General features: G+C 38.6%; 2 protein-coding genes across 3 annotated transcripts; both read right to left on the bottom strand.

Annotated features, from left to right (window-relative positions):
* Positions 1–6,067: 6,067 nt before the first annotated feature.
* On the bottom strand, positions 6,068–69,230 carry rcan3 (regulator of calcineurin 3). 2 transcript variants are annotated; one of them, XM_007239932.4, is made up of 5 exons: positions 69,091–69,230; positions 62,390–62,643; positions 14,784–14,957; positions 13,508–13,679; positions 6,068–8,951 (listed from the first exon to the last, which is right to left on the bottom strand). In XM_007239932.4, the coding sequence occupies exons 2-5, from the start codon at positions 62,591–62,593 to the stop codon at positions 8,797–8,799; spliced, it is 705 nt and encodes a 234-aa protein (XP_007239994.1). In that variant the 5' UTR covers positions 62,594–62,643; positions 69,091–69,230; the 3' UTR covers positions 6,068–8,796. The 2 variants fall into 2 exon arrangements, with proteins under 2 accessions (XP_007239994.1, XP_007239995.1); XM_007239933.4 differs by lacking the exons at positions 62,390–62,643; positions 69,091–69,230 and adding an exon at positions 41,610–41,893.
* Positions 69,231–72,906: 3,676 nt separating this feature from the next.
* Positions 72,907–95,569, bottom strand: nipal3 (NIPA like domain containing 3). Its single transcript, XM_049464089.1, has 11 exons — positions 95,308–95,569; positions 89,912–89,980; positions 88,378–88,553; positions 87,688–87,743; positions 87,396–87,541; positions 82,100–82,196; positions 81,341–81,476; positions 80,504–80,592; positions 78,951–79,014; positions 78,770–78,864; positions 72,907–77,394 (listed from the first exon to the last, which is right to left on the bottom strand). Exons 1-11 carry the CDS (start codon positions 95,359–95,361, stop codon positions 77,207–77,209), a joined length of 1,170 nt encoding a protein of 389 aa, XP_049320046.1. The 5' UTR covers positions 95,362–95,569; the 3' UTR covers positions 72,907–77,206.
* Positions 95,570–118,172: the final 22,603 nt, after the last annotated feature.

Genomic DNA, 118,172 nt, shown 5'->3' with positions numbered 1-118,172 from the left:
CTAATGATAATAAAGTATATTAATTATAAAGGGAACAAAATTGGCCTGTTTGCCCCCTAATAACCTGGTTGTGCCACTCTTGGAAGCAACAACTGCAATCAAGCTTTACCAATAACTGCCAGTGAGTATTTCTCATCTCTGTGGAGGAATCGTGGCCCACTCTTCTTTACAGAAGTGTTTTAATTCAGACACATTGGAAGGTTCAGAGGTAAATTTGCTGGTGTGATTTGGAGCATCATCATGTTGCAGAACCCAAGTACACCCGAGTTTAAGGTCACAAACGAATGGTTGGTCATTCTCCTTCAGGATTTAATGGTAGAGAGCAGAATTCATGTGTTCCATTAATAAAAGCAATTTGTCCAGGACCTGAAGCAGCAAAGCTTTAGAAATGACATTGTAACCTTTTCCTGACTGATAGAGGATCAGACAGAGGAACAGGGTATAATGTTTTGCTTTTTGAGATCTTTTATCTGCTTCATGTTGCCAGACAGGTTTTACTTAATTCCTTGATTCTACAGGTCTTGCAGTAATTCAGTTCAAATTGATTACCGACAAATGACAAAAAAGCAAAAACAAAGAAATCTGTAAGAGGGCAAATAATTCACAGCACTATATGTGGCTATATGTTGTAAATAAATAAATAAATTGCCAACGTCTCTATTAATATGTTTGTCTGTTTATTTCATAGTTTCATAATCTAAGTATGTAAACAAATAGATAGATAGATAGATGGATAGATAGATAGATAGATAGATAGATAGATAGATAGATAGATAGATAGATAGATAGATAGATAGATAGATAGATAGATAGATAGAAACTTTATTGATCCCCGAGGGGAAATTCTTGAGTATTATATAAGTAAGTGAGTAAATATAAGTATAGAAAGTACATATGTAAATTGTGTATAAAGTACCATTGTATCATTGTAAATAAAATATTTCAGTGTAAGTGTAAATAAAGTACCTCGCTAATGTAATGGTAATGGTAATGTAAATATAATGTAATTGAAGCTCATACCAACACACACTGTATGGCCAAAAGTGATGGGACACGTGGGACGATGGGACATCTACCTATCTATCTGTCTATGTGTATCTATCTATCTGTGTGTATATGTGTGTGTCTATGTGTGTGTGTGTGTGTTGACGTTTGCTCTTTTCTTTCGCCCCCTCTAGAAAACTCTCCTGTTACATAAGCAGAGTCTTTCTCTCCCAGGTCCGGCTCAGCTTTCAGAACAGAGGACTGAATAAAGAAGCGGTTCAATCTGCCTCAATCCAGTTCAAACAGCTCTAATCCTGACAGCCCACACTGATGTCACACAGCCTGATTGATTTATTTGAACGATTAATGGTTACAGTTCTGAATTATTTGAACAATTAGTGACTCAGATTAATAATCCTCCTCCGTCACCTGGATTCTCTGCTGAAAAGATTTTCCCTGTATTTTTACAATTCAGACATTTAGAACGATTCATGGTTTGACCACATATTAAACATTAAAGACACTGTGACATTATTATTATAACATAATGGAGATATTTTATTAGAATGAATTTCTAATTTAAAGGTCGCCAGGGCTAAAACTATCGAAGTGGAACATTAACCACTGCAAAACACTGAGCTAAAACAACCTGTTATTGAGCTATGATGAATGAAAACCATCTTGGACAGAGCTAAATCCATTTTAAGATTAGACCTAACATCCCTGATTCTCTTAAACTTATTATAACATTAAAACTGTTTGAATTAAACAATCTAACAGGGGAATAAACCATATGAACAAATGCCTAAAGATATTGAACCCAAATCATCTAACACTGGGTCTAAACACCCTAAAGCTGGTCTAAATAACACATAACTTTGTGCTAAACCCCCTTAAACCTCATAACATTGGGCCAAATTACCCTATAGCTGGACGAAAACCACATAACACCGTGCCAGACCTTCCTGAAATTGGTCATGCAAACCACAGAACACTGGGTAAAACCCCCTAAAGCTGGACTAAAATCATATATCACTAAACCGAATTCCCCAAAAGCTAGACTAAAACCACGAGTCAATGGGACAGATCTTCCTAAAGACTTAAACCACATAGCATTCAGCAAAAACTCCTAATGATGGTCTGCGAATCACACACCACTAGTCCAAATTCCCCTAAAGCTGAAATAAAACTACACACCACTGGCCCAAATCACCCTAAAACTGGAATAAAATCACACACCACTGGCCCAAATCCCCCTAAAAATGGACTAAAATCAAACACCACTGGCCCAAGTCACCCTAAAACTGGAATAAAATCACACACCACTGGCCCAAATCCCCCTAAAAATGGACTAAAATCAAACACCACTGGCCCAAGTCACCCTAAAACTGGAATAAAATCACACACCACTGGCCCAAATCCCCCTAAAGATGGACTAAAATCAAACACCCCTGGCCCAAATCCCCCTAAAGATGGACTAAAATCACACACCCCTGGCCCAAATCCCCCTAAAGATGGACTAAAATCACACACCACTGGCCCAAATCCCCCTAAAGCTGGACTAAAATCACACACCCCTGGCACAAATCCCCCTAAAGATGGACTAAAATCACACACCACAGGCCCAAATCCCCCTAAAGATGGACTAAAATCACACACCACTGGCCCAACTCCCCCTAAAGATGGACTAAAATCACACACCCCTGGCCCAAATCCCCCTAAAGCTGGACTAAAATCACACACCACTGGCCCAAATCCCCCTAAAGCTGGGATAAAACCACACACCACAGGCCCAAATCCCCCTAAAGCTGGAATAAAACCACACACCACTGGCCAAAATCCCCCTAAAGATGGACTAAAATCACACACCACTGGCCAAAATCCCCCTGAAGCTGGAATAAAACCACACACCACTGGCCAAAATCCCCCTAAAATGGACTAAAATCACAGAACACTAGGTCAAATCCACCAAAAGCTGGACCAAAAGCTCATGTACAACCTTATAATACTGGCCTAAACCCTTCTGAAGCTGGGGTAAAACAATCTAACAAAAATAAAAAATATTTAAAAGTCCAATGATTACATTTACTAACTTTGATGACTAAATACATTTTACATTAAATTTGATTTTTTGGAGAAACAGGCTTTTGACAGTTTTCTACACACAGTGTGTGTTAATGAAACAGTGTGTGTGTGTGCACACACCCATCATTGCTGAATTCACACTGTCTCCAGAGCAGTCTCCAGTCTGCAGTCACCCTGCTCTCTGGTGAACTGTGGTGTGAATTCCACTCTGATGCTGTATTGTGAAGCTCAAAGGAGAATCCCCACTGACTGTAATTTACACCATGACTCTGCTCAACTTTTACCCCTCCCACCCACCCAGAAAAAAAGACAGCCCACCACCACCCACATATACAACATAGTTTCCAGGACACACCTATTGTAGTCCATTTCCTGGCTTTTTGGCTCATCTGAGTTGTTGAGTACAGCTAGGGGAATCTCCACAGTGGGAAGAAACTCACCTGTGCTTACCTGTAGGAACTGAAGCTGAGCCAACATTGTTCTTATACAACACACTGACTGTTAAAACAATTTAAATATACTATGTTTTTCTTGATATATTATTTTTTTTTACCTTTCTTCTGTTCAAATTTGTATCTGTTTGTCTGTTGACACTACGTTTCTTATAATACAGTGCATTCCAAAAGTATTGGAACAGTGAGGTCAATCCCATTAATTCTGCTTTAGCCTGAAAACATTTGAATTTGACATTAAAATAATAAAATTTTATTCCCAGGTATTTAAATCTGTATCTGATACACAGTTCAGAAGGTAGAACCTTCTGTGTCTAACATGTGATTGTCAGGTGTGTTTTGTTGACCAGGTGTGTCCTGATACATTAATTATTCAAACAATAAACAGCACTCAGTTTCAGATGTGGGTTTTTTTCTGTGCTAACTTTGCATTTATAGTTAGAGGAGTAACCAACATAAAAACCAGAGAGCTGTCTATGGGTAAAAATAAACAACTATGAAGCTGAAAGAAGATGGAAAATCTATCAGAGCCATTAGAGCACAAATATTGTCCATAGCCAGAACAATTGTTTGGAATGTCCTTAAGAAAAATGGTCATCACTGGTGTACTAAATGACAAGTGATGAAACTTTAAGTTTATCCGTTCCAATACTTTTGCTTACAAGAAAAATGGGTGGGTTCAGACACAAATGGCTATCTTCTGAACTGTGTATTAGTTTCAGATATAAATACATTGAATAAAAACTGAAATGCTGATGTTTTCTCATTTTTTTTATATTTTAATATCAAACCTAAATGGTTTCAGTCTACAGCAAAAAATAAAATATCATCTATCATAAAATATCCTTGTGCAAACAATGTCATAATATAGTAACTAGTGACTTTTTACAAGTTAGAAAGCTGCACTGAACTGTGAGATATGCGTGTGGAAAATGGATGTGATTTCTGCTTGCATCACTTTACTTTGCTCATAGAAAATTCTAGCCAGATACTCACTCTCACTCTGTACTGTCAGCTGTGGGTGGTAATGCTGTATGTACACATGTGACATTTTGGACACAATGTCCGATCCATCTGGCACACCATATCACTATATTCAACATAAATAATTAGCATTGCCTTAAGCTAATGAGTTAGCAAACAGAGGCTAGCTACTTTATAATGAAGTTCTGACAGAGAACTTTATAAGAATGTTTAGTTTAGCTTCCAGGAATGTTGGCCTGTAACATTACAGAAATAATTTTCCAGGAATGTTCTGAAAATGTGTGACAAAAGTAAAGTGTTTGAACATAGTTGGAAATAATAATACTTGGCCCCTTGTTCAGAAAAATCCTTGATCCACCACTGTCTGAACACCACACACTCTGAGGAGTAAGTTTGTTATTCTAGGCATGTAGCTAGCATCATGCTAATGACTTCCATTGCTTCTTCGCCATTAGCTAACAAAACAAATACTTGAATGTCTACTGATTACAGCTTTACATTAAGCACCTGCACCTTGAGGTATGAGGAACAATCAGATAAACATGGAAAAGCTCTCTCTCTCTCTTACACACACACACACACACACACACACACACACAAACACACACACACACATATCAATTTACAACCTCAAACAAGCAAGTTCTCTATTCAGACCAAAATGGGTTGTTGTTGCACTGAGGGACTTCCAGGTTTCATTCGCTTTATAAAGTTACCTTATTCACAGTGTGTGTGTGTGTGTGTGTGTGTGTGTGTGTGTGTGTTGTGCTGCCCTGGATAGCTGCTGATTCACAGGCTGTTGTTTTGTGAGCTGTTTGGTGAACCGAGAAGAAAATCTGACCTGAATTGAGCTAAAAAAATCACCTGAAAAGAGCTTCACACACTTTAAAACTACAGTACAGTACCTTTGCTGACAAAGATGTGCAAATGTACACACACAGCTTGCCTAGTCATGGTAGATAAGTGCTGCCAATAAAATAGGACTCTCTGTAGCAGATACAAATTTACCTGTCGGCATCATGCCCAATAACAGGTGTGGGCTATAAGGCTAAAGTCCCTAGTTACTGAGCTGTGGAGCAGTGGAACTGTGTTCTCTGGATTGGGTGTGTTCTGTCCAATCATGTTTGTGATTTTGGTTAAGGGATAAGATGGGGTGGGCTGTTCTGATGATCATTTAATATCCAGCTCTTACTACTCTTATTCCAACAAAAGCAGTATCAACTCTTTTTAATATCAATGATTTCAGCAGAAACAGTAGAAACAATGAATAAGCAGGTGCTCCAATACTTTTGTCCATATAAAACATGAAGAAGTTCAAGGGGTATGAAGACTGTTTCTGGTTACTCTTTTTAATAAAGAGCTTGTGACAAAGGCCTTTATCAGCTTGTCCATAAATGCATGTGTATATCTGTTCGCAAGGGGTTGTGCTTAAAGTGTATGTTGTATTTATTGCAGTGCAAATAAAAAGTAAAAGAGAATAACACTTCCCACCTCTAGAGGAGAGCCCTAGGAGCAAAAATGATCAAATCTTTGAACACATAAAAGAGCACACAACAACAAGACATTTTTATGAATTCTTATTATTATAATTATTTATATATTTATATATTATATCTATGTGAAACAAATGACATACCTACACAAACATAAGCAAGTCGACAGTTAAAGATATGACTCAATCAAAGAAACACCTACGGGAGAGGAGACGCAGGTATACACAAGGAATTATTGCTTCGTTGCTACGTTTTGTTTTCTTCTTCAGCTATGAACTACGGCACAAGACGATATTTATATTCCAACGGAAACGGGAACACCAGTGACAGAACCCACTTTCTGCAGAATTCATGAAAAATATTCTCAAGTTTGTTTTTGATCACAATACAAAGTCCAACAGGCTTCCTTTTTTTAAGTACAGAAATGTGAAGACTCAGACAGAGCAAACAGTAAAAAACACCAGAACATCATCTTCATCATTGTCATCATCATCAACATCTGATACCTAAACAGTGATTGGCATCACATTGATTTTAGTACTGACACTCAGTTTTCTTTCCCTTTTTAAGGTGTACATGCACACTTTCTATCTCTCTCTCACACACACACAAACACGCACACACTCAAATATGTTACAGCAAATAAAACCACTTTGTTTTTCTGCACACAATAAAGACCCCCTCCACTAAGCAGACAAAACAGCCCCCCCCCCCCCCCCGCAAAAAAAACAAACAAAAGAAAAACAACATCAGCAAGTCAAGTGGTGCAACGCACTCGGACTAGTTATCTGCTGGTGAGAAGGCTACCCGGGTGATTTGTACCCTCCAAAACATGAAATACATTTAATTAAATTTTAAGCAAGAATGGTACCAGCACATTTCGTGCTTGTACCACTAATAGAACACGTAGGTAAAATTAAATACATGAAACCAAAAGGTCAAATACAAGCGCCAGCTCGAAGATACAATTACAGCAGTAATAAAGTGCTTTCATGAGGTGAGCCCACCATGGCGGCCCTTATACACACACACATACTCCCTCTTAACACACACTGTTAAAGTTTGGTTTCTCCATAAGCGCCCAGACAAATTCAGTGGGGCGAGAGAGAGTGAAGCGATGGGATGAAGCCATACTGCCCTGAGAACAGGACATAAAATCACAGTTATATATTAATATTCTTATTTTATGTGTGCAGATTCTTTATAGAGATTTTCATGAATTAAATATTGCAAAAGCTCATATTGCATGCAAAAAGCATGTGGAAATAAGATGGAACTGAGGTCAGCAGGGCTTCTTATGAGTTTAACAACTGAGAATATTCATGATATACAAACAGTTTGCTTCAGATGCACACAGGACAGTTTTTAAAAGGCCAAAAGGTTTCTAAAGGGTCTGTAATCACAGTAGTAATGCTATGAACTGCCCTCTTTTTAGTGTTATTTGGGTCTTGAAGGCCAGTGATAGGCCAAAGCTCTGATATATCATCAGTTTGAACTGGTGCAATACGACTGTAACATTGGAATTAACCACCAATCAGTACAGTATAAAGTTGCAAGAGAGGAAAAGCATGCTGAAAAATCTCTGGCTGACCAGAAATGGACCACAGTGTTGAGGATGGACTACACACAATCAAACAAACAAACAAAAAAAAAATAGAACACTTAATATAGATTTAACCCCCTCACACTTTCTCAAACATCCGTAAAGCTACATATATACAAACCACCCCTTCCAGCAACTGTACAGCCTCCTAAATAGGGGGATATGCATCAAAATCAAAACACATTTTTTTGTTTTTTCTTTTGCTCAGAATTTCTCTTTCATCTTCAGTATAAAACGCGCCGTCCTCCCAGTTTACTACAGCAGTCAGCATGCAAAAAAGGCGTGGTATCAAATACATGGTAACAATAATAGTATTAATAGTAATAATTATCACAACGACACACATCTAGGTTCAGTAAACAAACATGTCAAAGCCTCTATTGATTAAAATAAATGAAAACAATAAATAAAAAGGAAAAGTCCAGCCTCTTCACAAACATCACGGCATCACAGCATGTGCTTATGCATGTGACTGACCCTCAGTACATTCGTGTTTGTGTCTCATACATACGCGTCCGTACCACGCGGCCTTCAAACACATCCCAACACATCGCCTGATGATATGTCCCAAAAAAAAAATCCTAATGCATTATGAAGTCAATAAAGAAAACACAATAAAGAAAAAAGAACATTATGCTTCCCTTTTTTCTCTTAAAGCGTTTATGATTTTAGTGAATGATCGTAAACAAAGTCCGATAATAATAATAATAATAACCCACTACGGCTACAGACAGATATACTCTATTACTACAGCACCTCTATTGCTACACTAATGGGACTAATTCTACATGAGTGAGTGTGAGAGAGAGTGAGAGAAAGAGTGAGAAAGTGCTTGGATCAAAGTGAGGACTAGGGTGGGGGGTGTTTTTCAGACCCCCGACCCCAGCAAAAACGCCACCCTGTCTGCTCCGTGGGACAGTGATGTGTCTGTGTGTCGCGTTCGTTTCCTCCAATCCAGACCAACTCTGTCTGTCCATCACTGAGGCAACCGACATTAGCCCCTCCCCTCAGCGTCCGGCTTGATCTTCATTCAAATGTTGTTTTATTATCTTAGTTTTTTTTATTAGAGCTGAAATGAAGGGTGTCTTCCCCCTCCTCCCCAGCATGTGTGAGAGAGAGAGAGAGAGACAGGTCGAGACAGAGGACACGTGCAGTGTGTGTGTGCAGGTGGAGAAGTTTGGGGGAGGGCGGGGGTTTAGTTGAAGACTTTTGGAGGGCTCTCGGGACGTCTGGTCTGGACGATCTTCATCTTCGGCCGGGCCTCGTCTTCCTCCTCCGTCTCACTGTCGCACACATGCACCACCACGCTGGGGGTGGACTCTGTACCCGCGTGCAGCTCGTACTTCTCCCCTGCAGAGAGAGAGAAAGAGAGGAGAGAACATGGTAATCTAATAATAAACATCATTCTATACTTGCTTTGAGCAAGATATGGAGCAGGATGAACGTATAGGGATATTTTTCATGATTTACTTGTTCAGATCAGCAATTTCAGTTAAATATATCATATAGCAGATGAACACAGTGATATTAAAGAGTTAAAAGAAATTATAGTATTTACATAAAGTGTGCAATAATTCTTTAAACAAAATTAGGCAGGTGCATAAATTTGGGCACTCTTGTCATTTTAGCACTAATTATTGGAACAAACTTTGTTTGGTAAGCTCATTGAAGCTCATACACAGGTGAATCCAACTATGAGAAAGGGATAAGGAACTAACTGCAGGTTTTTCTCCTCTTTGCATCTTCTCTGAAGACCAGCTCAGTCTCTAGACCTGAATATTATTGAAAATCTGTGGTGTGATTTAAAGCTGTTGATGCTCAGAAATCATCAAACCTGACTGAACTGGAGATGTTTTGTAAAGAAGAATGATCCAAAATACCTTCAACTCTTTGAAAGCTATAGGAAGCATTTAAAGGCTGTTATTTCTGTAAAAGGAGGATTTACTAAATATTAATGTAATTTTTCTGTAGGGGTGCTCAAATTTAAAATGTATGCACCTGCCAAATTTTGTCTGTAAATACTATAAAACTTAATTTCACTTTTCAAATATCACTGTGTTCGTCAGCTATATGATATATTTAACTGAAATTGCTGATGTGAACAACCAATGATTTATATGTTTATGGTTTAAGATTTAAGTTTAAGAAAGATAGACATGTAAGATTCATGACTGGGACTGTATGGATGGTGTATGGTAGTGTATGGGACAGTATCAAGGGCGTAGGAGCGGGCTTGATATTGGGGGGGACACATTTGCCAATATGAACCCAAGCCCACCCAATAGTTTCCTAGAACAACATTTGTGGAAATTACTTTTAATTAAAAGTAAATTATTATTATAAGGTGATTTTACAACCTAAACATGTTACTCCACATTACAGCTACTGTTGTTAGAAAAATTATGCAAGCAATGTCTGAATTATGTACATATGACAAAAATTTTCAGTTATCACCTAATATTTAAAATAATATAACAGATTATTATTATTGTTATTATTATTATTATTATTATTATTATTATTATTATGTATTGGCATGTCAATTCTGTTGTATATTTACATTTTCTCCTGCACTTTTATTTTTTTCTACTGAGAGCTCTTCTTAAGATGGTGTCCTTTTATGTAAAAGAATGTAACTTTACGTTTCATAGAGACTTTTATAAACGTCAGGATATGTGGTCTTACTGTGAAATACAAATGAACAGAAGTCACGTTACAGCAGTGTTTCTCAACCCAGTTCTTACATATTCTACTGCATATTAACACTGTTCTGCATATTCTAGAGCTTCCTCTGGTGGATATACATGATTAATTTAGGCTCCATAGGGGGCTAAAGGATTTTAACAGGTAAACTCAGTAAATGACTGTTTATTAGCTGATCAGGTGGAAAACACTAGTTTAGGGCAGTGATCGGGGTTAAGTAACTGCTTTAAACTACCAACTTAAAGTACTGTACGAAATTCTGGCAATCATCTACATCCAGCTTCTAAAATTAAAATGATTAGCTGATCAGGTACAGGGAAACATTACATATATATTTTATTTTTTTCCTTTAACCCTGACTCCCAATCTAGCTAATTCCAAAGATAAGCTTACACACTAACACAGCTGCAGTTTATTAATCACAGTGGGTTTAAACTGTGTGCTGATTCAGAGACGTGTATTTTTAACCAGCTATCAGAAACATATCATCACAGTTGAAGTGGTTAGCCTATCGTTACCTTTATTTTAGTAAAATCTCCGTATATTCATCTCTGTTTTAAAATCAGCTGAAGCTGCTGCGTCCCGATCAGCGAGGGGGCGGGGCTTCCCCAACAGCAAACTGTCTCTGCTCCGCGCGCCGCAAAACCAGCAAGCTGATTGGCTGTTTCTACTGAGAGGCGTGACTTAATACCTGAACCGGCTCCGTGATTGGTCCGGTCTGTCTCCTCATTAATAGTACAGCTAACCTGAGCGAACTGATATCATTTTTGGGGGGGAAAAATCCACCTGTTTCTAATATTGGGTGGGACATGTCCCACCCATCCCCCCCGGTTCCTACGCCTATGGACAGTATGGATCAGTATGTATGGAAGTATGGAAGTGTATAAAACTGTGGATGATGTAAAGGTCATTACTGGTTGGTTGTGGTAGTGTATGACTCAGTATACATGTGCAGTATGAGATTTTAAGACCTGCATTCTCTTTAACTGTCCTTTAACTCCTTATTTATGCTCCACTGTGGGTTCAGATTACCAGTTAAGCTGGAAGCCCCATTAAAAGCCTACAACTAATCTGTACCAAAATAACCGAGGCGAGCTTCAGTGATCAGATGGCCTCCTTAAAACCCAGGACAACCAACCCGGTTCTCAACTGAACGCTGAAGCATTTATTTATATATTCTTGTGTGAGTTAGTGCCAGAATCATGACTCACCAGAGCAGAATAAAGAGTAGCATGAACAATGAAGTTTAGCATTAGATAGGGCACAGAGCCAAACCCAGAACAGCACTGTGAGAGTCTGACACACACTCAACAATTCAGAAACCCCTCTTTTGTGTTCCCCAAACAATGGCTCTTCTGTTTGTTTCCTAATAGCTACTGAAAAGCAACAATGAACAATCTGCAGATACTGTATTATGTTAGGACTCTGGGAGGTTGCCCAATAAAGGTGTGGCCCCTGTGGAAAAACATGCAGGCCAATACTGGACGATCAAATCAGGGTTGCCAGGTAGATGACACAGACCAGCTGAAAGGTGATAAGCGATCAGTCCGCAGAAAGAGTTCTGGTTCCACCAGTAGAGGGAGCTGCAGGTTTGCATTTCCATCTTTCAAAAACAATACACATTTCCTGCAGTGGCTGAACACAGACATGTTTCCATTTGCTCATGCTGCAGTGCTGTGTGTGTGTGTGTGTGTGTTTTCTATTAAAACTCCAATCTTTGTGGACACAATGCTTTGTGGAGAAAAGTCGCAACGTCCCTACAACCACCAAACATACCTGCATTTTACACTTATGTTACTGTGCATCTACTGGTTTTTATATTGCCAGTCATTTTCTGTGTACTGAATTCCAGCATAGAACTGATACTTTACTTTGATATTATACTGTGATGAACTGATTTCTCGAATGGCTGGAACACATGCATGGAATACATTTAAAGCAACATTTTTTATTTGCTTAATTTAAGTAGATCGAACATAAAAAATCCCATTACATAGGAAATTTAATCCAGCAAAAAGTTTACCATATTTAATAACCATACTTAAAATCCTTAAATTTCCCAAAAATCGTCAGTGTTTCTTATAAACCAGAGCGTCTTATGTATGAATTTTACCAGTCTAGTTGCAAGGAGCAGTAAAGCCAAGTACAGGTTATATAGGAGTTTCAGTTTAGTTATCGCTAACCACGGCAAGCGCTAGTTCTTTTGCCGTTCAGAGGTAAGTGTTATCGGCATGTAGCCTACTGCTTACCATGGCCAGCACTGCTGCATGTTTGCGGCATCAAAATCAGCTATGTGTGATGAAAAGCTAATATCGGCCTGGCTTACCGGAGCATTAAGGGTTCCTCAGTGTAGCGCTAGCAGTTAGTCGCTAATGCTAATGCTCCAGTCTTAATGCTGGAGAAATGTAATAATCTAAGCTTACTGTAAATAAATGGAATTGCTTAACTCACTTAAATAAACAGTTTTCAAAAGCCAAATTTACACTGTAGATTTACACCAATGTACAATGTACACCTTATAGTGTAAAAATACAGTATTTTATTGCAGTTCTTCACCAACATGAAATCACACTTTGCAGTAAAGAAATTGGTGATTTGCTTTTATGACCTATAACACTGTGGCCAGGCAGTCAACCACTGCATAAAATGTAACTGAATATGTAAGGGAAGGTAGCCCTGGAGGTCAAGAATACACACTGATAGGGGGCATGCCTATTACGCAAATAAATGATGCCAGGAGCCAATAGGAAAGAGTGGACATTTTGTGTAAAGAAATGTGTCTCTTACCAAGCACCTGATCTTCCACAGCTATTGCTATTTGCATTTAGTTACTGTAATAAATAAACGCTCAATCGGGGGTATTCAATATCCTGTATTCAATTAAAACAGTACTTTAGAATTTCCTTGTAAAATTACATAAATTTGTTATGAGTGTACACAATTTATCATCCTTTGTCCCTACAAACTGATAAACACACCTTAAAGCTGAACAGGTCCTAATGCTTGACCCTGCAGTTTTAGGAGCTTCTAATATACTGAGGGTCGGAAGACCACAGTGGTGAAAGGTGTGACATGCTCTCATCCGATAAGAAGACTTTGTAAGGTGGAACAGGCGATCGTCACTAGGTGTGCCACTCTGGGGCTTGTGTAAATGAATATTTAATCTTTACTGAAATGAAGTGTGTGTGTATCTGTGTGTGTACCTGGTCCCAGTTTCGCCACGGCACACAGGAGGTCGTAGTTGATAACAGGTGTGGCGTCTTCCCCCTGACTCCACCCCACGGGCGGAGATGCAGGTGGAGAGATGAGGAACTGTTTCACAGGTTGAGGAGGAGCCAAGAACGTCTTATCCACATCCTCACCTGTGTTCTGCACCTGAGAGACCAAACAGACATACACACATTACATACTGAATATTTCACAATACATACTGAATAATTCACATTACATACTGAATATTTCACAATACATACTGAATATTTCACAATACATACTGAATAATTCACATTACATACTGAATATTTCACAATACATACTGAATAATTCACAATACATACTGAATAATTCACATTACATACTGAATATTTCACAATACATACTGAATAATTCACAATACATACTGAATAATTCAAATTACATACTGAATATTTCACAATACATACTGAATATTTCACAATACATACTGAATAATTCAAATTACATACTGAATATTTCACAATACATACTAAATAATTCACAATACATACTGAATAATTCACATTACATACTGAATAGTTCACAATACATACTGAATAATTCAAATTACATACTGAATATTTCACAATACATACTAAATAATTCATAATACATACTGAATAATTCACATTACATACTGAATAGTTCACAATACATACTGAATAGTTCACAATACATACTGAATATTTCACAATACATACTGAATAATTCACAATACATACTGAATAATTCAAATTACATACTGAATAGTTCACAATACATACTGAATAATTCATAGTAAATACTGAATAATACAGAATAACTCATACTGGATACACAATAATACATGCATATAGAATAATTTATGGTAGATACTAAATAGTTCATTGTAAATTCTCAAACATTCATAGTAGAAAATGAATAATTTTAAATTTATACTGATTGATTCATATTGGATGCTGAATCATTCGTAGTGAAAAAAATCATAGTAGATACTGCATAATTAATTATAAATACTGAATAATTAATTTTAGATATTGTATAATTTATTATAGATATTGTATAATTCATTATAGATATTGTATAATTCATTATAGATATTGAATAATTAATTGTAGATATTAAATAATAAAGTGTAGAATCTTATAGTAAAATTCCTTATAGGGGATATAACATAAATGATCATAGACACAGATTGATTCACATCTATTTATTCATAATAAAAAAACTCAAAAAAGTCCTCAGACAAAGTCAACTGCCACTCACCTGTGCGAAGTAGAGTTTGAGTTTGGAGCCATTAAACTCGGACTCGTGGAGCTCAATTCGAGCGCGAGCCGCTGCCTCCGGTGTACTGAAGCTGATTCGGACTCTCCGGAAACTCTTAAACATCTGGAACGATGTCTGTTCATCATAGATCCGGAACAACGACTCAAACCGCTCCTGCACAAACACAAAGACCGTAGATTTATTCAATGTTACAGCAAATACATTCAAACACAACAAATAGGTTCTTTCAAAGTTCTTATAAACTCAGAGCATATAGGTTCAATGTTAGATTCAATGTTATAGCAAACACGGACCACATAGTTTCATTAAATGTTCTTTTGAATACTGACCACATAGGTTCATTTAATGTTCTTATAATTACGGGCACATGGGTTTATTCAATGTTCTAATAAACACAGGGTACATAGGGTTATTCAGATGTTCTGATGTTCTTATAAACACAGCACATGTTTAAGTAAGCAGAGCACAAAGGTCAACTCAATGTTGGCTGTTTGTCTAAATTATGATAAAAACCACTTCATTATTCCAAATAAAAGCTTTACTGTTGAACTGTTCTGTGGTACTCTGTACGTTTAGAGCAGAAAGACTCAGACTGTACTTGGGGGGTGAAATGTGAGATGTGACCTTCCAGATAATCAACACAACGCTGACGGAGCAGGTACAGAAGGGCCAGGTGAGAGCACAAGAACACAGTGTCTGTAATTCCACAGCCTGGAGTTTCCAGAACATTCTTAGATCAGTTAATGAGGTAGCTCAGCCATAAATTACAACTGTCTTCAAAATGTCTTCATTAACCTAAATGTAGCTGTGATAAGATTTTTGCTTCTATAGTTTAGCAATGCATCTATGAGATGAATCGAACCTTCTAATTGGTGGAATAACCCTAGTTTTTAATTATAGTTTTTATGCATCCTTGCCTCCTCCACCAGTCTTATACACTGCTTTTGGATAACTTTGGATAACTTGGTGGAACCAACTACCTTCTACTACCAGATCAGGAGAATCTCTCGCTATCTTTAATAAACTCCTGAAGCACTTACTCTCTTAACACCTCTAACAAACTAACTACTTCTAACCTCATTTCCTTCTTCCCCTCCTTCACTCCTCTATCCCATTATTTCCTTTGACCTCCTTTAGGCCCTATCTAAAGATGTTTTACCTTTAACTTCTATTACTTTTGTACTTTATTATTGTAATTCGCTTTGGACAAAAGTGTCTGCCAAATGTAATGTAACTTTTTGGACATGGCACTCCTGGTGCAAGAATTCAAGCAGTTCAGCTTGGTTTGATGGCTGTAATCATCCATCTTCCACATAATTATATTTCAGAGGTTTTCACTTTTTTATTGACATATATATCTGGCCCATAACATATTTATGATCATAAATGTGAAAAACATATTTTAAAATATATGTCAAATTTATTTCTGGTCCATAAGAATATGTACAGTTGTGAGTGTAAAAACATATTTTTATTATATGTTGAGTCTAGCACAAACACATCTTGAATATGTATATAGTCGTATACCATCTTTCCCACACTATAAGATGCACTTAAAATCCTTTCATTTTCACAAAAATCGTCAGTGCACCTTATGTATGAATCTACCAGTCAGGTTGTAAGGAGCAGTAAAGCCAACATGTTTCCCATGTTAAAACAAGCTATGTGGGACAAACCGCTAGCTAATATCACCTTGGCTTACCGGAGCACTCAGGGTTCCTCAGTGTAGCACTAATCGTGACTGAATGCTAAATGCTGCTGCACCCAGCCTTAGTGGAAATCTGGGAATCTAAGCTTACTGTAAATAAATAGAAGCGCTTTACTCACCCAAATACACTAGAGATAGGACGATCGATCGGCAGTGTATCGGTATCGGCCAATTTTCAGCCAAAATACGTAAATTCCTCCCCCGATCCGATTCAGTAGTTTAGGGTTAAGCAGCTAATCAGAGCTGTGTGTGGATGGCCAATGAAACTGCTGCAGTTCCTCATCCAACCACTTGCCGGAGCTGCAGCAGCAGCAGGAGCCCTGCTGTCTTCACTCAGTCAGAGCTACAGCCCAGCCACGAGCAACGAGCTACAGGCTCAGCTCAGCTCAATCAGTCTGGAGCGTTTTTACAGTTTCTGCAGTCCATATGTGTAGAACCAATGCACCTCACAATTAAAAGAAAATAAAGGTTTTAACACCACTAACTGAATAATACAGCTCTCTACAATTCATCTTTCAGACCAGTAAGTGAGTCACGGAGTTAGCTAGAACACAAGCTAACAGCAGCTAACCTCAGGAGCAGTCACGGAGCAAGTTAGCTCACAAGCTAACAGCAGCAACTAACCTCAGGAGCATCAGTTTTCGCTCCTCACTGCAGTTTCTGTGTGCTCACACTCCAGCTCCTCCACACTGTATCGGATTATATTGGACGCGCTGAGGAAGCCGCAGTTCCGCTCAGATAAAATTAAAGGCGTTGCAGTTTGCACGCTGCTCACCTCAGATTGTTTACAACTACATGGTTTAGTGGACATGCATGCCAGGTAAGACTGTGAGGCAGCTGATGTTGGGACACATTCCTGCAGTATTAGCATATAAATATAAAAATCCTGGTGTCTTATAAATATTTACACATTACTTATATCTCTCCTGAAAAGCTTTTATTTTGGTCAGTAACACTCTTGTTGTGTTTATTTACTATCAGTAAATTACCAGTGTTTGCTTTGGCGTGGATGTAATTAGGGGAATCTATACCAGGTTTGTCTGGCACCTGTGTGGAATTAATGTGGCATTTGGCCCCGCCTAAGATCGGTATCGGCGATCGGCCGATCGAGATGAAAGACGATCGGTGTTTGGAATCGGCCCCAAAAACATTGATCGGTCCATCTCTAAAATAAAGTTTTCAGGAGAAAAATCTGTGTAGAATAACATCCAGTGCTCGTTTGACGTTCTTACATTATTACAGCTTTCTTTACTTGGCTTTACTTTATTTAGTTAGTTCTCAAACATTTACAGAGCTTACAATTATAGGTGGATAAAACCAGTCATGCCATTAAGGCTGAACAGAGCAGAGAGCAGACTACTGTTGACAGTGAGCTACTGATGCTGCTTTAACAACAACCAACTAATCACACATATCAAAACTTAATCAGCAGTTACTAAGCTAAATTTTCAGCCACTGCTGTATATATTATTTCATTTACATACTGCTGTCCCATGACTTTTGGCATGTCAGTGTAAATTACTGATGATATAGGACATTTCCACCTACTCTCCCCAAACCATGAGATGACTGGACCATGTGTTCAATCACCTCTTATAGACTTGCTTATGTAGTTTATGACACCTGGTGGGAAACAGGTGTGCATGAAAAAAATAGGGCCAAACTAAAAAAATGTTAACTGAGATTAATGTAAAAGAAATGAGTCAAATCTGCCCCTCATTCACACACAACATTCCTCAGTATGAGTGTGTGATTGTATTGTTGCAAGGATCAGTGCATTAGTGTGTGTGTGTGTGTGTGTGGGGGGGGGGGGGGGGGGGGTTGTGCTGAAGTCAGTCTCGTGAGCTGAGAGTGAGGATTTGGAGGTAAAATTGTGGGATTATGTGGATGATTACGGTTTATAAAGAAACAGAGCTCACAGAGTGTGACAGCTGTCTGCTGTCTGAATCACACTGACAGACAGAGTGGGGTCCAGCCTTTCTGACCCACATTACCACTAGCTCATATATGTCCAAAAGTTTGCAGACACTGCTTCTAATAAATGATTCAGCTACTTTACATTGCACCCACTTACTAAAACAGATGTGCAAATGTACACACAAAGCTTGCCTAGCCCTGTAGAAAAGAATTACCATTAGAATAGGACTCTCTAGAGTAGATCTACAAGAATGCATTGGCACACACACAGACAGCTGACTGACCCAGAAGACATTTTAATATTTTGAAGAGCTGAGGTGACAAAACTGTGTTTTGGCTCTACCATCAGACATTCACAGGTTTGACAGCCTTGTGGTGCCACAGCCACACATAAGCAGCAGTCCCTTCTATCCAAAGGTGTGAAAAGTATTGGCATTCATTACTCGGGTAGAAGTATAAATACTAGGGTTTAAAACACTTCTGTAGAAGTTTAAGTATCAACTCAAGCTTTTTACTGAAGTAAAAGTGTAAAAGTACTGCTTTCAAAACTAGTAGGCTGGTCCTCACTAGCAGCTCGAAGAGAAACACACTGCCTTGTCTATATTTATAACTCGCTCTCCGGCCATATGCCATCTTATATCTTATCCATGATTTCTATAAACACTACTAATTATCAGACCCGCTCTAGTGACTGGATCACCTGTCAGGTTTCTAGAGTTTTTACTGAGCTGGGAAAATCTGCTTTTAGCTACAGTGCACCAGTGAGCTGGAATTCCCTACAAGAAACCCTAAAACTCAGCTCACTGGTGTCACTAATGACAAGCTCAGACTACACAACATTTTTGCACCTCACACCATTCACTATGTCAGATTAAGCAGTTATTTTCGTTTTGCATCGTTCTCGGGGGACTGGCAACACTACACGTTAGTCACCGACCAATCCTCGTCTGCGTCCTCGCGTGAGTTCGCAGGTCATCGCGGGGGAGAAACATAGAATCTGAGAATCATGGCTACAGAAGCCCTTTGTGTGATGGAAGCGCTTTTGTGCTGAAAAAAAAAAGTAAAAAAAAGGGGGAAAAGCGACTGTGGACCCAAATGGACATTACATGCTTTTTGTACTCCAGGAAAGAACTTTCAGTGAATATAAACAGAATATTTCATGGATGAAATAGATTATTAAATGTTTATTAGATTATTCTTCTGTTTCGCTGGTCTAGCAAATTTCAGGAGCACCGTCCTGCTTTCTTTTCCGGTGTGTACATCTGTGCGCCACAAAACGCTCTGTTTTCCTATTGGTCAGAGTCAGGGAGCTCGCGGAGCATGTCAAACTATGCGATAAAATATAAAATATTCTATCATGCTAGTCTTTCCGTCGGACGCTCCGACGGCGTCGTTCACGTCAAATTACTGCTCTTTGACTGTGTCACACTACACGGACCTTTGTCGCTCGCGACAATGAAATTCGGATCCGACGCATGTAATTTGACGGCAATGACAAAATCGGGCCAAAATCAGGCTAAAATTGTGTAGTCTGATCCGGGCATAAATCATTTTAAACTTTTAATATCTAACCAACTTTAGACAGCCTGTAACTGTTTTAGTTGAGTTTTTCTTATACCTTGTTATTTATTTAATAATTGATTTTTTTATTTATCTAATTTTATGTTTTACCATTTAGCCCTTTTATTTTATTTACTTTATCCATTTCATCTTTTTATTTGTTTTGTTACTGCTTTTACTTTTGACCTTCACGTTTTTATTTCATTTATAGTCTTCCTTTTATTTTTTTATACATTTCTTACTTATTAATTATTATTATTTATTGTATGTACATTTTTATAATTGTGGTTATTTGAGTCCTTTAATTTATTTATTTATCTATTTTTCTGTGTTTAAATGTTATTATTCTACAACTTTATCTACTTTTTACTGTGTTGAAACAAGCTGCGTTGGACGAACCACCAGCTAATATCGCCTTAGCTTACCGGAACAGGGTTCATAAGTGCAGCACTGTCGCATAGCATTAGCCCCTTTTAGGAGAGAAATCTGTGTAGATTAACATCCAGCAGAAATAGTTTTTTTAAATTACAGTTTTGTTTACTTAACAAAACTTAGGTTTTAATTCAGGTTGCTGAATTAAAAGGTAAACATAAACATAGTGAAACTCCTGTTCCTTCCTAGTGTTGCATAATGCACTTTATAATCCGGTGCACCTTATGTATGAAAATAGACCTGAAAATAGATGTGTGCCTTATAATCTGGTTATACTGCAGAAAATATGGTAATAGCTAATATCATCTCCGCATCACAGAGACATTAAGAAATGGACAATAATAATTAATTGCTGTCCCCTTTCTGAATGAAATACGATTTACTCTAAAGTTTACTGGTTAACCAGCAGCTAGGTTACTGAACTTCAGTGCTCCACTGATATATATGTATCGGGTACGTGAAGGGTTAACCTATTTACTAGGGGGAGGATTTCACCCCTTCCTTTTGAGTTCAAATCAAAAACAAGAGGAAGTGGTCTTAGGATAAATTAGCAATTTGTTTACTTTTAGTTTACAAGTAGCAAAAACTGACACACAGTCCAAAAATCTGTATTTTGAGATGATGTTTGTAGTAAACAAAATAAGCCTCAGGACGAAATGGGAGAATACTGACGTAACCAAGTTTACGCTTGTGTATGCAAGTGTGCGTGCGCGGGTGTATGTGTTTGTTGTGTGTGTGTGTGCGAGTGTGTTGTTGTGTGTGTAAAGGAGCTGCGTTAGGCCAGACTGCTGTGTAATTTGAGGCCTGGTTATAAGCAGGTAAGGTTTGTTTTGTAAGCTCAAGTAGATGTGTGTGTGTGTGTGTGGATGGATTAGGTAAGCAATACTGCAGGACACTGTAAGACAACAACCCGGACCTTCAGCCTTTTTATGGACGCCGCTATTTTAATCTATGAAAAAGCAAAGGAGATTTTTATTCTTTTTTTATGGCAGTGTTTGAGTTTTATATTGGATGCTGATGGTAAAAAAGTGATAGACCTAAACAAAACATTTCATCCCTTCTTATATATTAACACAAACTGATAATTTCTCCTTTTCTTATATGTAACAACTAAAATGTGTTTTTCATGTCTTTATTAACGAAGACATGTAAAATAAAATAACTTGCCAGGTAAATAGAAATAAAAATGATCACATTTTATTTTCAAAAGGGAGAAATTAATAAATGGATGTTTATTGGAGGAGCTCATATTTTTTGAGGGAGTATTTTTTGTCAAACAATTGCCTGTATTTGAATATGTATTCCTCCACCATTTTAAATATATGCTTATTTTATGATTTTAAAAACAGGTTTCAGACCCAACATCTTCTTAGAACTCCAAACTGTGCATCAGCCAAATGTTTATAACCATTTGGTGTCATAACTGTCTAAGGGTCCACATGTGTGTTGGTTGAAGAGTTAGTGTTGGGTGTAAGAAAATATGGGGCTCAGGAAGTGCGCTCAAAACGCAGCGTCATGAATAAGTGATTGACACATGTGTACTCCGATTACACGCAGACACACACACACACACATCACAATCAGTAACTTGGTATAAATGAATCACCCACAAAACACTCAATGTACCTCATCTCTCTCTACCTCCTTTTTATCTTTATTACTCTTAACCTTTCTTTTTTCTTTTACCATGAGTCTTCCTCTTTTTCTTTTTTCTATGACTGTCTTTCTATTTTTTTATCAATGCAGTTATCTCTTTTGCTCTCTCTTTATGCACTACTCTTTATCTCTCTATCTCGCAGTTTTTCTTCTGAATTGTGTTTGTACTTTAGTCCATGTTTATAAATATTTATAATCTATTTGAGATTACAGAGCACATCCTTGTCTGCAGTGAGCACCGTACTAATGAGTGGGGTAAATGTTTTATTATATCTTAGCGACATTAGCTTCATAATTTCAGTGTTAATACTACAGAAGCACCGAAATTGTAAAAAATTGTGTAAAAATGATGACCATTTAGATGGTCATGTTTACGTCTATACATCTTCGTGACATCACCATGTTTACGTCTATACATCTGCATGACATCACCATGTTTACTTCTATGCATCTGTGTGACATCACCATGTTTACTTCAATACATCTGAGTGACATCACCATGTTTACGTCTATACATCTGTGTGACATTATCATGTTTACGTCTATACATCTGTGTGACATTATCATGTTTACGTCTATACATCTGAGTGACATCACCATGTTTACTTCTATACATCTGCGTGACATCACCATGTTTACGTCTATACATCTGCGTGACATCACCATGTTTACCTCTATACATCTGAGTGACAGCACCATGTTTTTGTCCACATGTCTGGCCACAACTATTAACATCACTGACTGGTAGAGATGGACCAATCAGTGTTCATCTCGATCCGCTGATAGCTGATAACTATCTTGGGTGGGGCCAAATTCTAAATTAATGCCACACAGGTGCCAGGCAAACGGCCATGCCCAAGCAAACACTGTATATCTAAGTGCTTGAACTGCTTGAATTTTTGCACAAGGAGTGGCATAAAGTTATCCAAAAGCAGTGTTTAAGACTGATGGAGGAGAACATGCCAAGATGCATGACAACTGTGATTAAAACCAGGGTTATTCCACTAAATATTGATTTCTTAAACTTTTATGAATATGAACTTGTTTTCTTTGCATTATTTGAGGTCTGAAAGCTCTGCATCTTTTTTGTTATTTCAACTCCTTCTCATTTTCTCTAAATGACAATATTTTTATTTGGAATTTGGGAGAAATGTTGTTCGTAGTTTATAGAATTTCAGAAACTGACGTGGTCTCATTTTTGCAAGAGCTGTATGTAACTAACTTATTATTTTAATAATAAAAACAATAATCTAACACTCCAGCTCAGTTCCAGCTAGAGCTTAGATTGTGCTAAAAATTCCAGCCGGCCAGGCCTGCCCTATAAACTTATTATGAGCCCAGACCTGATTTAAACCCAACATTTTTTAATATGTACAGCACATTCGCAGCACGTCCAGTATAAACCCATACAGAGTGGACGAGTTCAAGTGTGCGCACACACAACTGAAAAATGAAAAATGGACAAGTATAAAAATCTGATACAATTAACTACATGAAAAGTATGCCTCGTGCTAGGGCTGGGCGATCGCTTTACACTTAAAGGTTTCTTTTTGGTCATAAGTGACAGAAAAAGGAATTTATGTCCAAAATCACTAGCAGGCTTAGAGCCTTGTGGAAAGACACTAGAATATCCACATCTTGCCAGGTGGGCACAAGGTGCTAAGACAGCTTTTAAATTAATTTTAAAATTTTATTATATGTTTGTCCCTTAAAACAAGTACAAGGGGACAAACATATAAACTATAAATAAAATTCTGACCCTTTACATTATTTGTCTGTTTAAATTAAATTGCAATAGCACTTGGATTTTTTCCCCTCCCTGAATGCAGGCAACTACATAAAGCAAAATACAAAAGTATATCACAGGTGATTTTGATACAGTTTAGTCTTAGTCTTTTAACTAAAATGTATATTAGTTTTAGTTACATTTTAGTCTATCGGATATTATTAGTTTTAGTCTCATTTTAGTCTAGTTTTAGTCTAATAAATTTTGGTCATATAAAAAGTATGTATTACGTATGTTTTACTGTTTTTTTATTTTCTATTTGTTGTTATTTTAAGATTATTTACTACTAATGTATATTAAAATAATAGCCTTTAAGTTTTGTTGCCTTTAATTTATGCCAACATTTAAATATTTTAAAGCAAGTGACCTGTAATGGAGGTGGGAGGAATAAAGTCAAGTTTCTGAAATGATGCACTTCTTCTGCAGTACAGATGTATACTAACATTACTGGGCTTTCAGTAGACTAGACTTACATTACTAAACAAGTGTATTTAAAACTCATCCAGTTCAGTAACAGCAATGTTTAGCTCCGCTTAAATGCAGCTACACAGATTTTATAATCTTCTGTATTTAGTAAAATATCCAACAGACTCTCTATTAAAAACTAAAAACACAAAGTAATCACTGTATAAACTGTATAAGACAGAGAAGAAAACTACCCTCAGGGTTTTCTAACAGAAACAGTGAGAGTTAGGAAAAAAGTGGAAAGTGCTGCTTTTCTGTGTGTTTATATACTAACCCATCACTCGTGCTAAAGTTAACAATAATTTACACGGAAAGTGGATTAACACGGCTAACGTGCGTTACCCATTAGTTTATTAGAGTGTAAAAAGCAGTGAAGGCACCTTAGCTAATGATGACAGCACTGGTGACGTCACGAGGTTGGTTGGTTGAAGAGTCCAGGTATAAAGCTAGAGGAAAAGAGCTTGTTGTTTGTGGAGATTATGGATGAAGACGAAGCTGAACTAGGCTAACGTGGAGCATTTACTCAGAGATCTTTTTTGTATAAACCTGAGCAGAATGTTTCAGATGCTTTTCTGAGAGAGAGACGTTTTGGAGGTGTCTATTCGGTCCTTGCAGCCCGTCAACAGCAGGCACTGCCATCCCGTTAACCAGCTTGTTTATATAACTTACATTTAGCTATTTAGCATGTAATGTCCAGAGTTCATTAGGACTGAATGAAACATAACGTTACATGATTTAAGTGGATATTGAAACACCAAGGCACTGTTTTGTTGATAAACTGTTCAGTTTAGAAGTTAGAAGGCTTGCTGGGTAGCTAGCTTCATCTAGTTAGCGTAAGTTAGTTAGCTAGCGTTGCCTAGCTATGGTAAGATAGCTAGATAAGTAGCTAACGCTAGCTATGTTATCTTTTAACTGTCAGCTTATCTAGACTTTGGGTAAAGTTAACTCTCGCTGCTCTGCTGGATGGGCGCGTAGTTTGGCTTGTACAGCTGCTGCTTTCATAGTAACGTTACCCTCAGTCAGACGGTCTGTACATCCCAGTTGTACAGAGGAAAAATTAAAACGGAGGAAAAAAGCCTCGGACTTCAGCTTATTTTTTTTCGGCACTAATTCTCCCGACTCAAAACCCTCTCCTCCATAGTCCTGGTCTAGAAAGTGCTCGCTCCTAACCCCTAGCATTGCAGCTAACGGGAGGATTTTCGCGCTTCAGCTGTCCGCTTAAGAGGCGAGATATGAAAGTGAATCTTTCACATTCTTTAGCCTATAAACTTATTAATACACCCAGTATTACTACACCCAGGGGCAATACAAAAGTGCCCCACTTTGCATTGCGTTTTGGTTTGGATTTTATTATCTATTGAGGAACTAAGTTACTGTAGACTCATAGTTTATGTTAGTGAGGCGTGCGAGAACCAACCTCGTGACTTCACTTTCAGCGCTGGGACAAGATGGTGCTGCGCTTACTTAAAAAAAATGACATTTAGATTGCTTATTATTTTAATTCTGTTTCACTGACAGCTGTTAAACTTATAAGAATTTTTAGAGTGAAAATACATCTTGTGAATTATACTAAATACTGTGCTGAGCTGTAAGGCAGTTCAGCACGCTGCCTGAGCGTGCTCCGCCTGTTCACAGCGCTACTTAAATGGGAAATAAAAAATAAAATTTATCGAATCCTATCGTCCGGCTTATCATATTTATCGCGATATATATTTTCCTCGATTCCGACAATTTACTGCCAAAATAACAATAAACGTACAATGGCTGACATCTGTCAAGGTTGTATTCGGTCACTGGCGTACTGCCAAGACAGCAATACGCCAAAAACTTCCCTGAACACAAGTGATTTTGCAGACATAAGCTGTGAAAGACTGTTGACAGAGTGTAAGATAGCAATGAACATCACAACGTATCTTGTGCTGGGCCTTAGGACTTTAAACAGGAGTGTAGGTGTCAGAGCGCTTAATTATACTATACGTAACCCATTCCACTGCCTCAGCAAACTCAGAACAATGAGACAATGGCTGTATCGCAATTACAGGTTAAGTGAAACACCTGCAAGGGTGCATCCCGCCTCAGCCTGAGTCATGGTTATGTAACGGCACAGGTGTAGGAGTGTGTGTGTACTGTGACACGTTGCGAGTTGCCCACACCTGGGGACCATTCACACCAATCTCACAAAACAACACCTTTCAGTCGACTGGATAGAGATTTATGCTGAGTTTTTAGATTAGCAATGTCCCGACCAGGTAATTTTTCCCACAACTCAATCTGAGTTTCTTAATACTAAAGTATCAACCTATATCAATAAAAACCTTGTATTATATAAATAACACACATCACAGTTTAAACAGGATGTGCTGCTGATAGTACAAAAATAAAATCACTTAATTTTAGTAAACGTTTTCGCTTAATTACTTATTTTTGTAGGTTTTAAATTACTTTTAACAACCCAGTTTGACTGACCAAACATTCTGTCAAGTCAATATCTGTTATCTGACGTAAAGTGATATGATATCTAATGTGATATGATATGAGCCTTCACTCGGTTCTGAATGCACTGATCAGTGCTGGTTTAAGAACAAAGAGACGTAGTTGTGGTTTGGTGTTTTTTTTAGTGAGTTTTTAGCTATTCTATTTTGTTTTCATGCTCTACTGTAAAATAGTTCCAAATCGCAAACTCTTTGATTTGCCTCTCCACAGTGTTATGTCCAGTAATGATGCCTCGAGAACATGTGGTTTTACCTTGTGTTTTATTAGAGTTTATGTACAGTTAGATTGCTCAGTGTACAGATTTCTGAGGATTTATTGGATTTGGTAAAGTCAATAGAAGCTATCTAGAGTTTGATTCACATATGCAGCTCTGGAAAAAATTAGGAATCAGTTTCTCTGATTTTGTATATGGTATATGTTTGAGTAAAATTAACATTGTTGTTTTATTCTATAAACTATATAAATATTTCTCCCAATTTCTACATAAAAATATTGTCATTTAGAGTATTTATTTGCAGAAAATGAGAAATGACTGAACTAACAAAAAAGATGCAGAGCTTTCAGACCTCAAATAATGCAAAGAAAACAAGTTCATATTCATAAAGTTTTAAGAGTTCAATATTTGGTGGAATAACCCTGTTTTTAATCACAGTTTTCATGCATATTGGCGTGTTCTCCTCCACCAGTCTTACACACTGCTTTTGGATAACTTTCTTCCTGCACTCCTGGTGCAAAAAATTAAAGCAGTTCAGCTTGGTTTAACGGCTTGTGATCATCCATCTTCCTCTTGATTATATTCCAGAAGTTTTCAATTTGGTAAAATCAAAGAAAGTCATCACTTTTAACTGGTCTCTTATTTTTTTTCCAGAGCTGTATATACTCATCTTTTCCTGCTGAGGGACCCAATCTTGTCCATCATTTAGAGGCCCTGAGGAACAGCCTCATTTAACCACAGTCTAAATTAATAACTTAAACAAATCTGGGGCATGTTGTCTGCAGGGAAGCCTCAATAACCCCTCACTAATAGCAGAGCAGAGTTTAATTAAGAACATTAATATGTTAAACACGGGAGCATTTTTTAATTAACCTTACAAAGTTCACTGTCCTTAGAAACATCTTAAATGTGCTGAGGGCGGGGCCAGAGAGAATAATTACATTCTAATAACAAAAATAAAGCCTATCCATTAATATACACTGTGTGTCCATCTATATTTACAGTCCCCTTTAAAAGTACTGGAACAGTGAGGCCAATCCCTTTAGATCTGCTGTAGACTGAAAACATTTGGGTTTGACACTAAAAAGATAAATATGAGACAAACTATTTAGGAAAACTCAGCTTTTATAAGCAGGTATTTTCATCTGGATCTGACACACATTTTAGAAGAACCTTTTGTCTGAACCCACCGATTTTTATTATGAGCAAAAGTAACAGATAAAGGAACAGATAAACTTAAAATAAATTAAAGTGAATCATATTTTATATTTAGTTGCAAATCTTTTTCTTGCAACAACTGTGTCAGGTCTGTGGCCCACTGACATCACTATACTTTTACATCATTCTTTTGTGATGCTTTTTTAGGCTTTTACTGCAGCCTCTTTTAGTTGGTGCTTGTTTATTGGTTTCTCCCTCCTGTCTCCTCTTTAGCAGGTAAAATGCATGCTCTATAGGGTTTAAGTTTGACTAAAAACTTCCACTTCTTGCCCCTTTGTAGTTTTGCCAGAGTATTTTGAGTCATCATCTTGCTTGACAATATTTGATTGAGTTTCCACCTTCACAGTTGCTTGTTTCTCACATATTTCTGGTTTTCATATTTGTTATGAAATAACAAATAACTACTGTACAAATGGGCAACATACCTAAGCAACAAAATACACCACCAGTCACATGTTCCAATACTTTTGCTCACAAGATAAATAAGTGGGTTCAAAGGATGGATGGATGCACCTCAAAAGAAAAATGACATCAATATTTAGTAGATCCTCTTTTTGCAGGAATAACAGCCTCTAAATACTTCCTATAGCTTCCAATGAGAGTCTGGCTTCTGGTTGACGGTATTTTGGACCATTCTTTAACTTGCAGTTTGCCATCTTAACGTTTTCTTAGAATTGCTTTCACCTGTGTATGTAGGTTAAGGGTAATTTTTTTGTTCCAATAATTAGTGCTAAATCAATCAACCTTTATTTAATGACATGGGTGCCCAAATGTATGCACCTGCCTAATTTTATTTCAAGAATTATTGGACACTTTACTTCCTGTAAATCCTATAAACTTTATTTAACTTCTTAAATATAATTGGGTTCATCTGCTATATGATATATTTAACTGAAATTTCTGATACGAACAACCAATGATTTATAAAGGGAAATTATGAAAGTTATCAGCGGTGCCCATCTTTTTCATACCACTGTATCTATCTATCTTTTTGGTGTATATAAAGCAAAAACAGATGTGTTAGTGAAGGTGAGTCAATCAGAAAAAAATCATTCATCAATCATTGAAAGCATTCTTAAGTGCAGTCACAAAGACCATCAAACATGTTATGATTAAACTGGCTCTCATCAGGACCACCCCCAAAAAAAGACCAAGAGTTACCTTTGTTACACAGGATATGTCCATCAGCCTTAACAGCCTTTAGAAACCTCAAGTTAACAGCTTCCCAGATAAGAGTTCACCTTCACAGAGTATTTTGTTTGTTTAACACTTTTAACTTTAACTAAATGATTCCTGATGTGTCAATTTTATATATTACACTGCTGTCCTACAGAGGCCTTTGCCTCATGGGTATCAGGTCATGAAGGTATGGGTAAAGGTCAGCTGATGCAGTGAAAACACAGCAATGCAGAAGGACTGTCTACACCATTCATTTTAGGATCAAAGGTCAGCACAAAGAAACACAGACACAAAACACATGCAAACCAATGCAAACACATCAGTGTACTTTTCTACAGGGCCCATTGAAAGTGTGGTCGTTTGGTACCGGTTTGGTAGGTCAGACGGTGACCTTTAGCTGTTTTTGGATCAGGCACAGTTTTTGTTTGGCCACAGTAGCAGCAGGGGCTAATGACAGGAAAACAGAGTTACAGCACAAAGTTAAAACCTTATCATAATGTCACAGGTGAATACACTGCCCACAAGTTACCACAGCTTCCCTCATCTTTCACACTCTCACTATTGTTCTCTTTTCACGTATAGCTTGATAAATTCATTCTGCAAGGGAATGAAATTCAAAATGATGTTAAAAAATATTTAATTTCTAATTAATTCATTCATGACTCATCATGTTGTACATTATTATGGGCACTGTGCTATTTCTGAAAGGAGATGTCACTCAGATACAAGCCATTGCTGACTGTTAGCATCGTGGCTAATATGCTTGAAACCTTGCAAGCAAACTATTAGCATCATAATCTCAAGGTAAGCAGTTAGCACTGTATCTAATGCACTCCTAAACCCCGTAGCACCACAGTGTTCATTTTGTCACGTGATTTTGATTTTTTGTTTTAGTTCAATCCCCATTTCTCTTTTGTACCACTAACCCTTGTTTTCGTTCAGAGGTGAGTGTTATCGGCCTGTAGTCTGCTGCTAACCATGGCTAGCATTGCTGGAGCAGTATTAGCATTACCCGCTAACTGCACTAGCTAATAAAAGCTACATGGGACAAACTGCTAGCTAAAATAGCCATGGCTTACCGGAACACTCAGGGTTTCTCAGTGTAGCATTAGCTACAGGTGGCATTAGCTGCTAACCACTAGCGGTTAGATGCTAAAGCTAGTGCTCCAGCCTTAGTGTTGGAGAAATTCAGGAATCTAAGCTTACTGTAAATAAATGGAAGCGCTTTACTCACACAAATAAACAGTTTTCAGAAGATAAATCTTAGTGCTCAGTTGATTTAAAAAAAAAGATTTTTTTATTACAGTTTTGTTTACTTAGCTTAGCTTTACTTAAGTTAGTTAGCTATTTAGCTAGTTAGTGGCAATTTCCTCATAGTTCTCCTTTTCAAACTTTTTAATCAAGTTCTCGTCTCGTTTTTGTTGTCAAAAATAGGTAATCAAAATATATTTTAGGTAATAGTTTAGCGAATATTTTGATAAAGTTAGGGGTGTGACATATCGAACTAATGTTTTTTTGTAGTTTATATGCATGCACTAAATATGCTGCACTTTAATTTCATGGTAGATTTTTGTTGCTACATAAATGTATTTTTGATGTACCTTTTTTGTCATGTCTTATATTACATCATATTTAAATTGTATTATATTATCTCTTTTATTATCTTGCAGTAGTATTGTTTCTTTTTATAAAATTGTCATATTGCCAAGAATATTGTTATCGCAAAAATACAGTGAGATATGGTGATATTATTTTAGGGCCATATCCCCCACCCCTACTGCTAGCCCAGCTGCTGTGTCTATTAGCACTGCGGATTTAACTTTGCCCTTCCAATCATCAGACATAATAAAACTCTTACAAGCTTCAGCTAGATGTGGTGAGAATTATCTAATTCTTTTGAAAGAACTTAAAACACTGTTTTGTGCATTTATCAGTCAATGAATTGTAGATATTGGTTTCCATTTCTGTAATTTTTGTGTTTGCTGAATTTGGGGGTTTAATAAAACAAGTATTTGCTCATTTATGATGGTACCCTTCTCATTTATAACATTTTTGAAAATGTGTTATTAGAACATAACCGTTCCAGCATGATTTCTGATGCTGAGTTGCATATTCTGACAAAGCTTTGATGTTCTTGGCTTGAACTGAATGCGTACTATTGATGGTTTAACACTGCTTTTTATGTCCCAGCTAATCACCATGTTTAAAAACAATCCTTTATCACAGAAATTAGCCAATGTTGCTAGAAGGACTGGATACAGCTTTATTCTGGCTTTCCAGTCAGAGTATTATTGTATTGGTATTGGATGTTATTTTCTTTCCAATGGAAAACCTTAATTCAAAATGATGTGTAGTTTTAGACTAGGTTGAATTTCGATCCAATAATTTGTCACAGGATATATTTATGGGTCACCAAAAATTTTTAATTTATTAATCTTTGTTTATAAACTCTGTAAATTAAGTCTATAGTATATCAGCCTAGGCACATCAACGCCAGCATTGCAGTGCAGGCGGCTTCTGTGCTGCTGCCGCCGCCGCCGGACAGGTCGATAATAGTGGCCACATGCTATTGACAGGCCTGGAGTAAAAGGCCTCGGGGGAATGTTCCATAGCCAACATCCCTTTATAGAGCGCAGGAAAACTCATGCCACTGCACCAATCTGTCATGTGTGGTTTTGTGAGATTCTCCCAGAACTGGGTCAAGCCCTGCAGAGAGGCAGCCGGAGCACTGCGGTCGACTGTTCCACTCAGCTCCACTCAGCTCCAGAGAGGGGTGCTCTGTGCCAGAACTTCATCCTGGAATTTAACGTTGTTAGGACTTTATACTGTTTATGACTGCTATTAAATCTTTGTTCTAAATGTCATTAGAACTTAATTCTGAATAACATTATTATCAAAAATGTATTCTGGATATTAATGTTACTAAAATTTCATACTGGATATTGGTATATACTGGTTATTAGAGCTTAATTGTGGATTATAATGTATTAGAACTAAATTCTGGATGACAACATTCTTAGATTAACAAATTATGACATTTAGGCCCTGAAACGTGATGGCAGGTCTCGTCTATGGGAACAGCTTTTTCAACTTACATTAAAAAATAATGATGGAAAAAGTATTTTGTCCAAAAAGAGAATCTTTTCACCACCATGTTCTAAATCTGTTCCTCTCTGAAACACCAAGCAAATTACCAACCATAAGATGGGTCTTCAACTCACAGGCCTCGTTCAAATGTCCTCAGGTAACTGTACCTAATAGGAAGTGCTGAACATGGGCTGAAAACCTGGCAGAGCACTGAGGAATATTTTACTTAGATAAAGCAGCAGACATGATGCTGTTTCAGTGTCCTGGTGTCCTGGGAATATGTGTGTGTGTGTGTGTTAGAACCTCAGAGCTTTATGAGGAAAAGGCTGGTTACGCTGAGGCGGCGGTGTGTGTTGGAAATAGAAGGGCGAGTAAGCCGACACTCGAGGAAACGGACGCAGGCTGGGGGACAGAAAGGTCTTTGTCAAACGTCATCTCTACCTGTGTCACATGACTCCTACAACTCGGCTTCAGTTACAGATAACTGTTCTTTTCCTCTCACTCTACGCCACTCGCTTACCTCCATGAGTAATCATCTACATTCACCCCAGCAACAGGGCAGGAGAGAGAGAGAGAGAGAGAGAGAGAGAGTAGAAAGAAGGAGGTAAATCAACACCTACTATGAAGCAGGGTCTGTTTTCCTTTCTGACAGGTACGTTCAACCAAGCATTCGAGCAACACCTGATCCACGTATACAACTCTATCCCACCCCATCCCACTTTACCCCAGCTCTGCACACTCTATCCCACCCCATCACACTTTACCCCAGCTCTGCACACTCTATCCCACCCCATCACACTTTACCCCAGCTCTGCACACTCTATCCCACCCCATCACACTCTTTCCCACCCCATCACACAAAAGCAGTTCTAGTGAAAGCTGCTAGAAATAAATTATCAGACTTAATGCTAAATCTGGGCGACTTCTCCGTCACCCCTGGTCCAGCAGATAAAAATCTTGGAGTTATTATAGATTCAGATCTAGCATTCGATAAACAGATATCTAATGTTACTAGAACAGCTTTTCTACACCTACTTAACATCGCCAAGCTAAGAAATGCCCTATCACTGCATGACGCAGAAAAATTTGTGCATGCCTTCATTACCTCAAGGCTAGATTATTGTAATGCGCTACTGTCTGGATGTTCCTGCAGTCACTTAAATAAACTTCAGCTAGTTCAAACTGCTGCAGCCAGGTTCCTCACTAAAACTAAAAAAAAATTGCATATTAGTCCAGTCCTATCAGCACTGCACTGGCTTCCAATCAAATTCCGCATAGACTATAAAATTCCCCTGTTAACGTATAAAGCCCTACACGGGGTCACTCCTGAGTATTTACGAGACCTCATCTCTTATTATGAACCACCACGATTACTTAGATATCAGGGTGCTGGTTTCTTAGCAGTTCCTAAAATTCAGAGGAGCTCTGCAGGAGGAAGAGCTTTCTCTTATAAAGCGCCTCAACTCTGGAATAATCTCCCCGAATATGTTCGGGACTCAGACACAGTCTCAATCTTCAAGTCTAGACTGAAAACTTACTTGTTTAGTTTAGCTTTTGGTAATTAATGTTTCTCCCTTTAGATGAGGCTGCAGATCCAGGGGTTCATGGACAGCGGGAATTGTGGTAAACTGAGATGCTGGTGCTGCTGTTCTCCCACTGCACACGGTCACTCAGGTTTGTGGACAGTGGAGTGGGTGGACATAAATCTAGTTAAAACTAATTCCATCTCTCTGCCTTCCTCCGAGTTACTGACTGCCCACCTGTCTGAACCGATACCGATGGATGTTGGACCCTCAGGCTTTTGTGTCCTCGGTCCGGTTCTGTCTACCATCATCCATCTTACTCTCCTCTACTGATTACACCCCAGCCATTAGTGGCGCTGCTATACTCCTGAATATATAAAACCTGTGTGGATGTATAAAGACTTTAAATTGAATTTAAAAGTCTTGGTCCTTCCAAGGTTTCTTCCTCCTCCTGCAGCACTGAGGGAGGTTTTCCTTGCCTCCGCGTTCGCTGGGGGTTCTGTATTCTGTATTTTCTATGTTTAATGTTTTGCCTGATTCTTTGTCCTGTAATCATGTTTCTGTAAAGCTGCTTTGAGAAAACACCAGTTGTAAAAAGCGCTATACAAATAAAAAAAATTGATTTGATGCACACTCTATCCCACCCATCACACTTTTCCCCAGGTCTGCACAATCTATCCCACCTCATCACACTTTACCCCAGCTCTGCACATTTATTCCCACCTGAATCACAACCCCAATTACAACCCCAATTACACTCAATCCCACTCCATACAACCCCAGCCCACTCCATACAACCCCAATCACACTCCATCCCACTCCATACAACCCCCATCACACTCCATACAACCCCAATCACACTCCATACAACCCCCATCACACTCCATGCCACGCCATACAACCCCATCACACTCCATCACACTCCATACAACCCCAATCACACTCCATCCCACTCCATACAACCCCAATCACACTCCATACAACCCCAATCACACTCCATCCCACTCCATACAACCCCAATTACACTCCATACAACCCCAATCACACTCCATACAACCCCCATCACACTTCATCCCACTCCATACAACCCCATCACACTCCATACAACCCCAATAACACTCCATACAACCCCAATCACACTCCATGCCACTCCATACAACTCCATCACACTCTACCCCACTCCATACAACCCCAATTACACTCCATCCCACTCCATACAACCCCAATCACACTCCATACAACCCCCATCACACTTCATCCCACTCCATACAACCCCATCACACTCCATACAACCCCAATAACACTCCATACAACCCCAATTACACTCCATCCCACTCCATACAACCCCAATCACACTCCATACAACCCCAATCACACTCCATCCGACTCCATACATCTCCATCACACTCTACCCCACTCCATACAACCCCAATTACACTCCATCCCACTCCATACAACCCCAATCACACTCCATACAACCCCAATCACACTCCATACAACCCCAATCACACTCCATCCGACTCCATACATCTCCATCACACTCTACCCCACTCCATACAACCCCAATTACACTCCATCCCACTCTATACATCTCCATCACACTCTACCCCACTCCATACAACCCCAATCACACTCCATACAACCCCCATCACACTCCATACAACTCCAATCACACTCCATACAACCCCAATCACACTCCATACAACCCCATCCCACTCCATACAACCCCATCACACTCCATACAACCCCAATCACACTCCATACAACCCCATCACACTCCATACAACCCCAATCACACTCCATACAACCCCAATCACACTCCATACAACTCCATCACACTCTACCCCACTCCATACAACCTCAATTACACTCCATCCCACTCCATACAACCCCAATTACACTCCATCACAAACTCCATCACACATCACACTCCATCACACTCTACCCCACTCCATACAACCCCAATCACAATCCATACAACCCCCATCACACTCCATCCCACTCCATCCAACCCCATCACACTCTACCCCACTCCATACAACCCCATCACATTCCATTCCAACTCTATCAAACCCCTTTCCAGCACAATCTATTGTGCTCAGTACAACCCTATTACACTCTGCCTCACTCCAAACAACCCCATCACACACCACCTGACTCCTTTCAAGTCAAGATTCAAGTCATTTCATTGAGTTTACACTCTACCTCACTTTATTTCACCCCAACCACAATCTACCGCATTTCATTCCACCCCAATCATCATTTACAACACTCCATTCCACCCCAATCATCATCTACAACACTCCATTCCACCCCAATCATCATCTACAACACTCCATTCCACCCCAATCATCATCTACAACACTCCATTCCACCCCAATCATCATTTACAACACTCCATTCCACTCCAATCATCATTTACAACACTCCGTTCCACCCCAATCATCATCTACAACACCCCATTCCACCCCAATCATTATCTACAACACTCCATGCCACCCCAATCATGCTCTACCTAACTCTTTTCCACTCGAATTACACCCTACCAAGCTCCTTTACAACCCAATCATACTCCAACCCCAATGCCATCTTAAATCACACCATATCCCTCTACGTTTTACCCCATCACACTCTATCCCACTCCATACTACCCCATCACACCAGCTTCTTTCAAATCAGGTCAAGATAAAACTCAACCACCCCATTCTATTTACCACAATCACACTCTGTCTTACTCTATTCCACCTCAATATTACCCCCTACCACAGTCCACACCACCACAACTACACTCACCTCACTTCATCTCTTTATTCTAATCAATCACACTCTATTCAGCTCCTCAAGACTCAACTCAATTCAACTGTCCCTCTTTATTGCACCGCAAACATTGATCAATACCTCACCCCATTCCACCCCAATCACACTCTGTCCCTGTTACCATCACACTCTGGTCACCTCAATCACACTTCCTATATGACTATATTTAAGACTTGAGATGGACAATGTTTAGATCTCTTGATTCCCCAGATTTGTGAACGAAGAAAATGTGCTCCTGCCCTAAACATAAGAAAATCAATTAGAACCTTTCTGGACAGAGCTGTCTGATCTTTCAGGGCCTATTCTGATCTGCGGTGACACAGCAGCTTTATTGGAGTCTGATTGGAAGGTGAAGTGACCAGTTCAAAGCAACAGACCAATGCACACAACATTCAAAAACAATACTGCACTCTGATTGGTTAAATGGATTATTTACATAGTTGAGACCTCTGCAATACGTAAGGGGGTGTGATTATTTAAATATAGGCTTCCAGACTTTTATTATTTGGTTTTAAGTGAAAATAAAATACAAATATAAAGCCATAAATGAGCTTTAACCACAAAGATAAAACAGTAATGATCCTTAAACACAGCGACACATCACTGATCATCTCCAATCACACACTTCTGCACAGCACTGTTTATGCATGCATGTGTGCGTGTGTGTGTCCTTGCCATAACCTTCAGAGTGCAGTGTGCCAGTGTGTCAAAGTGTGCATATTTTCCAGATCAGATCAGGTTCCAACACACACACACACACATAAAGGATGACCAATATATCACATCAATGTTGCACAGACTAAATTAATTTCAGTAGCTCTGATGTGTCACAAATATACACTTAGTTTACCACAGAAGTCTGTGTGCATGTTTGTGTGTGGGTCACCCACGTGCTGCAGCTCAGTAATCTCATGAATCCTTAAAACCGAGCCAGAAACAATGAGTACCCCCCACCCCCCCCCCACACACAATTTTATTGTTATTTTATCTCTGCACATCTTTAAACCTCTTTCTTAGTTCAAACTATTTGAATCAACCAGTTTATTGATCCATTCATAATTAAACAAACCTGTCTATTAGCCAGTTCAACTGTTCAATTTGTCAAATGTTAGGGTTATCAACCAGTCTATTAATCTCTTAATAAGTCTGTTAACCAGATTTATGTACTCATAACTCATATATTAGTACATCTAATAACAATTCCATTAAAAAAAGTCTATTAACCAATTTGGCAAATGCAATAATTAGTCCATTAACCAGTCTATAAACAAGTGTACAAACTCGTCCACTAACAATCTCTTATTAATAGTCTAAAATGATTTGTCTATCTGTCTATTAATCTGTCCAATGTATTGGCCAATGTATTAAACTTTCCATATAAATGATAACCCTCTGCTCCCCTTCTTCTCCCAACTCTTGTTCTCCCTCACTCTCTAAATTTATGTCTCTCTTCTTCTCCCTCTTTTCTCCTCCCAACTCTTTCTCTTCTTTCGTCTTTTACATCTCACCATTTTCTGCCCTCTTCCTCGCTTCTCCTTCTCTTTTATCTGTTGAGAGCAGCTGAATAAACTAAATAAATGCAGAGTGGAGTGGAGCAGATGGGGGCTGCTAAAACCCCTGTCTCTCTTCTCTTTCTTTCTTTCTTTCTTTCTTTCTTTCTTTCTTTCTTTCTTTCTTTCTATTCATCCATCCATCCGTCCATTCGCCTGTGTATTTTGGTCAGTCCCTGACTGCTATATTAAATACAAGCAAAAACAAAAATAATGACCATCAACCTCAGCAACAGCACAAACAAGGGTCTAACAACACACAGGAGAGATCTCTGCTTGTGTGTCTAAGAGAAAGAGTGAGTGTGTGATTAGAGATCATAGTTCAGTGCACAATCTGTACAAAAATATTTGAAACACCTTTGCATTCCGTGTTTTTTCTCTATTGTTTAGGGAAGGTTTTCTGCTAGATTATGGCTGATTTTTTGTGGGGGGTTTGATTGCATTGAGCAACAAGAGTTAGTTTTAGTGAGGTCATTGCTGGATTGTCACCACCCCATCTCATTCCAAAAGTACGGGATGGAGCACAATCATTCCAGAGAACACAGTTCCACTGCTTCACAGCTCAGTGATGGAGAATTCAAACCCCTCTAGCCCACACCTGACATTTGTATAGGATTTTGTTGATACATTCAAGTTTATCTTTTTCAGAGAGTCCTATTCTATTGGCCAGCTGTGTGTTTTCAATTGTACATCTGTGTCAGCATGTGGTGCAACTAGTGTATCAGTTGTTTGTAGTGCTCCTTTAGTTTAGAAGAAGCTAATTTACATACATTTACAATAAGCTGCCTGTTAAAATGACCACACACTCTCCTAAAACAGTGTGATGTTCAGTTATCGATAGAGTTGATTATATGACACTGTATAAATGGTATTATCTAGAGCATAGGCTGAAGTTCAGGGCAGAAAAAGCACCAGCTGCACTGGAGCCTGAACTTTGTCTGTACTTTAACCCCTGTTTATTTAGATGGGTTTATAAATACGTTAATTATTTAACCATCTTGACTGAATCATGGTAATAATGTAATTAAGTTGCTGTAAATCATAACTACAGATTACTGTAAGGGACCAATGATTTCTATCATGTCTCATACAAGCTACAGAACATGGCATTGGTCTGTGGGAGATGGGTGTGGGGTCTCCTGCATTGAATGTGGATGATTTCTGCCATTATTGCTTGTCTGTTCATGCGGACAATTCTAGCCAGGTGCAGCATTATCAACCACAGTGGACAGAACAAACCAAAAATACAAAAGGCACAACAGAGCCACTATGCCTCAGTACACTGTACTGTATGTGTAACCAGTAGGCTCCTGAGAGGTAGTCTTCAAAAGACTAGGCTTTTGCAAATAGGTAGTGTGAACAACCTACAAAAAACATCACATTTATCAAAAAGAAATCAGATTTTCAGCCAGATTCTGTACTGTGTAAATGTGGGGCCTAAGTATTGTCCTTGGTATCATGATGTCAGCGTTTGAACTTCTAATTATGCCACAGACATACATAATTTACAAGTGACAGAGAGCATAACTATCATCTCTCTTCTGAGGTGGGGTGGTGGTGCTCTCCGCCATCACTTAGAGTTGGCATTGTGGTGGAGCTTTTTCACATCACAGAGGAAGACTGTGCTATATTTGTTTTTAGGCCTTATCCGGCAGGTGTTCCGGTTCTGCTGCAGGACACACAGTCTGCGCCTGCCTGACGCTGCAGTGCTACACTTTCTGTGCTGCAGTCAGAAGCTAGTTCTGCCCAGAAACACGGCAAACACTGACCTGGATATGAGCCTGAAAAAGAGTAAGAGTGTGCAAGGTATAGAAACAATGTGTATAGATCTGTGAGAGAGCGACTTCGAGCATTATGTACATTTGTGTGAGCACTAAAACAAAGCCTATGTGACTCCAATATACGATTGTATCGCTGCAGAGTGATAGGGGTCTGCGTAGGGGGGTAAAAGGTGAGTGGTCCAAACACCTCAGCCGACTACTAGCATCTATTCTGTAAGAACCTGCTCTGAATATGTGTGTTCCTCAGTCAGCCAATGGTGCAGCAGTGAGGCTGAGCTCACTCTGATCAGTCATGCAGCGGAATGGTGATGCAGGAACTGCGGCTCCATTCAGAAAAAACACAGACGCAGGAGACGTCATCACCACCAGTGCCAGAGAGAGGGGGGTGTGGGGAGTACAGAAAAATAGAATGAAAGGAGAAAGGGGGGCACGGAAAAACAGAATGAAAAGAAAAAGGGGGGCACAGAAAAACAGAATGAAAAGAGAGTGGGGTTACAAAAAAGAAGAATGAAAAGAGAGAGTGGGGTACAGACAAACAGAATAAAAAGAAAGGAGTACATAAAAAGACAGAAAAAGTGGGGGGGATAGAGAGAGAGGGAGAAAGAGAGCAATGGAGAAAAAACAGAGGGAAAGAGAATTTGAGAAAAAGAGAGATAGAGAATAGGGATAGGGATGAACAGAGAGGTGCAGGTACAGAAATAAAGAGAGGAATGGAGAGACAGAGAGAGAGAAATACAGAGATGGAGAGAGTGAGACAGAGACAGAGTTACAAAAGAGATAAATTGGGTGAGAGAGATACAGAAAAGAATACAGAGAGAGACAGATACTGAGAGAGAAATTGTTTGTTTGTGTGTGAGAAAAAAAGAGAAGATAGGGGGATAAAATAGGGATATAAAGCAAATGAGGTACAGTGCCAAGGAAGAAATAGAGATACACATAAGAGAGAGGGACAGAGAGAGAGAGAGAGAGGAACACATGAGAGAAAGAGAGAGCAAAAAAGAGAGAGAGAAAGAGGGGCACACGAGAGCCAGAGAGAGGTACACGAGAGAGAGATAGAGAGAGAGAGAAAGAAAAATGAGTACACATGAGAGCCAGAGAGAGAGAGAGAAAGAAAGAAAGAAAGAAAGAAAGAGGAGTACACATGAGAGCCAGAGAGAGAGAGAGAGAGAGGTACATACAAGAGAGAAAGACACTCGGTGGGGGGGGGGGGGGGGGTGTTGGGTGGTGAGTTAACAGAAAAGAGGGGTACAGAAAATAGAAAGAGAGGTAGAGTACACACAGGGATAGAGAGAGAGAGAACATAGACACACGCGCGCGCATACAGAATGACAGGGCGTGAGCGTGCAGTGTGTGTTTGTTTGGTCGTGTGTGTGTGTTGTGGGTGATCTGTATGTGTGTGTGTGTTATAACCCTGCTGACCTGCATCTTGTCAGAAGTGAAGACCTCCGCCTCCACCTCGCAGGCGATGAGCGTCACCATCTCCAGCTTCATGTTTATGGATGGCATTCCCCTCTCGCGCAGATAACAAAAATATCAGCAGAAAAAATATATAAACAGATGTTTCTGTGAGTTTATCGCTGTGTTTCCTCTGTGTGCGTGTGTGTGTTAGTGCCGGCTGGAGGCTGCTGTGCACATGCTCCGCTGCTCCGCTGTTTGTCCGCTGCTCCGCTGCGCTCGCGCCTGAATCACACTCTCGCTCTTTCGGTTCAGCGCAGGGAGGAGGGTCCAAGCCGTCCAGTTGACGCACACGCGAGGAGGCGGGCCTATGACTCCTCCACAGCCAATCAGCGCGCCCCGCAGAAACACTGACGTTAGGCAAACAGCGTTAGGACACGCCCACTCCGCATTCATCCAGCCGCACTGAGACGCCGGGGCCTGTAATGCGCTGCAGAGGCAGCAGGGGGAGCCCGAGAGAGCGGGAACTCAGAATGAATAGGAGTCAAGGGAGCCCAGAGGATAAAAATATGTTTACAGTCAATAAAGTAAATTAGTGCATTTGTTTTAATTGTAGTGCTTCAGAACAATGGACTCAAACATTTATCTTTTTTTAGTTCAGATGTTTTAAGATATGGTCTCTTTAGCAGAGTTTAAAGAAGTAATTAATCTGACTGAATTAGGCTTTGTGAGTTGTAAATAGTTCTGAGAGGGCAGTAACTAGCTTAGCACATCCAGGAGTAAAATGATTAAAATAAAACACCCTTTGTCCTTTCGAATGAGTTCAAAATGTACACACGACTTTCCCAGACTGTGCCATATTTCTCCTGTTTAAGAACAAATAAAAAATATGTTTTTGTCACAAACTACTGCAGCAAGCTACTGTAGCTTACAGCTATGTTAGTTACTGATTGCTTAAAAGATGTATTGTTTTTATTAATAATCTGTGCCCGAGCACGCGCAAGTCATTGCACAGTGGGCTAGTCGGTGTTGTGCTGAATTCAACACCCCTGCCATGAAAAGCACCCTCTTTCTATTCATTACTCAGGTAGAATTATAGATACTAGGGTTTTAAATACTTCTGTAGGTTAAAGTATCAACTCAAGTGTTTTACTCCAGTAAAAGTGTCTAAGTACTGGTTTTAAAACCACTTAAAGTACAGTCAAATGAAAAAGTTTGGGCACCCCTATTAATCTTAATCATTTTTAGTTCTAAATATTTGGGTGTTTGCAACAGCCATTTCAGTTTGATATATCTAATAACTGATGGACACAGTAATATTTCAGGATTGAAATGAACTGATATTTTTCTTGGCCTGCCACTTCTGGGCTTAACAAGAACTGTCCCTGTGGTCTTCCATTTCCTTACTTTGTTCCTCACAGTGGAAACTGACAGGTTAAACCTCTGAGACAACTTTTTCTATCCTTCTCCTGAACAACTATGTTGAACAATCTTTGTTTTTAGATCATTTGAGAGTTGTTTTGATGAGCCCTTGATGCCACTCTTCAGAGGAGATTCAAATAGGAGAACAGCTTGCAATTGGTCACCTTAAATTCCTTTTCTTATGATTGGATACACCTGGCTATGAAGTTCAAAGCTCAATGAGGTTGCCAAACCAATTGTGTGCTTCAGTAAGTCAGTAAAAAGTAGTTAGGAGTATTCAAATCAATACAATGATAAGGGTGCCCATACTTTTGCACCGGTCAAATTTTGGTTGAATGCATATTGCACATTTTCTGTTAGTTCAATAAACCTCATTTCAATCCTGAAATATTACTGTGTCCATCAGTTATTAGATATATCAAACTGAAATGGCTGTTGCAAACACCCAAATATTTAGAACTAAAAATGATTAAGATTAATAGGGTTGCCTATTTTTCATATGAGTGTATAAAGATAAAAGTAAAGGGTACAAAAAATCAATTTAGGACAAAAGCTCAGGCTGTGCCACAGGGTCCTATAGTGCGCTACCTGGTGTCTTCATGAAGAAATGGTACAAAAACGAAATATGTGATGCTAGCCATTTTGTGTAGTCATTTTTTACACTGATTTTGGGACGGAAAATGGAGACTGATGAAGTCTAGACATGTTTGATTGAGGCATATATCAAGTCCTTTCATTGGGGGAAGGATGTCAAATTTTGTCATTTTATGTCAAAAAAGTTTTTTTAAAAACACTGTCACACACAATTTACCATTCAGTTCAATTTAAACTCCGCAGACTTTTTCCCCCACAACAATGATGTTCAGCTCAGGAGCACTTTATCCTGGTCCTTCAGATCCACCACCCTGCAGAGTTTACCTTCACCCCTCACACAGCAGATGCAGGTAATTAAGGCCTTATGGACATGAACACAATCTAGACTCAGATGTGTTAGACCTGATATTACCGTAAGTGGTAGATCTCTAGAAAATGAATGAGCACAACTGGTTAAGCTGCTCTACAAGTATGATAAATCTGACCATCCTAGCTCACCAGTATGATCAATCTTGACCATGATCGTTGACTAGCATGGCAAGCATGACCAAGCATAGCCAAAATCAAATGCAATTTACATACACAAATGCTGATAAAGAGTTAAACATATGGTTTAACAGTATAGGGTATAGTTTTGCCTGAATATCCAGTCTGGATTTGGCCAGCTTGACCATCACAGGTCCACTTAGACCATTCAAAATACCTAGCAACAAAAGGACTTGAAATGGATTTTTAGCAGGGCTCCTACCACACGTGAAATAAAATATATTATGCAGAGATGTTCATATGACATAAATATACAGAAGCCATGCCTGCAGACACGTCAGTGCCTTCTCTGTCTGTGATAATACTTATTAATAACTGTAGAAATATTGTGATTATCTTAAGTGTTTTGCCTAATTTAAAAGTCTCCAGAGGAGCATGTCTTGCATAACCTGTTATTATTCCCCACGGATCTGTCTGGTTTCATAACTAAGACAATAAGCCTTGTTGCTGTCAGCCTTCAGCAGGCAGACGACCCTGCTGGAGCTCTAAATGATGTCATACAGTAATAGGACTAGGCTACTGTGACAAATCTGTTTTAGATATCTGTCACAGGCTTTTGGAGAGAGCAAACCTGGAGTGTATAACTTTTTATAAAAGCAGAAGTAAATTATCTAGGTACACAGCAAATGCAAAAACTGCACAATGCCTTTATTTAAAGGTCTCATTCCATTGGGGCTGCAGCTATCGATTATTTTAGTAATTGAGTACTCTACTGAAAAATAGATTCGATTAATCGAGTAATCGGATAAAACATATTTGCTTGCCTAAAAAGCAATTAAAAAATACACAAAAGAAAACAAGAAATTTAACGTAATAATGAATGATTACTTGGTTTAATTTTTAAATTCGAACATACATTTACACATTATAAACACGAATAGAAATAAATAAAACACAAAACAGACATAAATACCACAAGAAATTATTTAATAATGAATAATTAAAAAAATTAAGTTAAATTATTTCAACTTAGGATTTCTTGTAAGTATTAAGTATAGGGCATTAATAAATAATAAAGGCATAAACATGGATTGGATAAGCTCGCTGCATTCTTTTCCCACCAAGTCAGTGGATTCTCCTTCTTGGACAGGGGATGGTTTTAGTAATCCTTTAGGACCTATGAAATAATTGTGACAACCAAAGTATTAAAAAAGTTTTTTTTTGTTTATTTACGTTTTAAACTACTCAGATCTAATTAATTCCACGCTAAATTTCGTGCTTTGCGTTTTAAAATTAATTAAACGATTCCTCGAGGCACAGAAAATGAATTGATAAATTTTTTTAATCAAGTTACTCGAATCACTCGAGTAATCGTTACACCACTACATTCCATCCATTTTAAAATGTCTAGTTGTGGTCCCTAGAATGAGTGAATGCCATGTGAGCTGTTTTTTGTGAAATATGTGCTCCGGGGATCCAGACGGTCTTCAACCACCCAAAACGGGCACATGTCACCCCGCTGCTCATTGAGCTCCATTGGCTACCAGTTGATGCTCGCATCAAATTCGAAGCTCTTACAATCGCCTACAAGGTGATGACAGAACAGCTCCTTCCTACCTGCACTCACTCCTTAAGGCTTACGCTACCTCCCGGCCGCTGCGCTCCTCCAATGAACGTCACCTCGCTTTGCCAAACAAACACTCACACAAACCAATCCAGACTGTTCTCATACAGAGTTCCCCAATGGTGGAACAAACTACCTTCCACTACCAGATCAGGAGAATCTCTCACTATCTTTAATAAACTCCTGAAGACAGAGCTCTTCAAAGAGCACTTACTCTCCTAACACCTCTAACTAACTACCTTCTACTACCAGATCAGGAGAATCTCTCACTATCTTTAATAAACTCCTGAAGCACTTACTCTCTTCTTCCCCTCCTTCACTCCTACATCCCATTATTTCCATTTGACCTCTTTTAGGTCCTATCTAAAGATGTTTTTATCTTTAACTTCTATTACTTTTGTACTTCATTATTGTAAGTCGCTTTGGACAAAAGCGTCTGCCATATGTAATGTAATGTAATGTAATGCTTTAGTCCAGTGAAGGAGTGGGCGGGGAAAAGACAGGATTTCGGCTCTTGCTCATGAATATTTATACATGCAAACATATTGTTTCTGACTTGCTAACAACACTGTGAGGCAGTGAGAGGGACAACAGTTAGAAACATTTTAAAATAAAGATTTTAAATTATTAAAAGTTCTAACTTTACAAAGGCTATGTAAACATAGATACCTACATAGAGGTGGGTAGTCCAGGTCCAGAAAGCAAAAATCCCGGGGTGGAATTTTAACTAGTGTAAACAGAACTGTTTTAAACTTACACCTACCCTTTCAAAATTGTACCTAGCTGGTGGTGTTGCATAAATAGTACAGGAAAGAACTACACTTACAGTACTGAATTTATATCTGCAGTACTACAGCACCTCATTAACACTGACTGTACTGAATTTATATCTGCAGTGCTACAGCACATTCATTAACACATACAGTACTGAATTTATATCTGCAGTGCTACAGCACCTCATTAACACTTACAGTACTGAATTTATATCTGCAGTGCTACAGCACCTCATTAACACTTACAGTACTGAATTTATATCTGCAGTGCTACAGCACCTCATTAACACTTACAGTACTGAATTTATATCTGCAGTGCTACAGCACCTCATTAACACTGACAGTACTGAATTTATATCTGCAGTGCTACAGCACCTCATTAACACTGACAGTACTGAATTTATATCTGCAGTGCTACAGCACCTCATTAACACTTACAGTACTGAATTTATATCTGCAGTGCTACAGCACCTCACTAACACTTACAGTACTGAATTTATATCTGCAGTGCTACAGCACATTCATTAACACTGACAGTACTGAATTTATATCTGCAGTGCTACAGCACCTCATTAACACTTACAGTACTGAATTTATATCTGCAGTGCTACAGCACCTCATTAACACTGACAGTACTGAATTTATATCTGCAGTGCTACTGCACCTCATTAACACTGACAGTACTGAATTTATATCTGCAGTGCTACAGCACCTCATTAACACTTACAGTACTGAATTTATATCTGCAGTGCTACAGCACCTCATTAACACTTACAGTACTGAATTTATATCTGCAGTGCTACAGCACCTCATTAACACTTACAGTACTGAATTTATATCTGCAGTGCTACAGCACCTCATTAACACGTACAGTACTGAATTTATATCTGCAGTGCTACAGCACCTCATTAACACTTACAGTACTGAATTTATATCTGCAGTGCTAAAGCACATTCATTAACACTAACAGTACTGAATTTATATCTGCAGTGCTTCAGCACCTCATTAACACTTACAGTACTGAATTTATATCTGCAGTGCTACAGCACCTCATTAACACTTACAGTACTGAATTTATATCTGCAGTGCTACAGCACCTCATTAACACTGACAGTACTGAATTTATATCTGCAGTGCTACAGCATCTCATTAACATCTGCATTTTACATCTACAGTGCTACAGCACCTCATTAACACTGACAGTACTGAATATATATCTGCAGTGCTACAGCACCTCATTAACACTGACAGTACTGAATTTATATCTGCAGTGCTACAGCACCTCATTAACACTTACAGTACTGAATTTATATCTGCAGTGCTACAGCACCTCATTAACACTGACAGTACTGAATTTATATCTGCAGTGCTACAGCACCTCATTAACACTGACAGTACCTCATTAACACTGACAGTACTGAATTTATATCTGCAGTGCTACAGCACCTCATTAACACTTACGGTACTGGATTTATATCTGCAGTGCTACAGCACCTCATTAACACTGACAGCACCTCATTAAAACTTACAGTACTGAATTTATATCTGCAGTGCTACAGCACCTCATTAACATCTGCATTTTACATCTGCAGTGCTACAGCACCTCATTAACACTGACAGTACTGAATTTATATCTGCAGTGCTACAGCACCTCATTAACACTTACGGTACTGGATTTATATCTGCAGTGCTACAGCACCTCATTAACACTGACAGTACTGAATTTATATCTGCAGTGCTACAGCACATCATTAACACTGACAGTACTGAATATATATCTGCAGTGCTACAGCACCTCATTAACACTTACAGTACTGAATTTATATCTGCAGTGCTACAGCATCTCATTAACATCTGCATTTTACATCTGCAGTGCTACAGCACCTCATTAACACTGACAGTACTGAATTTATATCTGCAGTGCTACAGCACCTCATTAACACTGACAGTGCTGAATTTATATCTGCAGTGCTACAGCACCTCATTAACACTGACAGTACCTCATTAACACTGACAGTACTGAATTTATATCTGCAGTGCTACAGCACCTCATTAACACTTACGGTACTGGATTTATATCTGCAGTGCTACAGCACCTCATTAACACTTACAGTACTGAATTTATATCTGCAGTGCTACAGCACCTCATTAACATCTGCATTTTACATCTGCAGTGCTACAGCACCTCATTAACACTGACAGTACTGAATTCATATCTGCAGTGCTACAGCACCTCATTAACACTGACAGTACCTCATTAACACTGACAGTACTGAATTTATATCTGCAGTGCTACAGCACCTCATTAACACTGACAGTACTGAATTCATATCTGCAGTGCTACAGCACCTCATTAACACTGACAGTACCTCATTAACACTGACAGTACTGAATTTATATCTGCAGTGCTACAGCACCTCATTAACACTGACAGTACTGAATTTATATCTGCAGTGCTACAGCACCTCATTAACACTGACAGTACCTCATTAACACTGACAGTACTGAATTTATATCTGCAGTGCTACAGCACCTCATTAACACTTACAGTACTGAATTTATATCTGCAGTGCTACAGCACCTCATTAACACGTACAGTACTGAATTTATATCTGCAGTGCTACAGCACCTCATTAACACTTACAGTACTGAATTTATATCTGCAGTGCTAAAGCACATTCATTAACACTAACAGTACTGAATTTATATCTGCAGTGCTTCAGCACCTCATTAACACTTACAGTACTGAATTTATATCTGCAGTGCTACAGCACCTCATTAACACTTACAGTACTGAATTTATATCTGCAGTGCTACAGCACCTCATTAACACTGACAGTACTGAATTTATATCTGCAGTGCTACAGCATCTCATTAACATCTGCATTTTACATCTACAGTGCTGCAGCACCTCATTAACACTGACAGTACTGAATATATATCTGCAGTGCTACAGCACCTCATTAACACTGACAGTACTGAATTTATATCTGCAGTGCTACAGCACCTCATTAACACTTACAGTACTGAATTTATATCTGCAGTGCTACAGCACCTCATTAACACTGACAGTACTGAATTTATATCTGCAGTGCTACAGCACCTCATTAACACTGACAGTACCTCATTAACACTGACAGTACTGAATTTATATCTGCAGTGCTACAGCACCTCATTAACACTTACGGTACTGGATTTATATCTGCAGTGCTACAGCACCTCATTAACACTGACAGCACCTCATTAAAACTTACAGTACTGAATTTATATCTGCAGTGCTACAGCACCTCATTAACATCTGCATTTTACATCTGCAGTGCTACAGCACCTCATTAACACTGACAGTACTGAATTTATATCTGCAGTGCTACAGCACCTCATTAACACTTACGGTACTGGATTTATATCTGCAGTGCTACAGCACCTCATTAACACTGACAGTACTGAATTTATATCTGCAGTGCTACAGCACCTCATTAACACTGACAGTACTGCATTTATATCTGCAGTGCTACAGCACATCATTAACACTGACAGTACTGAATATATATCTGCAGTGCTACAGCACCTCATTAACACTTACAGTACTGAATTTATATCTGCAGTGCTACAGCATCTCATTAACATCTGCATTTTACATCTGCAGTGCTACAGCACCTCATTAACACTGACAGTACTGAATTTATATCTGCAGTGCTACAGCACCTCATTAACACTGACAGTGCTGAATTTATATCTGCAGTGCTACAGCACCTCATTAACACTGACAGTACCTCATTAACACTGACAGTACTGAATTTATATCTGCAGTGCTACAGCACCTCATTAACACTTACGGTACTGGATTTATATCTGCAGTGCTACAGCACCTCATTAACACTTACAGTACTGAATTTATATCTGCAGTGCTACAGCACCTCATTAACATCTGCATTTTACATCTGCAGTGCTACAGCACCTCATTAACACTGACAGTACTGAATTCATATCTGCAGTGCTACAGCACCTCATTAACACTGACAGTACCTCATTAACACTGACAGTACTGAATTTATATCTGCAGTGCTACAGCACCTCATTAACACTGACAGTACTGAATTCATATCTGCAGTGCTACAGCACCTCATTAACACTGACAGTACCTCATTAACACTGACAGTACTGAATTTATATCTGCAGTGCTACAGCACCTCATTAACACTGACAGTACCTCATTAACACTGACAGTACTGAATTTATATCTGCAGTGCTACAGCACCTCATTAACACTGACAGTACCTCATTAACACTGACAGTACTGAATTTATATCTGCAGTGCTACAGCACCTCATTAACACTTACGGTACTGGATTTATATCTGCAGTGCTACAGTACCTCATTAACACTGACAGTACTGAATTTATATCTGCAGTGCTACAGCACCTCATTAACACTGACAGTACTGAATTTATATCTGCAGTGCTACAGCACCTCATTAACACTGACAGTACTGAATTTATATCTGCAGTGCTACAGCATCTCATTAACATCTGCATTTTACATCTGCAGTGCTACAGCACCTCATTAACACTGACAGTACTGAATTTATATCTGCAGTGCTAGAGCACCTCATTAACACTTACAGTACTGAATTTATATCTGCAGTGCTACAGCACCTCACTAACACTGACAGTACTGAATTTATATCTGCAGTGCTACAGCACCTCATTAACACTGACAGTGCTGAATTTATATCTGCAGTGCTACAGCACCTCATTAACACTGACAGTACCTCATTAACACTGACAGTACTGAATTTATATCTGCAGTGCTACAGCACCTCATTAACACTTACAGTACTGAATTTATATCTGCAGTGCTACAGCACCTCATTAACACTGACAGTACTGAATTTATATCTGCAGTGCTACAGCACCTCATTAACACTGACAGTACTGCATTTATATCTGCAGTGCTACAGCATCTCATTAACACTGACAGTACTGAATTTATATCTGCAGTGCTACAGCACCTCATTAACACTTACAGTACTGGATTTATATCTGCAGTGCTACAGCACCTCATTAACACTTACAGTACTGAATTTATATCTGCAGTGCTTTTCTGCTCTCCTTTCACAGTGGATATATATTTGATTCCACTACACACTTTGGTTTTACTATGAGTGAATGAGCTACTGAGCTCTGAGTTCCTACTTTTGAAGTCCCGATTGCTCCACCAGCCACTTGTGTTCAGTAAAACTGAGCCTGTGACTTAAGTACGTAAAGACGTGTGACGTGGCCAGAAGAACTCCTGTGAAAAACAACCGACACCCCAGTTTTTAGAATGAATATATTAGGCTTAGCAGGTATGGTTGTTCCAACACACACTGTTACCAATAAACACTATATTAATACTGAATGCCACTTTAACAGCATTAACTCCTTTCACTTCTACAGTGTTAACTTCTACTGTGCTGCATAAATGCCTAGACTTCCGGATTTGTATTTACAGTGCTACAGTGTCACGTAAAGACCTACAGTGTTAACACATTAAAATACGCCTTAATGCCTACAGTCCTGGATCACGAGTATTAACATCTTAAGCAGGTTCCCAACTGGTCTTATTCTGGGACCCACATTCTCGCGCCCCACCTTAATAGAATACAAATAAAACAAATTTATTTTTGAATGAGTACGAGTAGTAATAGTAGTAGCAGAAGTAGTGAAAGTAATAATTGTAGCAGTAGCAGTAGTAGCAATAGTAGTAGCAGTAGTAGTAACAGTAGCAGTAGTAGTAGTAGTAGTAGCAGTAGTGGTAATAGTAGTAGCAGTAACAGTACTGCTAGTAGTAATAGTATAGTAACAGTGGCATTAATAGTACTAGTACTAATAGTAGTTGTTGCAATTGAAATAGTAGTAGTAATAGTAGTAATAGAAGTAGTAATAGTATGAGTACTAATAGTAGTAGCAACAGTAGTTGTAGAAATAGTAGTAGTAGTATACAGAAGTAGTAATGGTAGCAGTAGTAGTAAGCAGTAGTAGTAAAAGTAGCAGTAATAGTTTCAGTAGCAGTAGTAGTAATAGCAGTAGCAGTAGTACTAGTAGTAATAGCAGTAGCAGTAATAGCAGTAACAGTAATAGCAGTAGCAGTAATAGTAGTAGCAGTAGTAATAATAGTAATAATAGTACAAATAGTAATAGTAGTAATAATAGTAGTAATAGCAGTAGCAGTAGTAGTAGTAATAGTAGTAGTAATAGCAGTAGTAGTAATAGCACTAGAAGTAATAGTAGTAGTAATAGCAGTAGTAGTAATAGTAGTAGTAATAGCAGTAGCAGTAATAGTAGTAGTAATAGCAGTAGTAGTAATAGTAGTAGTAATAGCAGTAGTAGTAGTAGTAATAGTAGTAGTAATAGCAGTAGCAGTAGTAGAAAAAGCAGTAGCAGTAGTAGTAATAGCAGTAGCAGTGGTAGCGATAGTAGTAGCATTAGTATTAATAGCAGTAGCAGTAATAGCAGTAGCAGTAGTAGTAATAGTAGTAGTAATAGTAGTAGCAGTAGTAGTATTTGTAGTAGTAATAGTAGTAGCAGTAATAGTAGTAGTAATAGCAGTAGTAGTAATAGTAGTAGTAATAGCAGTAGTAGTAGTAATAGTAGTAGTAATAGCAGTAGCAGTAGTAGCGATAGCAGTAGCATTAGTATTAATATCAGTAGCAGTAGTAGAAATAGTAGTAGCAGTAATAGCAGTAGTAGTAATAGTAGTAGCAGTAATAGCAGTAGTAGTAATAGTAGTAGTAATAGTAGTAGCAGTAGTAGTATTTGTAGTAGTAATAGTAGTAGTAATAGCAGTAGTAGTAATAGTAGTAGTAACAGTAGTAATAATAGCAGTAGTAGCACTAGTAGTAATATCAGTAGCAGTACTAATAGTAGTAATAATAGCAGTAGTAGTAATAGTAGTAGTATTAGCAGTAGTAGTAGTAATAGTAGTAGTAATAGCAGTAGCAGTAGTAGTTATAGTAGTAGTAATAGCAGTAGCAGTAGAAGTAATAGCAGTAGCAGTAATAGTAGTAGTAATAACATTAGCAGTAGTAGTAATAGTAGTAGTAATAGTAGTAGTATTAGCAGTAGTAGTAATAGTAGTAGTAATAGCAGTAGCAGTAGTAGTTATGGTAGTAGTAATAGCAGTAGCAGTAGAAGTAATAGCAGTAGCAGTAATAGTAGTAGTAATAGCAGTAGTAGTAATAGTGTTAGTAGCAGTAGTAGTAATAGCAGTAGCAGTAGTAGTTATAGTAGTAGTAATAGCAGTAGCAGTAGTGGTAATAGTAGCAGTAATAGCAGTAGCAGTAGTAGTAATAGTGTTAGTAGCAGTAGTAGTAATAGCAGTAGCAGTAGTAGTAATAGCAGTAGCAGTAGAAGTAATAGCAGTAGCAGTAATAGTAGTAGTAATAACATTAGCAGTAGTAGTAATAGTAGTAGTAATAGCAGTAGCAGTAGTAGTTATGGTAGTAGTAATAGCAGTAGCAGTAGAAGTAATAGCAGTAGCAGTAATAGTAGTAGTAATAGCAGTAGCAGTAGTGGTAATAGTAGCAGTAATAGCAGTAGCAGTAGTAGTAATAGTGTTAGTAGCAGTAGTAGTAATAGCAGTAGCAGTAGTAGTAATAGCAGTAGCAGTAGTAGTAATAGCAGTAGCAGTAATAGTAGCAGTAATAGCAGTAGCAGTAGTGGTAATAGTAGCAGTAATAGCAGTAGCAGTAGTAGTAATAGTGTTAGTAGCAGTAGTAGTAATAGCAGTAGCAGTAGTAGTAATAGCAGTAGCAGTAATAGTAGCAGTAATAGCAGTAGCAGTAGTGGTAATAGTAGCAGTAGCAGTAGTAGTAATAGTGTTAGTAGCAGTAGTAGTAATAGCAGTAGCAGTAGTAGTAATAGCAGTAGCAGTAGTATTAATAGTAATAGTAGTTGTAATAGCAGTAGCAGTAGTAATAGTAGTAGTAATAGCAGTAGCAGTAGTAGTAATAGCAGTAGCAGTCATAGTAGTAGTAATAGCAGTAGCCACAGTAATAATAGTAGTAATAGCAGTAGTAGTAATAGTAGTAGTAATAGCAGTATCAGTAGAAGTAATAGCAGTAGCAGTAATACTAGTAGTAATAGCAGTAGCAGTAGTAGTAATAGCAGTAGCAGTAGTAGTAATAGCAGTATCAGTAGAAGTAATAGCAGTAGCAGTAGTAATACTAGTAGTAATAGCAGTAGCAGTAGTAGTAATAGCAGTAGCAGTCATAGTAGTAGTAATATCAGTAGCCACAGTAATAATAGTAGTAATAGCAGTAGTAGTAATAGTAGTAGTAATAGCAGTAGCAGTAATACTAGTAGTAATAGCAGTAGCAGTAGTGGTAATAGTAGTAGCAGTAGTAGTAATAGTAGTAGCAGTGGTAGTAATAGCAGTAGCAGTAGTAGTAATAGTAGTAGCAGTGGTAGTAATAGCAGTAGCAGTGGTAGTAATAGTAGTAGCAGTGGTAGTAATAGCAGTAGCAGTGGTAGTAATAGCAGTAGCAGTAGTAGTAATAGTAGTAGCAGTAGTAGTAATAGTAATAGCAGTAGTAGTAATAGCAGTAGCAGTAGTAGTAATAGCAGTAGCAGTAGTAGTAATAGTAATAGCAGTGGTAGTAATAGTAGTAGCAGTAGTAGTAATACCAGTAGCAGTAGTAGTAATAGCAGTAGCAGTAGTAGTAATAGTAGTAGCAGTAGTAGTAATAGCAGTAGTAGTAATAGTAGTAGTAATATAAATGGCTGATGATGAGGAGGCTAAAGCAGAACAGTGGTTTCCATGCCTTTAGTATAGTCATATTACACAACACTCATTAAGAACAGACCAATAGAAATGCTTGAATTTTACATTGACTTGCACTGGAAGTGAAGCATATTTCCTTCTCATGTACAGTTGGATATATGAGGTTTTACATAACAGTAGCAATGTACTAATAATGATATAAAAAATCAGAGCATCAGTGTTTGTCTTTATGTGTGTGTGTGTGTGTGCACGTGAGCTTCTGTGTGTGTGTACAGACTGCCTCACTACCTCACCAGCCCCCTGCCTTCACTGCAGCTGCATCAAACTAGGCCAAGTTATTTATAGAACACAGATAGAGAGAGAGAAAGAGAGAGAAAGAGAGAGAGAGAGAGAGAGAAAGGGAGGGCAAGGGAGATGAAGAAAGAGCAGAGAGAGACTGAGAGACAGAGGGAGGGTCCAGGTGCAGAGGAATGCAGGGTGATGCAGCAGAAATTAAGAGAAAGAGAGAGAGAGAGAGAATAAAATAATAATTGTTATGGACAGAAAATATAAATAAACAGACAAATTACCTGAGACAGATGATAAAAAGAAAAAGATGTCTCCTAACACACACACACACACACACACATTAAACAGGCTGCTTAAAGTAATGAAGCTCTGAAAGATGGGAAACAGTAGCTGTTGCCGTGGAGACTCAGAATCACTGCAGTATGTCCCTATTCACCCAAGTATTCAGACTAGTCTGGTAGTCTAGTACGTGTACCTGGTCTTTTGGATCAGACTTGTACTCTGCTATTTGTAGTCAGACTTAGACTATATTTTTTGTATTTGGTCTTGGACTAATACAGTATTAAACTATCACGTCTTGTACTGTATAATTTATGGTTGGATCCATCTTGGCAGTGGGAAACAAAGGTGCGCCACTGACTGATTAAAACCCGGATAATCCTATCCTAGCCACGCAGGAGCATCGTGTGCATTGCTGAGCAAGTGTACACCCCCGCTCGTTACATACACAAAATAAACGTGCTGCAGTGTGCAAACCAAGCATTTACATCAACAATAAATAGAACAAAGAATAAAATATCATTGCTGTTCCATTAAATGAGCTGCTGGCGTACCTTTGCATTGTAAAAGTGTAGGTCGGTGTTCTTTGCTAAGACGCCCAAAAGCGCTGCGCTTTTGCGCTGGTAACATATCAATGTGCCAAAGTCAGAGTGCACCTGTCTCTTAAAGGAAATGACTAGTGGCATGCTTTGTGATACACCCAAAACACACTCATCATGATTAATTAAGATAATTAGTACATGGCTCTGAGCTGCTCTAGACATGTTTTCTGCATCCTCACGATCCCAAAGACACGCCCATCTGGAGCTGACCACCGTGCTACAGATCGATAAAATAGGGCCCATTTTGTTTTCTAGTATTGTATTACACATCTAATCTGGTATTTATGCTTGGACATGTCTTGTACTATAGCATTCATACTCAGACTAATCTTGTACTACAGGATTTGTACTTAGACTCTTGTTGTCTAGTATTTGTGCGTGTTGGACTTATCTTGGACTTCACAGTATTTGTACTATGACTTGTCATGTATTCTAGTGTATTCTCTGTTCTCTTGGCTTTCATTCTGTATTGAATTTCTAAATTATTTCTAACAGGAGTGGCAAACATAACCTTTTATAAGTATTTTATTATTTAATTTAGAAAATGCATATCTTTACATTACAATCACACAGCAGGGAGAGAGAGAGAGAGAGACTGAGCAGGGTCAGAGCTCTTGATGAAACAAAAACAATGAGGCCAGACGGCCAGACACAACATCATGAAAGACGCATGAAGTGTGTGTATGTGTGTGTGCACGTGTCGGAGGGAGAAAGTAGAACAATCTAAACAAACTCAAAACATGCACAGACACTCTCTCATCCAATCTCATATTCTCACTCCTCCTCTATTACTCTTCCTCTCTCTCTCTCTCTCTCTCTCTCTCTCTCTTTCTCTCTCGCACAAACCCACAGACAACTAATGAGCAGAAGTGAGCAGAATAAATGCTGCAGGTGTTTACCCAGAAACCCACTCACCTCCTGACTGCACAAACACACACACACACATAGACACACACACACAGACACACAGACACAGACACACACACACACACACATATTCTAAGGAAGAAAATACATGCATAAAGATGATGCTGGAGAGGCTGAAAAAAAAGAGAGTGTGTGTGTGTGCGCATTAATCCTCAGTTTAAGAACCAAAATAACCCTGTCTGCAATGCAGCATGGGTCACAGGTAGAAAAGCATTCTGGGTAACTTCTAGCCCTCACCCTCAGGACAATGAGCCAAAAATGTCTCTTGCTCTCTCTCTCTTTTTCACACACACGCACGCACACACACACTCATCAGGGTGGCAGATACTGTGGTACTGGACAGTAGGTCAGAGATCTGTTTGTGTTGTCATAGATACCACGTGACCCAAAAGGTCAGCAATTCTCAGACTAAAGCATAAATCTGAACCCTACCCTGATATATGCACATACTTCGTGAAATCTTTAATCTCGAAGATTCGTGAAGATTTACGATGCTTTGGGCACAGTATAGTACGGCTTGAGGCCAGATCCCCCACACAGGGATTAGTAATCAATCTGTTAGCAAAGTCGAAGCAAGTCTAACCAATCCGATTCATGATTTTCACTACGGGGCGGGGCCATGGCTGTGTAACCACTTCTCAGCGATAAGAAGTGATGAAGGTATTACGCGTTGCTTAGTCATAAACGGTGCTCATGCTAAATTAATTCAATAGTTAGCTAACTATCATGGAATTGCGGCTACAAATGAGACTATGTGTCATATTATATTAAAAGGCCTTTTTAAAGGCTGTCCTTCATTGTGCAACTAATTCACAATAATAGGCCACCTGACTGGTGAGTTTTTGTGTTTACTTAATGTTTTGGCTGCCCTGGTGTACTGTAGACATACAAATGAGTGATCTTTGTTGGACGGTTGTACTTGTAGGCAAATGAAGCATTTATTGTTGTAAGTCAAAAGAGAGAATATGAAGTTATTGTAAGATTTATCTATGTGTCGGCCAGCGGCGGGGTAGGGGGGTATGTAGGGGTGGTTGCAGAAGGGGTACCCACTATATTCACTGCACGCCACTGGAAAATGGAAGATGAAAGTCTGTTTTTTCCAAGTTGTGGAAAAAATCACATAGTGAAATTAAGATGTCTGAAAAGTAAAATAATCTGCTGCTTTGTAAAATGAGTTTGTTCCAAGAACTTAAGAGAGAGAAGCCTGAAGGAGTCCAGCGTAATCCCCCAAAAGAAAAATAAGGATTTGAGTGAGAGGGTGCCTGAGGGAACTGGAAATCAGGGAACGGAAAAAGAAAGAACAGAAAAAAACAGGAAGTGGAAGAACGGAGAGAGAAGGGAGCGGAGCAGAAAAGGCAGGAGACAGACGAGAAAAGACAGAATGCCTGTCCGTCGTGGGCCAGGCAGGAAAGAAGCCAACCGAGGGACCCACCTCGCCAGCAGGGTTGAGCAGCAGGACGGAGCCCTAGTGGGGTGGTCGCGCCATCTGCATCGCGGTGCAGAGGAAGTCACACAGGGGACCACAGAAAAGCAGTCCCATGAGATCAACACAGGAAACACTGAGCCGGGGAGCGGAAGATGAGGAGCATCTAGGAGGTATATATAAAGGACCAGGGGGAGGAGCTCAGGTAATTGAGGTGTGGCCCATATTCCAAAACTTCCACACATCCTCTATTGGGCACCGGTCAGGCCTGTAGGCAGTCGAGTCTTAATTACAACATAATTAAGTATAGTTGCTTTAGTTTATTGTGGAGATATCAATTACACACGAGAGGGGTTTCTGCTGCGTCAGATGATAAGAATGATGATGCAGTCTGCAATTTTACACAAACCAATACTGCTTTAAAAATATTAATAATAATAATGAAGTAAATCTAATCTAATAAATTAATACAATTATACAAATAAAAAGAACAAACAGCCCACAAGAACCAGACAGTGTGTCAACACAGTAAACATTTCACTGAGAGTCACATGTACAAAAAGAAGATGTAAAAAATTAATATCAAATTCTGGAACATTCTGCATCCAAAATAAACAGCAGGTCAGAGTGAAGCGCTGAACCCACTTCTCCTGCCTCAGAGAGAGAGAGAGAGAGAGGAAGAGAGAGTGGGAGAGAGAGGGAGAGCAGAAGAGATAGAGAGAGAGATAGATAGATAGATAGAGGGAGACTGTTTTTACTGCTATGAAAAGTGTCTCTAATGCAGTGAAGTGAAGCACTCTCCAGCACCCGCTGCTCTCTGGGTCACTGTTACAGCCCGCGGTAAGAGCTGAGGAAAGTTTGGAGAGTGTTTGAGGCCTGCTGCGGGAAGGAAAGACGGACGGACAGAAGGATGATGAATGTAGGTTACACTGTTCCTCTTTTCCTCTGCATCCATTAGCCGGCAGGACGCCACAGAATGGAATATGTGCTTTAACAGAGGGAGATAAAGACATTAAGTATGGGCCTACAAGCTCTGGCCATTGAAAGTCTGAGTGGCTGTTATTCTACATTTTAGATTTATTACTACCTAGAAACAAAGTTGTCAGTGGAAGGTGAACTGAACCCCAAATATATAATATAAAAAATTAAGAAATAATAATATCATATTTTTCGCACTGTAAGGTGCATTTAAAATCCTTTAATTTTCCCAAAATTGTCAGTGTGCCTTTTAATCCGGTGCACCTTATGTATGAATTTTATCAGTCAGGTATTTAGGAGCATTAAAGCCACTCCACTGAACTACAGCTTTGTACAGGAGGTTCCGTTTAGTTCTCTAGCACCGAGACTGGAGTAACATTAGCATTAGCCGCTAATCGCTATTTCCCTGTTCAGAGGTGAGTGTTATCGGCCTGTAGCCTGCTGCTAACCCTGGCAAGCCTTGCTAGAGCTGCATTAGCATTACACGCTAGCCATGCTAGCTCTTTTGCCTGTTCAGTGGTAAGTATTTTTGGTCTGTGGCCTGGAGCAGCATTAGCATTATCCACTAACTGTTAGCCGCTAATGCTCCAGCCTTAGTGTTGGAGAAATTTGGGAATCTAAGCTTACTGTACATAAACAGAAGTGCTTTACACACCCAAATAAACAGTTTTCAGAAGATAAATATGTGTAGATTAACATCCAGCTCTCTTTTGACTTTAAAAGAACGTTTTGTTTACTTAACTCAGTTTAACTTAACTTGCTGAATTAGTTCCTTACAGTGTCTCTTAAAATGTGCCTTATAATCCGGTGCACCTTATGTATTAAAACAGACCAGAAGTAGACGTTCATTGATAGCATGCTTTATAACACAGTGCACCTCATAGTTTAAGTTTACTTAAATATGAAACATTCGTTTAAACATTTTAATGGAACACTATGAATTTTCCTGCAGTACCAGTAAAGGTTTGGACACACCTTCTCATTCAGTGTTTTAAGTCATTTTTTTCCTACATTGTAAATTAATAATGAAGGAATCATTTAGTAAACTGTAGTAGTAACTGTAGTAAGTGTTAAACTAACCAAAATACTCTGTAAAGCATTTAGGTGCTTTTATCTGGGGTGCTGTTTACTTGCAGGTTCTGAGACTGGTAACTCTGATGAACTTATCCTGGTCAACAGAGGAAACTCAGTCGCATGTCTCAATTGAATGTCATGGGTGTTGCAACAGGATAATGACCCAAAACACTGATAAAAATAAGAATGGCTAAGAGGAAAACATCAGACTATTCTGAAGTTTGATTGCCTCAAAAGGTTGTGCAACAAAATATTAAGTTAAGGGTACCATCATTTCTGTTTCATGAGTTAAATTTTTGGAATAATTCTGTTGTTCATTTAATTTACTAATACTTTTGCCAGATTCAAGTTATTTCTGTGACCATTATTCTTTCATTAACTGAGGGGTACCAACAATTTTGTCCACATATGTAGTTCAACCATTTGCTGAGCCCTATATTACTTATTGTATGTACTTGCATGTTTGTTCATGTAAGAATGAACATAAACAATATTTTAGACATCTAATCTGTTCACATATTCGTGCAGAGCAGGTCGGATTAGGTGAAGATGTGTTAATTGAAGCTAATAGTTGGCAAAAAAAACAGTATTTAAATATGTACTTCACATGTCTGACAGGCTGTAACAAGTGTCAAAAAAAGTGATGATACAAAAAATGACAATGGAGTATTTCTGCAACACCTTAGTCCTCATGCTTCTTTTACTTTCCACGATGGCTCTGTATTGTTTAGCTTGTCCAGAAAAACATGTTTAAGCTCAGTTATGGCTCCAAATGTGAATTACACATCCCAACTGTGGGGAGAAACAAGAAGCAAGAAATGTCCATTCTCGCATAATACTGCTTATATTAAAAGTCTATTGCTCCTTAACATGGGGAATTGCATTATTATGCTATTATATTAATATTTTTATATAAAATTATTGCAGTCTGAAAATGACTATATTACAGAAAAAAAAAAAAAGTTACCCTGACAGGCCTAATGGAACAAACCAGCAACTTCTGCTGCTTCTACGGAAAGCTGAATTTGATATCAAAATGTCATATCCAAACATCTACAGCAATACAAGATGAATCCCAAAAAGACACCATCACATGTATAGAGCATAGCAGCTAACACCATAGCCCAGCACTCAGGCAAGAACAACGTCATTGCTGTACCAGTAATGTCACACACCACAACTTTTTACACCTGTTCCAGCAACACTGTCTATTCCTGTATATTAGTAAATTATCTTCACTCTGATTGGATAATAATTAGATATTAGACAATTGCACAGAAAAATGGAAACAACCCATCTTCCTACATTTTCCACTTTTATAATTCTGCTGGAGACCCTCTGAAATAAGCAGTGGGTGGGGCTAAAGGGCTGTAAGCTAAGTGAGCGGTCATATAGAAATGTGTTCATAGTTGTGACATTACAAGCATTACAGATTTGAAATGGCCTGTTTTTAGCTAGGGGGAGTTTATGTCACATTTAGAAGGAAGAGAAAGTGACATAGGCCCTTTACAACAAACACACACACTCACACACACATACACTCTCTGGCTCTTACACTTAGACACACTCACCCTCTGTCTGTCCTCCTCAAACACGGCCTCGTGTACACTGCAGGCAAACAGTGCAGTTGGCAGATCACTTAAGTCCATCATCTCCTCTGAATCGTCATCGTTCTCCCCAAACACCATCTCCTCTCCATCATCCTCTTCCTCAGGGTCACTGCTGAGAGCCTCAGATCCGTTACTGAGCCACTTACCCCCAACTCGCATCATCATCTGCCTGCCCCGCCCGGCAGGGGGGCGCCACTGTCAACAGGACTCGGTCACTACAGACAAGACAAGTGAGAGAGAGAGACTTGGGTTAGCACATTAGAATATATACAGGCCTCTCAAGTTTTGAGGTTTGGTGGGAGTGAGATTGGTTGGGAGGCAGGGGGCGGTGGTGTATGCGCGCTGTTCTTCTGCAGTTATTCAGCGGGGGTTTGGGGGGTTGCGCGTAGTTCTTCAGTTGTTAAACGGGGTTGTTGTTCACCGACGTCTGTTTCAGAACTTTCGAATCGGACAGTTCTTCGCGTCTGACACTCTGGCTGAAACTCCACCCTCTTTGACTAGGTCTGCCTAACATCTGATTGGCTCAACGAGAGTACATTATAATATACCGCCGATGGATTGGCAAGCGTGAGAAATACCATGTGTGGCATGTGAGCGTGTGAACTCGCTGAGGCGTGAGACTTGAGAACACTGCATATGGATGACAGGCAAGAGAAAATAGGAGAAGAGAAGATAAAAAATATACAGTGAGAAATACGTGAGGAGACTAGAAGCGATGAGACGAGACAAGACGAAAAATAATAATCCAGAAGAAGAGAGTACCATATTGTTTTGCACCTAAATGGTTTCACCATATTTTTCTTTAATTCAGCAGATCTCGCCACTGGGTAAGCAAAACAAAACGAGTAAACAAAACGGCTCATGCTAATGCTGCTCCAACAGTGCTAGCCATTGGTGTAGGAAGCGTTTATATTAACTGCTGCCAAAAATTTCTATGGAAAATAAACTTTCTTTTCAATAAACAAACAACATCATAAGAAGTGGTCTCAGAAGACAAAACGTAAAATACAGGACACAACCCTAAGTTAAAAAAAAGTGGAGAAAATGTAAGTATACAACAGAATTGTAATTATTTTGTTTATTTGTGATTAACAGTAATTCCATGTTGTTCTAAGTCACTATAGGGTGGGCTTTGATTCATATTAGCAAATGTGCCCCCCCTCAATGTCAAACCTGCTACTACGCCATGGTGCTAGCCGGGGTTAGCAGCAAGCTACAGGCCGATATACTCATCTCTGAACATCCAAAGAGCTAGCGCTGCAATTAGCGGCTAATACTGCTGGAGAACTAAACTGAAACTCCTGTATAACGCTTATAAAGCTCCTGTATAAAGCTATATTGCACTTTACAACCAGATAGAGATAAGGTGCACCAGATTATAAGGCACACTGTTGACTTTTGGGAAAAATTTAAGTGTGCCTTATAGTGCAAAAAATATGGTTAGATATCAGAGCAGAGAAAGTGTCTGAGACTTTAGCTCAGTGTTTCTCTGCTCTGTGCACTGTGCAGTACAGACTACAGAACTGCTGCTGGAGAGATCAGGTCTGCTACAGAGTTTACAGCCTGAGCACTACTGCCATCTACTGTGGGTAATAATGACAGAGCAGTGAATGTGAGCCTAAAGATCCTTAGAGTAATATGTGTTTGTTGCACTGAACAACCTGTTATAACAACCAGAGGTGTATGATACTGGAAAAAAAATGATATTCCAATATTTTTTCTGCAGTATATAGTGCAATATAAAATTTCAAATAAGATTTTTATCAGACTTCACCATAAATTATCCAAGTGGGACAGAGGATAATCAATTAAATAGAATAATCAAATTAGTTTTATTGCAAATTCTAAAAAATGGTATTACGATGGGACAATCATTACATACAATCAATATAGAAGCTGCCAGAAGAAATCTCAGTACATGATCCTAGCTTTTTTTTTGTATGTGGCAGTGATTTTCACATTTTGCACAGTGCACACACAGTGTTTAATAGAAAAGCAGCATGTGCAATCTTTCTATTTGAAGAAAAAAAAATAAAAAAGGAAAAAATAGCTTGGCACAGCACTTTATATGGTGCTGACTATTTACAAATGAAAACTTAAAAATAAGCAAGGTAAGAATTAAAAATCGTAACCCATTATCGCTCATATATTTAAGGAATATCGAGAATTTTTTTTTTTTTACAATATCACCCAGCCCTAGATCCAACATGTCAACAGTATGTTTAATAAACTGTGTGTACTCAGATAATAAGATAATAAAAGAAGAAGATAAAAGTTAAATAAACGAAATTCGGCAGTTACAATAAGGCTATGGTGGATCTCACATTGCATATCCTACAATGTTTATATATTGTGAAAGTGCATATTGCAATAAAGATGCTAAAAGGATATATTGTGCAGTAATAATAAAAGCAGTAATAACAACAAGTTATAACAATTAATTGTTGGGTCATGGATAAGGGCCTGTGATTTAGCATTTAGATTTGGCTCAGTTCCACCCCCTCGTCAGTACAAACAAACAAAATATAGCACAAAAAGTAAGTAAATATGCGTTTGGTAGGTTATTTCCTTGTTGTTCAATGCTTCTTAGGAATTAATTATATACTGTTGGAAAGTCTATTCATTTCTCTTTTAAATTAAGCCATGTTTGTAAGAAACATGGATTTGTGGGATAAGCAGTAGAGATGAGTATGTGGGATGCACCCATGAAAATTTGCCAAATTTTCTCTGCCATTGCCAAACAGCTCAGCCTGCCTTTGACTTGTTTGGTGTTCGACATTCTTCTTGGGGTGTCATCCCATTATATGGAACTTGGCCTTTAATTTATAGGCTTTATCCAGATCAGTCTGTCTGATTCTTGGAGCAGACACTGCCCAGAGCCCATGATCACAGGTGCTGCCAATCAGGTGCCAATTAGGACTACCAGAACTTCCAAACAAGTGTCAATAGCAACAGTAAATTAAACTGTCTGACAATAGCAGAGAAGATTTGGCAAAAAAGTAAAATGAACAGACTTTTTTAATGGTATAAGATTTATTGCCAAGAATCACTGTTGCAAAGAAATAATCTGCCAAACACAAATGTTCTTATTTTTCAGGCTATGTTTTATATAATATACCATACAAACAGGCCTGGACAATATTTCGCAAGAGTGGTTATAAAGCAACATGTTAGAACATTATGGCAGACTAATTGGGAACATGCACCGAAGGGGAGGCATTTGTTTGCAATACAACCGAGAGTTGGTTTTGGAGGGAGTGGAGGGTACTGACGGAGGCAGGAAATTGTACTAACAAGGCTCAGAGTAGGTCACAGTATGCTGAATGCCTCTTTGCAAATAATACAGAAACACTCCACAGGGCTTTGTCGCCACTGTCCGCAGAGGGAAACCGTGGACCATGTTCTTTTTGTTGCAATAAATATGCTGTACAAAGGAAAATTTTGTTTTCTTCTCTTAAAGACAAGGGTCACAAAGAATTTTCTTTGACAGGATTGCTTTCTTATGGGGCAGGGATGGGTTCGGTTCACAAACTGGTTTTTCAATATTTGAAAGCTATTGGTATATTTTACTTTATTTAGTTTTTTTTTCTCTCGTTTACTTTCTTTTATTTTTATGTACTTATTTATGAATTTCCTTTCACCTACATTTTGTTTATTATTGGCCATGTCACTTCCCGAAATCACACTTCACACTCCTGCTCAGTAGGTGGCGGTAATGCACCTTCAGTTGGTCTGCCATCCGCCATAAACCTGAAAGAAGAAGAAGAAGAAGTTTCCCGCGATAAAGCCTGGCTGTGCTCCGGTTCGCGTCTAAAACCTCCCGCGATGAAGCGAAACCGACCTTAACCAAGCGGATCTCGGCTGCGCTCCGCTTCCCACCTAGAATGTCCCGCAATGAAGCTCCGCTGCGCTCCGGTCCGGTCTGTTACTGTTACTGTCACTTTAAGCAGTTTGACTACACACAATATCTGAAGCACTTTTGTAGATTATGTTGTATCTAAGTTATTTATAGTTGATATAGGTTTGTTTATATGACGGGGATATCATGTTCCCTATATATATATATATATATATATATATATATATATATATATATATATATATATATATATATATATATATATATATATATACACTGCTCAAAAAAATAAAGGGAACACTCAAATAACACATCCTAGATCTGAATGAATGAAATATTCTCATTGAATACTTTGTTCTGTACAAAGTTGAATGTGCTGACAACAAAATCACACAAAAATCATCAATGGAAATCAAATTTATTAACCAATGGAGGCCTGGATTTGGAGCCACACACAAAATTAAAGTGAAAAAAAAAACACACACTACAGGCTGATCCAACTTTAATGTAATGTCCTTAAAACAAAACACAAGTCAAAATGAGGCTCAGTATTGTATGTGGCCTACACGTGCCTGTATGACCTCCCTACAACGCCTGGGCATGCTCCTGATGAGGTGGCGGATGGTCTCCTGAGGGATCTCCTCCCAGACCTGGACTAAAGCATCCGCCAACTCCTGGACAGTCTGTGGTGCAACGTGATGTTGGTGGATGGAGCGAGACATGATGTCCCAGATGTGCTCAATCGGATTCAGGTCTGGGGAACGGGCGGGCCAGTCCATAGCTTCAATGCCTTCATCTTGCAGGAACTGCTGACACACTCCAGCCACATGAGGTCTAGCATTGTCCTGCATTAGGAGGAACCCAGGGCCAACCGCACCAGCATATGGTCTCACAAGGGGTCTGAGGATCTCATCTCGGTACCTAATGGCAGTCAGGCTACCTCTGGTGAGCACATGGAGGGCTGTGCGGCCCTCCAAAGAAATGCCACCCCACACCATTACTGACCCACTGCCAAACCGGTCATGCTGAAGGATGTTGCAGGCAGCAGACCGCTCTCCACGGCGTCTCCAGACTCTGTCACGTCTGTCATGTGCTCAGTGTGAACCTGCTTTCATCTGTGAAGAGCACAAGGCGCCAGTGGCGAATTTGCCAATCCTGGTGTTCTCTGGCAAATGCCAAGCGTCCTGCACGGTGTTGGGCTGTGAGCACAACCCCCATCTGTGGATGTCGGGCCCTCATACCATCCTCATGGAGTCGGTTTCTAACCGTTTGTGCAGACACATGCACATTTGTGGCCTGCTGGAGGTCATTTTGCAGGGCTCTGGCAGTGCTCCTCCTGTTCCTTCTTGCACAAAGGCGGAGGTAGCGGTCCTGCTGCTGGGTTGTTGCCCTCCTACGGCCTCCTCCACGTCTCCTGGTGTACTGGCCTGTCCCCTGGTAGCGCCTCCAGCCTCTGGACACTACGCTGACAGACACAGCAAACCTTCTTGCCACAGCTCGCATTGATGTGCCACCCTGGATGAGCTGCACTACCTGAGCCACTTGTGTGGGTTGTAGAGTCCGTCTCATGCTACCACGAGTGTGAAAGCACCACCAACATTCAAAACTGACCAAAACATCAGCCAGACAGCATAGGTTCTGAGAAGTGGTCTGTGGTCCCCACCTGCAGAACCACTCCTTTATTGAGTGTGTCTTGCTAATTGCCAATAATTTCCACCTGTTGTCTATTCCATTTGCACAACAGCAGGTGAAATTGATTGTCAATCAGTGTTGCTTCCTAAGTGGACAGTTTAATTTCACAGAAGTTTGATTTACTTGGAGTTATATTGTGTTATTTGAGTGTTCCCTTTATTTTTTTGAGCAGTGTATATATTGTTTTGATCTGTTAAATATGTTTACAAAAGAATAAGAAGCTCTGCCTCTGTTGTAATGTTGTAAAGTTATTTATATTGGTAATATGTTTATAGGTTATAGGTTTGTGTTTGACAGAAATGTCATGTTTTTATTTTGCTACATGCAAATAAAAGTGTGCATTGATTTATTCTGACCATTTTTTATTTCTAAAGTATTATACAGTTTTTGTGAGAGGAGGCTTTAAAGACTTAAATTAAAATTTCAGACAGTAGTGTACAGATTTCCATTGCAGGGATTCTTAGCAGTTTTTCTGAGGCCTTCAAAGTATTTATATAGATATTGAAATTATATCGTATCGATTGAAATTAAGGAATATATTGTGATATAAATTTTGGCCATATCGCCCAGCACTACATACAAACATATCAAAACAGTTTGATATGCCATAATTGAACTCAGAACAGCTCGTTTGGAATCACTACAAAGCTTTACACCGATAAAGTTTCTACAGTTAAACTCCATTTCCCATGAGCCTCTTGGATAAGCCATGCGAGTTAAACCCCTTTGGCCAGTCACCAAAACACTGCAAGTGAGTGTAAACGCTCATTCAGTCTCGTTACAAACACAAATAAACGACAGCACAGTCATACAGCTGTGTTCTGTATGTTTTAGATGGTAAAATCTGTGTTTTTATTCAGCGCAGGTTTTGGGTGGTTTTATTGATAAACAGCGTCGCTGTCTAGTGGCGAACACGTGATTACATTATTGTTATTATTATTATCCAGCGGATTTATTTTAAATTATAAAAGTGTTTAATTTTATGTCAGAAGGAATACAGAAGGCTTTTTTAACACACTGATTCATAAAGTTGGGCTGTATGTACTCGGATAACCAGATAACAGAATAACATAACCCTGTAGTTTCAGCGCGTCCCTGGTTCTTAACCTACCTCCGCGGGGTCAGAGCAGTCCCTCGCCGCCTTCCGACTGCTCAGCTCCGGGTCAGCTCGCCCTCAGCCCCGCTGCTGCCGGTACCAGCGAACCAGAACCACAACCTGGGTGTCCATCTTTCACCTCCCAGAGGCTGAGACTCTCTCTCTCTCTCTCTCTCTCTCTCTCTCTCTCTCTCTCTCTCTCTCTCTCTCTTCTCTCTCTCTCTCTCTCATTCGACCAATCCAATTCGAGGCTATCATCTCACCAGCCAATAGCATCAGAGTCTTAGTCCTAACTATAGCTTTGTAAAAAAAAAAAAAAAAAAGAGACCATTAAAAATCGAGTTTCTTTGATTTTACCTAGTTGAAAACCTCTAGAATATAATCAAAAGGAAGATGGATGATCCATCAAACCAAGCTGAAATGCTTGACTTTTTGCAGGAGTGGAATAAAGTTATCCAAAAGCATTTTAAACCCCTAAAACTTTATTAATATAAACTTGTTTCCTTTGCATTATTTGAGGTCTGAAAGCTCTGCATCTTTTTTGTTATTTCAGCCATTTATAAATTTCTGCAAATAAATGCTCTAAATGACAATTATTTTATTGCGAATTTGGGAGAAATGTAGTTTATAGAATATTTTTATAGAATATTTTACTCAAACATATACCTATAAATAACTAAATAAAAAAAAACTGTATGCCTTTTTAACATAATAATTATGCTTGATTTATATATGGTCGCTGTCCAATGAAAATCTTCAGAACAGCAACTTTACAGGAGAGAGAACAAACCTTCTAAACTTTCAATTGAAGTCAATGTAAAAATAGTTTATTTAAGGTAATTTCAAAGTATTTCTTTTGATTTGTCCATCAAGAAATTTTGGCACAGTTTGTGTGTTCAAATTATGCAGTAAACTAAAAATCAACAAAACTGGGGATACTTACTTTTTACTGGACTCCGAATAAAAATAATGAATCTAATAATGATACTAGAATACATATTTTAATATTAACAAAATTATATATACTTTCAGTTATGTCCAATACTTATACATTGGTCTTTTTTCATGTAGAATGGGGAGTTGGGGGCTGCAGTGGCACTCAGACCTGTTGCAACAAAGGAAAACAGCAAAGAAAAAAAAATTCCCTGGGGCCACAAGCTGGCCTGGGACCCCCAGACAACGACTAATTACAAACTGAATGCAGTGACAAACTGTGTGAGTGCCCAATACATTCTGTGATAATCAATGCAGGAAAGTACAATGACACAGTTATCGAAATCTCCTCAAGGAGGCCCCTCCCACTAGTTGCTGACAGTAACCAACCAGCCAGGTTTGTGTTTCCTGCAGCCGGCAAAATATGAAACTTCAACAATCGTGAATTAGAGTTCTCCATCAGGAATCTAAAAATGAAAGAATAAAAAGGAAGAGAAAGAAAAGGAAAAACATTAAAGCAGTAATTGATAATTTACACTGGATAAATTAGGCCTGTGTGCTTATGTACACATAGTGTATTTTACCAGCTGTTAGGTTATATATATGGATCATTTGTATGTTACCTAACTGCCTGGCAATCAATGCTAGTAACAAATGCAATGAAGGGGCTGATATACACTGAGCTATGTTACATTAACAAAAAGGAAAACGCAGATCTGCTCCAGATCACTCCAGATTCACTGTTTATCACTTTTAATGACATGACATAGCAGTAGCCTAACAGAGCCCATCTTCCCTGTGGCCCCCAAAATGCCTTAAACGGCCCTGGTGGCACTTATCACCTACAAAGGTGACCTCCATGTAAAAAAGAAGTTTGAAGAAATGCTGTTCTAGGTTACTGGATCAAAATATCATCTTAAACATCAATGACGGACATGGCTAAACCTGCAGCTTTTTTTAGAGAAGGTGCAATGTGTGATGGTTGGTTCTAAGATTTCAAGTAGTGTTTATAACTGAATCGATTTTACTGAAATATACCACTGTCACTAACACTGCCTTCAACCTGACCTCCAAAATTCTTGACATTTCTGCATAACATTACCAACATGCAATAATATTGGTATATTATGACATTATAACATGACTGTTAGCTCATCAGCAGGCATGTGACAGCATTGTGTGCATGCGTTAATGTCCTTTTCAGGCTCTTTCTGTGGGCCAGCCCAGGGTACTGTCAGAGGTCAGAGCTCACAGGCGTTCTCATTTAACTAATGCTAGTAGCTGAGGGCCCAGACTTTAATCAGTGCTCTGATCTCTACCCAGGAAAATACCTGCTGCTGCCATGCCATCTATCGAAACACACACACACACACACAACCAATTATTGAACAGCAGAAGAACCTACATTCTGTAGCCCCACATTAAAATAATTGAAAACAAATCAGAACAAGCATTTTATTTAAATTAAAATTACACAATTGTTTAAAAGAATTCTCTGCCTAATTCTGTGTAAATGTGTTGTATATGATATGCTGTAAATTGCTTTCAAATGTTACCCCACAAAGATAATGGTAGATTCTACTCAGTGAGCCAGGCCTTGGGTTGTGCCTGGGTGTGTTAATTGGGCAGATATATTGTAGATATAGTAGTGATGTTGTGCAAGGCCAGTTCCCTGTTGGTGGGGTATATATCATGTGGCAGATGAACACACTGATATTTGAGAAATGATATTATGTTTATAGGAAATGTGCAATAATGTATAAATTTAGGCACCCCAACAGAAAAAAATTACATCAGAATCTGTCTTCTGCTTGAATGTATTTTGGATCATTCTTCTTTATAAAACACCTCTAGTTCAGTCAGGTTTGATGGTTTCTGAGCATCAACAGCCTGTTTTAAATCCCACCACAGATTTTTAATAATATTCAGGTCTGGGGACTGAGATGATCATTCCAGAACTTTGTACTTGTTCCTCTTCATGAATGTTTTAGCAGATTTTGAGCTGTGTTTAGGGTCGTTATCTTGTTGAAGGGACTCCATCTGCAGCAGGATGATGTTGTAGGTGTTTGGAGCTGATCTGTGGGTTGACTATAACTGTTCTCACCATCCTTCTCCTCTGATTATCTGAGATTTTTCTTGTTCGGCCACTTCAGGCCTTAAATTGAACTGTGCCTGTGATCTTCCATTTCCTCACTATGTTCCTCACAGTGGAAACTGACAGCTGTTTTCTTCTCCTAAATCATATTGTTAAACAATCTTTGTTTTCAGGTCATTTGAGAGTTGTGTTTTGAGGCTTTCATGTTGGTACTCTTCAGAGAAGATGCAAAGAGGAGAAAGACTTGCAGTTGGCTCCTTAACCTTTTCTCATAATTGGATTCACCTGTGTATTAAACTCAATTCAATTTTATTTATGTTGCGCTTTTTACAACAGAAGTTGTAAATGTCACAAAGCAGCTTTACAGAGAAAAACAGGTCCACGCCTCTTATGAGCAGCACCACAGAAATGGCAATTATTGTGGTGACAACAGTGGCAAGGAAAAACTCCCTTACATTAAGAGGAAGAAACCTTGAAAGGAACCAAGACTCAGTCAGAGTGTATGTAGGTCAATACGCTTATCAAACTAAATTATAATAATTAGTGCTTAAGGTATTCAAATCAATAAAACGACAGGGGTGCCCAAACTTTTTAATGCCACTGTATCGTTCTCTTCTCTTTCATATTTTGGTTTTGGTCTATGTGGGGCATATGCTACATACAGACCGATTATTATAAATGCATCTTAATTAATCACAGTAGCTTTGCAATGTGTAATTTATGAAACGCCAGGGTCAGATGTCTGCATTAAGTAATACTACCTCTTCTCTGCAAAATCTTAACCAACTCAAAACAATTGCACGCACAGGTGAGCACATTTTATTAATCTGAGATCTGAGTAAATACACCTTTAAATGTTACACAGACTTAAGAACTATTACAAACGCGGTGTATCGCAAGGACATCGTCAATCAGATGTTTGAGAAGATTAGATTTTCTCTTTACAACCTTCTGCCTCAAGCTGCGTGCATTTACAGTATAATACATTCCATAAATAGTTGCATACATTTTGAATTCATTAAATAATTATACTACACAAGCTCCCACTAAAGGCACAGGGAAAAAATACATCAAATACAATCTTAAAAATATTATAAGGCCCCTAAAGAAAAGAAAGAAATGCCCAAGAAAGAACATATTTGGCTGCACCCGACCCGTCCACACTCCTGCGCTGTTTCACAGCTTCAGTCTCTCATTCTCAGCACATAAACCCAGCAGTATACACACATATATAACATACAGATGTAAATGTTTAAGTCAGTGGTAGAAATGTACAAGTCACATGAACATACATACAGTACAGTCTGGGATCAGGAATAGAACAGTAGTTTTGTTTTAAAGGCAGAAATGGAGCAGATGACAGTGTTCTGCTTACAGTGTTCAGTTTGGAATAGACCGACTGAGCTGAGAGTCCAGCCTGAGCCAAGAAACATCCATTAAAGAGGGTACTGGTGCAACTGGAGAACAGGTACAAGATGTCATATAGTATGATCAAGCAATAATACATGAGATGGAGTGCTATAACGTGTAATAGCACTCCCTGCAGTCTGCAGCCTACAGCCTTGTGGCTACGACCGCATCACAGCAGTGCCAATATTACATGTTATAGCACAAACCTTGAGTGTATTATTGCGATTATAACAGTTCAATTATCGCTCTTAATTAAAAGATCTTGATTTAAAATACTCTGCGAGTTAAAATAGTTCCATTGCTGCTCTGTTTAGCTTCTGTTAATGTCTACTACCCTTTTACAGTATGGTAATGTGGGACGAGCTTCTGAAACACTCCCACTACCATATTTAAGGGCAGCTGTCTAAAATACTTTTCTCAGTTTAAATAGTGAATAAAAATGTATTTTTTATCCACACCAGGCACCTCTGTAGCTACACTACAGTCAGTGAGGGGAACCCAAAGCATTTCTAATCTAATTTAAGGTAGTTTTGTGACAAAGGTTTTGGGGCTCCAGGTGGTCCAGCGGGCTAAGCGCTGCCACTATGAAAATCACCGGTTCGAATCCTGTTCATGGACTGGCCATGTCTACAGGAGCCCTGAGAGAGCACAATTGGCCTTGCTCTCTCTGGTTGGGTAGATGGCGCTCTCTCCCCACATCACTCTAAAGATGTCTATCCGCACAAGGCGTCTGTGAGCTGATGTTGAGTCGCTGCTTATTCCTCTGAGCGCACTGTGATGCTACTGTGCAATGCTGAATCAGCAGCAGTTCAAACAGAGGCGGTGGCTGACTTCACATTAGCAGAGGAGGCATGTGCTAGTCTTTCACTAGTAATGGGGGGTTGGGTTATTCGCTGTGTAAATTGGGGGAAAAATGAAAAAAAAAAATTAACTGCTGGGTTTTTTAGTAAATGATTACACTAAAGAGTTTTTATATATAGAGATGGTGTTTCTACAATACCACAGTATTCAGTAGTTTTATGTTTTTTATATTATTTTACTTAACCTTCCAATTGCATAAAGCAAAAGTCCTATTTTAAAGCTAGCCTTAGACTGGAACGCTCCTTTTAATAACCCAGACTAATCAGAGTAGGAGAGCTAGATTTGGATCTGATTCCTATTCTAATTAAGATGATCACACACACAACAACAGATCCTAAACACTCATTCTGATCTGCTTCATAAATACTTTGAGACTTTACTCTCAAATGAATAGTCTGAAATTAGCCACTTTAATAAGCTGAATCATAAGGTATGTCAAAGCAAAGAGAGATGAACATGTGTGGTGGAGAACAAGACTAGAGGCTGCCTTCAAATTACAGGATTACAAAACACAAAAGCAACATTTTTCATCAATAAATTCAGGTTATTTAAACCCAAACATATTATACACAGCAGATAGCAGACCTGGGCACTAGGAAACAAAAAGTGAATGTGTGAACAGAAAGAGTTTTTAAAAGCAAAACGTTAGTTTGAGTTCAGCGTATTTTCCTTCATATTTGTGCAAACTGCTGAATCTTCAAACTAGCCTTCAAACTTACCTTGCAGAACATTTGCATTAAATAATAAACATACATATTGGACACTATTTTACATAAATTAATTAAAATCATAATGTAGGGATGCACAATGAAATTGGAACCACAATAGTATCAGCTCTTTTGTGGCCCAGCTGTCTAAGGGCTGGTTTTGTCATTGGGAGGTCACAGGTTCAAGTTACAGGTAATGCTACAGTCGTCTGTATTTGGGAGTTTAAGGCCCAAAAACATTTATTTGTAGCTCCTCCTCTGGAACAGAGATACAAGTAGAATTAATATGCTTATGCTTGTTATGAACAAAATGGACATAAAACACTGAAACTACACATTAAAATATGGTAATATAGTGGCATTCTTAATTTTCAACAGCTGGGTTTCTTTGGTCACATCTTGGCCATTATTCTCATAGCCCTCTGTTTTGAGTGTGCTTCTGTGTGAAGGGGCATGTAGCCCTAACACTTCCCACTACCCCTCCCCCTTCAGCCTAACAAGAATCAGGACACACTACCCCTAATCATGCATGCGCACAACAGAGTAGTAGGGCTAACTGATAAGGCCAAGGGGTGAAATGGGATTGGGCCCAGATCATTATAACTCTCCTACCTCCATTTTGGCATTTTTTCACTGCATCGTACCAGATCACAAAACACTGTCACTACAAACCAAAAGTGGAGTAAAGAAGAGAGTTTGTGGCTTTTTGTGTTCCACAAGGTAACGATTCTCTCTGGCCAATCAGTGCTCTGCAAGATTTAGAATTGTTATTTTAGTCTTTGATTGGAACCATAAATGAGCTTCTACATATTGGGTGCCAAATTTGCCTAATGGAAACTTAAAAATTTGAGCAGAGTCAATTTAAAGAGTGTATGTACCATGCAGTAGAAAAGAGCCACTAATATTCTCCTTAAAATGTGTTGAGCTCCACTGGTGATGTTTAACGATATCATTCCCAATCGGGGAAATTCCATAATTGAGGATAAAAGTGGGAAAATAAACTATAAAAAGGAGATGTTAATGCAATGCCATGCTCAGATCACGAGCATAAACAAATATGGATATCAGTTTTGGCCTATAATTCCAATATCTGTGCATCCCTAACATATAGACTCAATTATACTATAACCAGCTCTGTTCAGCATATTGGTCCAACAGAGAAAATCCCAAAACTATTGGTTACAATGTTGAGGGATGAATGGTTGTGCTTCAGAAAGGGTGTTTACTAAATATCCCACAACAAATAAAGCAGATAAATAACCTAAATACATCTTAACAGTTACATTTTCCAGCTTTGTATAACGATTTCTCCAGTGAACTTTGGCTCAAAATCTCTTTGGAAAAAGTCTGGAAAAAATTCTCAGATTTTCTTACCGTACACTCTTCCACAGTTTTCCATCCACAATCCTTGTCAGAGTAAGTTAATATAGGCTAGGGTTGAGCTTTCTTTGGCTGTGATTAAAACCCAGTGTACATTTTAAAATGACAGCTTAATCAAAACAAAAAGAGGATAAAGTTGATAACAGTGAATGAAAGCAAATGGCTATCAATTAGCTTTGTGCTAATGACTCCATGCTTCCTTACATTACTAGCTTCAATTAGCCACATTAGCATATTTTATAACATCTATTAGTTTAAGTTTACAGTAACGATGCACATGGAAGCCAAACTCCAGCACTCTGAGAGGGAATCTATCGGGGTAGGATGAAGTCTGTTCTTCAGCAGCAGAAGAATCTTGAGTCTATATCAATCACCCTGATGGTCCAGAGTGGTGTTCCACATCTTGCCTTAACTGGAGTTTTGGGATAGTCTGAAATTCCAGATAAGCCTTAAAACTTAAGAGCAATCCAGGAATTCAAGAAAGGTCTCTTGGAACACTACATATTTTTCTGTAATAGCTTAAACATCTTTTAAAAACGTTCTAGAAGATGTTGATGTGGTGAAGAGAATCTTGTGCGGTTGTTTTTTCCTAGAGACAGGGTAACATTGCGAACAATTAACAAAAATAGACCACCACCTTCCAGCATTACGCAAATGACAGCAGGCTTATTGGTTGCTAGTGTTAGTTGCATAATGCATTGGTAAAACTTTTCAGTAATTCTTTATCATGGAGCCCGCAGTGTGGTCAGTCTTTCTTCAAGTCTGTGGTCTGATATGGAAGACCTGGGCCAGGGGTTATGGCTAAATTCTCTTGCTTCATTGATGGTACAGCTGCAGTAGACACAGTGTCGCTGTTCACCAGCGCTCCGTAGGAGAAAGAGCCATTATAGTCCGGCTGAACCGCCCAGCCTTTCTCGTGAATGGTGGGAACACCTGTGTCGAAAAGAAAAAAAAAAGATTATTTAATAAGTTTAAAATTTAAGCAATTTAAAATGTTTAGTATACACCACCGTATTTTTCGCATTCTAAGGCACACCGGATTATAAGACATATTTTATGCGACACTAGTAACTAGTAGTAGGAACAGGGGTGTTGTCATGTTTTCCTTCTAGTTCAACAAGTCATCTGTAAAGCTAAGCAAAGTTAATTAACAAAACCTAAACATTTCAGACAAGTAAGACAAGTCAAACGAAACAGATTTCACTCCTGAAAAGCACTTCTGTTTATTTACAGTAGGCTTAGATTTACAGATTTCCACTAAAGCTGCAGCATTAGCATTAGTGGCTAACTGCTAGCAGCTAATGCCACCCAACAGAGCTACACTGAGGAACCCAGAGTGTCCCGGTGTGCCAGGATAATAGGTAGTGCCTTGTCCCACGTAGCTTGTTTTAACACAATAAACAGTGCGATATTCTCACCTTTGAACAGCAAAAGAGCTTGCACTGTAGTTAGAGGCTAATGTTAATGCTACTCCAGCAGTGCTGGCCAGGATTAGCATCAGGGTACAGGTCGATACCACTCACCCCTAAACAGCCAAAAAGATATCGCTTAGCACAGTTAGTAGCTAATGCTTACGCTGCCCCAGCAGTGCTAGCTGAGGGTAAGCAGCAGGCTACAGGCTAATTAAACTTACCTCTGGACAGTCAAAAAGCTCGCACTTTGCATGGTTAGCAGTTAATGCTAATACTGCTGGAGAACTAAAGAGAAACTCCTGTATTAGTGGCTTTACTGCTCCTTACAACCTGACTAGGAGATTTCATATATAAGATGCACCAGATTCTAAGATGCACTGAAAATTTTGGGAAAAATTAAAAGATTTTAAGTATGCCTTATAGTGCAAAAAATCCAATATGTGTCAGAATTTTTATGGAGACCCCTGCCTGCTAATGAATGCTGCATTCAGCTACTTTAAGTTGCACCTAAGCCCGACACAAATAAAAGAAGTACTGCCAATAGAATTGGAGCAGGGTAACGGAGCCCACCAGCAATGAGCTGTGGAGCAGTGGAACTGTGCTCTCTGAAATTATGTGCTCTATCCAATTCTTTTGGCGTGAGGTGGAGATGAGGTCTGGGGGTATTCAGCCAACATTCTGACCTTATTAACGTTTATCTTGTGGCTGAATGCAAAAAAAAAAAAAAAAAAAAAACACAGCAATGCTCCAATATCAAGCAGAAAGTCTTCCTGAGAGACGGTTCCTCCAACAAAATCACATTTTAATATCCTTAACTTCAGTAGAAACAAAAATGATCACATGTCCAAAATTTTAGACCTTATGAAGTCTAAATTGTATGAGTAGCTGGCACCAACCTTTCACCATGTCCATGGTCACATAAGGCTCGAATGCTTTGGCTTTCTTCTTGTTTTTGGTGATCAGAAAAACTCCAAGAAAGCACACAACACATCTGTGGAAAGATACAGGTAACAATACACTTATACAGTGCTACTGCAATCTCTGTGAAATGAAAAGTGACTGAGATATCATACTCACCCCAGTAAAAACATGCAGATGTGCAGGACATCCTCGTGGCTGAACTCTAGGTAGAATATGGCTCCTTGTTACAGGAAAGACAAATTAAAAATTCCATCATAACATGTTCACAAAACAAGGGCAAATATTTTCCTCAAAATAATATTTTACAAATATAAAAGGATGTTGACTTAATTCAGGTTTGGTACAGTGGCTTGATCAGAATACACTGAGTAGCTTTACTGTCAGCACAAATATACACTAGATAGACTGACATGTCAAAAGTCATGAGGCCGGCACTAGTAATCTCATAAATTTTATACATTAATTTTAACAGGCTGAAAATCACTGCACTTATGGCCTTATGCATGTATTCCCAGGAATTTGTAGATTGAATAATGATAAAAACCTGCACAACTCAGGACTTGCTCCAACACTTATAATTGCCATGAGCATGCTTGCCAGTGTTCAACCTCAATCACAAGATAAAACGTCACACCTTATACAGGTGCAGGCATTCCCAAGTCATCCCCCGAGGCGACACTTTATGTCAAATTACCTCCTGCTGTTTCACTACTTTTATTGTATTTTTTGTACTATAAGGCTAATCCACTAATTAAAATCCACTAATTTTCCCAAAAATCATCAGTGTGCCTTTTAATCTGGAGTTTCTTACGTATGAATTTTACCAGTCAGATAGTAAGAAGCAGTAAAGCTCATCTGCTGAAGTACAGCTTTAAACAGTTTCAGTTTAGTTCTCCAGCACCAGGGCTGAAGTAGCATTAGCATTAGCCATTTACCCGTTCAGAGGTGAGTATTTTCGGCCTGTAGCCTGCTGCTCATCCAGGCTAACACTGCTGGAGCAGTATTAGCATTACTTGCTAACTGCACTAAGCACTAACTTTTTAGCATTTCAGAGGTGACTATTATCGCCTTGTAGCATGACGCTAATCGTGCTAGCTCTTTCGTCATTCAGAGGAGATTATATCGGACTGTAGTCTGCGTGTGTTAAAACAAGCTACCTGGAACGATCCGCTAGCTAATAGCACCCTGGCTTACCGGAACACTCAGTGTAGATTCACATCCTGAATTTATTTGATTTAAAGAAAGTCTTTTTTCAATTACAGTTTTGTTTACGTAGCTCAGCTTTACTTAATTTAGATAGCTTAACCCGCCCCATCACACATCACCACCCAGCGGTGAGACCGCTGAACTAGAAGCTTCTTATAGTGTCTCTTAAAATGCGCCTTATAATCCTGTGCGCCTTATGTATGAAAATAGACCAGAAAATTAATGTTTATTGATTGTGCGCCTTATAAAATCTATTTTTAATAGCAGTTTAGCAAGCCTGGTTCAGAGCTCAGGGTCAGCTGTGCCTCAGTGTCCTCTGGAACAGTGAGGGTTAATTTTTTTTTTTGGGGCACAAGGGCCCAACCCTGTTAACATAGCAAACACAGGTTTTGAATTCACAACCCTGTGATCGATAACTCACTGCTCTAAAACTGAACCACCTTATTTGATAATCAAATAAGGCAGTGTGTGTGTCTGAGTGTGTGTGTGTGTGTGTTTGTTACCTGCAGCGACAGCAAACACAGTGGAGAAGATGTAGTTAATACAGGCGATGAGGGAGGAATCATATAAATGAGACGCCTGCGATAAAAAACTGGGAAAAGAAAACAGAACCTCTCAGTTATGCTCAGACTACAGATACAGCTAAAGCTTTCACACAGAGTCAATCTCAGAATGAAATTCATGAGAAGGCCCCAGTCCTGTAACTCTTACAGACGGACTAAGACAACTACAGTGTTGCTTGAAAGTTAAACGTTAAATTTTTTATATTTTTGAATATATATGGTCTAAAACATCAGACTTCGCATTAGAAGTCCTAAAAGTATAACCCAGTTGAACAATTTATTGAGTTAAATTATCAAAACTGTGTAAACCTTTCAGACACGCTTTTAGTATGTGGTCCGACTTTTCTGGTAACTGTTGATCAGACCTGAGCACCGACTTGGAGAAATTTTAGCTTATTCTTCCATACAAAACAGCTTCAAATCTGGGATTTTCATCAGGTCCATTAACAACATTTTGATTGGACTAGGCTCCACATTTTGATTGGAAAACAGGCTCCACCCACCCACGGACTAAATGCTTATTCTACAGATTCATATGTTTTGCCACTCACAAATATGTAGGATATATATAAATATGTGGATCCTTTTCCTCAATAAATAAACTACCAATTATAATATTTTTATCTTATTTAGTGTGAAAATCTGATATTTTAGGTCATATTTAGGCAAATACTTTCAGGCAACACTGTCTATAAATTTTAGCACCATTTTGTCACCTTGATGCTTTTTTAAATAAACTGATTCTTTAAATAAAGACAAAGAAAAGGTGGAACTTACGAAGCTTGAAAAACAACAGTGGCCACCATGCAGACGAACATAACGTAGAAGATGGGGTAGGTAAGCTGCAGAGATCCCTGTATGCTGAGGACCACCATACCAGACACTGCCTTCACTGTGATCACAGTCACAGAACCTAAAGCAGAAAGACCACAGAGATGATCAGCTTATAGATCACACTTTCAGTCGGCCCAATCATTATTAAAATTAAAGGGCAGTTAACAAATTGTGTACAGGTGTCTACATATAAGTACAGTGTCATGCCAAAAGCATGAGGCAGCAGTATGTAAACTGATTGATGTGAAGTGCTACCTCAGGCAATGGCTTGGGTTTGCTCACACATGTATAATACATGAGTTGTTATCTTGTGAGCGAGGTTGCAGATCTCATGGCAAGGTGACGTGAATTATGCGACTTTTACTGTGATCTGAGAGTGGGTGCCAGGACATGGATGGGAAATTCCATTTCCACAGCTGTGTATGTATTTTTAACATTTGTCACAGAAGGTATTTTCACCCACAGTGAGCAGTAAAGATTGTGACCAGAGGGATCCAGTTAGAATTGTCCGTGTGAGCAAACAAGCAAAATCACATCGACATTCAATGCTGAAGGCCCCACATGCATATCCCACAGATCACTGTAGAGTTCTTTATGCCATGCCATATAGAATCTTTTAATGGGCAGGATTATAGTTTCTGTTTCATGAATTCCGTCATGAATTCTGTACAAATCCATAAAACAAAGATGAATGTTCCTTACCCAGCAGCGCCACCAGCAGCAGAATGAGCGCAAGGTAGTTAGCATTGCGCTGTTTATAAAAGTACAGGATCAGGCAAAAGGTGATAATCTCCAGCAGCTGATCAATAGAAAAGAAAAACTAATTTAGCATAAATACACACATGCCAACAACCACATACATACAGCTCTAGAAGAAAATAAGAGACCACTTAAAAATGTAGTTTATTTGATTTTACCAAATTGAAAACGTGTATTATAATCAAGAGCAAGATGGATGATAACAAGTCATCAAACCAAGCTGAACTGCTTTTGCACCAGGAGTGGCAAGGTAAGGCACCAGGTAAAACATAATTATCGCACCAAATATTTCTGAACTCTTAAAACTTTATGAATATGAACATCTTTACTGTTCTTTCAGCCATTTCTCATTTTCTGCAAATAAATGCTCTAAATGACAATGTTTGTATTTGGAATTTGGGAGAAATGTTCTATGTAGTTTATAGAAAAAAACAACAATGTTCACATAAACCTATAAAAAGCTAAATCAGATAAACTGATTCAGAAACTAAAGTGGTCTCTTATGTTTTCCAGAGCTGTATATTTAGGGTTGCAACGGTATGAGATTTTCACGGTATGATAACCGTCTCAGAAAATACAGCGGTATCACGGTTATCACGGTATCACAGTTTGTTACATAAATTATTAAACTGACCCTAAAGAAATTACAACAAAGGTTTTTTTTGTTCAATTAACTTTTTATTGTAGAAACCTGGAACAATTATATAGATAATGTCTCCTTAAAAAAATATATAATATATATTAATATATAAATATATATATATACACACATACAAACACACGTTACACACATTACATGTCCTCTAAAAAGTAAAGATCCTGTATTTAAAATATTCAGTACAATTAGTTTAAATTATTTAATATCTGATAAACTGAGCCTGGGTCAGTGTCTGATCAACAACTGTTGTAAACGTCCGTTTTACTGCCAAGTTGGTATGTAACCAGATACTGCAGAAAGAGGGGATTTATTTCTGACATGATCCTCACAATAGAGATTTCTATTTTAAGGCTTTCACACCGAGTCTGGTTTTAACATATGAAAAACAGGCACGTCAGAATTTGAAAATGAACGCATGTAAATGAATGGCGTCTTTCACATCCAGTCCGGCCAGGACCTTTACACGGACACGTGAATCCATCGTAGCACGCACTTCAAGCCTGATTTGATTACAAATCGGATAACCATCCTCGGGTGCGTTCGGCGGGTCTCCGAAATAGTCCCACACTGCTGATTTTAGTTTAGCCTTTTTTTAGGCGGACGGAGATTTGTTTAGTCTGATGCACTTTCTGCTGTTCTCACCGCTGTGTGCTGAGTAGCTGAAGCGGAGCAGAGTTGCGCATGCGCGGGTGAGTTTCTCCGCTGGCTTGCCTTTTACCGGTAATAAGCAAACACACACGGTATGATAACCGTGCATTTTAATACCATGGTATACCGTGAAACCGGTTACCGCTGCAACCCTACTGTGTGTGTGTATATATATATATATAGGCCTGTCACAATAACAATGGTTTGTGAACGAGATATCTTCCCAGAAATTATTGCGATAAATTATACTATTGCCATTATAAGATCATTAAATGCCACTGACATAACGATAACATAATAGCATAACAAAGCTATTGTACCCTTTTAAAGACAACAAAACTCTAACTAATCATAATTGAACAAAAATATGAAAGCAACACTTTTGGTTTTGCTCCCATTATCAATGTGCTGATTAGACACAGTGATTATTACACAGGTCTATCTTGGGCTGAACGTTTTTTTTCCAACGCACTTCTGCTTTGCAGAGATAAACCATCCGCCAGTCACAGGTGTGGCATATCAAGTTGCTGATTAGACACAGTGATTATTACACAGGTCTTTCTTAATTACCTCAATAAAAGGCCACTCAAAAATGTGCAGTTTTGTCACAAAGTACAATGCCACAGATGTTGCAAGTCTTGACGGAGAATGCACTTGACATGCTGACTGCAGGAATGTCCACCAGAGCTGTTGCCTGCGAATTGAAAGTTAATTTCCCCACCATAAGCCGTCTGCATGGGCATTCAACTGGTCTCACAACTGCAGACTATGAGTAACCACACCAGCCCAGGACTTCCACAACCAGCATCTTCACCTCCAAGATTATCTAAGATCATCTAGATTCTCACAATACTCTAAAACTGCACATTTTAGAGTGGCCTTTTATTGTGGTAATTAAGAAAGACCTGTGTAATAATCACTGTGTCTAATCAGCAACTTGATATGCCACACCTGTGACTGGCGGATGGTTTATCTCTGCAAAGCAGAAGTGCGTTGGAAAAAAAACTGTTCAATGTTATACATGTAAACAAACATACAAATAAACACAATAGACAACAGATATAACAACTATCAAATATTACTAAGCTAATGTTTATTTAGTGTATGTTAAGTCCATAATGTAAAATGACAGACTTACACATATACAGCTCTGGAAAAAAATAAGAGACTACTTCAAAATAATTAGTTTTTCAAATTTTACTATTTAAAGGTATATATTATATACTATATTTAAGTAAAATGAACATATTTTAATTTGCAGAAAATGAGAAATGGTCAAATTAACAAAAAAGGTTGAGAGCTTACAGACCTCAAATAATGCAAAGAAAACAAGTTAATATTCATTTTAAAACAACAACAATACTAAAGTTTTATCTAAGGAAGAATTCAAAATCAATTGGTAGAATAACCCAGATTTTAATTACAGCTTTCATGTGTCTTAGCATGCTCTCCACCAGTCTTACACACCGCTTTTGGGTGACCTTATGCCACTTCTGGCTCAAACATTCAAGCAGTTCAGCTTTGTTTTCTGGCTTATTAATAATCTATCTTTCTCTTGATTACATTCCATAGGTTTTCAGTGGGGTTCAGGTCTGGAGATTGTGCTGGCCATCAGAGTTAATTAATTTTGACAACAAATATTGATTGAGTCTTGTGACGAAAATGGCATTTAGTTTTAGTCATAATTTAGTCATCCGAAATGTTTTTAGTTTTAGTCTAATTTTAGTCAATTAAATACCATAGGACTATAGTCGACTAAAACTACAGTCAATTTAGTCGACTGAAATGTGCAGGGTGTAAATGTAAATGCTTTTTCATCAGTTCCCTCGAATTATTAACTACACACTTTTTATCTCCAGCACTAATCCAGTACACCTCGCTGCATTCTATAAATGAGGTCAAAAACACACACTGTCCTGTACAGATGATCTCAGGATGTACTTACAGACTTCATGAGTTGAAGTGAGAAACTGATGAGAAAGTGCTGTAAGGAACTTTTGGATTTATAGATTCACTTATGTTATTGTTATATTTTTGCTACATCTTTTTCCTTTCTGACCTGTTCCTGCTTTAACACTAGCTAAATGTTTTCTCACTCTGGGAATAAACAGATGATTTTATCTTAATGAGAGAGTTCTGTATCAGTAACATTAACTTTACAGAACAGCAGCGGTGTGTTTTAGTACACAGTCGAGTTAAACACACCATCAGCTCATAAAATAACATAAGTATTAAAACGCTGATCTCTGCATGGAGATCTGTGTGGGTCTCGTCTGCAGAAGCTGAAAGATTAGTGGTGTTTTAACCGGAGATGGAGACGCTCCACACGGTTTACACATTGTCTTGTTTTTTGCAACGTTTTTGCAACGTTGTTTTTTCCCTGCTGACACTGTTGAGGTCTTCCCAGTTTTGTATCTGACCGCTTTACTGCAAAAGAGATGGGTACTGATTGGATGACTACTCCACTTGTCCCGCCTCTCCACCTACGCTAAAGTAGCAGTGATTGGATCTCTTCTTAACTGGTCCCTACTTTTCACAAAACTAAATCAGTTCTGATTGGATGTCATCCCTGCCAAACATTTTCATCTCTTTTTTATTTGTTTACGAAAATGTCAGTTTTAATTATATAATGCCATTTTTTTAGTTATCGTCTCGTTTTCGTCTTGAAAAAAAAAAGCTTTGTTGACGAAAACTATGACGAAAATTATTTGTCAACGAAATAAACACTGCTGGCCATGACACTGTCTTGATCGGTGGTCCTTCATCCACACATTTATTGATCTAGCTGTGTGTAATTGAGCATTGTCCTGCTGAAAAAAAACAGTCCTCTGTGTTGGGGAACATTGCCAGAACACAGGGAAGCAAGTTTTCTTCCAGGATAATCTTGTATCCGGCCTAATTTATGAGTCATTCGCAAAGACCAAACTTCCCAATTCCAGCCTTCCTGAAGCATCAACAGATCATCACTGATCCTTCACTAAATTTCGCAGTGGGTGCAAGTACACCTCTGCAGGTCTCCATTTAAACATTTGATGGCCAAGTGTTGATCAAAGCTGAAAACTAGACTCATCAGAGAAGATGACCATACTCCAGTCCTCTATGGTCCAATTATTATGATCTTTTGCAAATTTCAGACCGGCTCTTTGTTGCTTTTCACTGAAGAAGGTCCTTTTTCTAGCAAGTTCTGCCTCTAAGAGAGTATTTTGAACTGTTCTTTCCATGCACTTCACCCCCCAGATGCCATTTCCCATTCTTTTTATAGGTCTCTTGATGTCATCCTGCGGTTGCTGACTGACATTCAAAAAAGTGACGGTCAATCTCCAGACCTGAACCCCACTGAAAAACCTCTGAATGTAATCATGCACGATGTAAGTTGGTCACAAGCCATCTAAAAACGCTGAACTGCTTGAATTTTTGTGCCAGGAGTGGAATAAGGTTACCCAAAAGCAGTGTGTAAGACTGGTGGAGGAGAACATGCCAAGATGCATGAAAGCTGTGATAAAAAAATCAGGGCAATTACACCAAATATTGATTTCTGAACTCTTAAAATATTAGCATTGTTGTTTTAAAATGAATATGAACTTGTTTTCCTCGCATTATTTAAGGTTTAAAAGTACTATCTTTTTATTGTTTTTGACCGTTTCTCATTTTCTGCAAATAAATGCTCTAAATTACAACATTTGTCTTTGGAATTTGGGAGAAATGTTGTCTGTAGTTTATAGAATGAAACAACAATGTTCATTTTACTCAAACATATACCTATAAATAGTAAAATTAGAAAAAAACTCTTATTTTTTTCCAGAGCTGTATATAATTAAATGAGTTAATTATTTTCTTTGTTATATCTTAATTAATGTATTGTTTTATTTAACTAATCATTTAAATTAATAGAAGCATGTTCACATATTTTTGTGTGTTTTTATGATGTCTTACCAGGTAGAGGAGAAATGGCCACCCAATCAGATGTCTGACAATGTTTTCTGCATTCAGCTGCTCATGGGAGTTTGGTCCGAATGTTACAAAAAGGTATGTGCCTCCGACAGTTAACACACAGCCGAGGAACGACAAAACATAGCGCTCTGAAAAGATAAAGAAATTTCAGTGGTTATGGAAAATTAACCCTGATTCTAAAGAAAAAGCTTAAAGACTGGATGATGCTACTTAACAGTGTTTGCATCCTATTTCCATACTGCCTGATTGATTTACTGTAAGCTTAAATACTTACTCAGAAACTCCTTTGGCTTCCATTTCTCCCTCAGAAACAGAAATCCTAGAATACAGCTGGCTGTAAAGAGAATTAGGAAATGTGATTTCATGCAGTCATATCAACAGAACCCATAAACACACCAAACAATCTAAAGCTAAATATTATAATACTTCTATTTAATATCCTCCATTAAATAGCTACAATGAATCAGTCAGTAGCCACTATGAATTAGTCAATACTTCCTATGCTTATTCCGTATCTACTATGAATAATTAAATATTCCTATTGAATTATTCTGTATTCACTATGAATTATTCATTACCAATTATCAACCATTTAGTAATTCAATAAGAATTATTTTGTTCTCATCATAAATTGTTCAGAATCCCCTATTAATTATTTGGTAACCACTAAGAGTTGTTCAGTACCTTCCAAGAAACATCTACTGTCCACTATAAATTAATAATTTAATATCTAGTATGGGTTATTCAGAAGACCCTATAAATAATGCAGAAAAGTAAAATTCTATTATTTAGCAATAACTATGAATTATCAGTAACTACTGTGAATTAAGTACCTATTATGAATGACTATATCAAGTATGTATACTTAGTATTCGGTATGAATTACTTAGCTAGTAGTATGAATGATCCAGCATCTACTTATATAATCATTTAGTAACTGAAATGAATTGTTTTGATCTAATACTTGCCTATAACGGACACAGCGCTGAGGGGGGTGATTAGAGAAAGAGGGGCAAATGCATACGACACAAACAGCAGCCCCTCGCCCAGCAGCATCAACACAAACCCACCCCACCACGTCTTTGTCCTGTAGAACTGCCTCTGATCCTTAGTGCCCGCCAGCACCACATGACTGTGCTTCTGTGAGCGTGAGAGAGAAAGAATGATAGTTTTGAGAGTTATATTTTTAATCTTCCACAATTCTGATATTAAAATCTGTTATAAAAGGGCCTCAGAATAGACTGATGCATGAGTCAGGTGGTGGAGGTGATTCAACTGCATTAACTTTAGAATATTTGGATTAACACTATCACAATACTGTCATTCTGGTACACTATATCTCACTCAATATATGGATTTATATGTGACAGTTTTGCACAAATTGATCACCAATATTCTTTACTGTAGATTAACCCTATTCAATTAATTAATCAAGATAGTTTAGCCCATAAGATTCCATACCCATTTCTTAACATTGATAACTATTTAGGGCTGGTATTGGTTTAAAATATTCCATATCGATACTCTACTTTGATTTCAATACTTTATTAAGTAGAAAAGTAAAACTTGTACCCCTCACCCCTCCCAGAGATTACTTCACAATAATTTCTATCATTTTAATGCTATAATTATAAACATGATATTTCCCATCATTTAAAAGCCTTGTATTGTACTAGTCTAGGCTTCTTAATTAATTTCTTAAATAACTGGTCGCTCAATTTATTAATGGAAACAAAATATTTAAGGGATTTTTTATTTACCTGAAAGAAACAAAAACATTAAAATCACTTAACATTAAACATTAAAAAAAGCTTTTATCAAGCAATGTAAAAAAAAACAGCATTAGATTAAAATTAAATAATATTTATCATAGTGGTGTCATTTACTTAATAATTAATAAAAATCATGATTTTTTTTTTAAATGCTGCTAGTTCCCAGTATTATTATGAGGGGACAGTAATAATAATGTAGTGTGTGGTACTGTGTTTTTTTTTTTTTTACTGTATTTTTATATCTGAGGAAAGAGAGATAGAGAGAGAGACAAAGAAAGAGAGAGAGACTGATCCTCCAACATCCTGATGCTACTTGTCAAATTTTTAAAGCAATGCTATCTAGTCTAAAATTTAAAAAGAACTGCCAGTAGAGGCAGTTACTTTAACAAAAGTAGGTTAAACTCAATACCTCTGATTTCAGAATAATCATTAAATAATCAAGTGTTCTAATACTTTTGTTCACAGAGTGTGTGTGTATTTACAGTAGTCTAAAATATTAATAAACAACCAGAATCAAGATGTGATTTTAGGCGTTGTGACTCAATGAGAAATTTCCAACGGAAGTGATGTGAAGTCAGTCTCATCTCTGTTACACAGCTAAAGCTCTCTGCCCCACCCACTGACCTTTACAATCTCCCCACTGCTGCTTTACGTCATGAAAGAGGGTGTGACCAAGAACACGCCTGTAAAACACACTTTCTGAAAGCACATCTCCTCCTCACCCACCTGTATGCTTACGGCGATACTGACGAGCAAGTTTCCAAAGATAGCCAGCAGTGTGCCAATGAGGTTCTCCTGTAAACACAAACAATAAAAAACGCTTTGATTAAATAAAAAAAAACATGCTGAATACAATCGTACAGAACCCTGAGCCGCTGATGTCTTTACGTAAATGCTGCAGTGAGGAAGGAAGTGGTTTACCTGCAGCAGGTATATGAACACAAACACCCAGACTGTGCAACAATACACATGCTTAGTGTGTACACTAATCAAATCGAATTTATTTATATATCGCATTTTACAACTGGTGTTGTCACAAAGCAGCTTTATAGAGATGTGGTAGCAAAACAGAGAATTAGACAAAACATTAAATATACAACACAGAAACCCCAGTGAGCATGGAGGCAAGGAAAAACTCCCTCAGAACTGGAGGTGGAAGAAACCTTTTGAGGAACCAAGACTCATATGTACTATCAAGGTTTACTGTATTTATCATATTATAAGGTGCACTTAAAAAAGTCCAAAAAAATCACATTATTGTCGTGTTCCTGGTTCTTTATAGCGCGGGTAAATGACTTCCAAGACAACTCCAGTTACTTCCAATGCGCGAGTACTTTATTATTGAACTTGCCCTATATACAGCCTGCCATGCCCCTCTCTATGTGCTCGCCCCATAATACATTGCGTCAGGTAAAAATTAGCTAATCCAGCAGAGGGTGCTACAATACTACCACATCTCCCCTTTTGAGCAGAACAAAACAATTATTGTCATAGAAACTACAAATAAACAACAGCAAAAAAAATGCATTGTGTGTTTGCCATTTAACCTGCTTATACTTTCAACCTAAAACCTACTGTCATATCTTACAAACAATCTGACAACTTAAAATAGACAGGTCAGCAGAACTTAACACAAAACTTTTGTTTTCCTTAACCTGGGGGTCAGGGTGGACTACCTGAACCTCCCGAGTCAGCTGAGGGGATTATTCTGCCCCATCTTGACAGCTGCTCAACCTAGACTAGACATGAATGTTCATTACAAGTCCAGTTTTTGTGGCTTCACTATCAGCCTCCCGAATCTGGTTCTGGGTATAGTGAGCTCTGGTTTGACACAGGGTGTTTGTGTCACTTGAGTCTGTATGGGTGTAACAGCTGCAGGCACCTGAGAGCTGTTCTGTGTAGTGCTGTTGCTGTCAGTCTCATCCATAGGGATAAGGTGGTGTCTGTTCCTACGAACAGTCCCATGAGGAACTTCGATCATGTAAGAGCGTGGTGTTGAATGTTCTCCTAACACTGTTCCTGTGACCTTCTGGTCTGTGACCCACACTTGTTTGCCAGGAAAGAGCTTACTTAGATTGCGTACACGATGACGTTGATTAAAGTGCATTTGGTCTGCGACCCTCTTCTCTCTCTCCTTAAAGCGTACTTCAGTATTGTCAGGAAGTGATGGGTTCAGCACAGATGGCAGGGTAGGTACCGTGGTACGAAGTTGACGTCCCATCAGCAACTGAGCAGGGCTGTAGCCATTCCGGAGTGGTGTTGCCCTATATACCAGCAAGGCAAGATATGGGTCTGATGTTTTCTTGAGAAGATGTTTCACAGTTTGTACTGCGCGTTCTGCTTCCCCATTGCTGCGAGGGAATCTCGGACTGCTAGTGATGTGTTTAAATCCATAAGTTGCTGCAAACTCAGAAAAAATGCTTGACGAGTACTGAGGACCGTTGTCACTGACAACGACCTCTGGGATGCCATGTCGAGCAAAAATAGACTTAAGGTGCAAGGTGATGTCAACAGATTTTGTGAGTGAGAGGTTTACCACTTCAACATAACGTGAGTAGTAATCTACTACCAATAGGTATGTTTTCCCTTTCAGCGTAAACAGATCAGTGCCCAACTTTTGCCAGGGTCTCTCAGGCAAGTCTGTTGGGATCAGTGGTTCTGTGTGGTTTGTACGTTCTTTGATGCATGTTCTGCAATTCAGCACAAGTTCATTAAGCTGTTGGCTTAATCCAGGCCACCACACACTTTGCCTTGCACGCTCCCTGCATTTCACCACACCTTGATGACCCTCATGTAGTTTTGCTAGGATGTCATTCCTCAGAGCAGAGGGAATAACAAGTCTTGTTCCTTTGAGCAGTAGTCCATCATGAACAGTGAGGAAGGCACGTGCTTCCCAGTACTGCTTTTCTGGTCCGGTGCAGCGATTGAACTCTGGCCAACCTTCTTGACACATTGTCATGACACGAGAACACACACTGTCTGCTTTTAGATGTTCTCTCAGTCCATCCAAGTAAGTTGAGCTTGCTGGGAGATGCTCTATGATGCTGTCCATATAGATGTTTGTGCTCTCCATAAGCTCTTCATCTGCGTTGTCTGTTTTCTTTAGCAGTGGAGCACGCGACAGTGTGTCCGCTGTCCACAGGCTTTTCCCAGGCACATGCGAAATCTTGTAGGAGTAGCGCATGAGTCTCATCCTGAAGCGTTGTATACGTGGGGGTAACGCATCCAGTGCTTGCGCCCCCAGGAGACTAAGAAGTGGCTTGTGGTCAGTCTCCATTTCAAAGTAACAGCCTATTAGAAAATCTCTGAACCGCTCACATGCCCAAGTGAGCCCAAGGGCTTCTTTCTCCACCTGTGCATATCTTTGTTCGACCTGTGTAAGAGACTGTGATGCGTAGGCGACTGGCCTCCACTGTTCACCCCATTTCTGCAACAAAACTGCACCCAAACCATAGGATGATGCATCCGCTGATAACTTTGTCTGTTTGTTTGTTTGGGTCATACAAGGCGAGAACGGGTGTGGACGACAGATCCTTTTTCAAGTCATTGAACGCTTTGACTTGGTCTGGCCCCCAAAGCCAGCAGTTTTTCTTGACAAGAGGTCTCTGAGGGGTTTGTCTTTTTCAGCCAGCTGTGGTATGAATTTTCCGAGTTGATTAACCATCCCTAGAAAACTTCTTAGCTCGCTGACATTAGTTGGCTCTGGCATGTCTTTGACTGCTGCTGTTTTCTCTGGGTCAGGCATCACCCCACTGTCTGAAATGATGTGGCCCAGAAATTTCACTTCACACTGCGAAAGGGAACATTTCTCAGTGTTTAGCGTGATACCAGCAGTTTCCATCTTTTTCAGAACAGAGCGAAGACGTGCATCATGCTCATCTTGTGACTGCCCCCACACCAGCACATCATCCATGTGGCAGACTACACCTTCCAGTCCTTCTGTGACTTCCGTGGCCATTCGATTCTGGAAATGTTCAGGAGCCGACGCTATCCCAAACGGTAAACGATTAAAAAAGTATCGGCCAAAGGGGGTAATGAAAGTTGTGAGCTTAGCTGAGTCTGGAGCTAATGGGATTTGCCAGAAACCCATGTTTGCATCTAGTTTGCTAAAGATTTTTGCACCAGCTAGAGAACCAAGTGTCTGTTTAACCGAAGGGAGAATGTATTTTTCCCTTTGAACTGACTCATTGAGCTTGGTAAGGTCCACACATATCCGAGGATTGTCCCCTGATTTTTTTGGTACCACCACAATACCTGAGCACCATTCTGTGGGTTCCTCCACCTTGCTGATAACTCCCAACTTTTCCATGCGCTGCAGTTCGTTCTTGACTTTGGGCATGAGAGGTAAGGGGATGTGACGTGGAGTGGATACTACAATACTACCACAATTATAATCCAGTGCGCCCTATGAATGAATTTTACCAGAAAGGTTGTGAGGAACAGTAAAGCCACTCTGCTGAAGTACAGATATATACAGGAGTTTCAGTTTAGTTTTGCAGCAGTATTAGCATACGCCGCTAATCACGCTAAGTGCTAGCTCTTTTGTCATTTAGAGGCGAGTTTTATCAGCCTGTAGCCTGCTGCTAACCCCGCTATTACTGCTGAGCATCACTAGCATTAGTAGCTAACTCAGCCTGTAGCTTGTATAATCCGGTGTGCCTTATAGTGTGAAAAATACGGTATAAGTTGGTGACCCATTCTTCTCCGGTCAGACAACTACACTACAGGCCTCTAGAAGTAGCCATGGCGCTAAGCATACTGCTGGCACAGTAGTAGAAATGTGAATTGATATAACGTTATATATATATATACAATTAAACACTATGCTGTGATTAATCACATCTAATCACATTTTTCCAAAGTGCTCTATGACACATTTTAAAATGCTAAATAAAAGATTAAATGTATAATCATCACAATGAAATTTATTTCTGTTAAAATATGTTTGTGTATGTTTTCACGTACAGAACACAGATTATGGATACACATATGATACCAAGGTATATTGTATTGGATGACAATTATTTTTTTTTAGAATCATAGGCATTGTCTGATTATAACTTTAAAATTAATTAAAAAACAAAAGTTATACCGTAGGTGGAAAATGTTATGCAGTAAGCAGTTCGGTTTTTAAGACCTCTTTTGAAGAAATATGAACATAAAATGCTCTTTCCGTACTGATGGTATCATCAAATGTAAAACCAAACGATATGCATATTTTCGAACACAGAATCGTACAAGTGTACTAGGAGTTTAAAATGTGTCGCTACATGTTGGCAGGTCTGCCTTCAGTCAGTGAATGAGGAAATAACCCACAGCCACTGCAGCGCAAGTCTCAGATCACACTGTAAAACTTCTACTGTTAAACACATAAGTAAACATGGCACAGCAGTCAAGGTGTGTGTGTGTGTGCGTGCGAGCGAGCGAGCGAGCGAGAGAGAGAGAGAGAGAGAGAGAGAGAGAGAGAGAGAGAGAGAGAGAGAGAGAGAGAGAGAGAGAGAGAGAAAGAGAGGTAATGAGTATAAAACAAGTTTACGCCAGGAAGTTCGATAAAATCTATAAAATAAGTAACTACCATTAAAAAAACATATTAAAGAACATATTAAAGCTTACAAACAATTATTCATCAGGCAACACTTTCCCTCTTAATCTCCATAAATTGTATATAGGGGCCTCTTAATATTATTGAAAGGCTAATATATATTCAGTAGAGGAAAGTAGAAGATAGAGGATATGCATAATATTTCCAATCTGTAAATATCAAGATGGCAGCGTTCAGAGATCTAGCTGAAGGTACTGTGTGTATAAACGGTGTTTTTTAATAAACTACCTGCACTTTCAAAGCTCTTAGTGCCTAATTTTGAACGCCATGACCCGCAGAATTCTACCAATTAAGTTAAAAGCTACTTTGAGCCTGTTAATGGTGTAAAGATGGAGATTTCTTTGCATGAGCAACACTGTGCCCCTATCGCTAGCACTGTAAGTCTATTCCAAAATCCACTTTACACCAGATCTCTCCTTTTAAACCCCATATAAAGTCTTACATACTAGTAAAGCGATGAATGTGTAAAAATGTGTGTGTGTGTGTGTGTGTGTGTGTGTGTGTGTAAACAGTAACTCACGGTGTAGGAGGGGGTGGTGAGTCGGTCGGTGTGTGTTAAGCTCACTCCCTCCATCTCTCTCAGTCTCGCGCTGTGAGCAGCTACGCTCTCATTACTGTAAACTCACTCTCCTCCTTTCTCTGTCTCAGAACTATCACTATATCACTCTATCACTCTATCATTTACACACAGAGCTTCTCTCTGTCTCTTAGTGCCCCCCTGCCGTCTGCTGTCCGCTGATCATCTTCCTCCAGCTTCTCTTCCGCTTTCGTCTGGGGCAGGTGTGGTGTTAACAGAGATCTTCTACAGAGGAGAACCCCCACTTTACCCATTACCTGCAGGTCTGCTCCACCAGCAGGGGGCGCTCCCGAGGTAGCCCGAAATGAATGGGTTCTAGTAGAGCAAAAATAATGGTTTATTAATGTATAATAGTTTTATACTGAAAATGTATCCCTTTCCTCAGAACAATATAACATGGTTCACATACATTATTTTAAAAGCTTTTGAATTCCATTTTTAAACATTTTAAACTCTCACAGCTCTGGCTGTGTTTCCAGCATCAGCTCACCCACCAGTCAGCCCACAGTGGTAGCAGTGATGCTAGCGCCTGGACTGCCTAAACCTGTTTACTGTGGAAAAATGAAAATATCCAGGCTTTTCATGTTTTTATTTGCTTTGTTCATTAAAACTAATTTATATAGAAAATTATAAATTAAAGGAATATCCTGGACAAGTGTATAATTAATATTTATAATTAATGATGTTAGCCGTTTATTGCGCACCTGCGTTTTGAGGTCTCCCTCGCGGGCTCCGTCTGTCGGTGAGCAGTTATTGTGTGATTATAACGGGGGATCAGAAGTGGACAGTCTCTTTGTATAAACAGGCTCTCCTGATGTGCTCGCGCTGGGCTGACTTACCTGTCCTTCTGCTGACGTCACGCTATAGGAGCAATGGTGCAGCGTCGATGAACCTTTTTTAGTGAAAAATAAAAGCTAGATTACTAATTGTGCTTCTACACTTTAAACAGTAGGTGGCAGCAAAATCATTAAGCTAGAATTTCATGTTTTTATGTAACCTTTTAACTAACCTATGTAAAATATGTGTGTGTGTATGTGTTTATGCATGTGTTTATGCTTTGTGTAATATGTGTGTGTGTTATTACCTGTATTGTGCACCTTCCATACTTTTCATTTCTTCATGCGTCATAAGCACAAGAATCACAACCACAAGTCTTTGTGTGTGTGTGTTTAGATTATTAAAATGTCCTGACAGATACAAGCTCCTCACACACACACACACACACAATTTTTGCCAGTTTCTAAAAGTTGTAAACTGGCTTTATGTAATAAAGAAACAGCTTTGTTATTGTTTTTTTTTTGTGTGTTTTTGTGTCTTTTCCTACTTATTATCATGAAAGTGTGAATGTGCTGTGTAATTGTTGTGTCGTGTAAAAGCTGCAGTAGTTCATTAATGCTGATCTAATATTGCTTTGCTACAAACAAAGACTTTGGAAACTTACATTATAAACCCATTTTCCAAAGCTTAGTATGTTTTTATTGCTACTTACCAGCTAGAAGCTAGTAAAATATTTATATTAATTATAATACTTATGTATAATAATTGTTTTTTTTTTTCCGAAAATTCCCTTTTTTCATGTTTTATTTTTTTTTTATTAATTTTTACACAGGATTTTAAAAAATTTCTGGTTTTAGACTGGACCTAAAGGTTACATGGCAAAAATAAAGGGAAAATTAAAGAGGTGATCTACAACTTTGACGGGTAGTGTATATATATAGGGAATGTTATTATTGCATGTAGATACATGTACAATATATATCAGAAATATTCTTGATACTATAATATACTATAATATCCTAAAACCACATCCCTCAGGCTAATTCTATGAATGGCCATTTGGGGGCACTGGACAGTAATGTATCAGTTATTAGAGAGCAGTGAGCTGGAGATGAGACAGGTGCTTCTTTGCTTTAGACACAGGTAACATACAGGTGGATATGTTACAAATAAATGGAGATGTACTCTTTAGAAAAAATAGAGTTATTCAAAGTGGGATTTGCTATACTTGGCAAGAAAGGCCTGATTCCAGACATTTTCACTCAGTTAGAAATGTTAGAAACCCCCACTCTAAATGATTTCATCTCAAACCCCGACTCTAAATAGGTGTATGTCAAACCCCCACTCTGAATTATTTCATCTCAAACCTCCACTCTGAATGAGTTAATCTCAAACCCCCACTCTGAATGAATTCATCTCAACCCCCCACTCTGAATGAGTTAATCTAAAACCCCCACTCTAAATGAATTCATCTCAACCCCCCACTCTAAATGAGTTAATCTCAAACCCCCACTCTAAATGAATTCATCTCAACCCCCCACTCTAAATGAGTTAATCTCAAACCCCCACTCTAAATAAATTCATCACAAACCCACACTCTAAATGATTTAATCTCAAACCTCCACTCTAAATGAGTTAATCTCAACCCCCCACTCTAAAAGAGTTCATCTCAACCCCCCCACTCTGAATGAATTAATCTCAAACCCCCACTCTGAATGAGTGAATCTCAAATCCCCACTCTGAATGAGTTAATCTCAAACCTCCACTCTAAATGAGTTAATCTCAACCCCCCACTCTAAAAGAGTTCATCTCAACCCCCCCACTCTGAATGAATTAATCTCAAACCCCCACTCTGAATGAGTTCATCTCAAACCCCCACTCTGAATGAGTTAATCTCAAACCCCCACTCTAAATGAATTCATCTCAAGCCCACACTCTAAATGATTAAATCTCAAACCCCCCACTCTAAATGAGTTCATCTCAAACCCCCACTCTAAATAAATTCATCTCAAACCCACACTCCAAATGATTTAATCTCAAACCCCCACTCTAAAAGAGTTCATCTCAACACCCCCACTCTGAATGATTTCATCTCAAACCAACACTCTAAATGAATTAATCTCAAACCCCCACTCTAAATGAATTAATCTCAAACCCCAGCTCTAAATGAATTAATCTCAAACCCCTACTCTAAATAAATTCATATCAACCCCCCCTCTGAATGAATTAATCTCAAACCCCCACTCTGAATGAGTTAATCTAAAACCCCACTCTAAATAAATTCATCTCAAACCCCCACTCTAAATGAGTTAATCTCAAACCCCCAGTCTGAATGAGTTAATCTCAAACCCCCACTTTGAATGAGTTAATCTAAAACCCCCACTCTAAATGAGTTAATCTCAGACACCCACTCTAAATAAATTCATCTCAAACCCCCACTCTAAATGAATTAATCTCAAACCCCCACTCTAAATGAGTTAATCTTAAACCCCCACTCTAAAGTAATTCATCTCAAACCCCCACTCTGAATGATTTCATCTCAAACCCCCACTCTGAATGATTTCATCTCAAACCCCCACTCTAAATGAGTTAATCTCAAACCCCACTCTAAATGAGTTAATCTCAAACCCCACTCTAAATGAATTAATCTCAAACCTCCACTCTGAATGAATTAATCTCAAACCCCCACTCTAAATGAATTCATCTCAAACCCCCACTCTGAATTAGTTCATCTCAAACCCCCACTCTAAATGAGTTAATCTGAAACCCCCACTCTAAATAAATTAATCTCAAACCCACACTTTAAATGAATTAATCTCAAACCCCCTCTCTAAATTAGTTAATCTTTAACCCCCACTCTAAATGAATTCATCTCAAACCCCCACTCTGAATGATTTCATCTCAAACCCCCACTCTAAACGAGTTAATCTCAAACCCCCACTCTAAATGAATTAATCTCAAACCCCCACTCTAAATGAGTTAATCTCAGACCCCCACTCTAAATAAATTCATCTCAAACCCACACTCGAAATGAAATAATCTCAAACCCCCACTCTAAATGAGTTAATCTTAAACCCCCACTCTAAATGATTTCATCTCAAACCCCCACTCTGAATGATTTCATCTCAAACCCCCACTCTAAATGAGTTAATCTCAAACCGCCACTCTAAATGAGTTAATCTGAAACCCCCACTCTAAATAAATTCATCTCAGACCCACACTCTAAATGAATTAATCTCAAACCCCCACTCTAAATAAATTCATCTCAAACCCCCACTCTAAATGAGTTAATCTCAAACCCCCACTCTAAATGAGTTAATCTCAGACCCCCACTCTAAATAAATTCATCTAAAACCCACACTCTAAATGAATTAATCTCAAACCCCCACTCTAAATGAGTTAATCTTAAACCCAAACTCTAAATGAATTCATCTCAAACCCCCACTCTGAATGATTTCATCTCAAACCCGCACTCTGAATGATTTCATCTCAAACCCCCACTCTAAATGAGTTCATCTCAAACCCCACTCTAAATGAATTAATCTGAAACCTCCACTCTGAATGAATTAATCTTAAACCCCCACTCTAAATGAATTCATCTCAAACCCCCACTCTAAATGAATTAATCTCAAACCCCCACTCTAAATGAGTTAATCTGAAACCCCCACTCTAAATAAATTAATCTCAAACCCACACTCTAAATGAATTAATCTCAAACCCCAGCTCTAAATGAGTTAATCTCAAACCCCTACTCTAAATAAATTTATCTCAACCCCCCCCCCCCTCTGAATGAATTAATCTCAACCCCCCACTCTGAATGAGTTAATCTAAAACCCCACTCTAAATAAATTCATCTCAAACCCCCACTCTAAATGAGTTAATCTCAAACCCCCACTCTGAATGAGTTCATCTCAAACCCCCACTTTGAATGAGTTAATCTAAAACCCCCACTCTAAATGAGTTAATCTCAGACCCCCACTCTAAATAAATTCATCTCAAACCCACACTCTAAATGAATTAATCTCAAACCCCCACTCTAAATGAATTCATCTCAAACCCCCACTCTGAATTAGTTCATCTCAAACCCCCACTCTAAATGAGTTAATCTGAAACCCCCACCCTAAATAAATTCATCTCAAACCCACACTCTAAATGAATTAATCTCAAACCCCCTCTCTAAATGAGTTAATCTCAAACCCCCACTCTAAATGAATTCATCTCAAACCCCCACTCTAAAAGAGTTCATCTCAACCCCCCCACTCTGAATGATTTCATCTCAAACCCCCACTCTAAATAGATGTATGTCAAACCCCCACTCTGAATTATTTCATCTCAAACCCCCACTCTGAATGAATTAATCTCAAACCCCCACTCTGAATGAGTTGATCTAAAACCCCACTCTAAATGAATTCATCTCAACTCCCCCACTTTGAATGAGTTAATCGAAAACCCCCACTCTAAATGAGTTAATCTCAAACCCCCACTTTGAATGAGTTAATCGAAAACCCCCACTCTAAATGAATTAATCTCAAACCCCCACTCTAAATAAATTCATCTCAAACCCACACTCTAAATGATTTAATCTCAAACCCCCACTCTAAATGAATTCATCTCAAACCCCCACTCTAAAAGAGTTCATCTCAACCCACCCACTCTGAATGATTTCATCTCAAACCTCCACTCTGAATGATTTCATCTCAAACCCCCACTCTAAATAAGTGTATGTCAAACCCCCACTCTGAATTAGTTAATCTCAAACCCCCACTCTGAATGAATTCATCTCAAACCCCCACTCTAAATGAGTTAATCTCAAACCCCCACTCTAAATGAGTTATTTCAAACCCTCACTCTGAATGATTTCATCTCAAACCACCAGTCTAAATGAGTTAATCTCAAACCCCCACTCTAAATGAATTAATCTCAAACCCCGTCTCTAAATGAATTAATCTCAAACCCCCACTCTAAATGAGTTAATCTCAAACCCCCACTCTAAATGAATTCATCTCAAACCCTCACTCTAAATGAGTTAATCTTAAACCCAAACTCTAAATGAATTCATCTCAAACCCCCACTCTGAATGATTTCATCTCAAACCCGCACTCTGAATGATTTCATCTCAAACCCCCACTCTAAATGAGTTAATCTCAAACCCCACTCTAAATGAGTTCATCTCAAACCCCACTCTAAATGAATTAATCTGAAACCTCCACTCTGAATGAATTAATCTCAAACCTCCACTCTAAATGAATTAATCTCAAACCCCCTCTCTAAATGAGTTAATCTCAAACCCCACCCTAAATGAGTTCATCTCAAACCCCAGCTCTAAATGAGTTAATCTCAAACCCCTACTCTAAATAAATTCATCTCAACCCCCCCCCCTCTGAATGAATTAATCTCAACCCCCCACTCTGAATGAGTTAATCTAAAACCCCACTCTAAATAAATTCATCTCAAACCCCCACTCTAAATGAGTTAATCTCAAACCCCCACTCTGAATGAGTTCATCTCAAACCCCCACTTTGAATGAGTTAATCTAAAACCCCCACTCTAAATGAGTTCATCTCAAACCCCCACTCTAAATGAATTAATCTCAAACCCCCACTCTAAATGAGTTAATCTCAGACCCCCACTCTAAATAAATTAATCTCAAACCCACACTCTAAATGAATTAATCTCAAACCCCCACTCTAAATGAATTCATCTCAAACCCCCACTCTGAATTAGTTCATCTCAAACCCCCACTCTAAATGAGTTAATCTGAAACCCCCACTCTAAATAAATTCATCTCAAACCCACACTCTAAATGAATTAATCTCAAACCCCCTCTCTAAATGAGTTAATCTCAAACCCCCACTCTGAATGATTTCATCTCAAACCCCCACTCTGAATGAATTAATCTCAAACCCCCACTCTAAATGATTTAATCTCAAACCCCCACTCTAAATGAATTAATCTCAAACCCCCACTCTAAATGAATTAATCTCAAACCCCCACTCTAAATGAGTTAATCTCAAAGCCCCACTTTAAATGAATTCATCTCAAACCTCCACTCTGAATGATTTCATCTCAAACCCCGACTCTGAATGATTTCATCTCAAACCCCCACTCTGAATGATTTCATCTCAAACCCCCACTCTAAATGAGTTAATCTCAAACCCCACTCTAAATGAGTTAATCTCAAACCCCACTCTAAATGAATTAATCTCAAACCTCCACTCTGAATGAATTAATCTCAAACCCCCACTCTAAATGAATTCATCTCAAACCCCCACTCTGAATTAGTTCATCTCAAACCCCCACTCTAAATGAGTTAATCTGAAACCCCCACTCTAAATAAATTCATCTCAAACCCACACTCTAAATGAATTAATCTCAAACCCCCTCTCTAAATGAGTTAATCTTAAACCCCCACTCTGAATGATTTCATCTCAAACCCCCTCTCTGAATGATTTCATCTCAAACCCCCACTCTAAAAGAGTTCATCTCAACCCCCCCACTCTGAATGAGTTGATCTAAAACCCCACTCTAAATGAATTCATCTCAAACCCCCACTCTGAATTATTTCATCTCAAACCCCCACTCTGAATGAATTAATCTCAAACCCCCACTCTGAATGAGTTGATCTAAAACCCCATTCTAAATGAATTCATCTCAACCCCCCACTCTAAATGAGTTAATCTCAAACCCCCACTTTGAATGAGTTAATCGAAAACCCCCACTCTAAATGAATTAATCTCAAACCCCCACTCTAAATGAGTTAATGTCAAACCCCCACTCTAAATAAATTCATCTCAAACCCACACTCTAAATGATTTAATCTCAACCCCCCACTCTAAATGAGTTAATCTCAAACACCCACTCTAAATAAATTCATCTCAAACCCACACTCTAAATGATTTAATCTCAAACCTCCACTCTGAATGATTTCATCTCAAACCCCCACTCTAAATAAGTGTATGTCAAACCCCCACTCTGAATTAGTTAATCTCAAACCCCCACTCTGAATGAATTCATCTCAAACCCCCACTCTGAATTAGTTAATCTCAAACCCCCACTCTAAATGAGTTAATCTCAAACCCCCATTCTAAATGAGTTATTTCAAACCCCCACTCTGAATGATTTCATCTCAAACCACCACTCTAAATGAATTAATCTCAAACCCCCACTCTAAATGAATTAATCTCAAACCCCCACTCTAAATGAGTTAATCTCAAACCCCCATTCTAAATGAGTTATTTCAAACCCCCACTCTGAATGATTTCATCTCAAACCACCAGTCTAAATGAGTTAATCTCAAACCCCCACTCTAAATGAATTAATCTCAAACCCCCACTCTAAATGAATTAATCTCAAACCCCCACTCTAAATGAGTTAATCTCAAACCCCCACTCTAAATGAATTCATCTCAAACCTCCACTCTGAATGATTTCATCTCAAACCCCGACTCTGAATGATTTCATCTCAAACCCCCACTCTAAATGAGTTAATCTCAAACCCCACTCTAAATGAGTTAATCTCAAACCCCACTCTAAATGAATTAATCTCAAACCTCCACTCTGAAGGAATTAATCTCAAACCCCCACTCTAAATGAATTCATCTCAAACCTCCACTCTGAATGAATTAATCTCAAACCCCCACTCTGAATGAGTTCATCTCAAACCCCCACTTTGAATGAGTTAATCTAAAACCCCCACTCTAAATGAGTTCATCTCAAACCCCCTCTTTAAATGAATTAATCTCAAACCCCCACTCTAAATGAGTTAATCTCAAACCCCCACTCTAAATGAATTAATCTCAAACCCCCACTCTAAATGATTTAATCTCAAACCCCCACTCTAAATAAATTAATCTCAAACCCACACTCTAAATGAATTAATCTCAACCCCTCCACTCTAAATGAGTTAATCTTAAACCCCCATTTAAAATGAATTCATCTCAAACCCCCACTCTGAATGATTTCATCTCAAACCCCAACTCTGAATGATTTCATCTCAAACCCACACTCTAAATGAGTTAATTTCAAACACCACTCTAAATGAGTTAATCTCAAACCCCCACTCTGAATGAGTTAATCTCAAACCTCCACTCTGAATGAATTAATCTCAAACCCCAACTCTAAATGAGTTAATTTTAAACCCCCACTCTAAATGAATTCATCTCAAACCCCCACACTGAATGATTTCATCTCAAACCCCCACTCTGAATGATTTCATCTCAAATCCCCACTCTGAATGATTTCATCTCAAACCCCCACTCTAAATGAGTTAATTTCAAACACCACTCTGAATGAGTTAATCTCAAACCTCCACTCTGAATGAATTAATCTCAAACCCCCACTCTAAATGAATTAATCTCAAACCCCCACTCTAAATGAGTTAATCTCAAACCCCCACTCTAAATGAATTCATCTCAAACCCCCCTCTGAATGAGTTAATCTAAAATCTCCACTCTGAATGAGTTCATCTCAAACCCCGTCTTTAAATGAATTAATCTCAAACCCCCACTCTAAATGAGTTAATCTCAAACCCCCACTCTAAATGAATTCATCTCAAACCCCCACTCTAAATGATTTAATCTCAAACCCCCACTCTAAATAAATTCATCTCAAACCCACACTCTAAATGAATTAATCTCAACCCCCCCACTCTAAATGAGTTAATCTTAAACCCCCACTTAAAATGAATTCATCTCAAACCCCCACTCTGAATGATTTCATCTCAAACCCCCACTCTGAATGATTTCATCTCAAACCCCCACTCTAAATTAGTTAATCTCAAACCCCACTCTAAATGAGTTCACCTCAAACCCCACTCTAAATGAATTAATCTGAAACCTCCACTCTGAATGAATTAATCTCAAACCCCCACTCTAAATGAATTCATCTCAAACCCCCACTCTGAATTAGTTCATCTCAAACCCCCACTCTAAATGAGTTAATCCGAAACCCCCACTCTAAATAAATTAATCTCAAACCCACACTCTAAATGAATTAATCTCAAACCCCCTCTCTAAATGAGTTAATCTCAAACCCCTACTCTAAATAAATTCATCTCAACCCCCCCTCTGAATGAATTAATCTCAAACCCCCACTCTAAATGAGTTAATCTCAAACCCCCACTCTGAATGAGTTCATCTCAAACCCCCACTCTGAATGAGTTCATCTCAAACCCCCACTTTGAATGAGTTAATCTAAAACCCCCACTCTAAATGAGTTCATCTCAAACCCCCACTCTAAATGAATTAATCTCAAACCCCCACTCTAAATGAATTAATCTCAAACCCCCACTCTAAATGAGTTAATCTCAGACCCCCACTCTAAATAAATTCATCTCAAACCCACACTCTAAATGAATTAATCTCAAACCCCCACTCTAAATGAGTTAATCTTAAACCCCCACTCTAAATGAATTCATCTCAAACCCCCACTCTGAATGATTTCATCTCAAACCCCCACTCTGAATGATTTCATCTCAAACCCCCACTCTAAATGAGTTAATCTCAAACCCCACTCTAAATGAACTAATCTCAAACCTCCACTCTGAATGAATTAATCTCAACCCCCCACTCTAAATGAATTCATCTCAAACCCCCACTCTGAATTAGTTCATCTCAAACCCCCACTCTAAATGAGTTAATCTGAAACCCCCACTCTAAATAAATTCATCTCAAACCCACACTCTAAATGAATTAATCTCAAACCCCCTCTCTAAATGAGTTAATCTTAAACCCCCACTCTAAATGAATTCATCTCAAACCCCCACTCTGAATGAGTTCATCTCAAACCCCCACTCTGAATGATTTCATCTCAAACCCCCACTCTAAATGATTTAATCTCAAACCCCTACTCTAAATAAATTAATCTCAAACCCACACTCTAAATGATTTAATCTCAAACCCCCACTCTAAATGAATTCATCTCAAACCCCCCTCTGAATGAATTAATCTCAAACCTCCACTCTGAATGAGTTAATCTAAAATCTCCACTCTGAATGAGTTCATCTCAAACCCCCACTTTGAATGAGTTAATCTAAAACCCCCACTCTAAATGAGTTCATCTCAAACCCCCTCTTTAAATGAATTAATCTCACACCCCCACTCTAAATGAGTTAATCTCAAACCCCCACTCTAAATGAATTCATCTCAAACCCCCACTCTAAATGATTTAATCTCAAACCCCCACTCTAAATAAATTCATCTCAAACCCACACTCTAAATGAATTAATCTCAACCCCTCCACTCAAAATGAATTCATCTCAAACCCCCACTCTGAATGATTTCATCTCAAACCCCCACTCTGAATGATTTCATCTTAAACCGGCACTCTGAATGATTTCATCTCAAACCCCCACTCTAAATTAGTTAGTCTCAAACCCCACTCTAAATGAGTTCACCTCAAACCCCACTCTAAATGAATTAATCTGAAACCTCCACTCTGAATGAATTAATCTCAAACCCCCACTCTAAATGAATTCATCTCAAACCCCCACTCTGAATTAGTTCATCTCAAACCCCCACTCTAAATGAGTTAATCCGAAACCCCCACTCTAAATAAATTAATCTCAAACCCACACTCTAAATGAATTAATCTCAAACCCCCTCTCTAAATGAGTTATTCTCAAACCCCTACTCTAAATGAATTCATCTCAACCCCCCTCTGAATGAATTAATCTCAACCCCCCACTCTAAATGAGTTAATCTAAAACCCCACTCTAAATGAGTTAATCTAAAACCCCCACTCTAAATGAGTTCATCTCAAACCCCCACTCTAAATGAATTAATCTCAAACCCCCACTCTAAATGAGTTAATCTCAGACCCCCACTCTAAATAAATTCATCTCAAACCCACACTCTAAATGAATTAATCTCAAACCCCCACTCTAAATGAGTTAATCTCAAACCCCCATTCTAAATGAGTTATTTCAAACCCCCAATCTGAATGATTTCATCTCAAACCACCACTCTAAATGAGTTAATCTCAAACCCCCACTCTAAATGAATTAATCTCAAACCCCCACTCTAAATGAATTAATCTCAAACCCCCACTCTAAATGAGTTAATCTCAAACCCCCAATCTAAATGAATTCATCTCAAACCCCCCTCTGAATGAATTAATCTCAAACCTCCACTCTGAATGAGTTAATCTAAAATCTCCACTCTGAATGAGTTCATCTCAAACCCCCACTTTGAATGAGTTAATCTAAAACCCCCACTCTAAATGAGTTCATCTCAAACCCCCTCTTTAAATGAATTAATCTCAAACCCCCACTCTAAATGAGTTAATCTCAAACCCCCACTCTAAATGAATTCATCTCAAACCCCCACTCTAAATGATTTAATCTCAAACCCCCACTCTAAATAAATTCATCTCAAACCCACACTCTAAATGAATTAATCTCAACCCCCCCACTCTAAATGAGTTAATCTTAAACCCCCACTTAAAATGAATTCATCTCAAACCCCCACTCTGAATGATTTCATCTCAAACCCCCACTCTGAATGATTTCATCTCAAACCCGCACTCTGAATGATTTCATCTCAAACCCCCACTCTAAATTAGTTAATCTCAAACCCCACTCTAAATGAGTTCACCTGAAACCCCACTCTAAATGAATTAATCTGAAACCTCCACTCTGAATGAATTAATCTCAAACCCCCACTCTAAATGAATTCATCTCAAACCCCCACTCTAAATAAGTGTATGTCAAACCCCCACTCTGAATTAGTTAATCTCAAACCCCCACTCTGAATGAATTCATCTCAAACCCCCACTCTAAATGAGTTAATCTCAAACCCCCATTCTAAATGAGTTATTTCAAACCCTCACTCTGAATGATTTCATCTCAAACCCCCACTCTAAATGAATTAATCTCAAACCCCCACTCTAAATGAATTAATCTCAAACCCCCACTCTAAATGAGTTAATCTCAAAGCCCCACTTTAAATGAATTCATCTCAAACCTCCACTCTGAATGATTTCATCTCAAACCCCGACTCTGAATGATTTCATCTCAAACCCCCACTCTAAATGAGATAATCTCAAACCCCACTCTAAATGAGTTAATCTCAAACCCCACTCTAAATGAATTAATCTCAAACCTCCACTCTGAATGAATTAATCTCAAACCCCCACTCTAAATGAATTCATCTCAAACCCACACTCTAAATGAATTAATCTCAAACCCCCACTCTAAATGAATTAATCTCAAACCCCCACTCTGAATTAGTTCATCTCAAACCCCCACTCTAAATGAGTTAATCTGAAACCCCCACTCTAAATAAATTCATCTCAAACCCACACTCTAAATGAATTAATCTCAAACCCCCTCTCTAAATGAGTTAATCTTAAACCCCCACTCTGAATGATTTCATCTCAAACCCCCTCTCTGAATGATTTCATCTCAAACCCCCACTCTAAATGATTTAATCTCAAACCCCCACTCTAAATGAATTCATCTCAAACCCCCACTCTGAATGATTTCATCTCAAACCCCCACTCTAAATGATTTAATCTCAAACCCACACTCTAAATGATTTAATCTCAAACCCCCACTCTAAATGATTTAATCTCAAACCCACACTCTAAATGATTTAATCTCAAACCCACACTCTAAATGAATTCATCTCAAATCCCCACTCTAAAATAGTTCATCTCAACCCCACACTCTGAATGATTTCATCTCAAACCCCCACTCTAAATAAGTATATGTCAAACCCCCACTCTGAATTAGTTCATCTCAAACCCCCACTCTAAATGAATTAATCTCAAACCCCCACTCTGAATGAGTGAATCTCAAATCCCCACTCTAAATGAATTCATCTCAACCCCCCACTCTAAATGAGTTTATCTCAAACCCCCACTCTGAATGAGTTCATCTCAAACCCCCAATTTGAATGAGTTAATCTAAAACCCCCACTCTAAATGAATTAATCTCAACCCCCACTCTAAATAAATTCATCTCAAACCCACACTCCAAATGATTTAATCTCAAACCCCCACTCTAAAAGAGTTCATCTCAAACCCCCACTCTAAAAGAGTTCATCTCAACACCCCCACTCTGAATGATTTCATCTCAAACCGCCACTCTAAATGAGTTAATCTCAAACCCCCATTCTAAATGATTTATTCTCAAACCCCCACTCTAAATGAATTAATCTCAAACCCCCACTCTAAATGAATTAATCTCAAACCCCAGCTCTAAATGAGTTAATCTCAAACCCCTACTCTAAATAAATTCATCTCAACCCCCCCTCTGAATGAATTAATCTCAAACCCCCACTCTGAATGAGTTAATCTAAAACCCCTGCTCTAAATAAATTCATCTCAAACCCCCACTCTAAATGAGTTAATCTCAAACCCCCACTCTAAATAAATTCATCTCAAACCCCCACTCTAAATGAGTTAATCTCAGACCCCCACTCTAAATAAATTCATCTCAAACCCCCACTCTAAATGAGTTAATCTTAAACCCCCACTCTAAATTAATTCATCTCAAACCCCCACTCTGAATGATTTCATCTCAAACCCCCACTCTGAATGATTTCATCTCAAACCCCACTCTAAATGAGTTAATCTCAAACCCCACTCTAAATGAATTAATCTCAAACCTCCACTCTGAATGAATTAATCTCAAACCCCCACTCTAAATGAATTCATCTCAAACCCCCACTCTGAATTAGTTCATCTCAAACCCCCACTCTAAATGAGTTAATCTGAAACCCCCACTCTAAATAAATTCATCTCAAACCCACACTTTAAATGAATTAATCTCAAACCCCCTCTCTAAATGAGTTAATCTTTAACCCCCACTCTAAATGAATTCATCTCAAACCCCCACTCTGAATGATTTCATCTCAAACCCCCACTCTGAATGATTTCATCTCAAACCCCCACTCTAAACGAGTTAATCTCAAACCCCCACTCTAAATGAATTAATCTCAAACCCCCACTCTAAATGAGTTAATCTCAGACCCCCACTCTAAATAAATTCATCTCAAACCCACACTCGAAATGAATTAATCTCAAACCCCCACTCTAAATGAGTTAATCTTAAACCCCCACTCTAAATGAATTCATCTCAAACCCCCACTCTAAATGATTTCATCTCAAACCCCCACTCTGAATGATTTCATCTCAAACCCCCACTCCAAATGAGTTAATCTCAAACCGCCACTCTAAATGAGTTAATCTCAAACCCCCACTCTAAATAAATTCATCTCAGACCCACACTCTAAATGAATTAATCTCAAACCCCCACTCTAAATAAATTCATCTCAAACCCCCACTCTAAATAAATTCATCTCAAACCCACACTCTAAATGAATTAATCTCAAACCCCCACTCTAAATGAATTAATCTCAAACCCCCACTCTAAATGAGTTAATCTCAGACCCCCACTCTAAATAAATTCATCTCAAACCCCCACTCTAAATGAATTAATCTCAAACCCCCACTCTAAATGAATTAATCTCAGACCCCCACTCTAAATAAATTCATCTCAAACCCACACTCTAAATGAATTAATCTCAAACCCCCACTCTAAATGAGTTAATCTCAGACCCCCACTCTAAATAAATTCATTTTAAACCCCCACTCTAAATGAATTAATCTCAAACCCCCACTCTGAATGATTTCATCTCAAACCCGCACTCTGAATGATTTCATCTCAAACCCCCACTCTAAATGAGTTAATCTCAAACCCCACTCTAAATGAGTTAATCTCAAACCCCACTCTAAATGAATTAATCTGAAACCTCCACTCTGAATGAATTAATCTCAAACCCCCACTCTAAATGAATTCATCTCAAACCCCCACTCTGAATTAGTTCATCTCAAACCCCCACTCTAAATGAGTTAATCTGAAACCCCCACTCTAAATAAATTAATCTCAAACCCACACTCTAAATGAATTAATCTCAAACCCCCTCTCTAAATGAGTTAATCTCAAACCCCACCCTAAATGAGTTCATCTCAAATCCCCATTCTAAAAGAGTTCATCTCAACCACCCACTCTGAATGATTTCATCTCAAACCCCAGCTCTAAATGAGTTAATCTCAAACCCCTACTCTAAATAAATTAATCTCAACCCCCCCTCTGAATGAATTAATCTCAACCCCCCACTCTGAATGAGTTAATCTAAAACCCCACTCTAAATAAATTCATCTCAAACCCCCACTCTAAATGAATTCATCTCAAACCCCCACTCTGAATTAGTTCATCTCAAACCCCCACTCTAAATGAGTTAATCTGAAACCCCCACTCTAAATGAGTTAATCTAAAACCCCACTCTAAATAAATTCATCTCAAACCCACACTCTAAATGAATTAATCTCAAACCCCCACTCTAAATGAGTTAATCTCAGAACCCCACTCTAAATAAATTCATCTCAAACCCACACTCTAAATGAATTAATCTCAAACCCGCACTCTAAATGAGTTAATCTTAAACCCCCACTCTAAATGATTTCATCTCAAACCCCCACTCTGAATGATTTCATCTCAAACCCCCACTCTAAATGAGTTAATCTCAAACCCCACTCTAAATGAGTTAATCTCAAACCCCACTCTAAATGAATTAATCTCAAACCTCCACTCTGAATGAATTAATCTCAAACCCCCACTCTAAATGAATTCATCTCAAACCCCCACTCTGAATTAGTTCATCTCAAACCCCCACTCTAAATGAGTTAATCTGAAACCCCCACTCTAAATAAATTCATCTCAAACCCACACTCTAAATGATTTAATCTCAACCCCCCACTCTAAATGAATTAATCTCAAACCCCCACTCTAAATGAATTCATCTCAAACCCCCACTCTGAATGATTTCATTTCAAACCCCCACTCTGAATGATTTCATCTCAAACCCCCACTCTAAATGATTTAATCTCAAACCCACACTCTAAATGATTTAATCTCAAACCCCCACTCTAAATGATTTAATCTCAAACCCACACTCTAAATGATTTAATCTCAAACCCACACTCTAAATGAATTCATCTCAAATCCCCACTCTAAAATAGTTCATCTCAACCCCACACTCTGAATGATTTCATCTCAAACCCCCACTCTAAATAAGTATATGTCAAACCCCCACTCTGAATTAGTTCATCTCAAACCCCCACTCTAAATGAATTAATCTCAAACCCCCACTCTGAATGAGTGAATCTCAAATCCCCACTCTAAATGAATTCATCTCAACCCCCCACTCTAAATGAGTTTATCTCAAACCCCCACTCTGAATGAGTTCATCTCAAACCCCCAATTTGAATGAGTTAATCTAAAACCCCCACTCTAAATGAATTAATCTCAACCCCCACTCTAAATAAATTCATCTCAAACCCACACTCCAAATGATTTAATCTCAAACCCCCACTCTAAATGAGTTAATCTGAAACCCCCACTCTAAATAAATTCATCTCAGACCCACACTCTAAATGATTTATTCTCAAACCCCCACTCTAAATGAATTAATCTCAAACCCCCACTCTAAATGAATTAATCTCAAACCCCAGCTCTAAATGAGTTAATCTCAAACCCCTACTCTAAATAAATTCATCTCAACCCCCCCTCTGAATGAATTAATCTCAAACCCCCACTCTGAATGAGTTAATCTAAAACCCCTGCTCTAAATAAATTCATCTCAAACCCCCACTCTAAATGAGTTAATCTCAAACCCCCACTCTAAATAAATTCATCTCAAACCCCCACTCTAAATGAGTTAATCTCAGACCCCCACTCTAAATAAATTCATCTCAAACCCCCACTCTAAATGAGTTAATCTTAAACCCCCACTCTAAATTAATTCATCTCAAACCCCCACTCTGAATGATTTCATCTCAAACCCCCACTCTGAATGATTTCATCTCAAACCCCACTCTAAATGAGTTAATCTCAAACCCCACTCTAAATGAATTAATCTCAAACCTCCACTCTGAATGAATTAATCTCAAACCCCGACTCTAAATGAATTCATCTCAAACCCCCACTCTGAATTAGTTCATCTCAAACCCCCACTCTAAATGAGTTAATCTGAAACCCCCACTCTAAATAAATTCATCTCAAACCCACACTTTAAATGAATTAATCTCAAACCCCCTCTCTAAATGAGTTAATCTTTAACCCCCACTCTAAATGAATTCATCTCAAACCCCCACTCTGAATGATTTCATCTCAAACCCCCACTCTGAATGATTTCATCTCAAACCCCCACTCTAAACGAGTTAATCTCAAACCACCACTCTAAATGAATTAATCTCAAACCCCCACTCTAAATGAGTTAATCTCAGACCCCCACTCTAAATAAATTCATCTCAAACCCACACTCGAAATGAATTAATCTCAAACCCCCACTCTAAATGAGTTAATCTTAAACCCCCACTCTAAATGAATTCATCTCAAACCCCCACTCTAAATGATTTCATCTCAAACCCCCACTCTGAATGATTTCATCTCAAACCCCCACTCCAAATGAGTTAATCTCAAACCGCCACTCTAAATGAGTTAATCTGAAACCCCCACTCTAAATAAATTCATCTCAGACCCACACTCTAAATGAATTAATCTCAAACCCCCACTCTAAATAAATTCATCTCAAACCCCCACTCTAAATAAATTCATCTCAAACCCACACTCTAAATGAATTAATCTCAAACCCCCACTCTAAATGAATTAATCTCAAACCCCCACTCTAAATGAGTTAATCTCAGACCCCCACTCTAAATAAATTCATCTCAAACCCCCACTCTAAATGAATTAATCTCAAACCCCAACTCTAAATGAATTAATCTCAGACCCCCACTCTAAATAAATTCATCTCAAACCCACACTCTAAATGAATTAATCTCAAACCCCCACTCTAAATGAGTTAATCTCAGACCCCCACTCTAAATAAATTCATCTTAAACCCCCACTCTAAATGAATTAATCTCAAACCCCCACTCTGAATGATTTCATCTCAAACCCGCACTCTGAATGATTTCATCTCAAACCCCCACTCTAAATGAGTTAATCTCAAACCCCACTCTAAATGAGTTAATCTCAAACCCCACTCTAAATGAATTAATCTGAAACCTCCACTCTGAATGAATTAATCTCAAACCCCCACTCTAAATGAATTCATCTCAAACCCCCACTCTGAATTAGTTCATCTCAAACCCCCACTCTAAATGAGTTAATCTGAAACCCCCACTCTAAATAAATTAATCTCAAACCCACACTCTAAATGAATTAATCTCAAACCCCCTCTCTAAATGAGTTAATCTCAAACCCCACCCTAAATGAGTTCATCTCAAATCCCCATTCTAAAAGAGTTCATCTCAACCACCCACTCTGAATGATTTCATCTCAAACCCCAGCTCTAAATGAGTTAATCTCAAACCCCTACTCTAAATAAATTAATCTCAACCCCCCCTCTGAATGAATTAATCTCAACCCCCCACTCTGAATGAGTTAATCTAAAACCCCACTCTAAATAAATTCATCTCAAACCCCCACTCTAAATGAATTCATCTCAAACCCCCACTCTGAATTAGTTCATCTCAAACCCCCACTCTAAATGAGTTAATCTGAAACCCCCACTCTAAATGAGTTAATCTAAAACCCCACTCTAAATAAATTCATCTCAAACCCACACTCTAAATGAATTAATCTCAAACCCCCACTCTAAATGAGTTAATCTCAGAACCCCACTCTAAATAAATTCATCTCAAACCCACACTCTAAATGAATTAATCTCAAACCCGCACTCTAAATGAGTTAATCTTAAACCCCCACTCTAAATGAATTCATCTCAAACCCCCACTCTGAATGATTTCATCTCAAACCCCCACTCTGAATGATTTCATCTCAAACCCCCACTCTAAATGAGTTAATCTCAAACCCCACTCTAAATGAGTTAATCTCAAACCCCACTCTAAATGAATTAATCTCAAACCTCCACTCTGAATGAATTAATCTCAAACCCCCACTCTAAATGAATTCATCTCAAACCCCCACTCTGAATTAGTTCATCTCAAACCCCCACTCTAAATGAGTTAATCTGAAACCCCCACTCTAAATAAATTCATCTCAAACCCACACTCTAAATGATTTAATCTCAACCCCCCACTCTAAATGAATTAATCTCAAACCCCCACTCTAAATGAATTCATCTCAAACCCCCACTCTGAATGATTTCATTTCAAACCCCCACTCTGAATGATTTCATCTCAAACCCCCACTCTAAATGATTTAATCTCAAACCCACACTCTAAATGATTTAATCTCAAACCCCCACTCTAAATGAATTCATCTCAAACCCCCACTCTAAAAGAGTTCATCTCAACCCCCCCACTCTGAATGATTTCATCTCAAACCCCCACTCTAAATAGGTGTATGTCAAACCCCCGCTCTGAATTATTTCATCTCAAACCCCCACTTTGAATGAGTTAATCGAAAACCCCCTCTCTAAATGAATTAATCGAAAACCCCCACTCTAAATGAGTTAATGTCAAACCCTCACTCTAAATAAATTCATCTCAAACCCACACTCTAAATGATTTAATCTCAACCCCCCACTCTAAATGAGTTAATCTCAAACACCCACTCTAAATAAATTCATCTCAAACCCACACTCTAAATGATTTAATCTCAAACCCCCACTCTAAATGAATTCATCTCAAACCCCCACTCTAAAAGAGTTCATCTCAACCCACCCACTCTGAATGATTTTATCTCAAACCTCCACTCTGAATGATTTCATCTCAAACCCCCACTCTAAATAAGTGTATGTCAAACCCCCACTCTGAATTAGTTAATCTCAAACCCCCACTCTGAATGAATTCATCTCAAACCCCCACTCTGAATTAGTTAATCTCAAACCCCCACTCTAAATGAGTTAATCTCAAACCCCCATTCTAAATGAGTTATTTCAAACCCCCACTCTGAATGATTTCATCTCAAACCACCACTCTAAATGAGTTAATCTCAAACCCCCACTCTAAATGAATTAATCTCAAACCCCCACTCTAAATGAATTAATCTCAAACCCCCACTCTAAATGAGTTAATCTCAAACCCCCACTCTAAATGAATTCATCTCAAACCCCCCTCTGAATGAATTAATCTCAAACCTCCACTCTGAATGAGTTAATCTAAAATCTCCACTCTGAATGAGTTCATCTCAAACCCCCACTTTGAATGAGTTAATCTAAAACCCCCACTCTAAATGAGTTCATCTCAAACCCCCTCTTTAAATGAATTAATCTCAAACCCCCACTCTAAATGAGTTAATCTCAAACCCCCACTCTAAATGAATTCATCTCAAACCCCCACTCTAAATGATTTAATCTCAAACCCCCACTCTAAATAAATTCATCTCAAACCCACACTCTAAATGAATTAATCTCAACCCCCCCACCTCTAAATGAGTTAATCTTAAACCCCCACTTAAAATGAATTCATCTCAAACCCACACTCTGAATGATTTCATCTCAAACCCCGACTCTGAATGATTTCATCTCAAACCCCCACTCTAAATGAATTAATTTCAAACACCACTCTAAATGAGTTAATCTCAAACCCCCACTCTGAATGAGTTAATCTCAAACCTCCACTCTGAATGAATTAATCTCAAACCCCCACTCTAAATGAGTTAATCTCAAACCCCCACTCTGAATGAGTTCATCTCAAACCCCCACTTTGAATGAGTTAATCTAAAACCCCCACTCTAAATGAGTTCATCTCAAACCCCCTCTTTAAATGAATTAATCTCAACCCCCCCACTCTAAATGAGTTAATCTCAAACCCCCACTCTAAATGAATTCATCTCAAACCCCCACTCTAAATGATTTAATCTCAAACCCCCACTCTAAATAAATTCATCTCAAACCCACACTCTAAATGAATTAATCTCAACACCCCCACTCTAAATGAGTTAATCTTAAACCCCCACTTAAAATGAATTCATCTCAAACCCACACTCTGAATGATTTCATCTCAAACCCCGACTCTGAATGAATTAATCTCAAACCCCCACTCTAAATGAGTTAATCTTAAACCCCCACTCTAAATGAATTCATCTCAAACCCCCTCTCTGAATGATTTCATCTCAAACCCCCCACTCTGAATGATTTCATCTCAAACCCCCACTCTAAATGAGTTAATTTCAAACACCACTCTAAATGAGTTAATCTCAAACCCCCACTCTGAATGAGTTAATCTCAAACCCCCACTCTAAATGAGTTAATCTCAAACCCCCACTCTGAATGAGTTAATCTCAAACCTCTACTCTGAATGAATTAATCTCAAACCCCCACTCTAAACAAATTAATCTCAAACCGCCACTTTAAATGAGTTAATCTAAAACCCCCACTCTAAATGAATTAATCTCAAACCCCCACTCGAAATGAGTTTATCTCAAACCGCCACTTTAAATGAGTTAATCTCAAACCGCCACTTTAAATGAGTTAATCTAAAACCCCCACTCTAAATGAATTAATCTCAAACCCCCACTCTAAATGAGTTTATCTCAAACCCCCACTCTGAATGAGTTAATCTCAAACCCCCACTTTGAATGAGTTAATCTAAAACCCCCACTCTAAATGAGTTAATCTCAGACCCCCACTCTAAATAAATTCATCTCAAACCCACACTCTAAATGAATTAATCTCAAACCCCCACTCTAAATGAGTTAATCTTAAACCCCCACTCTAAATTAATTCATCTCAAACCCCCACTCTGAATGATTTAATCTCAAACCCCCACTCTGAATGATTTCATCTCAAACCCCCACTCTAAATGAGTTAATCTCAAACCCCACTCTAAATGAGTTAATCTCAAACCCCACTCTAAATGAATTAATCTCAAACCTCCACTCTGAATGAATTAATCTCAAACCCCCACTCTAAATGAATTCATCTCAAACCCCCACTCTGAATTAGTTCATCTCAAACCGCCACTCTAAATGAGTTAATCTGAAACCCCCACTCTAAATAAATTCATCTCAAACCCACACTTTAAATGAATTAATCTCAAACCCCCTCTCTAAATGAG

This window comes from Astyanax mexicanus, chromosome 14 (assembly GCF_023375975.1).
Source record: "Astyanax mexicanus isolate ESR-SI-001 chromosome 14, AstMex3_surface, whole genome shotgun sequence".
NCBI lineage: Eukaryota > Metazoa > Chordata > Actinopteri > Characiformes > Acestrorhamphidae > Astyanax > Astyanax mexicanus.
This window is presented reverse-complemented; position numbering and strand designations above follow the sequence as displayed.

Bases quoted from the DNA above. Each gene is read 5' to 3' on its own strand.
- rcan3 (XM_007239932.4), bottom strand. From the start codon at position 62,593: ATGATGATGCGAGTTGGGGGTAAGTGGCTCAGTAACGGATCTGAGGCT. The intron at 13,680-14,783 runs GTGAGTGGCAGT...TTGGTCTCTCAG, and splicing joins TCAAACTCTACTTCGCACAG to GTGCAGAACACAGGTGAGGA. The intron at 8,952-13,507 runs GTACACACACAG...CTCTCTCTGCAG, and splicing joins CGTGGCGAAACTGGGACCAG to GGGAGAAGTACGAGCTGCAC.
- nipal3 (XM_049464089.1), bottom strand. From the start codon at position 95,361: ATGGAGGGAGTGAGCTTAACACACACCGACCGACTCACCACCCCCTCC. The intron at 82,197-87,395 runs GTAAGACATCAT...TCTATTGATCAG, and splicing joins GGCCATTTCTCCTCTACCTG to CTGCTGGAGATTATCACCTT. The intron at 80,593-81,340 runs GTAAGTTCCACC...TTCTTTTCCCAG, and splicing joins ACTGTTGTTTTTCAAGCTTC to TTTTTTATCGCAGGCGTCTC.